Raw genomic sequence first — 141,069 nt, forward strand, 5'->3', positions numbered from 1 at the left:
GAGGAGCCCCATCCTCTTCCATCATATTAAGGGACACCAACATCAAGCATAGAGCTACAGGGGGAAAAATGCAGGTGCCTCAATGGTCAGGGTAGATGCTTCCACTGCTGAGGTTGGTCCTGCAGGGCTGTTGGGACATTCAGGCAGACTGTTTGCTTTGGGCAACAGCCACCTAAAGCAAACTCCCCTCTGCTCAAGCTAGAGCTGTGGGCTCTTCATTGTGCCCTGGGATTTTGTGGGAGGTCCATAGGAGCCCTCTGTGACCACTGCCCCACTGAGGATGCCCCATCACACCTGTCTGAGCAGGGCACAGCTCAGGCTTTGCCAGCAATATGAGGATGAGCTTCCTACCACCCTGAAAAACCACATCACAAACGCCAACGCCGAAAACGCCCGAACCCAGTGGAAGTGCACTTCAGCAGCTGCGGGAGCGACCATTCCACATTTCCCCTTCTACAGATCTGCTTGGCCTTTGATGGACCCTGCTGGAACCTCTTCAAAGAGGGAGAGAAACTAGGGCGAACAGAAGGAACTGCAGAAGGAATCTCCGAAAATAAAATCGCTTTAAAGATAAGGCAGGGGAGGGGGTGAGCAGAGCGTGGGGCGAGTACATGCCCTGAGAAGAATGTGTGAGGCTGGACCAGCTGGTAGGTCTGGGCCGAGAGCTCGTCCCACTGCTGGGGTGCTTGTGGCAAAGGTACTTGGCACCGGACCTGCCAAAGGGTCCTCTAGGGTGTGGGTGGAAACCTGACTCCGAGCCCAGGGCAGAGGGGCAGAAGACCACCAACATAACCTCAGAAGGACCTGTGCTCCACCAGTGCCTGTGGCTCTTCAGGACACCGAAACTCTGCCATCTTGGCAAGGTTGAGCACCTCTGTCACACCATGGTCAAGAGGGATCTCAGGAGTGGTGTCCCCCTGATGGTCTCCCCAGGGGAGCTGCAGTAGACACATCTGTGGAATCCACCTCCGCACCAGCAGCTGCCAAATCCCAATGAGGACCTGAGCTTCTGAACACCAGCCTGGTGCAAGAGTGCCCACATGCGACATGGAGATGGGGGCTTGCACCCCATTTTATCCTGCTGTGCTCAAAGTAACCTTGTTCATGCTACAGGCTCCTCTCCACGGGAGCATTTTAATTCATGGGGAATACTGGCACCGTGCAAAGCCATTACATTACACCCCACAGCCAATGAAAGCAACATCAACGGACCCCTGAACCCAGCCATCCTCTCTGCTGGGGCTCAAGCCACAGGGGACAGGTCTGGAGTCCTCCTCCATCCGATGAATCTCCCTGACTTCACTCCAAAGCAGGGTGGGAGGGCAGAGGACCCGCCTGTCAGGGCAATGTGGAGGAGATGGCACTGGGAATCCAAACTCCCAGGGTGTAGCAGCAAACCACACCTGTGTGCTGGATGGAAGGACTGACCACGGCTGGGTCTTCAGCAGAACAACCCCTCCAGTGCCTGGCTTAGGACCGGGGCAGGTTCCGGGGCTGCAAAAATCTCTGCAACCTGGGCTGTGTGCCCAGGCTGAAGCCACATGCCCTAAGCAGCTTCCAGTGCTGCTATTTTGGCCATGGCGGAGGCCACGCCACGTCCAGCCTGGGCACAGCACTGTGCAGCTAATCCTTCATCACCCCGTGCCTCAGTTTCCCCTACTGTCAGGAGGATACAACCCCAAGTTACTTTGGAGTGTGAGGGGTACTGAACGGGGAATAGCAAAACCCTGCAGCTATGGGCCCTAGTTCTCCAGTATCACCTTTTTGGGGTTATTTCTAATTTTTATGTCTCCAGGACATGACCACATGACTGGGGAGCCAAGAGGCGGTTTTGGATCCTGGACGAGGATGGGGGATGCATCTATCGAGACCACCTAGGGGGGCTAGATGCTGCCCCTTCCTGCACGGGCGTGTGGGGGTCCTAAGTTGCCCAGCTCTAGTTAGGTTGATTTCCAGCTCCAGAGGCAGCTGCGGGTTGTTTCACATGAGTCTGCATTGAATCCAAGCAGCCCACGAGTGCTCCCATAGGGGATGTGGGGTGGCTTTTTGTCCGGGAAGGAGCAGAGCAACGCTGCAGAGAGGAGATGGGGGGCAAAAAACCATCCAGCCCTGTTTTGCTTTTTAAATGCACCAAAGCCAAGGCAAAGAGAGGAGCGGAGCGCTTGGTGGGCAGGAATAAGCGTCCTTCATGGTTGCAGCAACAAGGCCAGCCCAGAGGGTAGAAACCTCACTGCGTTTTGGATGCCAGCAACTGAAATGGCTTTTCCTTGAGCCTGGCACAGAAATCCCCGTGGCATGGCCATGGGGCTGCTGGGTCCCATTCCCATCGTGGGCATCCCGTGATGGTGCTGCCAGGATGGAGGTATGCTCACCACCTCGTACACAGTGTCTTTGGGGGCTGCCCAGGTAAAAACGATGTGGAGGAAACCCAGCAACCTCTCTGTTGAGAGATTTTGAATCTGGCCCCAACGTGAATGAAGCTCCCACGCCGAGGTGAGTGAGCTCCGGGAGCAGGACCTGGGGGGTTACTGCTGGGCAGAGTTGGCCAAAGGCAGAGCAGGGGGCTCGAGCCCCCCTGCCCAGCAACGTGCCTGCCCCGGGGGGCTGCCCTCGGGCCACTACAGCTCAGGGGAGCGTCAGGCCCCTCTGACAAAACTGTTGAGTTTCATGCATATAACCAGAAAAGTAAATTCTGGTGTTTGCGGTGGTTGGTGTTAAATGGGTAGTGGCTGGTGTGCCTCGGGAAACAAGCCAAGCCTTTTGAGAAGAAGACAATGGGGTAGCAGAGACTGAGCCCCAATGTCCTTCTCTGGTGCCTGGCTCCCAAGCAGCCTGGCTGGGGAGAGGCTGAACCAGGAGCTGAGCGAGAGGCTGGGATGCTCCAGCTCACCAAGCCAGCGGCTGCACACATCCCGCCAGGCAGCAGCTCTCCTGGCGGGATGCGGGGAAGAAGCAGGAGGACCGATTGCTCAGGTGCAGGAGGAAATGGCGAAGCTCTCATTCCTCCGCTGCCCGCCAGAGCAGGCAGCATGGACAAGCCTGGAGAGTTGCGCTGCCTCCCCGGGCTGGAGTCTCTCACTCTGCCTTTGTACTCGCCTGACAATACAGGAATAAAAATAACCAGGCTGCATTTGCAGAGAGATAAAAGCGAAGTTTGCCTTTTGTGTCTCTCCGGGCAGTGGGACAGCAGCACCAATGGAGCTGTGTGGACATGACACATGGGAATTTCTGACATATCTTTTCCCACTCTGACCTTGACAGACACAATAAAAAGGGGCTTTGCTGCACGCACACAGCCACTCAGTCCTATCACCAAGGTTAGTAATAAAGAGCATGTCTGTGTGCACGCTTGTCCTCTGCTACTAACCCGCTTCACCTCTGCAGGGTGGATGTTCCCGGAGGACAGGGGCTGACTCTGGCGGTACCTGGGAGGGTGGGACAGACCTGGATCAAGAGCATTTTTGCTAAGGTCCGCGCGCGTTGCCACGTTGCTAGCCACCAGCACTGGCCACGTTCGTGATCGCTGCGGCGTTTTGGAGCTCTGCTGTGTGATACCGCATTAGATGGATATTAGAAAGCACTCTCATAAAAGCGCTTTTCCAAGCAGCTGTCACGGTGGTCTTCTAGAAGAGATCTTCCCAGGGATAATACCTCCAGTCTTGCTTTTGTCATCCTGCAATATTGCTCTGCAAAATGGACCTGGGTCTTTGCAGAGATTTTGTGCAGGGCACCAGGGCTCCAACAGGTCTGTAGAGCTGAAATAGGTTTTAGCTGAGTTTATCAAGAAAACGAGTGTCGTTGATGATCTCTGGTGATGCCTAAAACGTAAATGTGGATTTTGACACCAAAGCGATGCTGGCTTACCCAGCTGGGACTTGCAGTGAGGGGCTGATAGCAGCAGAAGGGAAAGTGTTCAGTAATTGTCTTGTTATTATAGTAATTATTAGCTAGTATTGTTGTCAGTGTCTTCTCTCGCTCTCTAAAATTAAAAGCGCGTTTGATGACGGTGGTGCTCTTGGTTAGCAGCCCAGCGGCGGGTGCTTTCCCCATGCACTGACTCCTTGTCCCTTCCCTCCTTCCAGCATTCAGGTGCTTTTCACTCTTTCTTCACTGCTGCCAAGTCTTCTTCCAGCCGGGCAAGATGTCTATGCTGGACATGACCGAGTTTGGGGAGGCTGCTGAGTACCTCCGGAAAAGCTACACAGAGCAGCTGAAGCTTCAGACAATTCCGTTCGATGGTAAGACCCCGAGGCACAGCCCCGTGTGTGTGCTCCAAGCCAGCCCCTTGGCCATGGCTCTCTTTGGAGAGCATCCCCGTCCCTTTCCCAGTGCTGGTACCTGTGTGCTGCAGAATTGCCCCCACCATCCTGGAGGACAGGAAGACCTCAGAAGTAGGAAAAGCAGATTTTTGACTGTCCTCTTGTCTTCTGAGGTGCAGGAGGAGGTGATCCTTCATTTCCCCAAACCCTGAGGAGCTGAGAGAGATGGGCTGAGGGACTGATGGCAAACCTTTCTCCAGCTCCGTTTAGTTTTGGAGCTGTACAGAGCTCGCCCTGCAGCCCTCCTGCTCTGTCCCTGCCAGACCGCTGTACCGCGACTCCCTGTGCTCCAGGGCCCGGCTTGTGCTCAGCCTTGATCCTCTTGGCTCAGCAGACATGGAGAGTTTTGCTTGCTCTCGCCATCCTTTTTTCACGGCAGTCTGAGTGCGCGCATGTGTGAAGCAGCAGAATTCTGTCAGACTAAAAGTTGGTGCTGGCAAAATAAGCAGCTGCCAAACATGAAAAAGGCAAAGAAATCCCAGCTCCTATGACCAAGAGCATAGGAAGGAATAATGACTGTCCTTCCATGTTACTGGACTGCGTTCATGTGGCTTTCAAGTTGACAATTTCAAATGCTTCCCTACATTTCAACCTGTTTTTTCTCCCTTCCCTTCCCTTCCCTTCCCTTCCCTTCCCTTCCCTTCCCTTCCCTTCCCTTCCCTTCCCTTCCCTTCCCTTCCCTTCCCTTCCCTTCCCTTCCCTTCCCTTCCCTTCCCTTCCCTTCCCTTCCCTTCCCTTCCCTTCCCTTCCCTTCCCTTCCCTTCCCTTCCCTTCCCTTCCCTTCCCTTCCCTTTCTCCTCCAGGAAAGAAGCGAGCTTGGATCCCAGATGAGAAAGAAGCTTATATTGAAGTGGAAATCAAAGAAAGCTCTGGTGGCAAAGTCACTGTGGAAACTAAAAATAAAGAAGTAAGCAAAATATCTTTCCTTTTCCAAGGGCTAGCAAGCGTGTGCGGAGGGGGGATATGTGTGACAAGACTACATCTGAAAGTAGCCAAGCTCTTGCTGATAACCTTCCACACTTGGTGATCTGTCATGCCCCGAGGGGACACACACCGCAGTGTGTCAGGACACGTAGGCCAATTACTTGCCAAGAGCGGTAAGGGTTCAGCATCCCCCCATGGAGTGTTTGCTTCCAAACACGGTTTATGTGCGAGACAGACGGAAGGGGGACGGTGGGGCTGGCCCAGCACAGCTCCTGGCCGTGGGAGGAAGGGCTGCCCGGCTCATCTTGAAGGTCGAAACAAGAGGTAAGGGTCCGATTGGCCGATTCCTGCTCGTTTTAGCTGGGATTTGCAGCGGAGTGAGCGGGGCTGTTGGGGGAACGGGCACTGGGCAAAGAGGTAGGACCAGCTGCGTCTGGTGGGGAGGCTCCAGCTTTCCAGCAATGGGAGGGAGGCACATCAGCTGAGATTTGTCAAGATAATATCCAGTACAAATAGCTGCAAATGAGCTTAATTAATATTCTTTACTTAGCTATGGGAGCCGCGTGGCCTTGCAACATCATTACACTGGTGTAAAACTGGGAAAAAGAACAAGGACCTGACCAGGCAGTAAATGGGAGACTTCGTTATTTCTGTGTCTCAGCTAGTCCTCATGGCACTGGGAAGCGCTTGTGTCTGCTGTATTTGAAAGAATTATATGTAATTGTCTTGGAAAAGTGTCGAGGTTGTGAAAATATTTTTGTCTGAAATTGGGAAAAAAAAAAGAAAAAAAAATTTCCCTCGCCAAAAGGAAATTTATTGGGGAGGGGGTATCGATTTTAAAAGTTTATTTTGATGTTTAAAAGATCCTCAGCTTCTGCAAACGAAGTAGTTTCCAAACCTTTTTTTGCTGTTCCCTCTTGAAACTGTTGGGTTTTTTTTGGACAATTCGTCATGGATTTACAAAATTTAAAACTGTATCTGCTTTCCCTGGATCAGCATTTCCAGCAGAAACAGTTTCAAGAGAAATAACCCCACCCTTATTCTTCCATCCACCTTCCCTCTTCTAACGTCTGGCACTCCGTAACACCACGCGCTTCATATTCACCTGTAAAAAAAGGTCTTTGAAATTTTCGTTTAATTTTTATTAACAAGACCATTTGCAAAATCCAGCTGCTTCCATTCAGGCTGGACATGTAACACAATAGTTTCCCAGTGCTGGGATTCGCGGGATTAAATCAATCCAGTTCTAAATGATGGGGTACAGCCTTCAGCTGGGTTTCAGGCTGTGAAGAAGAGCCCAGGATGGGGGTGTCGAGCACGTTGTGGGGTGACGTCTTGATGCCCCCTAGCTTGGACCTCCTCCGCCGGGCTTGGCTACAGCCTGTGTCCCTGGGGAGGGGACGGGCTTGGGGCTTGCGTTTCCCAGCTGGGCTTTGTGGCCGGGGTGCTGGTGGGACTCCCCTAGCCTGGCACCTCAAAATGGAAGGCAACACTCTTGGGAGGACAGCAGGCACAGGGCTAGGGTTGTCCCCAGCATGGGGCTGTCAGTATGTCTGTCCAACTGGCAGGTTTTTGTGGGGAGAGGGTGTTTGGTGGGGTCCATCTGACATGTCCCCCCCTCCTCTGGCAGACGCGGGTGGTGAAGGAGGATGAAGTGCAGCCCATGAACCCCCCCAAGTTCGACATGATCGAGGACATGGCCATGCTGACGCACCTCAACGAGGCCTCTGTGCTCTACAACCTGAAGCGCCGCTACTCCCACTGGATGATCTACGTAAGCCGAGGGCACCAGGGAGGATAGGGGATCACCTCGTGGGGTGGGGAGGTGAAGGGATGCTGGGTCCCCCCATCCCTCATCCGCCCCCTTTCCCCCCGCAGACCTACTCGGGTCTCTTCTGCGTCACCATCAACCCCTACAAGTGGCTGCCCGTCTACACTGCGCCTGTGGTGGCCGCCTACAAGGGCAAGCGGCGCTCCGAGGCCCCCCCGCACATCTACTCCATCGCCGACAACGCCTACAATGACATGCTGCGCAGTAAGCCCCTTGCCTTGGGGACCACCATCTTGGGTGGGGGGGATCCCCAGGCTCCTGGGGCAGGGGGTTAAGGTGGGTGGCACCAGCCTAATGCCTGCTCCTTCTCTTCCAGACCGTGAAAACCAGTCCATGCTCATCACGTAAGTGCCCCTGCATGCCAGGACCCCCACACCGTGCTCCTGGGGGACCCCTGGGCACCCCCCGGCCATCTTCCCCCCCCTGCCCCAGCAGCTGTCGGTCCCCGCCTCTCCCTTCCCCCCCAGCCCAGCCTGCCGCCACCGCGCCAGGTGACAAAGCTTTGTCTCCCCCGCACCCCGACAGCTGCCATGGGTCACCCCGACCCTGCCAGCATCCTCCGAGGAGTGAGGGGGGAAGGAGAGATGGAGGCCAAGGCCAGAGGGAGATGGCGGAGGGGCGGCGGCGGGGGAGGAGGGTGACGTGGGAGGGTGTAGGCCAGGTTGATTTCAAGTGACATATAGATAAGGGCTATATAAGGGACTCTAAAGGACGCTACGCCGCCGCCAGGAGCCACGGCCATTTTTAGCCTCGGCCATAGCCTAATTAGGAAAGGCAGGGGCTGTGGAGAGATGCTTGGCGCGTGTCCGGCAGCGGCTCTGCTCCCCAGCCCCCCCCTTCCCGGCTCTTTGTGATCTGGGATTACAATGGGAGAGTGGCTAACTATAGGCATGAGCTCAGTGGGGCCCGCCGGCCGCCCGCATCCCGCGCCGGGCACGCCAGCCCCCGCGCTCCCCCAGGCAGGGTTCGCCCCGGCGCGGTGCCATGGCCATCTCCAAACCCCCGCAAAAGAAAGCGGGGCGTGCTGAAACCACCCCGGGAGAGGATGGATCCTGGCTGATCCCCGACAGCTGAAGCCCCGGGGCCAGGGCCGGACGGCCTTGGTGGGCACCGGCACCTCCCGCCATATCTGCGGCGGGCAGCTGAGCCCCCGCGGCACCTTCGTGGGGACGGGCAGAGCCTGGGCTTGCGGGTGGGGGATGCAGCGAGGATGGAGCTGGGTTTCGCTCCAAAGAGGAGCCCCCAAGGCAAGCACGTACACCACCAGGCTGGAGGGGATTGATAGTGCTGGCCTCCCCGTCCCCCCGATACTTCGCTTCTCCCTCCCGGCACGACGAGCGGGGCGGCAGGTCGGCAGGGTCTCTGTTTGAAGTTTTGCCTGTTCTTTGCCTCATGCCCTTGATCTGTGTATTTCTGTTACTCTAAGCGGAGAATCTGGTGCTGGTAAGACTGTAAACACCAAGCGGGTCATTCAGTACTTTGCCATTGTCGCAGCCTTGGGCGACACACCGGGCAAGAAATTAGTAAGACCCTCTTTTGAAACAAGTTCTTGCTGTTTTCTTCCTTTCTTTCTTTTTTTTTTTTTTATTTAATTATTTCCCCCCCTCCTCCTTTCTTCTTCTTTTTACCTTTTTTTTTTCTTCCCCCAACCTTTTTTGCATTTGGAAGCGTGTTTTGGTCTGACCCACCCAGGGCTTGGCTTTTCCCTGACTTTTGAACAAGCAAGGCTTGAAATTATTCTGCTCAAGGGGAAATGGATTTATTTTTTTTTTTTACGTGGCTGCTCAATCTGTGCAGCCTGGAGAGCTGTTTTAGATGGTCTCTTTATCTTCTCTTCCTCCTCCAACACCCCACTGATCTTCTTAAGGAGCATTAAAAGAATGGAGTAAACCTGCCATTTCCCACCTTGCCTCTTTTAAGCCTTGCTTTCGTCCTTTTCTCCTTTTTTTTTCTCCCCTTGTTCATTTTGACCCTTTTCTACCTTGTGCTTTTCTTGCTCTTGTTTTGATTCTTGCATTTCTTTGGTGCTGTTATTTTTGAGCTGCCCTTGCAATTGCTTATTTCTTCTTGATCCGTTGAGGCCCCAGCCTGCTTTTCCCTTGTAGAAGCAAACTGGCTGCTTTAGGTATCAGACAAGCAATACTTCAGCATTATTTTCTTTACTCTTCTTTGGGTTTGGATTTAACTGTTCTTGCTTTTTGACGCATTTCTTGATTTTCTTGAGCTAATCTATTTAACAACTTTTTGGCATCTCTTATGAAGTTTAATCCTCCCATTTTTTTCTTGGACCTTTTTTGGCACTAAGTGGTCATGCCCTGCTTTTCTGACCATGCTTCTTGTGGTTCTTGCCTGGCTTTTCTGGATTTCTAAAGACAATTTTCTTTCCTTTCTCTAGGCAACTCTTGCCACTAAAACTGGGGTAAGTGTTGTAGACTCCTAGTCTTTAACACTGAGGACAGGGTTCTGCTGCACCGCAGAGCTACGGTGGGGTGATGGGGAATGCCTGTGTGGGGCACCTGCCTTGGGTCTGGGAGAAAGGGCTGCCCCAAGCTCCTGGGCAGCATTTAGTTCTCTGCTTGGCTTTGTATCTCCTCCCTTCCCATAGTTTGAAGCTTTGGCGTTTCATCTCTTAGTGACTTTCTGCCTTCCTGATTCCAACCTGTCCTTCAAGGGATCATTACTCTACACTCGTTTCTAACCAGCACGGTGTTTGCCTAGGGGTGGTGTGGGCTCTTCCAAAGTCAAGATGAAGCCTCCACCCTCTGAGCAATTAGTGTCCCCCCCGCAGCCTGGAGGCCCAGCTGAGGGTGATGGTGCTGAGGGGCAGGAGAAGAGCCTCTGCCACGGGCAGCACTCTGCTCTGGCTGCAGACCGGCAGAGGTCCACACGATCCCTGGACATGCCGCCCCCTGCAAAGTCCTGAACTGCCCCAGCCCACCACATTGCCGGCAGCTGATGACCTTTTCTGGGGTGCATTTCTGAGGTGCTTGCCCAGCTCTAAGGAAACAACTGAGTGACTTTGGAAATCCAGCAACGGTTCAGTCCCTGGTGCTCCCAGCACCCCAAAGGCTCAGCCGTTCCAGCAGCTCAGTCGTACATCCTTGGCCCTCAGTTTCTCTGAGATCTAAGCGACAGCCTTGAGCTGATGCACGCTCCTGGGTGGGCGATGCTCACTAACACAAGAGTCTCAGACCACCTGGGCAAACTCACTAAGAGTGAGGTAGTCAGTGGGCTGAATCTGTGGGTCCCGGAGCAGCCCATGGGGCAGCCCCCATGGCATCTCACAGGCCAGGCAATTTTAGATCACGCTGAATTTCAAGATAGCAGATCAAAGGATATCCAAGTGATGTTTGTTAGTAAAGCTGTGATTCATAGCTGCTCCCTGTCTCTTTTGCCCTTCACATGCCTGGAGCTACAGAGGTGGGGAGCAGTTGTGGGCCCAACATTGAAAAGACAGGGCGACTCTTGGTGGGCAGAGCCCAGAGATGGTGTTTCCCACCTAAGGAAAGCCCTATGGACTGTAATGTGTCAGAGCATGGGCAAAAGCTGTCATGAAAAATCCTGCAGGTGCCTGTGCTACCAAACTCTGCTGCTGTTGTCAAACCCCAATGTCCTTCATGTGTCTCTTCCTTCTCTCCTTGAATTCTTGTCCTGCTTTGCGTGCATTAGGTGGACGCTGTCGCTTTCTCTTTGAACTGTGCATATGAAAAATGAGTGGAAAAATGAGGTTGGGGGAAGATTAATCTTGGGCCTTGCTCAGGAGAGCTCCAGGGAGTTCAGCACATCACACCAGCTGGGACTTGTGATGTGTTGCCATCACTCTGTGACCCTGCTGCGCGTGTGGTTGGTGTAGGGAGTTGTAGATCAAGCTTGTTTTCTGGATCTCTTCTTTTGCCATCTGCTGTGATGGAATTGTCCAAGACTTTGGTTTGGTGGAAGAGGAAATGCCTGGCAGAGCCAAAGAGCCTGAAATGTTTCAGGCTGTTGTGGTGATAACGTGTGCTTGCGCTTGGTTTGCATGCTGTAGCAGCCAAAAAAGGGGCTAAGGACTGCTGTGTGCAGAGAGGACAGTAGTCTGGATATTCAAAGGGACTGGTTTAGGCAAGGAGAAGCCACCTCTGCTGACCCCTAAACTGAGCTGCATTGCCTAATGAGACAAGGAGATGCCTCAGGAGCAGCAGGCTCTTAGAAACAACTAATGTGCAGAGGAGGCAGATGGTGCAGGGGCCCCCACTCTCTATTTCCCTGTGTTGTTGGTAACAGATCCCCTCGGGCTGGGTGGGAGCTCACACATCCTTTGGTTTTGTTTTCCAGGGCACCCTCGAAGATCAAATCATTGAGGCTAACCCAGCTATGGAAGCTTTTGGCAATGCCAAAACCATAAGAAATGACAACTCCTCGCGTTTTGTAAGTGTCTTAGCAAGACAGAGGGCAAATGGGCTGCGTTTATGTAAGCTGAATGCATCACTCGTGGTATTGTGGTTTTGTACAACGTGAGGCAAAGGCACGTAGCAGGAAGCTAGCTCTGCTTCCCAGTGGGATTGGGCTGCTGGGGCCAAGTTTCTTCTTACATCAGTAAATGGTACGCTGGTCAGAGTGAATCGCCCTGACGTCACAGCCTGTGGATGGAGAGAGGTCCCTTACAGGACCAAAACTGGGGGGGCCAGTAAGCACAGCCTGGAATGCTGGACAGACAAGCCTGCTCCTTCCAGGCGGTAGCATCCTTTTTGTAAGCCCAGCCTGGGCTTACTGGGCTTACTGGGGCTGCCGTGGGATGCAGAGCTCATCAACCACAGGTGGCTTTGATGCCTGTTCTTGTGCCTTGGAGGGAAAGGAGACACTCCTGGGTGAGATTCTTCAGCACGCCCCACAGCAGGAGGCTGTGGGCAGACTCAGTATCACACTGCCCCGCAGAAGTGCTTAGCTTTAAGAACAGGCCTGAGGACAGGGATTTATCTGCTGTGAGTGATATTTCTGCCTACCTAGTGTTTAAAGCCTTATGCTCTCTGACTCCCTGCACATTACAAGCCAGACAACTTCACCCGCCTCCCCCTCACAGAGCCCAGTAACTTGCCTGGCATCAGCAGAAGCCTAAAAAGTGGGAAATTACTAGTGTCTTGTAGTTACAAGAGGTTCCTTGGAGCTGTACAGAATTGTACCCGTGTAGCCAAGCCCAGTGCTTAGCTCCCTGTTCATGTTTTCAGGGCAAGTTCATCCGGATCCATTTTGGCCCCTCAGGGAAGCTGGCCTCTGCGGACATCGACATCTGTGAGTAGACGCGTGCCAGCTGCAGTGGGGAGGGATTTCATCTCCCTGTTCGTGCTGATGCTGCGTCAGTTCCAGGAAGGAACAAGCCCTCCTCTAACCCCTCTGCCCTATTTGCTTGTAGATCTTCTGGAAAAATCAAGAGTGATTTTCCAGCAGCCCAAAGAGCGAAGCTACCACATCTACTACCAGATTCTCTCTGGGAAGAAACCAGAGCTGCAAGGTAAGGCAGCCAAAGCTGCAGCATAGCCTTTATGGCACGGTGGCTTGCAAATAGCCACAAAGAGCTCTGTTGTCAGCTTTGGGGTCCACAGGGAATGAGCAAACCCAGCTCACCATGCAGGTACTGCCCTGCAATGCTTTGCTAGCTACACAGGATCATAGGATTGGCAGATAATTCAGGGTGGAAGGGATTTCAAGAGGTCATCTAGTTCAGTCTCCTTTATCCTCACAGACTGAGCAGCCAGACTAAAGCTCTTTCTGCAACTGTCTAGGAACAGAGAAGTGGTCACTAAGGGTCTATCTGCAGGGTGGGAACGTGCTTTGCAAAGCTGCCTTGCGTAGACTCCTCATATGGTGACTCAGCATGCAAAGGCTGGATATTTATTCATTTTGGGGTAAGGTGAAGTGTTTTGCAGCCTCCTCTGAGCTCTTTCAGCCACCCTAGAGAGATGACCTGCCTCAGGTGAGCTTGAAAACAGCTGCACAGCTCATTCACTCACTGGTATCCCAGATGCGCTCCCCAGGACAGCCCCAGCTGACGTGAATTTGCAGTGGGGCAGTCCTGTGCTCTGAGCAGCCCTGCCTGCCAGGTCACACGGAGTGCACAGGAGACCTTTCCACAGTGTGGAAAGATGGCTGGCACAGTCCCCTGGAGTGGTCAGCCTCTTGGCTGCAGGCTCTTGAGCTTGCTGCTGGCTCGAGAACAATACCTTATTAGGCAGGTCTGGAAAGCTGTGCAGAGCAGTAATCTTATCTGGTGGTCACAAGGACATGAATGGCCACTTCTAAATCAGTCTGCAGCCAAGCCATATCCCAAGATAGCAAGCAGGAGGCACATCATGGAAGAGATGGACCCATGTGTGGACCTGCCTGGGCTTGAAGAGGCTGTTTCTCTCACTGGCTGGTGCCCTCTGGTTGAGGCCGGTGAAGCCTTGCCTCTTCATCTGGGGCCTAGGGTTGCCCTTGTGCCCCAGCTTTGTCTCTGTTAGGCTGGCCTCACGCCCTGCATGTCTTCCCCCCAACAGATATGCTGCTGCTCTCCCTCAACCCCTACGACTACCACTTCTGCTCTCAGGGTGTAACAACTGTGGACAACCTGGATGACGGCGAGGAACTCATGGCGACAGATGTACGTGTGCTTCCTTCACACTGCACAGCCCGAGGCGGGGGCCTGGGGAAGGGCACAGCCTCATTGCAGGCAGACATGGGGATGTGTCCTGGCTTTTCTGTGTCTCTCTCTAAATTAGCTGCGAGCTCCCTCTGGTTCCTTGGCTAGGTGCCCACCAGATAGAGCACCCTGCCCAGAGCCATGGGACAGGGAGGGCACCTCAGGAGGTGGTGGGAGGACCAACCTCAGAGCGGTGATTTTGTTCTATCTATACTGCTCTGTCTCTCCTCAGCACGCCATGGATATCTTGGGCTTCAGCAATGATGAGAAATACGGCTCCTATAAAATAGTGGGCGCTATCATGCACTTCGGCAACATGAAGTTCAAGCAAAAGCAGCGAGAAGAGCAGGCAGAGGCTGACGGCACTGAAAGTGAGTTTAGCTCCATGCTGCCAGATCTGCCCAGCCTGGGCTGGGCATGCAAATTCCTCCAAGGGCAGATTGTGATAACTTCATAGAATCATAGAATAGTTTGGGTTGGAAGGGACCTTTAAAGGCCATCTAGACCAGCCCTCCCGCAATGAGGGACATCCTCTCCTGCAGGGACATCTTCAGCTAGATCAGGTTGCTCACAGCCCTGTCCAACCTGACCTTGAATGTTTCCAGGGATGGATCTGGCTCCTCATGCCTTTGTACTGGTTTACAGGTGCTGACAAAGCTGCCTACCTCATGGGAATCAGCTCAGCTGACCTCATCAAGGGCTTGCTCCATCCTCGTGTGAAAGTGGGCAATGAATACGTGACCAAAGGTCAGAACGTGGAACAGGTGAGTGTGCCAGGGCATGGGCTTCCTGCTCACACTGGAACGTGACTCCTCCGCAGGCAGGCCCACTGCATAATGTTTTCTGCACAGGGCAAATGGTGCTTCAGTTCAGTCTCTTGGGTTTAGGAGGAGACTCAGAGCAGCATGAGAAGATGTATCCAAAGTTACTGGCTTTTAGCAGCTGGGGAAGTTGGTGGCAGAGCTGTCAGATAACTTTGGATATTAACCAAGGTGGGGGGTTCAATTCAGTTTCTCTGAAATGTGGGTTAGATCACAGCCAGAAGGGGTCCAGTTTCTATGGATCTGCTTCAGAGACAGTCACGCTCCCATGAAGAGTTCAGCTCTGGAAAGTAGAAAACTCATCTAAATACTCGTCTAAAACTCATCTAAACTGATCTTTGCTCAGTTGCACCTCAGTTGCAAGACTCAAATGCACCAAAACTGTATCTTGTCAGATTCCAGCCACATCACAGGAACTCCAACCTGCCCTGGGTAGCGCAAGCCAGTCCTTGAGTAAAACTTAAGAGGACCGCAGGAGCTGGTGTCTTATCCAAAGTGAGCTGTAGGCTTCTGCCACGCACAAGGCTTCTGAAAATATCACTTTAGATTGAATCTGTATCCTAAGATCTTGGAGGCTAAGATGAGGCCAGCGACACAAGAACACACTTGTGAGCATGTGAAAACTATCTTGGAGGCTATACTGTAACCATGAACTCCCTGGATCTGTCTGTCTGTCCTTTGTGTGCCAAGAGGAGCTCTCTTCTTTGGCCTCTAGCTCCTACAAAAGTAGGGAGAAGTGTAAGTGCTCATGACCTGCTCTATGGTTTGCTTTGGCAGGTTGTCTATGCCGTGGGAGCCCTGGCTAAAGCCACCTATGATCGCATGTTCAAGTGGCTGGTGACTCGGATCAACAAGACCCTAGACACCAAGCTGGCCAGACAGTTCTTCATTGGAGTACTGGACATTGCAGGCTTTGAGATCTTTGACGTAAGTTCTGCAGGACCCCTGCAATGGGCTTGGGGGAATGTTGTGGCTAGACAGGACTGAGAGTCCCCTAGTGTCCGACAGCTCTATGTCCTCCAAGAAACTGCTGGCCCTGATAAGAAAAAGAACTCTTCTCTGAATTAATTTATCTGGAGCAAACAGGCAGATCACAAGGACTGTTCTAACATTGCTGTGAGCACATCTCCAATGATTCCTGGCTTCCTGTTCTGGGAGCAATCCAGCTGAGCCTAGCAGAGATCACTCTTCACATCCAGACAAAGCAGAAGAGTGAATCCCTTCACATCTGGAGATCCTCCTTCTGAAGCAGGTTTCTTTTATTCTTGCAGTTCAACAGCTTTGAGCAGCTGTGCATCAACTTCACCAATGAGAAGCTGCAACAGTTCTTCAACCACCACATGTTTGTTCTGGAGCAAGAAGAATACAAGAAGGAAGGCATCGAATGGGTCTTCATTGACTTTGGCCTGGACCTGCAGGCTTGCATCGACCTGATTGAGAAGGTAAAGCATGAATCAGGGCATAGGAGTGGTACTTCTGGTAGGCGGCTTATTTGCAAGACTGAAACAGTGAGGGGTGCTCTGCTACCAGAAATTAAATTATTCCCTCCCCAGGCAGTGGCAAGTGCCCAACTTTGTTTTCCCCACACTTAGACGTCAGAGCTTCCGGATCATTGAGTCCTTTTTGACACAAATTTTGAGTTTATGAAACGACGAAAATTCTGTTCCTACCCACCGGTGACCCGCAGAACCTGGGGTGACCTTCTGCTCCAGAGAACAGTGATCTCTACGCCTTTTTTTCTACCCATTTTCTGCCCCTCAGTGTCTCTTACTTGAGTACTTGCCGATTCAGGGCAGCTTGTATAAAAGATTTCCACCCTTGCATGGAGGAAGCTCACTTTTTTTTTGGAAAGGAGCAAACCTGTCAGAATACTGGAGAGGATTTTCCTTTCCCAACAGTCCTATGGAACTGGGCAAGCCCCCGTGTCTGGCAGAACTGGCCAGGCCCACTGTGTCTGGCTGGAGGTCAGATGCAGCCTGGAATACACCAGTGATAGTTTGCCCCATGGTCAATGTCCTGCAACATTTGCCTGAATAAGGACGGCATCTCCCAAGTCAATCCCTGTCTCACCTTGCTCAGTGGCACAGAGAATCCCCCATTCTGGGATGGGACATGGCAACACTGAGCTCAAACCTCTTTATACCACCTTCTCCCTGCAGCCACTGGGGATCCTGTCCATCCTTGAAGAGGAGTGCATGTTCCCGAAAGCCTCTGACATGTCATTCAAAGCTAAGCTCTATGACAACCACATTGGGAAGTCGCCCAACTTCCAGAAGCCCCGACCAGATAAAAAACGGAAATATGAGGCCCACTTTGAGCTGGTGCACTATGCTGGTGTGGTACGTCCCTTGTCAGCTCTTCCACAGCATTCACTCCTTCCCCCTTGCAGGGCTGTCCTTACCTTTCCCTCTCTCCTCTGGTGACAGGTGCCATACAACATCATTGGGTGGCTGGACAAGAACAAGGACCCCCTGAATGAGACAGTGGTGTCCGTCTTCCAAAAATCCCAAAACAAGCTCCTGGCCTCCCTCTATGAGAACTATGTGGGCTCTACTTCAGGTGAGGAACAACCTCACCCTTCTTTTGACCTCAGACTCTCCCTCCCTTTGCATCCAAGCCTCCTCACCCCCACACCCAACTGCTGGTGCAGCATTCCTGCACCTAGCAGCCTGGGCAAAGGGAAGACCTACGTTGTCCCCTAAGGTCTCTCTGACCTGGGTAGGTGGGTACTCTGGATGTGCAGTGCTGGCCTAGGGGCTTTAGGTGGGTGCTCAGGATCAGGCTGAGCATTTGCGATGCTGTAGAGCTGTCCTAGTGGCCCTGTGACCTGGAACATGGAAGGGGTCTCCTCTTACCAAGAGCTGAGGAGCAACACACAGAGTTGGGATGCTGTGGGAGATGTTTTTGGTGGTCTGCGGCTTTGCTCTGCAGCAGGGCACTCTGCTTTACAGAGAACAGGTGCTGTGGGCATTTCAGGGGTGTTTGAGGGTGCTCCTGAGTCCTCCAAGCCAAGCAGATGCTTTGCTGATGTAATTAATCAATATTTCAACCCAACAGAGGAACCTCACAAGCCAGGGACCAAGGAGAAACGTAAAAAGGCAGCTTCTTTCCAAACAGTGTCGCAGCTGCACAAGGTAAGAGCCAGACCCTCATCCATGGCCTTGAGGGAAGCATGCTCAGAGAGTCCCAGTATCAGTCCCACTTCCCTGCCAAGATTCTGGGGTATCTTGTAGTTGAGTTCCTGGGGCCTGAAGGACCACCAGGGCTCCTGAAGGACCACCACTAGGCAAAAGCTCCTAACACCCTCTCATCCCTGGGAAGGGACCTGTGCTCGACAGAGTCCCAGCCCTGGTCCCAAGCTGCTAGAGAGGGACACAAGGCTCCAGGCTGGGAGAGCGATGGCTCCCTTTGAGCTGGGGTTTGCGCTGCTTCTGCCCACGTGATGCTTGCGCTGCTCAGCAGCTCCTTCGCCTTTGAGAGAGCGGCAGTTAAGACTTGTAGTGATGTTTAGATAATGTATTACATGAACATCACTTTAAGTCTGTGCTACTTCTCTCCTCATTCTTGTCGGCGGGAAGGACAGCCTTTGGGCAGAAGAAAATGGAGGAGGATCCTACAGGTCTCTAAGCTGGCAGGTCTCTGCTGTCCTGTCCAGGGAGGTGACCTGAGCTATTTGACAGCTCAGGATAACACACACCCTAATTCCCATGCGCACCAGAGGAGTTATTTGTGCACCCCAGAGCTTAAGCAACTGGAAAAGAGAACAGAGGGGTGTGTGAGCCCAAAGCTGTGTCCTGCCATGACAGCCTTGTGGTGACGGGCTGCTCAAAGAAGGCAGCACTTTTGTCAGAGCCCCTGTGCAGGAAGATGCGTGACTTTCTTCCTCATGGACAGTCACAGGTCCTGGGGAAAGGTGTCTGCAGCGAGAAGTTGCCCCATGATGACATGGAGCTGTGGGAAGGCATTCCCTTCCCTGAGCTGGTCCTGGACAGGCGGAGCCTGTACCAGCCGGGGAAGGCAGCCTGGAAAGATAGAGGGTGCAGATGCCTTTCCCACAAGAAAAGGCAGGGCCGTGTCTTGGCTTGAGCCCTGCCATGGAGAGAAAAGGAGGCCCAGGCTGGATAAGCAGGGCCCCCCGTCAGAGCCGAAGGGCATGGGCAGCACTGCTGGGGTACAGGGAGACCCCAATGAGATGGCACTGTGGCTGATCCCCTGCAGCAAAACTTTACCTACAAATCCTCAGGAAGCATCTGCCACCTCTCTGGCATAGCAAAACCTGCAGATGCCACTTGGCAAGTCTGCTGGCCCAGTCCCCTCTGTCGTTGCTCCTACATTGGCAGAAGGCAGTGGTCCTGCTACGGAGCTGCACAGGGAGCAGCCAAGCAGAAGGAAATTCCCCCTCTCTCATGAAGAGTGGGAAGGGGCTCTCAGTGTCCGCTCTCTCCTACCTGAGGGAGGAAAGGGGCTGGAGAGAATTGTTGTAGGGGACCAGAGCTGCCGCTTCATGCCTCATCCCCCATGTCTGCCCTACAGGAGAATCTGAACAAGCTGATGACCAACCTGCGCTCCACTCAGCCCCACTTTGTCCGCTGCATCATCCCAAATGAGACAAAGACCCCAGGTATGCATGGACTGAGACTGCACCCTGGCAGTTCCCTTGGGTGACATCCACTGGTGGGAGCTGGCAGGGACTCTTGCACCCACCTTCTCCCCAGCCCTTTCCTTGCGGCAGTTTTGCTGCTGCTGAGACCTGGCCCATCTCAGTGTGGAAACCCCTGTGACCAGCGCCAGTCTCCTTTACTGGGGAGAATGAGTTTTGCCAGGCTTTCAGTTTGGTTGTGCATTGATGGTTGGGCTGCCTTGCACTCGTGTATAACAGCAGGCACGGATGCACAGGCCGACTTCCACCGTCTGGGGCCCAGGCTGCAACACTGGTGCTCAGCGCAGGTCTGCAGGGCAGGTTAACACCCATGTTTAAAACCATGGGCTGTTTCCAGAGTTCAGGCCCATGCTGCAGCTCCATTTCCCCTGTCCTCTTGGGCTGAGCGCTCCACCTTTTTCTCACCCTATAGGAGCCATGGATGCCTTCCTGGTACTGCACCAGCTGCGGTGTAACGGTGTCCTTGAAGGTATCCGCATCTGCCGTAAGGGATTCCCCAACAGGATCCTCTATGCAGACTTCAAGCAGCGGTAACTCCCTTTTCTTCCTTGCCCAGCAACCCCTACATGTTCTGAAGGGAGACAGACTTGCCCTGGCTCTGACCTGCTCCCCAGCTTGTGCAGGGCTGGTCTGAACCACCACAATATGCCCAGTGAGTGCACAGTTTGGGATAGCTCTGCTGCTGGATCTGTGGTGCCAGACATGGATAGTTTGGTGCCAGACATGATGAAACAGCAGGGCTGGTGAGGTTTGAGATACTGAATGCAAGGCTGGTGCAGGTGGATGGTGGCAAGGCTCAGGTCCTCCAATCTTGGCTCGGATTTCTCTCTGCCCTTGGGATTCTCTAGGCTGGCTCCATTCACCCTGCTTGGCCTGGGCCTTACCAGGCATGGTGAGGCCAGCGTCCTCCTCCGCCACAGTCTTCCTTGTGTTCAGGGACTAAGATCTGGCAGGGTTCCCTGGTGTCTGCTCTGCAGAAGTGCCCATACCTCACCCTGGAGCTCCTGGTTCATACATGACTCCAACCTGTGCTGCAGCAACGTGCTTCCAAGGGGAACTGGCATGACTGGGGTACAGGGATGACGATGGAGCCATCAACTCTGTACTGAAGTTCTTTTGCATATCCTCCCTCTGCATTGTCCCTGCAGCTACCGTATCCTGAATCCAGCAGCCATTCCAGATGACAAATTTGTGGACAGCAGAAAGGCCACAGAGAAGCTGCTGAGCTCCCTGGAGCTGGACCACTCACAGTACAAGTTTGGTCATACCAAGGTGAGACCAGGCAGCTGGTCACAGGGAGAGAGACATTGCCCCTCCTGTCGGCAATCCCAGTTTGCTTTCCGTACTCTCTGCCTGGCCACAGCCCTGCTGAAGCCCTGTGCTCTGCAGGTTGAGTGTATCCCTCAAAGGGATTGAGGAGGGCAGAGGAAGAAACAGGTTGGGAAGAAACAGGTCTGAGCAGAAGGTCACTGCTGCCTGATCTCATACCACCCAACACAGCAGCTAGTCCCCGCTGGGGGGTGCGAGGGGATGTGTGCAGTGCAGGGAGATTTGATGCCCAGCCTCGCGTGGGTGCATCTCCGACCAGTGCAGAGCGGGGTTGTGTGCCCGTGCAGGGAGGGCACCTAAACCTGCAGTGTGTAGCCCTCACTGCTCCGTGTAACGCTGCTTAGGGCCACATGTCTGCCTGACAGGTCATGTTACCGCTGAGCCCTCTGTCTTCTCTGCTGTTGACTCTGTCCTCACCCTCTTGCCTGCAGGTATTTTTCAAGGCTGGTTTGCTGGGTTTGCTGGAGGAGATGCGAGATGAGCGTCTGGCCAAGATCCTGACCATGCTGCAGGCCAGAATCCGTGGGCACCTCATGCGCATTGAGTATCAGAAGATCATCAGCAGGAGGTAGAGTTGTGGGGGGAGGCAGAACTTTTCTCTCCTTGTTCTTTCTACATGTTTCAGTGGGTTTGACCTCTGGGGGTTGCCTATTGCTGGCAGTAGTTGGGTAAAGCCCTGTCGTGAGGGGATGGAGGCAGATCTGTAAGAACTCTGGCATGGGCCTGGTAGGGAGGGTCAGTGTTTCTAGGTGTGGGGAACCTTTGGTTGCTCTGGAAGATTCAGAGGGTTGTAGTGAGGGGACCTGGCAGACAGACCCCGCACCACCCATCCCACTAGGGCCACTACAGCGTGCAGACAATGTGCCATTCATTCAACATACTGCCATTTGCCCTCCTGGTGGAGAACAGAGTCATGTCCAGGCCTGCAAAAGCCAGGTCTCTGCTGCAGTGAGGATGGGAGTTGGGGAATCAACACCCATGATGGTGCTGTGCTTGTATCCCTCCAGGGAAGCCCTCTATACCATTCAGTGGAACATCCGGGCCTTCAATGCTGTCAAGAACTGGTCCTGGATGAAGCTGTTCTTCAAGATCAAGCCTTTACTCAAGTCTGCTCAGACTGAGAAGGAAATGTCCAACCTGAAGGAGGAGTTCCAGAAGCTGAAGGAGGCTCTGGAGAAGTCCGAGGCTAAGAGAAAGGAGCTGGAAGAGAAGCAGGTGTCCATGATCCAGGAGAAGAATGACCTGGCTCTCCAGCTGCAGGCAGTGAGTGGTTCACCCTCTCTCTAGAAGTGTAAAGATAGTGCAGAGTCCATGGGTAGAAGAAGGAGCAGAGTGTGCTAGATCACGTGCTTCAGCCTCTCGTAGTTCTGAGACCCCCTCGTTGCCAGTACCTGTTTGAATTGCAGTATTAGACTCGGTGCAAACCTGAAGCAATGTCACAGACCTGCCATCTCAGGGCTGTCACGGGGATTCATGCTCCCCTGGCTCTGGAAAGGGTCATCTCCTCACATTGGGGTGGGAGGGATAGGAGTGTTTGCTTGCCAAACTGTGGCTAATCTGTGCCATTTTTGTAGGAGGAAGTGTCAGTCCAGTGTTTCCTTCCTCTGGAAAATTTAGTTGCGGTTAGCTCTTTCACCCTGGTTAGTGTTAACTGTTGTCCCATGGCCCTTGAAAACGGGCAGTGGCTGGAGCTGTCTTTTTTGTACACCTGAGCACCTTGGCTTGCTCTGCCCTTTCTACAAGGAGACCTCCAGCTCTGGGCCAGGATAGCACATCTGAGAGCCTGCTGGTATGCTCTTGGGGCAGTGGATGAGCGCTGGCTCTCCTCTGCCTGCCCCAGGAGCAAGACAACCTGGCAGATGCAGAGGAACGCTGCGACCTGCTGATCAAGTCCAAGATCCAGCTGGAGGCCAAGGTGAAGGAGCTGACGGAGCGTCTGGAGGATGAGGAGGAGATGAACTCAGACCTCACCGCCAAGAGACGCAAGCTGGAAGATGAGTGTGCAGAGCTGAAGAAGGACATTGATGACCTAGAGATCACACTGGCCAAGGTGGAGAAGGAGAAGCACGCCACAGAGAACAAGGTAACTGACGCTCCCTGCAGAGTACAGCCTCATTGCCCAGGAGCCTCGGTTCTTGTGCGGCACGAAAGAGAAATGTCAGGGGCAAGGCTACTGGTGTGTGGGAGCTGGAGCAAGGCGGAGTGCAAAAAGGTGTGGGAGAGGGCAAGATCCTCTGGTGACCTGCCTTACCGCACAGGAGCGGTATGGGCAAATGGTTCTGTGCAATGGCAAGTGATTTGGGGCATTAGCAAACCACCTGGTGGAGCCAGTCTGGCCAAGGGGAGTGGGGCTGTTAGCTGCTGTGGTGCTGAGCTGCTGTTGATCATGGACTCCTGCCTTTCATGGGTCAGGCTACTGTGTTAGCTTTGCTTCCCCTGTTTCTGAAGAGATGCACTTAATTTTTGACCCCACTGATCTAGGTTAAAAACCTGATTGAAGAGATGGCTGCTCTGGATGAGATCATTGCCAAGCTGACGAAAGAGAAGAAAGCACTACAAGAGGCCCATCAGCAGGCTCTGGATGACCTGCAGGCTGAGGAAGACAAGGTCAACACGCTGACTAAAGCCAAGGTCAAACTGGAGCAGCAGGTGGATGACGTGAGTCCATAGGCCAGTGGCACTGAAGTGAGAGAGGTTTGAGCCAACATCCAGGAAAGCCCAAAGGGTATCCCTGAACAGTATCCGGAGTGTGGGATCGTTATCAGATCCCCATTTATTATTGCCAATTGATGAATAACCCCATTGACAAACTGCCCCTGAATCAAGAGGTGGTCCAGAGTAGCCCATGGAGAGCAGTCCTGGGCTGTGGAAATGGGACTGGAGACCAACTAGGCAACCGCTGCGGATCTCGGGGATGGGTGAAGTTCCCACAGCAATGGACACAGGGAAGGTTGGGGCTACAGAGGGCCTTTTCCCTCCCTAGCCTGTCTCCTTTCATTCTCCAGCTGGAAAGCTCTCTTGAACAAGAAAAGAAAGTCCGCATGGACCTGGAAAGAGCAAAGAGGAAGCTTGAAGGAGACCTGAAGTTGACCCAAGAGTCTGTAATGGATCTGGAGAATGACAAACAGCAGCTGGAGGAGAAACTCAAAAAGTAAGTGTGTGATATGTGCCTGGGCTGTGTGCTTACTCTGCTGGGACTATGCCCACCTCTACATCAAGTGGATATGTGGCTCCTGCAAGTGCTAAGGGGCTGTGGCTTTGAGCACCGCTGGTGTGATCAGTCCAGACAAAATGAGGACTTGGTTTTCCTGGGTACTATGCAGAGGTGCTGAGGAGCTTGGAAGCTGCACTGACTGATGAGGGTGCTATAGAGCTTCCTCTGCACATGGGGTTGGAGAGGAGCGACTTGCCTGGTGGGATCCCAATGCAGAGCTGGGACATCAGCTACAAGTACAGACTTCATCGCTCATGTCCCATTCTCATTGGGGAACTGGACAGCAAGGCCTAGGGACCTCACAGGGAAAACCTCAGAGCCAGAGTCCGCTTTAAGCCTCCCTCAGAGCAGTCCATGCGCTGCTTCTTACCCCCACAGTCCCTTTCCTGTATTGGTTGGTTTGTTTGTCCTCTGGACCTGGGTGCAGGGAACAATCTTCCTATGGCTTCAGGAGCCAGAGGGACTTGGCAGGACAGCATCTGTCTGACCAAAGGCTCTGCCTTCTTTCCGTACAGGAAAGACTTTGAAATGAGTCAACTGAATTCAAGGATTGAAGATGGGCAAGTGACTGAGGCCCAGCTGCAGAAGAAGATCAAGGAGCTGCAGGTATGGTGGGAAGAACTGTTGTCACAGCCCAGGAATCATAAATTTCCATTAGATATCATGTGCTGAGTAATCTGCATGGGCCAGTCCTCTCACAAAATGTGGTGGACTGCAAATTAAAGACTGAACTATTGGGGTGAACGCTAGCACCAGCATGAAGAACAGCTTCTAGGATGTAATCCTCTGTCCAGTCTAAAACCTTAAGTCTAGTGCTCAAACTCTGAAGATCCAAATCTAGTGTGTTGGGCTTCTTCTGAGCAGAGACAGGCCCCCAGGTTCAGGCTGCTTGCATGGAGGCTTCCCACCGAGAGAGGCTGGTATCAGCCTGGATCCTGATGGCAGGGCGCAGAGGAGAGCAGAAGCTCTGCAAAACAGTCTACCATGGAGCACCAGATATGCAAGCCTCAGAGAGTCCCAAAACAGCCCAAGTATTTGTTCCAGGCTGGTGGTTTGTTGCTCTCCAGCACCAGAGGAGACACTTTGCTCCGTTGCGGGAAGCAAAGGTGCCGGAGCTTCACCAAGTTGCTGCCTTATTCTGTCTCTGCCAGGCCCGCATTGAGGAGCTGGAGGAAGAGCTGGAGGCTGAGCGTGCTGCCAGAGCCAAGGTGGAGAAGCAGCGGGCAGAAGTGTCACGGGAGCTGGAGGAGCTGAGCGAGCGGCTGGAGGAGGCCGGTGGGGCGACGGCCACGCAGCTGGAGATGAACAAGAAGCGAGAAGCAGAGTTCCTGAAGCTGCGGCGGGACCTGGAGGAGGCAACCCTGCAGCACGAGTCCACGGCGGCTGCCCTGCGGAAGAAGCACGCAGACAGTGTGGCGGAGCTGAGCGAGCAGATTGACAACCTGCAGCGCGTCAAGCAGAAGCTGGAGAAGGAGAAGAGCGAGATGAAGATGGAGGTGGATGACTTAACATCCAACATTGAATATCTCACCAAGAATAAGGTGAGCACCGGTTCTGCATGGAGCTGGTTCAGCTCTTCTGTGAACATTAGTGCAACTGGTTGTAGTGCATTCAGCACAGCCATGTCCATGGGTTCTTGTCTTGGGTTGCTCTTTGCCATGGCAAAGTCCCTCTTTTTGACTAGGTATAGCTTGTCCCTGTGTCACTATGGCAGTGCTTGCAGGAGGCTTTGCTTGTCCTAGTCAAGGATGGAGGATCTGGGAAAACATTTCCTGGGAGAGTACTGCAGAGAGCCACTCTTCACTTAGCAGAGACACAAAAGCTCTGGCAGGCTCCTGCTTTGCCTTGTGTGCACATGGGATCAGCTGAGCCGGGCAGCGAGGTCCCAGAGTGATGCAGTGTCCTGGTTTGAGGGACATAGAATCATAGAGTCGTCTAGGTTGGAAGGGACCTTGAAGATCATCAAGTCCAACCATCAACCTAACACTGCCAAAACCACTACTAAACCACGTCTGCCCGTCTTTTAAATACCTCCGGGGATGGTGATTCCACCACTTCCCTGGGCAGCCTGTTCCAATGCTTGACAACCCTTTCAGTGAAGAATTTTTTCCTAATATCCAATCTAAACCTTCCCTGGTGCAACTTAGAGGCCTTTTCCTTTTGTCCTATCACCTGTTCCTTGGGAGAAGAGACCAACCCCCTGCGGCTACCCCCTCCTTTCAGGGTGTTGTGGAGAGCGAGAAGGTCTCCCCTCAGCCTCCTCTTCTCCAGGCTGAACACCCCCAGCTCCCTCAGCCGCTCCTCATGAGACTTGTGCTCCAGACCCCTCACTGGCTTTGTTGCCCTTGATGACATGCAGTCGCTGAGCCCCTCATGGGGTAACGGTGCTCTTTGGGCAGCGCTGGGTCTCACACGGGCTTTGCTTGGTGCCTGCAGGCCAATGCCGAGAAGCTGTGCCGCACCTATGAGGACCAGCTGAGCGAGGCCAAGTCCAAAGTGGACGAGTTGCAGCGACAACTGACTGACGTGAGCACGCAGCGGGGCAGGCTGCAGACCGAGAACGGTAGGTGGGGGTGGCAGCCGTGGTTCAGCCGGGCAGGCTGTCCTGCTTCTCCCACGGATAAAAATAAATTAGCAGGAGCTCCATTTGGAGTGGTGGGGAGTGGGATGTCTGTCTTGTGCCTCCGCTCAGGCCTTGCCGAGGTGCCGTATCGGAAGAGGACCTCTATGGTGATGCTAGTTGTGCTGGGGGATATGTCGTGATCTCGGGCATCAGAAGGAGGGGTTCCTAGCTGTCGTACTTCGCCTTTCGCTGCTGGCATGCACCTCTGCCCGTGGGACCCAGCTTGCCTGGGTGGGAATACGGCTGGGACTGCTGGAGGTCTCCATGCAGCTGAAGGCCACAGGCTCTGGTGGGTGTGTGGGCTAATGCAGATTGCAGCATTTAGGCCCCAAAATGGTTGGTTTGGCTCTGTTTGAACACAGGGGAGCTGAGTCGGCTGCTGGAGGAGAAGGAGTCCTTCATCAACCAGTTGAGCCGTGGCAAGACCTCGTTCACACAGAACATTGAGGAACTGAAGAGGCAGCTGGAGGAAGAGACCAAGGTGAGGCTTGCAGGACATGGCTGACCTCTGAGTGACACAGATTTCGGAATAGGACGAGTCCCACTGTGGCAGTGGCCCAGATTCTTGGACTGGGGAGGTGGGACACATGAGCCCCAAGGACAGCTCTTAGCCTGGGGAAAAGAGAAGTTCCTTCCTGCTGCCCCCAGTCCCAGCACCATGGCTGGTGTCCTGGAGCCTGAGGCCAGCGGCTCCTCTCATGAGCCCCCCCTTCCTCAGAGCAAGAATGCCCTGGCCCATGCCCTGCAAGCCTCTCGGCACGACTGTGACCTGCTGCGAGAGCAGTATGAGGAGGAGGTGGAGGCCAAGAGTGAACTCCAGAGGAACTTATCCAAGGCCAATGCAGAAGTAGCCCAGTGGAGAACAAAATACGAGACAGATGCCATCCAGAGGACGGAGGAGCTGGAGGAAGCCAAGTGAGTCTCATGGCAGGAGTCTATTCCTTGCAGGTGGCAGGTTTCCATTGAAGGATGGGGCTTTCCCAAACCCCAGGGTGAGACTGCATCCTCCTGACCAGACCTGGGGCTGTTTGGGCAGGCTGTGGCCTCCTCTCCTTAGAGCAGTGGGGTGGGATGACACTTGGGCTGGGAGCGCTCACCCCTTGCTGCCATCGGCAGGAAGAAGCTGGCCATCCGGCTGCAGGAGGCGGAGGAGGCAGTGGAGGCTGCCCACGCCAAGTGCTCCTCGCTGGAAAAGACCAAGCACCGGCTGCAGACAGAGATCGAGGACCTCTCGGTGGACCTGGAGCGTGCCAACTCAGCCTGCGCTGCCCTGGACAAGAAGCAGCGGAACTTTGACAGGATCCTGGCGGAGTGGAAGCAGAAGTATGAGGAGACCCAGGCTGAGCTGGAGGCATCACAGAAGGAGTCACGCAGCCTGAGCACGGAGCTCTTCAAGCTCAAGAATGCCTATGAAGAGTCCCTGGACAACCTAGAGACCCTCAAGAGGGAGAACAAGAACCTTCAGGGTAGGTCTGGGCTCAGGCTCTCCCCTCAGACTCTGTTGGCTCCCCGGGGCCCTGCTCTCACAGGCAGACCATGGCTCCCGTGTTCTCAGCCGTGTGGTGGGATGGGGGTCCCTTGTAGGCAGGGAGCAGACCTTGCTGCTCAGCCAAGCCTGGCCCATTTCCTCCTTGGAGGGATGCAGCAGCCCCACCAGGGACAGCATGTGTCCTACCCTCCTGCCTGGGACACTCCGGGCCAACGGGCAGTGTCACCTGGTTCTTGTTTGCAAATGGTGCATGTTTTGCCGCTGGAAGTGCCATGGCTGTGGCATGACACTGGCTTGGGGGTGTTGCTCTTGGACAGCCAGGTCTCCATGAGTCCCTACGCCTCTCCCACGCCCTCTCCTTCACCCAGACTGCGGGGGAGCACAGCAGGGGCCAGCAATGAGGGCTGGTGCCTCTTGCCCGAGCACAACCTTGTCTGCCCTCCAAGGGGCCGGGAGGACACGGGCCAAGCTTGGGCAAGGGGATGGGGAAGCCATCTGCATGGGGCTGGCTCTGCAAACCCTGTCCTGACCAAATGCCCTTCTGTCCCTGCCAGAGGAAATTGCTGATCTGACTGACCAGATCAGTCTGAGCGGCAAAACCATCCATGAGCTGGAGAAGCTGAAGAAAGCCCTGGAGAGTGAGAAGAGCGATATCCAGGCAGCTCTGGAGGAGGCTGAGGTGGGTCCATGTTTCCCACTGGTGCTTGCACATGCCCACTGCCCTCGAGAGCCCCCATCCCACCCTGCAGAGCTAGTCAGACAGTGCTGGAGCAGTGACCCACACCGTGCTGGCAGGGTGACAGTCCTGAGCTGGGCTGCAACCCCTGGTCCATGTTCGTGGGGCTTGTGCAACCCCAACAGGGGCCTGGGGTGGCTCCACCTGCCCTGCTCCCCATAGCTCTGGGCTGGGGGGCAAGGCCAGGCTGGGCTGGGTGGCTAGAGAGATTTCCCCCTCCTGGAGCCACCTTCTCATGACTGCCACTGTCTCTAGGGAGCTCTGGAGCATGAGGAGAGCAAGACGCTGCGCATCCAGCTGGAGCTGAACCAGATCAAGGCTGATGTGGACAGGAAGCTGGCGGAGAAGGACGAGGAATTTGAGAACCTGAGGTGTGTGCTGAGAGGGGATAGGCTGGGCCATTGCTGTGGGGGCCGAGCTGGCACCATGGCCCTGTCAGGGCTGCCCCAGAGTGGGTGTCCCCGGGGGGACAGGGCTGATGCATCGTCCCTCCTGCAGGCGCAACCACCAGCGCGCCATGGACTCCATGCAGGCCACGCTGGATGCAGAGGCCCGGGCCAAGAATGAGGCTGTGCGTCTGAGGAAGAAGATGGAGGGAGACCTGAATGAGATGGAGATCCAGCTGAGCCACGCCAACCGCCAGGCTGCCGAGTTCCAGAAACTGGGCCGCCAGCTCCAGGCCCAGATCAAGGTTGGGTGGCCGTGGGTGGACAGGCTCGGTGCTGTCCCTGCTGCCAGCCCTGGCTCCCTCCTGTCCCCACTGACCCCACACTGTCCGGCAGGACCTGCAAATTGAGTTGGATGATACTCAACGCCACAACGACGACCTGAAGGAGCAGGCAGCCGCCCTGGAACGCCGCAACAACCTGCTGCTGGCGGAGGTGGAGGAGCTGCGGGCAGCGCTGGAGCAGGCAGAGAGGAGCAGGAAGCTGGCGGAGCAGGAGCTGCTGGAGGCCACCGAGAGGGTCAACCTGCTCCACTCCCAGGTGAGGAACCACCAAATCCCGGGTGTCTACTGGCACTGGAGCAGCAGGACACTGGTGGCCATGGTGAATGGCCAGTCCCTGTGGCACTGCTCTGCTCTGTCTGCAGAACACGGGCCTGATCAACCAAAAGAAGAAGCTGGAGACTGACATCTCACAGCTGAGCAGCGAGGTGGAGGACGCAGTGCAGGAGTGCCGTAATGCTGAGGAGAAGGCGAAGAAGGCTATCACAGATGTAAGAGTGCAGTGGGGGTGGTGCCATATGGTTCGGCAAGGATGCCCAGCACCCTGTGGGGATGGTGGGCAGCAGGAGAGAGGAGGTTCTCAGAGCTTCTCTGGCAGGGCTGCCTGGCCACGTGGTGATGCCTCTGTGCTCTTGGTCTTTCAGGCTGCCATGATGGCAGAGGAGCTGAAGAAGGAGCAAGACACGAGCGCACACCTGGAGCGGATGAAGAAGAACATGGAGCAGACCATCAAGGACCTGCAGATGCGCCTGGACGAAGCAGAGCAGATTGCTCTGAAGGGGGGCAAGAAGCAGATCCAGAAGCTGGAGGCCAGGGTGAGGTGGCAGGGGCAGGTCCCTGGCTGTTCCGTGCAGGAGCGGGCTCCTTGCACTGCCCCAGCCCCTGTGGCACCAGAGTCTGTAGGGCACTGGTACTGCCCCATCCCTCTGGGGCCAGGCTGGGCCACAGGGGGACCGTGGGCAGTGAGGGGCAGTCCCTGAGGACCTGCAAGACCTCCATGTCTTGGCTTGGTGTGGCTCAGCCTTGGCTGTGGCTACTCTGATCTGGAGAAAAGTGATTTGACCTCGGCTGGGGCTGGTGCTAAGGAGGAGAGTGCTGAGCTGGCCTCTATCCACCCGCAGGTGCGGGAGCTGGAGGGAGAGCTGGATTCGGAGCAGAAGAAGATGGCTGAAGCCCAGAAGGGCATTCGCAAGTACGAGCGGCGGATCAAGGAGCTGAGCTACCAGGTACAGCAGCACCGGGCACAGCTCCAGCCCAGCAGGACTTGGCCCCGCTCTCCCTGTGCTCAGAGCCTTGTGTTACCCAACACCCCAGCCCAGCACAGCCCTGGCTCGCTCTGGGGGCTGTGCTGGGACCAACAGGGGCAGGATGAGCTTCTCCCTGGCCCAGCATCCACCACCTGCTCTGTGTCCCTGTCTTGCCCCTTTGCTGGCACCTCCTAAGCTAGGTGCTGGGCGACTGGGGGTGGGTTGGTGGGGCTGGGTTGGTGCTCTGTGTATAAGGGGTCCTGGACCCACTGGGACTCCCTGATAAAGGTACTGGGGCAGCCGGAGCTGGAGGGGTCTGCTGGGGTCCTGCTAATGGGGCTGGGGCTCTTGCAGGCTGAGGAAGACCGGAAGAACCTGACACGGATGCAGGACCTGATTGACAAGCTGCAGAGCAAGGTCAAGAGCTACAAACGCCAGTTTGAGGAGGCGGTAAGTGCCTGTCCCCGTGCAGATCTCCTCTGAGGGTGGAAGACAACGCTGTCCTTTCCGGGGGCGGCCTGGGATGGCCACAAGGACCACGAGTCGGCACGGGGAGCTCGAAGCCTGGTGGCCCGTCTGCGCCCCACGCACCCACCTCTCCCCTCACCCCACGCAGGAGCAGCAGGCCAACTCCAACCTGGTGAAGTACCGCAAGGTGCAGCACGAGCTGGACGATGCCGAGGAGCGCGCCGACATCGCCGAGACGCAGGTCAACAAGCTGCGCGCCCGCACCAGGGAGGCCATCACCTCCAAGGTAAGCCCACCCAGCCCCGCAGCCAGCGCAGCAGCTGCGCAGCCCACGGCCTCATCCTGCCCAACGCCGCCGTGGCTGCCACGGGTGGCAGAGTCCTCCCTGCCCCCAGGCCCAGGATCTCACCAAAGCCCTTTTGGGGACTTTTTTTTTTTTTTTTTTGCCAGCACGAGTAGAGAAGCCCGGCTCCTGCCCTGTCCTGGCCCCAGCTCCCCGCTGGACCTTGGAGGCAAATGGCTGCAACAGCCACTGCCAGCTTTGCACCAGACGAATAAATGTAGATGTCCCAGGACTTGCTCCGTTGTGTCTGTCGGAGGGTAACGAGGGATCTGGGCTCTGCTGCTGGAGATGTCGGGGGGGCAAGCCGGGGTCTTTGGGGCCATCTTTCACAGCCAGGAGAAGCACAGCCTTTCCCCGGCCCTGCTCTAGTGCCCTGGCTTGCTCCAGGCCTTCGGTGGGTTTTGGAGTAAGAGCCCTTTCCTCATTCTTTCCCACCAATTCAGCCCCCTCTCAGCCACTGAGGGGTGAGGCCGGAGGACACAACAGCCCTCACCGACGCCGTTACTCCTGGGGCCAGCATAAAAATCCCTCCCTGCAGTCCTGCAGGGCCGAGGGAGGGTTGTTAGAGCTTTGGCAAAGAAAGACATCTCCACTCATTTCTTTAAAATAGATTTCTTTAATAGTTTCCATTTAATACGTTTATTTGCAGTTAGTAAATTGGCATTAATCTGGGCAGCACGAACCTCAGCAATCCACGGGGATAGTGCAGACTTCCAGAAGTATTGGTTAATGACAGGGGTGTCCCCCCCCCCAGCCTCTGCCAAAGCCTGTGAGTCCCCCGGCACCACGCAGGACCCTTCCTCCCCACGCTCTCCATAAACAAGACAAAACAAGGACGAAGGACAGAGCTGTCTGGTCCCTCTCAAAATGAGATTCTGGAGGCATCTGGCACAGGCACATGGAGCCCCCACTTAAAAATGTGCCCGTGACGCTCCCTGCGTGCTCATCCCGCCGCAGGCAGAGCCTTACACATGGAGACCAGCGCGCTCCCTTGTCGGAGTTTCTTTCTTGCGCCCTCCTCCGCAGCCAGAGCCAACTCGGCCAAAGCGAAGCCGAGCTGCCTGGAGCAGGCGAGGACCCAAAGGTTACCATGGTCCCAGGCCAGGGAGGAGGGATCCCCCAGCCAGAAGGGAGGCTGGCGCCATCGCAGCTCAGCCCCCCGGCCAGCGGCAGCTTGGCCCCTAAGTGTACAATACGTAAATAGAGAGATGTAAATGAGACTCGGCGGGTTTATAGCAGCAATCAGTGGATGCACCAATTAACTAGACTATGGAAAAGGCATCCCTTAACTTAAAAGCCTTTTAATCTGAAGCATTTATTTTTAAGTGTACATCTATTACAGTTAAGAAGAAGCAAAGATACACCAAAAACACAAATACCCCAAGAACAAAAAGAAAAAAAAAATACAGATGAGAAAGAAACTAGCTCAGGGGAAGGAGGGGGTGACCTGGTGAACAGAGAGTTGCAGCTGCCGCAGCGAGGAGCTCCCAGAAATGGGGCGGCACCGGGGACAACCTCACCAGAGTGGGGCAGAGTCTGCCCAGGGGGGGACACACAGATCCCCAGGAGCCCCACAAGGATCCCCAAGAGCTCCCGCAAGGCTCCAGGTCTGTGCACAAGCTCAGCAGCTCTGACCCCCCCTACAAGCAAAGCACCGACTGCAAAGGCAAGGCAGGACAGCGAAGTATGAGATAAGCCAGAGGAGAAGGGTGACTTCTAGAGAGCAAGTCCTGCGCCCGGGGCTGGACGCCTTGTCCACTCGTCCAGGCCCCAGCTCAGGGATCCTCAGCGCGGGTTTCATTCTGCTGGCAAAGATCAGAGACAAAACGCTACAGCTCTGGGACATCCTCGTCACGGGGCCCTCTCCAGAGCCTGGACAGAGCCGAAGTCAGGTTGTCTCACATCAAATAAGTTAAGAAAAGGTAAAAAAAAAAAAAAAAAAGAAAAAAAATCAGATGCATGTTTCAAGGAAAACTGGTTTGTTTTAGCTGGAACTGCAAGACACATATTTTTTGACTTAAATGCAGTGGCTCAGGACTTCAGACTGTACTTCATTCCTGGGAATCTGACTGTCTTGGAGCAACGCAACTAACATCGGTGAGCGGGCAGGGCACACGCAGGCTTGGCAATCAGCACCGCCAAAACCCGATTCCCCCTTTCCCAACGTATCCTACAGAGTTCCTTTCAACCAGGAGTGTTTATTCCTAGCATTTAACACATTCTGATTAAAATAGATCCAGGAAGAACTGACATCTCCAGTAAATATTGCACTTCAAGATTAATGTGTGTGTTGATATTAAAGACTGAAAGCAGAGACTGACAGAAGACTTCCAGACACAGCAGGTTAGCGTCAAGAGCAATGGTCCTGAAAAGGATTTTAAAACCAGATTAGTTACCCAAGAAGGGACAAGCCGCAAGTTGAAAAAATTAGTACGTTTTAATGCTACTGCTCCGTGAAAAAGCCAACCCCTGTTGCAATTCCACCACTGCTGAAACGTCTCTGTTCTCCGCAGCACTGTAAAACGCCTTCGGATGGGAAGGATCTGCAGGAAAGACAGCAGGGGCAGAGGTTCTCTCCTAGTGCACAAACAGACAGATTTAGTACCAAATGATCCAGAAGTAGATGGTAAAGAGGTGACTGGAGCTAGGGCTCTCAGGAATGGAAAGCGCACACACACGTACGCACACTCACACCCTAACCAACCCTAAACCCCTAATTCCAAACCCCAAGAGAAGAGTTACGCCTGCAGGGCGTCCTCCTGGCGGCTCTGCACGCGGCTGGTGTGTCGGGGTCCCAGTCAGCCCGGCTCCTTGGACCTCACATTTGGAGGGCAATTTCTGTGCTTTTTGACTTGCTAATTCTGGTAGCCACGAAAGACAGCCGCAACTAAATTGGCACATACAGAGTATCCTCATCTGTCAGCAAAAACATCTCTGACCAGCCCCGCTGGACTGGGAGAGGGGAAAAAATAATAATAAAGAGGCTGGTTTTTGTAGGTCAATATTTTTTATCCCAGAACAACTGGAAGATACATCCCTGAATGTGTTGCCCAGAGCGCTTTCAAAGCCTCATCCGTCAGAGATGGGGACCGGGAAGGGGCTGGGGTTTTGACAATGCAGTAATGCTCCACGGTTCCAAGCCGCACACGCACACACACACTACACAGCGTATCCCTGAAAATCCACGGGCTGCGAGGTACCCTCCAAGCGCTGTCCATCAGAAGCCGGAGTGAAGAATTACTCCTCGGAAAAGTCTCTGTCAATGTCCATATATGCCTCGTCGATGTAGCTAACTATGGCACAGGGGGATGTCCGGTCTGGACTGAGCAGTATAGATACAGTCTCTTTCCAGTAGGTAAAACTAATACATGAGCTCTGCGGGAAGAGATGAAGAGACTGGTTAGCGTGGTCCACAGGCACCAACATGCAGCAGAAGACGCATCCCAAAGGCATTCAGCAGAGAGAACTGAAAAATCGCCTCTTATTCAGCCCGACTTCCCCAGCCACACAGTTTCACAGCCCTGATTCACCGTTCTGCCCATCTTCCCTGGGGCGTGGAGCAGGAGGGGTGGACGCTGAACCAAGTGCACCTTCTACAACCAGCCTCCCGCTATCCTGCTGCAGGCAGGGGCTACCAGCACCTGCGGCAACTATAGCCCTGAGAGCAGCACAGGGTGACCACCAGGGCCGCCCAAGAGCAGTACACACACACACATACAAGCCCAAACTTCTCCTTTGCTCTTCAATCCAAACACAAACTGGGACACTGCGGTGGTGCAGATGCTGGCTGTAGCTCCCGCTCCTAGGGAAGACACAAGGAAAACACACCCTCCCTGCTCACATCCCTCTTGCATCGTCCTCTGAAGGCCAAAAGGCCTCTCTGGCAGCCCTGCACCACAGCATCTATTACCCAAAGCCCCGAGACACTGGACGACTATTTCCACCCCACCAGTGGCCCAAGACACAAGCGGCACCATAGCATTCATGCACAGCACAACGCAGCCCTGAAATGCCACAATGGCAGAGAGCTTTGGTCCTGACAGCATCTCCCCTCAGCAGCTCAGTCTGCCGTGGATGGGTCAAACCATGGCACGGGCATTGTCACACAGCGCCCCAAGTCACCCTGCCACTCCCCAGCGTTACAAGTCTGCACCATTCACTGCAACTTCTTCTCCTTCCCACATGGACTCCCTCCATTGTACTTCTCCTTTCCGGGGAACTGAAGCTCCTTATTTTATCTACTTCCAAGCCCTAACTCTGCCCCTCTTCAGGCACCCTGTCTATAGGAGACTGCCTGCCCTGTGCTCACATCACAGCCGTGGGGACGTGTGCTGCAGCGTACATACACACCAGAGAAGAGCTTTTACATGAAAACACTAAAAACCTGTTAAAGCTGCAACCCGAGCACTGCAAAGTCAAGGAAGAAAGCTGTGCAACATCCCTTGAGCCTTCTAGGGCATATACAAGGGAGTCACCTTCTCATCACAGGTCATTTCTTCCTCTTAGTGCCCAAGACAGAGCACCTCTGGAGTGGAAGCTTGCAGGCTGCTTTCCACAGGGCAGCTGCCGCCTTCTACCAGCTACACCAGATACTTCTCCTGCGCTGTTTGCCACACCAGGGAGAGAGGGGACCGCCTGGTTAAGGTGCTAACTAGCCTGGGAGCTGGATTCTGTCCTGCCTCCACATCCCCGTGCAGGTCTGGCCATCTCAAACCCGCTCAGCGTTGGCAAGTCTCACTTCTGTGTGCCAGAGCCAAGACCTAAGGTGTTATTTGCAGGGAAAACCAGCACTTAACTTGTGGTAGTCTGAGTGCTTGCAGAAGGGACCTGGCTGGGTAAGCGGGGGTGAAAAGCACTACAGAAACCTACACGTGGCGGGCAGAACTTGCTCCTGTCTTTCCCTTCACCACCTCTCACTTCCCATTTTTGCTAGGTGACCAATAGGCAGATATTGCTATAATCGATTCTCGCTGTGCTAAGAGGTTCACATACATTTTCTAAGCAGGTGCTGTCTTTATCCTTGTTGAGGTAATGCTGTTGCCAGAATCGCAGGAGACTGTGGAAGTTGTTCAGGATGAAGCCTGGGTATTTTTCTGTATATTCCATCTGTTGCAAAGTGCGCAGGTAAAAAGGTAGCTTTTCTTTCCTTCGGGCCAGCATTAGGATAACTAAACTTGTGTTCAAACAACTGACGTTTTCCTAAAAGTAAAAATGACACAGTAAAATCAAATAATAAATAAATAGAGACATGGGTTATACACATCCTTACAGAACGTGCTTGTGGTAAGCATGCAGAGGAGGTGGCTGCTGCATGCATCAAGAAAGGACAAGGGTCTCCTCAAGAGAAACCAGGTTCCTCCCTGCTCCCAGCCCAGCTCATTACTACACAGCAAGACAACTGCAAAGTTACTGCCAGCTCTTTACCTGTGTAAGTGTCTGTACATGAATAATATTAATGAGACGGAAAAGAAAGGACATTCTCATGGACATCTGGGACATATATGATAACAGGCGGCACTCTGACAGGACTTCTGCAACTGCAACAAGAGGAAAAAGACAATCATCAGGTGCTTAAAGTTCAGACACGCTGACCCAAGCAATATGCATTAGAACTGGTGCTCAGGCTGTGGCAAAAAACCTGCAAGGTGCCATTATTTTGGTCTAAAACCAGACTTTTCAAAGCCCAGACTTAAAATAACCATTATCACTACCAAACACACCCACCCACCCCATTTCTTACTCTTTACCTTTAGCATCAGACTGATTCTCAAACCGGTCCAGGGACAGCGTAATGCAGCGAACAAGCATGTTTGAGTCAACCAATGAACTGTTGATCTGATTTAAAAATATCTGGAACTAAAGAGAAATACTCTTTAGTGTTGCATTAGAAAACAAAAAAAACCAAAAAAAATCCACCCTCCATGAACACTCTGAGGTCTGACAGAGCAGCATTTCACACCCTTTTCAGAATGGCCAGGAGGCGTACTGAGCCAATCACTCTGCTGGCACAAGGGGAACAGGCCAGCGAACCCAAGGAGGGAGAGCTACGAACAGGGATTGGCAAGTAGGGCAACAGTAAGCATTCTCCAGAATTTGGACATCGAGAAGAGTACAGTTCTTGAGGGTTACTGGAGAAACTGCTGTGAATTCTGAACACGAACACCTAAAACACGCATTTCACCAACATAAGGCTTCACAAACATGGCCGATTTCCCCTTCCCTTCAGAAACAAGGGTTAGACTCTGAATGCCAAAATACTCAAGAGTCATTCCCTTTTTGTTACCTCTAACACGAATAAGAGGAGACATACACTCCCAGGCCTGCCTCATCCCCTCCAAGCCAATACTGGCACTGAGAGCCGATCAAAGCAACCCTACAGAAGTGCCCTAAAACCGCTATGGAAGACACATGCCAAAGTCCCGGCACCGCTAAAATCTCTTTTGAAGCTGTGTCACTTCAATGAGACCAAGATTTCACACACTATTTGTTTTCAAAGAGGGAGATGAGACAGCATGGCTGCTGGCCTCTGTAGCTCCTCCAGCTCTGTGTTTTCCTACACTTATTTTGTACAGCAGACAGTGCTGGGGAGGAACACGGTGAGGGATTCATACAGAATGAGAATTAAAAAAAAGTTACAGATCAATAAATAGGAAGCACACGCAAAATATAAAGACACATACTCTAAAACGTATGAATTCATTTACCAGAAAACAACCTGAAATTAAATACATTTTTCTTTTAAATACATCTCCGCTTGTATTCTGCAAGATCTGCCAGACCTAACAGCAACCAGAAATTACAGTAGCAAGTAAGAGCATGAGGTCATTCAAACCCTACCCAACAGCTGATGTTATATACACAAAGTGCACAAGAGCATGAAACCACTTTGCATAGAGAGCTGCCTGTTCTTGATCTACACATGCAACTAAGTTTTATAGGTCATTACATCAGCCATGACTTCTTAAAACGTCTGTAAGTTCAAATAACATCAAACATAAGATGGGTCTTTCCATGAAGAACACTCTCCCCCAGGCTACAATAAAAGATTTTTTTGGAGCCTGTCTCAACGTCCACAACTATCAGCTTAACCCAAAACCCAATGACTTCACAGGAAACGTTCTATTCTACCATCTTTGAGCTCTGACCTTAGACCTGATCAAGTAACAGGGCAACGTTTTCTGAGCAGCTCATCCCCGCTGACTCGGAACAGCTGGGAGCACTTCTGAAAAGAGGAGTGTGTGCAGCAATGTACACGCTTGCGATTTGGCAGCTTACTCCTCCGGGTTTACTGTGCACCAAGCTCAACCATCACACCAAAACCGGCAAACGCACCTGAGGTTCTTAGTGCTCCGTTTGGTTAGAGAGCATGTAATCTGACCCACTCGGGGCAGGTTTTACAAATATTTACCTTCTCATCTGTGTTGATGTACTTGTTGAACCTCTTGAATGCATCAATATTGAATTTCATCAGTTCTCCCAGAAGGTCAAAGTAACTCTGAAGCACATCTCGTGATTTGCACTCACTATCAACAATGCAGTAGAGAATATGCTGCCACAGGAGGAAAACACGTTATTGCCACCGTTTAGCCCAAGCCAGCAGTACAGCACAGACTCGGATTTAATCGCTATTTAAAACATTTGTCTGCAGGTTTAGTTCTTAAATGGCAAAACTGAAGACAACAATTCAGATGAGTCTTTTGTTAAATTAACTCCCCAGTGACGCAGGCTATAGAATTGGCCACCCCACACCTGGCTGCCACAAGCAGAATTCACAAATGCTTTTCAAGAATTGCCCTATTCCCAGTGAATATTTAACACTACATTTTTACCCCCTTTTGAATTCACTACAGATTAATCCTTCTTGGTTGCTACAGAGATACGTTACAGAGGAAGCATGACATATACTTCATTACCTCCAGGAGTCCTCTCTTCAGCAGGAACATCTGGTCTGCATAGGAGGTGGTGCCTCGCAGAAAACTTTCAACTGCCCTTGCTTGCCAAAACCTGAGAAATAGAAGAAATGAGGTTTTAATTTTGGAGCAAGGGGAGTATTTTATCATAACTATAATTTAAATCAAATTGCCTAATCACTCTCATTCTAATGTGAAGCTGGCTTCAGACCTGTTGATTCTGCAGAAAAATCACTGCCTGTACTGGGGACGAGGTTCAACGCAAGCTTTGGCGTTCTCACCTGCACTGCCATTGTGGCCAAGTGCAACGAAGACAGATCTTTTCACAGCTTATGATTTTCAAGCATTTTCAACTGCTCTAAGCCGTATAAAAACAAACCGACTTCACAGTCAACTCCAAACAGCATGTTCCAGCGCAAAGTGAACCCACCTGAAGGAGGATTCAGCTGGTTCCTTCTTCATGACCTGAAGCAGTCTGGTCAACAAGCCTCTTTTCCCATCACAGACAAGACTCCTAGAGCATGTGAAGAAATTACAGCATGAGTGGAAGGGCTGGCAAGCACTGTACCTTGTAGAACACTGACTCCGGTCTCTTCTCCAGAGCTTTTAATGATCAAAATCCCAGTATTAAATACACAGTACAAATATTAACTTTCATTACTAGTTCTGCCAGTGGAATAGTTCTCCTCACTGCCTTTGGTAAACATCTGCAATACCTGCAACACAATTTCCAAATAAATCCTAAAAAAAAAAAAAAATTTAATTTCTTCTGAAAATTTTAATGATTTCAGAAATACCAATTCATAGCTTACAGGAATTAAGAGAATAGAAAAAAACCAACATATACCAAATTTGAGCTTAGGAATGAAAGAAAAACATGCCTCTCTTGCTCAACAAACATAAAGGAAGCTTTAAGTTCCGTTTAGGAGGCAGAGCAGTATGGAAACCTAGATGGTACATGAGGTAGCCTTCTTCTGTATGTAATAGTGAAAGTACAGAACCGCAATATTACTTGAATTAAATAGCATCTTCAGCAGAGTATCTACCTACAGTAAGCCTGTGCAGAAGCAAGGCCTTAATCTCCTCATATATCAAGAAAAGCAACATGAAAATGAAATGCTAAGGGTGGAAAAGAAACCAATTTTAGGCCAGAAACTGAGTAATGCTGCCTGCCTGGCTATACAGACCATCCTGCCGATGGTTCAAGTGGCACTCTTCTACCCCAAAACCACCCCAGCACACAACATTCAGCAGACGCAGCCAGGACAAGGGCTACGTACTCTATCAGCACCTTTGCTGGGCGCTCAATAGCCGCTGACAAAGCCTTCGTGGGAAGCTGTTTTCTCACAGCGTGACAGTCCGTTCCACTAACACTCGAGAGACAGATGAGAAACTCTGCAGGTTGGAAAAAGCTGTGTACACCCTTGATACGCTTCCTTTCACTGTGCTCCTAACACGGGGAATTTTTCCTCCTAAACACTTACACCTTTTCAAACAAAGCCAAGAAGGTGCTCAGAAGGAAAGGATCCGAGTAACACAGGCACCATTTCTTCCCAATTAGGCACAATATTATGATGATAATTATAATCTAAAAAACCTCTTAGAGAATTCCCCTTTGAAGCGAGGCAAACCTGCTCTGTGCAGACCAAGTCCCCGCTGATACTCTGGGAGCATTCTGAGAACTAAATCCTGCAAACAGTGTTTCACCTTGGGAGATTTGTACATCAGAATTGTGTATTAAAGAGCTTATTAAATCCAAATAGTCAATCTAGCAGATACTCAAATGTAACACTAGAGATTCTGTAAGTGGTTTACCACGTTAATCTAATTTAGCTTATTCTAGTTATTAGCTGCTCTTAAAATAAAGGCTCTGAGCAGGCACATTTAGATCTGTTTATGCAGACTGCAAAGGGACATTGTGTGTGCACAGGCTGCTCTTGAACCTCAAAACTAAGATTTATTAGTAGTAACAATTCATGCATTAGAAAGATCCCAGTTTACTTCATAGGTCTGCAATGCCTGTAGTGAGGAAGGCCAGACAAACAGGCAGACCCAGCACAGTCTGGGTTGTGAATAAAAAAAACCAAAACATTTTAGGCTGCTTTTGTTTTTAGGGTGCCTTACTCTGAGCACGAGCACACTGTAGATTTGCTAATGACCATGAGCACCGTACAAACCTAGACACTTCCTACTGAAACACATCACTGAAATTAAAGCAAGTGAAGTGGAGAGAAGGATCGAAAATAAAACAGGTGACATCAAACCTCCACTATTAAGTGCCTGCAAAATGCTAGAAGCTGCTGACCTAAAGCCTCTATCCCTACTCACCTGTCTGTGTTGACAACTGCATCAACTTCAGGGATGTTGGCTTTATGGGAGATCGCGCTCAGCTCATTCAGTTCCTGGCTGTTTAAAAGGAGATACTTGTTCCTAAAGCAAGACAGGTGGGGAGAAAAATATGACGAATTTAAGAGGCAGGCAAACATCCAACCCCATGAAGAGTAAAGCCACGTTCCTACAAGAACTGCAGGACCAGGCAACCAGCTTTCACTACCCTGGCTCTTCACACTCCCCTCCACCACAGCACCTACTACCAAGGCCAACTACCTGCTGTTTTATAAGCCTCCTCCAAAATTCACAAAATTCAGGTTTTACCACTGACCAGCTTTGTGATGCTGGTTCTTTGCAGACCGGCTCAGGATCTTACGGTTTTGTTGTGTGAATATTTGCTTCCAGATGGCGCTCGTTTTTGAAGATCTCAGCAACATTTTGCTGAATTTCAGCAGACTTTAAAGCAAACTTTTTCACAGCTTCCTACAGTCTTTCTCTGCCATATAGAGACTATGCTTAGCAGTAATAAACCTCAATTAGAAAGCAGAAACTGCAAAAAGTACTCAATCATCCCTGGTATTTTATTACTCGGAGAAAATTGTTTAATCTGGAAATATTTAAAAGTTTCATGAAATACAGAAAGTAAATCAGGAATAGGACTAAAAACCACTGAATTTACATTAAGTATTTTATTAAAATACTGAACTTTTTATAAGGAAAACCAATCTGTAAAATAAATTAAATGCAGAAGAAGTCTGACAAAGTAGAAACGTAGTCCAGAAGCTCCCTTTGCCAGACTCCCTGCCCAGTATCAGTGTGCTCCCTTAGAGCCCTCCTACTTCCAAGCGCTCAGAATCAGACCCAGATTCCCCTAGACCCAGGGGAACCCAGCATGCTGTGGGGAGGGTGTGCAAAGACAACCCATTCACCAGAACATAGCAACTACACAGAGGATAAATTATTAGACCAGAAAGGTGATGGGGATGCCGTCTTGCTTCAAACACTATCTTCCGGATTAGTGCCCACTGAGGCTGTCACGTGAAGCTGCTTTTGATCTGGATCAACAGGTTTCTGTAATGAAAATGCAGCCTCTCTCTCCACCCAATAAACAGCTCTGCAAGTTTGGTTTATACACAGTTTTACCAAAGTTAATATTAGTATATAAATACTTGCTGTCATCCTGTCCTCGGCTAACTCAGCTTATCTGTGATTTCCTAGAAAGTTCATGTAACTATTTGTTTAAAGCCCGAACCAGATTCCACACATTCCACTTGGTCAAATGCTAGAGCTGAAAGCTGTTTTCTGTTTAAAGAAGCCTGAGATCTTTGCAATAACGACTGAAGTAGAAACATCATCTAAAGAAACTTTATTGGAAAACCTGGAGTGATTCCTGGGCAAACAGCGTCTGGCATGGAGGATTTACAATAGGTCAGCCTTTCCCTTAGGTTTACAATACGTCCAGCAGCTCCCCATTCTTAAAGCCAATATTTACCAATCAAAAAGGCTGATACTTTCAGTTTGTGTATCTAACAGTACTAGATAAAGCCTACACAAAAATATCACTCTGGCTGTAGATAAGACCTGCTAGACAAGAAGCAAAGGCATGTACATATTTAGTGTAATATGCCTCAAAATGCAGGTGTCTGTAAAGAATAGGAAACCATCTTGCAGGACTGAATTAAGCGCGACAGGACATTTGACAGAACGCAAGATGTGATTCTGCAAGTCAGAATAGAGCAACAAGTACCTCTGTACCAGCAGAGGAGGTGTGATTCTTGAGTAAATGCACTAAAAAATAAAAATAAATTGAAAAAAAAGATATCTGCATCACCCTTCAACTACTCCAGCAGACTCAAGCTTTGTAAGTATGCCTTTTGAAGGCAAACAGAAGCTTTCTTCCTACTTCCAACCTAGGTTCCCAATGGCTACCCGACAGATAATTGTTTCCCATCCAGTTTAATCAGGTCTTCTCCATTTCTGGCATTTAGACAGCATTCACGTCTACCCAGCCTTTTTGCAAAGGCAAAAGAGTATTGATTAAACCCATTCCAGAAGTACACTGTCTTTAACCCTGATCTTCCAACAGCCTTTGTTTCATGCTTGTTCCACTCTGAATTAAACCTGAACAGGTCCTCACAGGGCACACGTTCTCTTGCGAGCACACTGGCTCGCCACCAGCTCCCAGGGAGAAGACAGATAAACAGCATTCATGAAAGCTGCCTCCTTATTTCTTCAGCCAGAAAGCGTTGACTCATCACATAAATGTTTCAGTTCATTTCAACATGAAGCAAAATGGACTATTTTTAATCGTCAACAGACATACTAAGACATGCCCATCGGAGAGCATATCCATAGCCTTTTCATAGCAGGCGCTGAAAGGCACATGAACATCTGAATTGAGTTTTAAGGACAGTACAATGTTCCATTCACATGGAGCCTGCAGTGTGCCTGGGACACCCGCTGGAACTGCGACCAGGCAAACAATACCACCGAGCCACAAGCTACCCCAGCTTTTCATACTCACTCATGGTGATCACTAAAGCTCTGGAGAAGCCTCAAGAACTGTATCTTTAAAGTAATGTCCTAAAAAGAGACAAGAAAGGTAAAAAAAATTTGCTTTAGTATTTTTGCATATCATTAGTTACCAAGCCGAGACGAAACAGCTGAATTGAAAACCTATCCAAATCAGCGCCATTTGGACGGCAGAGCAAGTGCCTTGCATAAACGGAGAAGGCTGCACTTTGCAGGCTTCCCAAAATAGAACAGAACTGGAGACTGCCTCCAAGCCTATGCATGTAACGGTTAATATTTTCTTCTCACCGCAAAGACCAAAGAGGTCATCACTGTATCGATTGATTTCGAATATCTAGGTTCGAAGAAATAAAACCCACCCAACAAAAAAAACCAAACCAAAACAACAAAACCCTCAACCCCTCAAAAAACTGACGGCAATCCATTTTTTGTCCTGTGCCTCTCCTGTGCCTCCTCTCCTCTACTGTGCTAGACTCAGTAGCTGTCATTTCTTTAACTTTGGTCATCTTCCTCCTTTGGCCTCCATGGACCACAGAATTTACCCCTTTCCCAGTTCCAAAAATGGGAGAGAGGGGAGAGGCTAAATTGCCCTCTGCTAAATTGCTAGCATAAGGCAAAAATTTAAATGAAAATAATAATTCACAAAAACCTGAATGCTACCACACCTCAATTCATTTATTGTACAGGCACCCAGTTACTCAATACGACTCCTCAGAATTATACGATAAGATAAAAGTCCAACACAGAATTTAAAAAGTTACTCACTGGGCTACAATCACAATTTTGATTGTGTCCATGCAGAACAAGGACTGATGCCGAATGCTTTCTCCAGATCAGTTTGTCAAACAAGTTATTGAGGCCGGGAATCAGTTTGAACTCTGCTATCATTTTATGAACCTGGAAAACAAAGAGAAGTACATACTCATCTGCTGCCACCTCAAATATAGGTACAACGTAGTCTGGTAAGCAGATGGGCACAATTACGTCATCCTCTGACAATAGAAAGAGTGAATTCTTTTATGAAACAGCATGTGTTTGTGTTTACATGCACACTAACCATGGTGTATCATTAGAGTAGCTTCCATTTGGTGGACCTGGATAGAAAACAGACATTTTGGGAGAAAGCTGTTAGCCAGTGCTTCAATTTACCCCTGGAAGCAGCTTTGGACATCGGGAGATCACTTACAGCACTTTAAAAATACTTCTATACCTAACTTCTATGTATCACAAAACTAAGCTGTGGATATTCTGCTGTCAGTCATCCACTGTGCACCCTTTGCCTTTCTAGTTCATCCACTTGAAGGTGAGCTACTCCTCTAAAACAAACAAACTATCGATATCCCTTTTGTTCAAGTGACTAAGGCAGGAGTTCTGAGCAAAGCAGAGTGCAGCAGTAACACAACCACACTGCAGTTCAAGCGCTGCTCCTTCAGGTTAAGAGGAAGTTGAAATTCTTTAGAAAATGCTCAGGAGGGAAGAAAATGCCAAATTACTCAGGTTTATTTATCAGTCTGCCCACCAAGCAAGGACATGTACATCATGACATGTTTGAAACAGGTTATAGAGCTGCTCATGTAAAAAGGCTAATAATTTTGGTGTCAATGGCTGCTAAATACCTTCATTCCAAGTTTTGATATTTCTGATGTGAGTGATTTGGAAGACAAGGAATAGAAGTACAAAGCAGGATGAACTCTCGTCAGCTGTAGGCCTATGACAAGCAGCATCCCTTGAGATGCAGCGCAACTGAAAGCCACGCGTGACTGAGAAGCCCAGCATGCTGTAAAAATTAAGTGCCCAAATCAATAACAGACACGTTCCTTAAAATCAAGTCACCTAAACAATAACCTAAGTCATCCCTGAGATGCAGAATTATAACTAGCAGTATTTCAAGATAACTCCATTTGTTCTATTTCCTCCAATACCTGAATGAAGCAAAAATATTTGAAGCTGATGATATTTTACAGGTTTTCATTCTTATTCTTGTTTGCAGCATAGCTGAGACGGCCTTTTGCATTCCTCTTGGCTGTAGCCACCAACTTTCCCATCTATATGGAAATCACATTCCCACTGCTGGGCATCTCTGAATATCACACCCGAGGAAGCATGCAGCTCCATCCCACCTCACCCATACGCCCCTGACAGATTGCAATGCCTGGAGTCCTTCGGTGCTCCCTTACTTTACACTGCTCTCAGACACTTTGACCTAGTCACAAGCCTCCAACAAAAAAGCTCTGAGGAATCCGGCCGAACAAAGCACTCCCTGTAGTCCCCCCGTCCCTCCGAGGCCAGCACGGCACACGCACAACGGGCTGAAAACAAGTGTGCGAGCTGCCTGCGAGAGCCTCGGCCCCTCACTAAAGGAGGAGCTCTCAATGCTCATCGCTTCAACTCCTGAATCTGCTCCTTTCCACACCGAGCATAATCTGCTTATTCCAAATGACTCATCCCCTAATTTCACATGTGTTTAGTTTGCTTAACTCTAAGTTCTCACCTGACAGAGGGTTGCATGACAAAGCTCCTGAGTCACAGCCATTGCCTTTGGATCACGCTCTCTCCCAGACCCCAAACTCATTACAAATACTCAGCCTGGGGTGCCAAGACAACCCCTGCTCTATATTCATCCTTCAAACTCCTTTGATTTTTTCCTGTTGCTGCCCAGCTTCACAGGAATTGCTCTATTGCTTTCTCCCTACTAGAACTATTATGATCTTCTACGGCGTGCAGTTTGGTTCCCCGTAGCAGGAGCAAGTAAATCAGCCGATTGCCTTTCACCACAACACAGACATGCAAGACAGCCCAGAAAAATATATGAGGAGAGTAGTTTAGGGTGTGACCATAATGAGAAGGAAGGCCCAGATCTGCAGTGAAACACCACTTATCCCCAAGGGTGTGATCAGCCCCAGTGCGGCGGCAGGTAGGAGCCGAGTCACTGCTAGCACAGTCGGCAATTTTTGCAAGTTAGCCAGCAGTCAAGTTTAAACCAATTTAGAGTAAACATTCAGCAACAGGTTGAGTTTGTTAGGAAGCTGCATCATGCTTCAAGCGAACGCCAGGCCATTACGCCGATTATCACAGTGGACTGAAGCAGGTTTGTGATGCCCTTTAAAAAGTCTATGCAAAATTATTCCAATATGAAACCTTTGGATGCTCAGACTGGAAGAGAGAGATCACAGATCCTGTGCTTTTATTCCCTCATAGAAAAAGAGATACCGTCAAGCAGCTGAAATGCTTCTCAGTGAGCAGTCCTACTGCAGACACTGCCACTCCCTGCTTAGCGGAGCTTTCCATGCAGAACGGCTCAGCTCTCGTTCTTAATCTGGCTGCCGCTCAGGAAGGGGAATGGATCTGCATCTGCCAGACAAGTCTTTGAAAACTTTTCCTAGATTAAGGAATGTGCTTCAAAGCAGTGGATTTTACAAAATGAGCTGTCTCTGGACAAAAAAGCGTTTGGGAATGAAGTAACTCAAATCTTTCAAGGATCCAATTCCAGTCCTGAATCAGGCCTAGGGAAGGGAACTGCATGCCAGCTTTATCCTTAGACAGCTTCCCTGTTTGCGTGGGGGCTGAAGTAGCAGAGGAAGAATAAAGACTTGTTCTTCCAGGAAATTATAAAAAAAGTCAGCTTCAAAGCTAGCTGTTTCAGCAGCATACTTTCTACCTTGTCACATTAGACAGAGACACGCTAGAAGTGCCCCAGGGAGGTACAGAATCGAGCACCTCCAGCTCCTTGAGCCGAAGGCAGCAGGATGAGTGCAAGCCTCAAGTAGTTTCTGCGTTATCTATAAAACTGCGTTCTTGTGGTGAAATCAGGCAGGGATGAATTATTTGACTTGATACAATGGAAAAAAAAAAAAAAGTCCTCCTAACAAATCCATGTTTTGGTAGTTTCAGTTGTGTCTTGGGCTTTTTTTTTTTTTGCTAATTTATTTTATGCCCAATAGAAACAGTATGTCTAAAAGGATTATGAGTTTCTTATGGCAGTGACTGTGGTTTCTGAATTGCTAGTTTCCTCTGGTTACTACTGTGCAGAATTTATTTCTTTTTAATGCTGAGTATCCATTAGTAGGGTCAGAGTGAACAGGTTAGTTATGTTCAGGACTGTTCTACAAATGCACTTCTATTATAAATTCAGATTAAGAGATTTAAGAGACCGACTGTGGCAAGTATTTGTGATTCCTATACAGTGGGAGGTTACTAGCAAAGAACAAAATACTCAAGATAAGTGTGCTCAAGCAACTGCCCCCCTAGCAGAGCTACTCTTGCCTAATACAACAGCCCTCCAACAACTCAAACAATTTGATCCTCCCACTCTCTAGGGCATCCAAATGCCCCTGCTATTCCAAGCTGCTCTGCTGAGCTGAGCAGACTGCCAGTGTTGGAAGCCTGTCAAAACTGCACCAACAGATTGCTCCTCTTTTCCCTTCACAATATGCTTTTGACCCGTTTAAAATCAAACTACAGCCAAGCTGCGGTGACTGGTTCTCCGTAAGCCTATGTGGGGCAGGGAACAAATTATTTTTCATTTTGAAAGCAAGAAACGCGAAACAGACGAGTGGGATTTCCAGGGAGAGCCTAGTGCAGGCAGCACTGAAGTGTATCCTCCCAGCTGAGAGTTTAACACCACACTCAGCCAAGACGTGGGAACCTACTGCAGAAATCACCCATTCACAAATCACCCCAGAGGATTTCCAGAAGTGAAAGCAGCCAAAGATGGGGGAAGCCTGAAGGTGCTCCGTCCAAGCGGGTCAGCAGTGCACCAGGAGGGGGGAAACAAGGCCTGACTGCAGCATCCAGGGCCATCCAGACCCTTCCTGGCACACAGAGACAGGATGTCTCACCTGGGAGGGATATTCCTGCATCCCACCGGAGCAGCAGCTCTGCAGAGACCGACCACAACCCCCCTGCGGGTCAGCACTTGTGACGAGCCCTGCCCAACGGCTCACTCTGGTGCTTGGCAATGAAACACTGCCTGTTCTTTTGTGCATCGCTGCAATGATGGGATTTGCCCAGCTTTATGCCTTGAGATTTGCCCTTCACGTTTCTGCATCCGTGACCTAATTAACGAGCACTTAGGTTTAAAGAGACATCAACTTCTGCGTGCGTGACCTTTCACAAGTGCTCACCTGATTCCTTTGTCTCCCCATGAGCAGCACGCAGAGAACATACAACACCTCCAGCTTATACATAATCTCGTGCATGATCTTCATGGACTGTGGAAGCTGCGTTCGTGTCGAGGTGTTGGCCAACCCACTTTCATCCGAAGACTCTGAACAAGATGGCAGAGATGTTAGCCCGAGGCAGCTTCAACAGGAAAGGATTTGTTAGAGTTACTACTTTTACACTGAAACACTGCGGATGTTAAGACCAGCACACCTGCTTGAATCTTCTCAACTAGAAATAGTGACATACAACAGATAAGCAATTTAAATGAAATGCTACAGAAGAAAAAAAAAAATAGCTGGAACCTTAGAGGAGATAAAATTAGATTTTTAAAAAAAATTATATAATTTTTCCATAATAAGCTAAATGGTATCATCTACCTGAAATAAGTAGGAAGACCTATATGAATCACTAGACTACTGCACCAGAATGGACAAGGCAGAAAAGGAAGTTAAAGTAGGGGTGAGATTATCAGAAGCACCTACCATCAGTCTGCTTTCATTTCATACCTCAGAACCAGTATACTGAGGCCAAAAGTTAAGTAATTTTCATAGCCCTATCTAGAATTATACTACTAAGGGCAGAAATAGGATATAACACACTGTGATTGCAAGTGGAAAACATGACAGAAGTTATGAGTGGCACAGAGAAAGTAAATAAGGACACAGTGACACTTGGAGGTTGCAGTTCAAAAAGTTGTTATGTGTTGTGTCAAGAGCCAAGTGATGGACTGCCCTGCCGCAGGATAGCGTGATCGCTTTCGAACCCACGTGAAGGAACAGTAAGTAGGGAGACACACAAAGAAAGGGAACCATCAAAGGCTAAAACGCACAGACACCACCTCTGACTCAGAAGTCCCTAAGCCACAAGCCACTGGAGACTGAGCAGTATTCTGGGTAAGTATGTCTAGGTTTGCTCACTGACTATGCTGTGGGTCAAGAGCTGCGACTGAGCATCTGCAAAATTGCTTTGTGAATTCTGTTTCAAAATACCAAGCGTCCTCCACTTTCCACCAACTTGGTGTGTATAAAGGTATGTGCAAGATGCTGTTGGAGCATCCACATACTTCATTTTTTGTGTGTTTTCAGAACTCTTAATCATTAATTGCCACAAAACTAATGAAGCTGGATAAGGAAGAAAGTTTTCCCAAGAAGCACAAAAGCAAAGATTCAGATACCACCATTTTGGGATAATACTCATTCAGTTACTGAGTGTTTTGAATTACACAAGACATATGCTGCATTTTTGTGATACTGAAGGGTGAAAAAACAGATCAGGTGCTTGCTTCAAAGTATTTTCCTATGATTTTATTAACACTTCCATACGTTCACCTAGAACAATTATTTTTTTCCAATTAACTTATACAATTTTGCTGGAACTACCTTTTCTTTTTAAAGGAGGGACTGCTTGCTTGGTATGAAGTATTTGGACCTAAAGCCACCAGCCTAATCTTAGAGCAAAATGCTGGTAAAGTCACTTACCTCAAATGTAAGTGTATTTTTATCACTCCAGGGGAGATTAGTTCTGAGGATGTACAGCATTACAGCGTTATCTAGATGTGCAAAGGGCACAGTTTGCCTTAGGACATTCCCTTTTGCTAACTGTAGTTCATGAAAAAAAACAGTGCAACATGCAAACAAAATGGGAGTCAGACCTAAATGCTGACGTATCAAGTCTTTCATGCAAGAAAAAGGGAATCAATGCCAATTGAAAGGAAAAGCAACACATGGCAAACACTGAAGAAGGTTAAGATACGTGTCAGCTAATGGTGGCTAGAGGAAAGCAAGCCAGATACCTGTACTGCTTTGCTCTGCCTCTTCATTTGCCACTCTCATCAGTGCATCAAGTACCAGTGCGTTGTCCAGCCAAGTGTACCATTCCTCCAGCTCCTGGAGGAAGCTGGAAGTACCTGTTGTTTCAGACACCTTCCGTGTTGCCAGTTTGCACAGCCGCTCAATGAAGCCTGGAATATTCAAAAGCGTGGCTGAAAAAGAAAAATAATTTTATTATGATTTAAGATCACCAACACAACAGTCATGGAATCCTTAATACTGCAAGGTACCAAAACATCTATATTAGTAATATAGAAGAGTACACAGAAACCAATTCCATCTGGTTAAAAAGATCCAAAGATGGAAGAAGTCGGCGCACTCTCCTAGTAAGGACTAGGAGAGAGCGTACATACCCTAGGCATAATACAATCAGTATCAAACAGGTTTGTTTTGGACTTACACTGGAAAAAAATTAGTTCTACCCTACTCTAACTGCTTGTTTCCGGTCAATTCCCTGTTGCTGGCACTGCTGGTTTCCAGTCCACAGTGAGTCAATATCAAGGAACTGATCTGGCTCAAAATTAAGCTGGCAGAAACAAAGCAGCAGGCCTTGGAAGGTGCAGCTCCACCTCCCTCTTCCTCTCTGCGATGCCACCTCCTTAGTTTTACCTCCCATGGTGTTTCAATCTCGTAGCAAACTGAACCAGCTCACTTCAGTAGCTGGGTGGAAAGCTGTTAGCTTTTTAAGTACTAGTTTCCTGAATTAGTTCATCACAGAGCAAAACAAATGGGGAACACATGACAGCAGCCCCAAGTTAAAAGGTTTTAATTGTTGTAGAACTCCACCCTTCGAAACAGCAGTTCAAGGAGAGAAGTCACTGGTTTGCAAAATGTTCGGGGGGCTTGGAGAGGTGCTAGGAGCAGGATTTTGTCCTAAAGTTTTCACAGAATAACTTAATTACAGGAGCTGTTTATTATAGATACATGGCTAAGTCTTTGCTTCGCTACACACTTGCAGACGTTAGTAGAAAAGGACAAAGAATTTGGCCATGAACACTATGCAAAAGAGTTGCGAGATTCTGCCCTTTGGTACCATCTCTGAAAGAATAAGCTCCCTGATAAAATTTTTGAAACGGAATATGCTTTACAGTCTTAGACATAGTCTCTAATTGTGCAAACAACAAATGATTAGTTAAACATTTGCTTAGCTAAGTTGAGCTCTGCGGGATCCAAGTTTATTCAGCTCAACTAAATTAAATTAAACTTTGTACCCGCACATACACATCCTTGTCCATTGCTCTTTACCAGCAAGCTCTGGTGATCACAGGGCAGGAGACAATACACCACCCTTTAAGGTTTCTCAGCTTCTGCGCGCTGGATTATGCTATCCGTCTCTCACTGGATGCTGTAGAGGTGACAGCAGTTACAAATGGAGCTTTGTTGTTCATGGCTAACACAAAGCGTTAGAAGATGGGAGAACCAACTCCAAACCCCCTTTTTGCACTTCCCAAAATTGTTTGGCATAGGCCTATGAAACATCTGTTTCAGAAGCCCAAAAGCTTCTCAGCACAATAAGAGCTGAAAACAGCAGATTCTACATTTGAGGGTACTTCAATTTAAATCGCTTAAATTCATGCTCATCCTTCTAGACAAGACTTCTGCATCTGAGAAGCACTCAGCAAAACAAGGAAACCTGCACTGTGCCCAAAGTTAAAGTTGAGCTCAGACCCACAGACTTCCAAGGCTGGTGTGGTAAGGATGGTCAACGTGATAAATATTAAACACACTTTCTTTGTTGATAAAGAAAGACATCCTGCTCAGGACAATGGCAGATAAAATCAGAGAAGCAACTGCTCCAACAGCAACCACACTGCATGCAGTTTTAGTTCAGGAATTCGTATTTTTAAGGAGGACATGGAATTTCTGAGAGTTGCTAAAGGGAAGGCCATGGAAGCGACTGTGGGATTGAAAACAAACCCAATTATTTTAAGCCCCTCAGTTCATCAGAGAGGGCTGAAATAACAGAAATTGATGCATCTAATTACTAACACCACATGAAACTGTGAAGTTTCATTAACAGAAAAGACTGTTTCCAGGAAACTGCTCGAGAAAAGTGAATAAAGAAAAATCCTTTACAAAAGACAGAATGCTTACAGCATCCTCTAGAAACACACACTAGGGATGTGACATTAAGAATACGGAAATTTTACACGCTATCGAGATTCTTCTGCATTTGTTCACATACTAACAATTACCTTGATTAATTTCAGCTCGAGAAGGACCCAAGTTTTTTTTCTGCTGGGCATTTTTGGCAAGAAGCGTGTGCTTGTCATCGCTCCCCGTGTCAAGTTCAGAAATCGTGACAGCAAGGATCCTGCAGAAGTTTGCAAGCTGCTGCTGATCAAAACTGGACACAAGGCTCGCGAGATTGGGAATATCATCCAGTTGTATCATTTCCTGGAGAAGACAACATCAGCTGAGTCAGTCGCAGATGATACTCAAGAAGGGAACACAGACACAGCTGCAGCTCTCCCCTGGCAAGATCTGAATGTTATTTCAATGTTCGTAAAAGAGAAGCAAGCAGGCAGTGAAAAGTGAAGAGCCTGAGAAAAAACTGTGACTTACAACTGGTGTCACTTATGTTTATCAACTCTTACAACTTTTAAAGACTAAGCATTTAAGTCAAATTTTGGGGGCGTTTCTTAAAAACCCCCAAAACCAAATAACCCAAATTTAACAGACAAATTACAGGCATTACAAAGCTTCAGTTCGGTTTTCCACTTATCTCTCTATTCTCTTTGAAGCTCACAGATAAGAACTGAAGAAAAAAAAAATCTAGGCATCAGTCCTTTTCCATCAAAAGATATTAAAAACATGTTGAAAACAGTTTTCAGCAAAAAAACCCCAAACATTTATGTTCAGATAAACTAAGCTTGTTTCCTGTCTCAGGAAGTACATCATCCTCAACTTTACTCTAAAAAAAACCAGTAAGAAGTTGCAGAATCCTGATCGTCTCCACAAAATGTACAGACACATTTCATTCAGGGTTTTCCCAGGGTTACACCTCTAATATTTCATTCGCATCGCAGCAGGGCACTAAGCTGTAATGATGCTGGCAAGCAAGTTCAAAAACCTAGTTTGTGCTGAAGACCTAAATGTCCTGTTCCCCCAGCCTACAACTCCTCAGAGAGGTGACAAACCCCAAGGTAAGAGACGGGCACGGGAAGCCCTCCAGATGTCAGGAAGACTAATAAAATATCTGAAATGTAATCAGAAGGCAAGGATGAAAAATGAATTTATATTAGGCTCATTTTCTTTATTCGAAATACTGGTTGTACTTTAGTGACAGCTAGGCGCTCAGCCGCCATCATCCCCCGCCAGCTAGGCAAAAGCATTATGATACCACACGCATAATTTGGCTTCTGTATGAAATGCGACTGAAGTTAATCATCACTGTAAACAATCAGGTTTCAAATAAGGTACAAGTGAGAATCCTCGCTTAGAGGATTATCTTCAGCACCTCTTCAAAGAAACAGCTGTCTTTTCCCTACTGGCCTGAAAAGCCATACAAATAAAATTAAGAAACTAGCAACTAACCTTTTTAACTCCCAGGATATCTTCAATGAGCGTTGCCGTTTGTAGGAATGTCTTTTTGTTTGTCATCAGTGTAAACAGGAACAACACAAAGTCGTTTCTTTCTGCCAATCGCCTTGTGACTCCTTCCGTCTAGAAAGCAGCAAGAAGCACGCACAGACCCAGAGTCAGAGCCCACCTTGAGCAGTTGTGTGTCACAGGCACACGCAGGAGAGTTTTACGACAATGTGTTACTGAATCAGCTGTTCCTGAAACCAGGAAACATTGTGCTTATGGTGACCAAAACTAGCTCCAGTCCCTGTTTGAAGTTAACATGACGCTTGCAAGAACTACAGGCTCCAGGATGAGAGGTTTCATCTCCACGCTGCTGTTTACTTGCCTGCATCAAAAGTAAACACTGCGTGCCTGGAAATACGTTAGAGGCTTCTCTCTGCTTTCCCATACAAACTGTAACCAGCTCAATTTTACAGTATGTAAATGTACTCCCCAGATTCCTCCTGAACTGTCAGCAATGCTCTCAGCTCAGCCGAGTATGAGCAACCAGAATCAAGCATTTGCCTTAACGAACTAACGCATGAACTCGGGTTCATCAACGGGTTCATTAATGGCAGCTTTCATGCTCTGATCTCTGCTGAGAGCACAGCCAGTCTTTTCCGGAATTAAACGTAACTTAAAATGACATCCTTACCACTTGCAAAGCTGTCTATTATACAGCACTGACATACTACCAGTGCTCACAGAACTAGACTAGCTCAGATAATTCCTGAATATCTACATACAAGCACAGGAACAATTAATATTGCACACACATTTCTGTGATCCTGAAGACTTGTCATTCAAGAAAGAGCAGTAATACTGAAATGAATTAAAACGGCAGCTGTCTATAAATTGCAAGCTTGTTTCTTAGCACATCATGCTATTCACAGTTTGTGCAAGTTGCATTACCTATAGCTAAAACAAAAAATTAGGTATGTCAAGAAAAAAATGTTCCTTCTCTTCCCCCTCCCATGTGTACACAGATACTTAGCGGTGAGAACGTGATCTATTAAGGCTCAAACTCTCAGGATTAGCTTGATGTCTTTGGAAAAGCTCCAAGCCATGAACTGCTTTTTTAAATTTTTTGTTTAACAGTGCTCCCTAGGTTATGACATAATAAAACGTGTGATTAAGTAAACAACGCTGAGGACATTTCCTGCATGAATAATCTGAGGCATACGCTTTTAGCATCAGAATTTTAATTGCGAGGTATTTCAATAGGCCTTTAACCCAGCGTTTTCCTTAGCGCTGCTCTGCCATCAACCGAACTGAACTAATACTCAGCACATGAAGGAGTGGGAGGATCAAACTTAAAGCACTTCGCCAGCACCATGACTGAACAAGACTAGCTATAGCTCAGGTTAGCAGGCATCCATTTCCAGTTTCAAATATTGACTACAGCAAAGGTTGACATGGCTTTCCTATGGAAACAGATACAGAAAGATGCAAACAAGGGGACTGAAACTTGACAATGTGGCTAAGAAAACAGAAATTGTTTGAGTAACACATAAAAATATAGGGCAGTCAGATACTTAAGCAAAGGAATTTCAATGAAAAGTTTCAGAGTAAGTTTAAAATATGCTTAAAAGAGTCTGTATGTTGTCTTATCAAGTGGCACATGTAAAACATGACCAACAGAACACTCTTCCATAGCAGCTGTACTTACACATATGCAGGTGTTGTACAGTATGCTTAAACAGTCCTTGATGAGGTCATCACTTACTGCAAAGGAGAAAACAGATGTTCACTAGCTATACACTGCCAAGGAACACTAACTTCCACAGTCGTGACACAAATAGATATAAAATGGGAGAGAATTTCAGGCTAGCTGCTAGCTCTGATCATATGTGCAAATGCCTTGGAGGATAGAAACCAGAGGAAGAGAAACACTCTGTACCTGACCCGCTCACGTGATTTCTTCCAAAACTACTGTCAGCACAGCCTGGGACCACAGACAGAGACATACCTGTGGTCTAGTGCACTTCTTAGTCACAAACAAAAGAAAACGACAGGGGTGTAAACAGCATTTTAGGAAAAATATCATAGATCAGTTCAAAATTTGTCCAAGTGAGAAACTGCTGAAGACACATGATAGTTCCAATTATTAAGCACGGGGGGAAAAAAAAGGACAGTTCATGCAGTGCTCCAGGCAGCATCACGAATTGATAGTAAAGCTTTCCATCTGATTTACTCCAGCATTTTAATATTTAAAATATGTTTTCAGTACAGACATACAACAGCTGCCTCTAGCTCAAGTTCAAGTTACTTCACCTTTGAAGTTCCCTGGCTGATGGGCACGACCATGACATTTCTGTTCCTCAGAAGGGTTCAGGGAACCAGCACAATCCCAGGCAGGAGAAATGAAAACACCAAACTAAACCTGCTGCAGCAGGAAAGTTGGGCTGAAGCTACTGTGCCCCACTGGCAAATTCTCCTTGTAGCAACTTGGAAATGAGTAGTCACTGTGACTAGGTCAGGAAAACAGCATACTTTTCATTATCTCACAATCTCTCTAACTCCTATTACATAAACTATGTTTTGTGGCTTATTATTAATAATTGGGAACTGTAGCTCTAGCCACAGTAACAGCAGAAGTTCCCAGTGATTGCAGATTTACGGCATTGAGAGAAGTATGTTCTGCTGAGCGCATGAACACTCCTGAGCTGTGCTTTGCAACAGGTGACTTTCCTAAATCCCATCATGGCTCAGTACCATAGAGAACAAAGAAACCAATGATTCGTTAAGAAACAGGAAACTGCTGGTATGGAAAGAGAGTAACAGAAAAATAGAATAATTTCTGTTTGAATAAGAACTCAAGGCAAGAATGAAAAAAGATTAAACACCTATTTACTTACTTTTCTGTTTCTTTTTCTGTGTAATAAGAGTTGGTCTCATGAGAATTTCTACTAAAAGCTGTAACAAGATAAAGAATTAAGGGAACAATCATTGGGATACAAATAACCAATTAATTTGTCAGTGATAAATCCAAACTTAGTCCTGTCTCTGCTGAAGTCACAGAGGTGAATAATGGAAGCTCTACAATCAAAAGCCTATTGGTATCAAAACTACATTGACAAAAAATAGTTGTATTTACCCTGAAGAAATAATAACAGTTGTATTAAACAATATCCCACTGGCAAGTTTTAAAGAATTTGAGTCTGCAAAGAATGTAATTTCACGTGCATCCAGGTAACATCAAGGAGAGCTATCACACACCTCCCAAAATAATGAATCTTTAGCAATAACAAAGATGCAAATTTTGCAAAGACTCTCCCCTAAATCTTGCTGGGCTTCAAAACACATTTCAGGTCCAGACATAACAGAACTTAAGTCGCTCCAGATTTTAATCTCGCCAATAAAGAGCAAGCCACTGCCTGTGTATATGCACCTTATATGTATACTTACATATACATTTACAGATATGTGAAATGTTGTTTCATGTTAACAGTCAGCTTTCCAAGACCAGGACTATGGTTCTGATAGATGTGGAACTGATCTTTAGTTAGTTGTTCTCCTATACCACTGGTTTATTTTAAAGCATTAAGAAAAAAAAAAAACAAGCAGCTTATTTAAAAATTAGAGGAATTGATGACTTCTGCAAGAAGTACTGCAAAAAGCCCCTAGTTTTAAAATCCAGTTTAAAACTGTTAACAGCAATGTAGGTATCACCCAGTCAAATTATGCCAACTGACAATATACTTAGATTTTACAACTTGCTCTATTTGTCCCAACTTAACTGTACTGTTCTTTTAACGAACTACCTACCCAGACACAGAGGAAAACATCTGACAGCACCAGAGGCACTGCCCACATTTTAAGCACCGATAAATAAATAAATAGGCAATTTTAAAGAGGAATATCCATTTTCCAGCAGTATTTGTAATAGCTGCCGGAGCTACTATTCTAGGGTAGAGAAAAATGACTGCAGTAGTAATGCAGTGCTCATATTAACGGCTTACGTTTTAGGAGAAGAATGCCCACCTCAAGGCTCAGTACCCGAGATAAGCATCCAAAGATATCCCCATGCACTTGGGATGGAGGTCACCCGCACAACAAGTCTATCTTTTAAGGGTGGCTGCAGTCATGCTCGCTCCTGCCTTGCGGAGCGGATCTTTTGAGATAGTATTTATTTTTTTCCTGGTCAATACTACAACCCACCATGTATTTATCACCTTATTCTTGCAGAACAGGTATGCTCCTCACATACACTCCAGGGACTGGACTGCAGTGGTGTGAGACACTCCTTGGAGAAGGCTTTCTTCAACCATCCTACTGAAACTGCAATAGTTTGCAGCAAGAAGCACAAGAGTCCAATGGCAGGAAGAGAATAGGCAAGAGGGTGCCTCACCAGAGGCAGAAGGAGCAGAAAGGGAGTTATGAGAACTTATTTCTTGGAAGGGGGTTGCATTCAGTTCTGAAGCCCATGAGACTCGTGTATCAGTTCACGCGTTTGTACTCTCACGTAGTATTTTACATGTATTCATATAAAGGGTGGAGACACAAATGTGCTTTTGTTCTTCCTCGATGTAAAGGATGTCAGAATCCAAAAATATTTTAAGGAATATACTACCACACATTATACCATACAGAGTATACTGCAAATTTAGCATCCTTCAAAGTTACTCATGCTTCCCAGTTCAAAATACTGCAATACAGAATCAGCACGTGGCACACACGGAACCAGCAGATTAGACTACTTCCCTTTCAAGTCCTAGAGTAGGATTTTCATTGCACTGGCTTCTACCACTGCCTTTAACCAGATTAAACCCACTTGTATCACCCAAATCTCTGGCCATAGTACCAGATAATTACAGTGTGTCTGGTATTTACCACCTCCAGCTCAAGAAAAAAAAAAACCCAACCAACAAACCCCAACGAAGCAACCAAAGAAACCCCAACACACACTTACTTAAAGATGAAATATAAAGTCATTTTCTGTGCATTCTTACGTTAAAAGCACTTCTACAGGAAGTATCACTATTTCCCTTTAAAACCAAGGGAAATTTAGAACATTTTCATCCAATGTTCTAAATTGCTTGGGTAGCTGAAGACTTTCGTGCTCAGTTAACAGGATACCAGCAACTAAACCAGTGCTAACTTCAAAACAACGTAACCTAAACATAAGTTTTACTTAAATCAAGGCATGCTAAGTGTAACAAGAGAGAAGCAGCAAAGACACTGTTTAGTTAGACCAAATAAAAAAAAAAATAGGGAGAAAGTATCAATTAATTCACTGGAAAATACAAATCATACATTTCTAATGAAGCTAAGATCCCAGAGTGTGTCATCATAAAACTGAGCAAACTTGGGTATTTGTGTAATGTAGAATTAAAACAAATAAACAAAAAGATAAATTGACAGAACGTCTACAGAAACCTCACAGTTCTGTTTAAAAAACTTTTCCAGAGATGAAGTAGTCCGCACTGGATGCCAGCAATAAACAGAGACAACCTGGCTAAAAGAGTGTCCTAGTGTGCTTAAAAACTGCCACACACCCTTTAGTGGCCAGTGAAATTCGCAGTGCTCCAGTACCAACTGTAGTATTTCATCTCACAACTAGAAATCATTTGAAACTCTTTTAATTGAGAACCTAGAGGTCTCACCTTTAAGTTAAAGACAGACAACCTGAAGAAACAGCCAGGTCTTCTGTATCATACAAGAAAAAGCACCTCACTTTTGATGATTCATACCTTGCAAAATACACCCTTTTCAAATTTTGATTAACGGGCACAATTCTAACGCTTAACATCAAATTGGTAAAGTCATTCTGTAGATTCTGAAGCGTCAAAGGCCTCAAGACCTCACTTACAGATTTCTCAGTGGTATGACTACCATGCAGAAATCTTTTGACGTTGAAAAAACACACTTACATCGACTCCTCCAAATAAGTCAAATGTGTATGTATTTGGGAAAGTGGACTCTTGAGCAGCTTTTCTATCTTCCGTAACAAATACCACGGCTTCCATTGAAAGAAGTGGAGAAATTTCCTGCATACAATAATAAAAAAAAAAAAAGACGGTTCAAAAAGAAAACTGTTCAACAGTATAAACACAATTGTCTCCGGCTATCTGTGTGATCTACTGACTAATCAACTACATGAATTCCCAGCTCTTATCTACCAGCCAATTCACAGATACTATCATGCAAACAGTTTCAAAAATTAGTTAGAATATGATTGCAGTAGACTTTACAAGAAAGCCACAACAAAATAAGGCCTAGCTTCCAGGAAGGACGGTGCAGACAGTACCTTTAAGATGCTTTGGCACTGGGAGAAATCACTGTTTGGGTGGCTATGTTCATACAGCTTTTGCAACAGTAAGGGAATCCCATTCCATTTTGCTTGTTTATCTCTTTCCTTTAACAAGGCCTCTGTGATCTGCAACAAAGGAAGAATATTATTCCTATGCGTCTGATGCTTCACAACCAGGAAAACCACCTTATCACCTTCCCAAAATATCAGAATATCACAGAAAAGTAGTTTATTGTAGACAGTACCATTACAAAATCCAGTACCTCTTTCTATGCAGCAATTTATCTGGTAGCTGCTGAATTTTACTGACGGTTGAAGTATGTTAAACAGGACAGGGGTTAAAGCAGATGTCAGCATTTCGAGTACTTAATCTCATTTCATATTTTTATACTGGTCATGTATTTCGAAATGGGAACACATACGTCTCTAAATAATTCTGTTAGTAGAACTCCAGTTGACAGGTCACTGAAGGAGGAAATGGGTGCCCTTGACACTACCAAAAATTACACCGGTCTAAGGTAGAGAGAATACTGAAGGTGGAAAGGCTTCACGGCTCATGACATTCAGCTAGTAATGAGAATTTCCTCAGCCAAGTCCCTGAAGCCATTATTGCTCATAGCAATGACCCAAACCACTAAGATTTACAAGCAGGCTCCAGAAGAATGCATCAAACATACAGGGAAAAATTTCCTCTGTAGTCTTGGGCTGATTATAAACGGAGACCGACAACTAAATGAGTTGGAGAACACTGGTATTATCCTCTGGGACGCAGGCTGCAACCACAAAAAAGCATTTGCTATCACATTCATGCACTTTTTCCAATTTTCCTCTTCTCTCCAAAATATATGTATAAAAAAAATCTCAATATTCACCACTATATTTTACTCCTGAAAAAAAAAATATGAAGGAGCACACAACAATACTCTGCGTAGAATCCACAAAAGTTGTTCTGAAGCCTTAATGCTTCCAGGTTACCGCCAGCAGATACTGTAAATGAGGAGCTCTTCATTAAAGTTCACGATCCAGCTAATGCAGACCAAAATCCAACCCCCTTCCTTAACAATACTTCAGAGGTACCTAGACCAACCCTGAAATAGGGACTTACCCTTGTACAGAAAGGTAAGACAGACAACAATAATTATAGCCAGCAGGATTTCTGGCTGGTTTTACAGTATTTTTATATGCCCTCCAAATAAAATAAAATAAAAATAATAAAACCAACACAATCCTCAGGCCAGCAAGACTGCATCTGAATGCAACATTTGTGGATTTTCACTTACTCCTAGGTCTAAACCTCCAAGCTGCTCTCATTCTGTGTAAGTCACTCCCCAGACCTTTCTGTGGTTAAATTGCATTGTTTCCCTCCAGCCTGCTCAAATGTGCAATGTTAATAGTTAACAGCCAGGAAATCTTACTGCTTATTGTGTCAGCCAAGACATCTTTCTCGGATATACTTCAGTGTACAATTCCAAAGGGCCATTCAATTCCTGATTAGACAATTATATGCAAATATACTCCAATTTCGGACTGAGAATTTAACCCTTTTCTCCACTTGTTAGACAGCATACAGAAAGACCAGAGAAGTGATGCAAGCACACGAAAATTCAGAATGGCAATGTTAGCTGCTATGGATGCTGCTATGCCCTTCTTCTAAGCTTTCCAGATACTTAGCATTCTTTCCTGGATGAAATATCAAAATTTGTACGTAACTGAGAATTTCAAGGCTCTTGGAAATATCAGGTTTTCTTGCTAGAAGGGGTGATTGAAGCAGCATCTGCTTTCTGAATAAGAGTAATCAACCAGCACTGCTGGAGAATGACGCAGAGCTCCTTCCGAGGAGGCCATTCGGACAAGAAATGGCAGGACAAAACCATGAAGTCAAAATAGTTTCTCATCGTTTGGACTGCGAATAATGGGTCAGCTCGTTTGAAGTCACAAATTTCCATTTCTCCCTGTAATACCCAGAATACAGAGAGCGAGAGGAGCTCTACCACTACCCCATCTCAGGTGTGGGAGGAGTACACAACCCCACGAGCAGTGGGAGGAACCCGCTTAATTGCTGGGTAAAGTGCAAAGAACAAACAGGCAGCAAAATGCCAGGGAAAGAATCATTCTCCGGCTCCAGCTGATGAGGAAGATAGTGCAGGCAATGATGACGTGCATGGGTTGTGATCTGAGGTTCCAGTAGCACAGTGCAGAATTCCGCATCCAAATGCTCTCAGAAAAGGCCAAAATAATCAATGTTAAAACCTTCTCCCCAATACCGCATTTGTTAATCGCACATATGCTTCTTGGTTTGGGGCAGGATCCATCTCCATTCTCATTTCTGTACCAGTAGGTCTTCCCCTCCCGGTCCTGGACTGAGAGGCAGTCATTTGTGCTGATCTGCAGAAAACTTTCAGAACTGAAATTCTGAAAGAATGAAGCAAATGTTTCCTTGCTCTCATCTTCTTTTAACTGCTTTCCAAAAAAAAAAAAAAAGAAAAAAAAAAAGATTTTCCTTCTCTTGATTTAAGACATGTCTTTGGTTTCAGTGCAAGCTCTAGCTTGTGGTCCCTATTCTGTATTTATAAGGCTTCCCTGGCTCTGAATATTTCCATTGTGGCGGGGCAGTATTTGCCAATGCAAGGATTTTGGATTCTGTGGAGGGATTAAAATTCAATTAGATTGTATGGAGCGGTCTTTCTTTACAACCATTTTGGTTAAAAACTGGATCTCATGATTTCTGTAATAGCTGCTAGTCAACAGTTTTCATTTGTAAGCAAAGTCAGTTTACTTATTGCTCTTTTTGGGCAGATATTACTGAATAGTCACCAAAATTAGCACTGGGTCTTTTGGGGCCCCTTTCCCTCTCCAGCATTTTTTTTGATCTCATCCAAGCAGGATAAACCAAATCCAACACCAATTTCTCAGAAATTTTCTTCGTTCACTGAATAGCTCTGGATAAAATCTCTGAAATGTTGCGTACAAAGCTTGAGTAGTTCGATATTACCTAGCAAGAAGGGGAGGCTGCAGAAGCCCAGCTGGAAATGGCATCAATGAAAAGAACGGGGCTACCTAAACCATGGTTGCAGGGGTTATGAACTGTCACACCTCGCTGGTATTAGAACACGACACGATAAAAGACTTCAGAGAGGACTAAAATAAAGAGTTAAAAATGTGCCGTCAAGACCATCCAGGACTGCCCGGCAGAGCAGAGCGAGGGGTTTTCTCTTTAAAGCCTCCCAAAGGACCGGAGTCCAGGATTTCCCAGGAGATTACTCCAAAGACTGGTAACTACCATAGGAATTCCTTCCTACCACAGAGTATAAATAACTTTGTGCATAGTTTTTCTTGAAAGTATACAAAGGTCTGAACAAAGACACTACACAGGAATCTAAATATTTCTTTTAAATTTCTTTCTAATCGTCCTGTGCTATAAATCCTTTTAAAACAGCCCAGCATCCATAAACAATTGTGAATAATACCTAAAATCTTCATCAAGTTATATTGTTATGTGTTCATTTTTACCTAAATCCATCCCTTGATCAGTTTAGTTCCCCTTTCTGTTGTACCCCTCCACTTTGCTATAGTTATTTGCTACTGATATTCCTACCCACTTGTCCTGGTTCGAGGTAAAACAGAACAATTTTCAGTCTTTTTATTTTTCAGTTAAGTCTCTCCTATCAGCACCATTTGTTACTGGCCTGAGATTTCTTGTAGTTAGGATTGTTTCAAAATCCCTTTGCCTTCCAGTGAGGAGTTTCCTTTCCATTTGTGTTCCTGCACTGTGACAATTCTCATTGCCCTACGAAGTAAACCTCTTATTTCCCCAACCTCGTCTCCACCACTTTTCTAAGCTGTGGTCAGTGACACATCTCCACGTCTCCCCATAGCTGCTGACGCACATGACAGTAGCAGAAATACCATGAGTTAACCCTCCCCTTTGCTCTTCAGAGTAAAGGTAACGCTTTCCCTAGTACAATTGTGCCTTTATTTCGCATTTTACCTTTCAAACATCTCACCACCTTGCTCAACAGAGGAGGATGTTTTAAAAGTGTTTTCTGTGATCTTTCAAAAAGCAAAAATAGTGTCCAAGCATCCATTCCAGCACTAAAGAATTCATGCTGTGACAGATTTTACAGCTATGACACATCACTTGTAATTTTTCCTTAATCCAATTTTTTGTTGCAATCATGCATTAAGCTAAGATTGGAAGTCCTTTAAAAAAAAAAAAAAGGCAGAATTGCCATTCCCAGTATTTTCCATGACCACTTCTGAAGTACATATTCAAATGTTCTGAAAGCTTAAGAGAAAAAAGACACACAGGATTATGGATCTCAAGAAACACATGCAAGCATATCGTCTCTACATATTTTTAATAAAATCAAAGCCTTTCCATATCCTTTCCTTCAAACCTTTTAGGCCAACCTTTAAAAAACAGGAAACTAATATTTGTGCAATTAAATATTTAATTTTTCTGAATAGTAATAACTTAGGAAGTCATCTCTGATAGACTGCCAGGAGAACAATCATTCAGTATTTTGGAAAGTGCCCCGTCATCCCAGCTCCTCATTACATTTTCCTTTTCAGTCGCTAACGAACATGCATCGGTCTGGCCAAGCTGCCTCTTTCCTCACACAGCTTTTCACAAAAAAGCCTACAATGAAGGTAAACGACCCGTTCCCCAACCCCCAAGTTTTCATTTTAACACAACGGCATAGAAACAGAAACACATCTTGTGGCCTATAAAGCGGTTGTGGAAAGCATTCCAAGGGAGAAGCTGTGCACTGCTACCCTGCAGCTGCGGGGCAGTAAACAACGCAGCCAGGCACCAGCTGGGTCTTTCGCACGTAGCTCTGGTCAAGAACACATCAAAGCCCCCAAACTTTTATTCCTAAAAAGAAACTCTGCTGATGATGTTAAGCTGGGAGAAGTCCACGTATTTCCAGCCTCTCTCCAGCTCCTAGATTCTTCGAAGCGCAGATCAAGTTTCCCGTAACTACTGTTTCTCCACCCTCCACAACCCTGGATGGAGCTCGTCATCCTTTCTCCTGCCAACCCAAAAGCCAGGCATGAACCCAAGGACACGGTGTCCTAGGATAAAACCTGCCATAGCTTCTAGCCAGGTCTAACCATCCCCACAACTCCCAAACCACTGCCCTACTCCCCTCACTGGAAGAAGAGCAAGTCTACCATGACAAAGAACAGGTCTCGCGAATCTCAAAACCCCACGGTGCTTCTGAGAGCAGAGCAATTCCAACACAGATCTTTAACACCAGCAGCTCTTCAAAAACACTACAGAATCTACCAGATCGTGGTAATAGTTACTAATGTTTGTTTTGATGATCTTACTCTCAGAAAAAAATATATAAAATCAACTAATATGTAAAATTGTATTAACTACTCAGTGATCACATTCTCCTTGGAAGTTTCTTCTTTAATTCATTTTGAAAGAAAGCAAAATCTGTAGAGATATCTAGGAAAAAGCAAAGGGGCAAGGAATATTTACATCTACCACAGTTTTATTCCTACTCATCTTCAGTCACACAAAATAAAGACTACTGCAGTCCAACACTTCTGAGCATTTCTAGGGTATGACAGAGCTCTGGTCCTGGTTATATAAAAAGTGTGTCCAGGCTTTCCAACACTCACTAGCTGTCTTCTGCTGAAGAGCTCTAAGCCTGCTAAGACCCATACAATTAGAGCTACTAAAGTGGATTATATTCACGTGAATGGGTTTTTTTGTTGGTGCTGTCGTAAGGAGGAAACAAAACTGATTAGAAACCAAAATATTTTCCTCAGAGTTGGGAAACTACTACAGGCTACCAATAACTTGTAATGGTAGGAGCTGGAAACCAGGATGTCTGCAGCAGAAAATGTTTTCCTTCCACAGAGAGTTTTTTTCAGAGTGGACAGGGACTGTTCTGCTAAGGGAAGCATCTATTCCTAGGGATAGCAGATCATGAAATACAGCTGGAATAATGGTCTCTTTTTTCCATTCTGATTGTTTTAGCTAAGCTTTGGCAATCCTATGAGAGTGAGACCAGCGCTGACGATTTGCTCTTGGGACTGCACCAGAAGCACGCTGTTTTGCCAACAAATCACTGGTTAATCCATTATTGTATTGCTCTGTCTCCAGGGGTTCGCATAGCTGCACCTAAATATCATCTAGTTTCATGTTATATACAAGCTTTTCGCAGTTGGCTTGCAGCAGATGAAGTGCGTGCCCTCTTGCTAAGGGAATCTCAGCTTGATCAGCTGAGCCAAAATGTTCCTTTGCCTTCAAGGAACTGCAGCATACCTCGTCATGTCTTATTTGCAGCCAGCGCAGCTGTGCCAGGAGAGGGGCTACACAACAGCCAGTTCACCAAGCAATATTTTTCCTTATTAGAAAATGTGTGTCACTTCTGGAAAGTTGGCCTGCTTCTGGTTTTCCACTATGTGAAAAGCCCCTTTCACTCGCTCTGTACTCGGTGCTAGGGCAAACCTTGACACAAGGTTATGCAATCTGATACCAATGATTGAGGCTCGCATCCAGGGCAGCAGCTGATGATAGCAATATGGCTAAAATGGACATAAGAACAGATAATAGCAATATCTACTGAAATCTGCTTATCCATCAGCCTTCTTATTATTAATAATAAAGCAAAGAGACCAACCGGCAAGAAAGCTACAGCTCCTGGTAGGCAAGTACAGCAAGAACACATGAGAATCCAGATTTCAGAGCCTTAGCTGGCCTCAAAACTGACAGATATTCAGGTGGCTGCTGCTGTCAAAAATATTTTTATTTCCCTGTAAGATCAGGCTGACGAACCTTCAGATGCAGGCGTGTCAAAAATTATCCTTACGGATTCAAAGACAAGCCCCTGCTTTCGTCATACCAAAATGGATCTTGGGATCACCTAAAAATAGTACGCAAGGCTTTGTTTAAGAATAAATGCCGCTTCTGCCTACAGAAAGGTACTAATTGTCTCCCAGAGATCAGATGCTGAAATACAGTGACAACATTGTGGGAGAATGCTACTCAGATGGCAGGCATCACAGCAAGGAACTGTGTTTCCCAATCTCTCTGAATTAAGATCTCAAAAAGGGTTTCTCTTCCTCATGGGATACCAGCAGTGCAGTCCGTGCAGCACATGACACAAAACTTCCTTGGGAAGAAAGAGCTCAAAGGACATTGTCCTGACTTGTTCTTCTAGACCCCAACACAACAGTTGGAAACCTGATCTGCTCTTCAGCTTTTGAGGAACAAATGAGTTGAGAAACTTAAGCATGGGGTACCACACTGCTGCTGAGGAGTCAACTGCAGGAAAAGCATAAACATTTTGATAAAAAACAGAACTTAAAAAAAGAGGAGCATCCAAAACTGCCTCATACTTCTTTATAAATTGCACCAAAGTGCTTTCTATTTAGATCGTCTAAAAACAAAAAACTCCTTTAAGGTAAAAGTACAGAGACGCGTAATTTACAAAGTTCAAAATCATTCAGGGATTCAAAATCATTGTTCCCCATCCTTCACCTAGGCGATTTAAAAATGTATTCCTAGAGCATTTATGAGGCACTGGGAGCCCTAGGCGTCTAAGTTTTAAGTCTTTCAGGGCAGCACAGTGATACTGAAATTCATAAAGTAAAACAAAACAAACAAACAAAACCCCAGCAAAAAACCCAAACAATACACCTCAAACTTGGGCATTATGAGAAGAAAGATATAACTAGCAGAAGTTTCCTCGACTACTGTAAAAGCCTGGTCATTTGCTTCAGCATTTATTTCCAACAATTCATAAAAGCCCCAAATTAAAACACGGTACCACTGCATTTCTCAAGCAAACCAAAGCCCAGAACAGAGGTACCAGATTACGTTGGTGCACAACATTGTTACAGGTTTATCTGACTTAAATCGTTATGGTTGTGGGGGAGCGAGCCAGCAAGGGTATAGAGGCGGACAGGGAAGTTCCTGAGACAACATGCTGCTTTGTCCACATGCTGTATGAAATACGCTCCTAAAACAATCCCACGGAAATAACTTCCTTCAAAAGAGACAATATCAGGTTTAAATCCATGCAAATTATTTGCTTTTCTTAAGTATTAACCAAACTAGTGTCTGAGCAAGCAGCACAATAAGGACAAAAAAGCTGTTAAAAATCACCTCCTGCTCTTTCACCTACCTCAGCTACAGAGCGAGGAATGAACATTTATGATGAACAAGTCTTCTCTTAGTAATTGCTCAGAATCCTTGTTAATCAAGGAAAATATTGTTGTCTGCACTACTGAAAACCACTTAAGAGAAATCCCATTTTTTTTATTCCATTTCAACTCTTTTAAGATACTTTAGCTCAATAAGTCACTGCCCAAATGCAAGTTCTTTATCCCACGCTTCAATTTCATAGTCTTTGCAGCATTTCATATTTAATCTGTAAAATAAATGCCAATTAGTCTCCATAAAAAGAAACGAATAGCCCATTATCCGTGAGCAGCTTCTTAAAAACGCCAGCATAAGCACACGATAGGCACAAGCCTAGGTTAACAAGCTGATTTCATTTTTCAGTATTTCCCAGCATCATCCACTGGGAAAGATGACAAACTGGAAACGGAACTGGAAAAGTTTCACGGAAAACCACCAGCATAAAACCTACCCCATTTCAGAGCTAAAAGGTCTCCTGAGCACTAATATTATGAGGTTGCCTTTGTCCATCAAATATGCTTAAATTTTGATGCTGCACTGTTACGGTTCACAGGAGAGCTTCCTTTCTGTGCAGGAGAAAGCCACAACCTCTATCACCAACCAAAGCAAGTGAGGAAAACGGCTCTTCTACAGCATGGCAAGTGCTTGTCCTGCTCCACAGTCTTTCTACAACAGGGAGACCGAGGATGGGAAGGAGGGAGGAGGAGCAGGAAGGCACAGAGGCATCGTTCCTCCCCACAGCGTGCGGCTGCAGGGCCACCCCTCCAGTGCCCGGGCCGGGCCCGAGCGGGCAGAGAAGGCCGGGGAGCCCCGGAGAGAGCCCGACTCCGTGCGGAGAGAGGCTGCTTCGCCAGACGCTGCCTCCAAGCAGACCTGGCCGCAGGCCCCGCTAGGCCGGCCAGGCTCTTCCCGGCCTCAGAGCTCCAGGAGAGGCTCGACGGGCGGGAGCCGGTGCTCAGCCCCGCCGAAGGGCCGCGAAGGCCGGCAATCACCCGCTCCCAACCCTCCACGGAGCAGGGCCTTGCGCGGCCGGGCTGCCAGGCGGGCTTGCAGGCCCCGTCCGAGGCCGAATGGGTTGGGGGGCGGGCATGAGGCGCGGCAGGCCTCCGCCAGCTCGGAACCCCGTCTCAGGGCTCTGCCCGGGCCCGGTCAGCCCCCCCGCTCCCCCCCCACGCACACCCACCCACATCCCGTACCTGCGCCCCCCGCGTCAGGCCGCAGCCGCTGAGCTGCCCGTGCCGGAGCTGCGCCAGGATGTTGGTGGTGGTGCCGGTGGCCGCCGTGCGGGCCCTGCGCCGGCCCCCCCCGCCGGGCCCGGGGCCCGCCGCTGCCGCCATGGCCGCCGCTGGGTTCGGCCGGAGACAAACAGGAAGCGCCCCCTCCCTCCGCCGCTTTGTACGGAGCGGCGCCAGGGCCGCCCCGCAGCGCCCCCGCCCGGGCCCGCGCCGCCGCGGGGCACGCTGGGAAATGTAGTCCGCAGAGGCGCCGCGGGGCATGGCGGGAAGGAGGGGGACAGGCCGCCATGAGGTGGCGGGGACGAGGAGGGGGGAGTGCAGCAGGGGCGGAGGGCTGACGGCCATCGCCACGGACTCGCCTGGCCCTTCCCTTCAGCCTGGAGGAGAGAAGGCTCCGGGAAGGCCCTAGAGCCCCTTCCAGTCCCTAAAGGGGCTACAGGAAAGATGGGGAGGGACTTTTCACAAGGGCACGTAGTGATAGAATGATAGCATGGTTTGGGTCGGAAGGGACCTTAAAGACCATCCAGTTCCAACCCCCCTGCCCTGGGCAGGGACACCTCCCACCAGACCAGGTTGCTCAAAGCCCCGTCCAACCTGGCCTTGAACCCCTCCAGGGATGGGGCAGCCACAGCTTCTCTGGGCAACCTGGGCCAGGGGCTCACCACCCCCACAGCAAAGAATTTCTTCCTGATATCTCATCCTAAATCTCCCCTCTTTCAGTGTAAAACTGTTTCCCCTCGTCCTGTGGCTCCACTCCCCAATTAAGAGTCCCCCCCCCATCTCTCCTGGAGCCCCTTTAGGGACTGGAAGGGCTCTAAGGTCTCCCCGGGGCCTTCTCTTCTCCAGGCTGAACCCCCCCAGCTCTCCCAGCCTGTCCTCACAGCAGAGGGGCTCCAGCCCTCCCAGCATCTCTGTGGCCTCCTCTGGCCCCGCTCCAACAGGTCCGTGTCCTTCTGCTGTTGGTGGCCCCAGAGCTGGCGGCAGCACCGCAGGGGGGTCTCCCCAGAGCAGAGCAGAGGAGCAGAACCCCCCACCCTCATCCCGCTGGCCATGTTGCAGCACAGGACCTGGGGTCTTTCAGGGCTGTGAGGGCACATTGTCAGCTCATGTTGAGCTTCTCATCCACCAACTCCCACACAATGCTTAACAGCGCTGCCTAACCAGTGCTGTGATGGCCTCCAGGTGATGTATTTGTAAGTTTTACAGCATCACATCTTACCTCACTTTTCACCACCATGAATAATGGGTGGGCCCGATGATGACCAGAGTTTTATTTGTAAAAGGCAAGATCTGCTAACAGATGACTTGCTGTTTAGATAAACTGCTGTCCACAGAAAGCCACCAAGCGTTGCATTTGAAGAAATGCAAACATGGCAATCTTTTCACTGCCTCAAAAACAAAAGGCTGCTCTCAGTCCCCGTTCCTAGCACTTCCCCTGCACCTTGCTTTTTGGTATGTTTTTTTGCCATTTGCCAGCTATTCATGCAAAGCTCTGACTCTTTTTCCTCTCTCTTCTCCTGTGTTAGCTACATTAAAATAGTCTTTCACAAGATGCTTGTCTGACCTTTCATCAATCCACAGCCTCTCCAAATCCAAACAATTGCTTCTGAAATACCTCAGAAAATCTGGCCTGAAGTTTTGGGCTTTGCAGGCTGCTTAGAGCGGAGAAAAAAAAGCCAACGCAAAACAATTACAAGGACGGCATCAACATCAAATGCTAAATTTGGATTCTGTGCTATCTGTCACAACTCAAGCAAAATCCAGTTTCCTTCCAGCTTTTGACAGATGCCGTGAGTACACACCGTAGGTGGAACCTTTTAAGTGCTGACCTGCCTCGTTTGGAAACCATCCCAAATTGCTACGTCTGTGTTTCACGCACATCTCATTTTGGATTCCCGACAAAACTCCTCTAGGTTCTGTTAACACAGCCATATTGCTCGATTGGAGCTCTCCCTCCAGCTGGAATATGCCAAAATAGACCTGCCATCTCTTCCCACAGATGTCCCTCATTGTGAGGCCCCTGGGAGGAGAGGCAGCAGGAGACCATAAGTTTTAGCTTTATTTTTTTTTTCCCCAGATGACTTGTGATGGTAATTTTGAATCCATCAAGTTCTCACTAACAGCAGAACCTCTTACGTTATACATAGAGGGAATGGAATCTGATCTCTCGTGGGACAGTCAGCCATCAATGATTTCATTCCGTCATCCCTTAGAGAGAGATTCCCAAACATCTGTCTTTCATCACGTTGCCTACGACATGGCACGACTTGTACACGTGTCATGAAGGCTCAAGCAAGCTCTCTGCCCTCCAGCAGCTCGGCCAAGTCACACAGTTCTCCATTTAAAGAAAAGGCTTACTAAGGATCCTAAGAAATCATATCACAGTTCTTTTTGTTAAAAGAAGGTCTTAGTAAGATGGTAGTTGCTCTCAAATACAGGAACAAACCAAAATTAAAGTTGTCTTGTGTTATTCTGCCTCAACCATGCTGTAGCACTAATCAAGATCCACCTATTTACTGACAGTAGAACAGTAGCTGTGGACAGATGTGCTGCAGAAAGATCTTACTTCCTACGGTTACTAGCTGCTAGTTATGCTACTGGAGCCTCTTAGGTGAGGGCACCAAAATGCCGTGGTTATCAGATCTGCTGTGTTGGCAACCTGCAGCCTCTCCCACAAGTCTTTCATTTTCCTCAAATTCATGCGTGGGACAACGCTGAGAGAGAATCAGGACCGAGCACCGAGTGAAGCCATTGGAGAAGGCCTGCATTTTGTTGTTCTACAGATTAGACAATGAATAGCATGTGAGGTATGAACAGCTGGAAAAGAAAAAGATAACCTTATGGTTACAACAAGGAGCTGCTAATAAGAGCTCCATCTTTGTCTAACAACGCCTCAATTTTTGGGTGCTCCTCTCTCAGTACCTCCCCTGAAAAGCAGTAGTTCTAGAAGAGCAGCTGCCCCACCTCCTAGAAGGAAAGGAGAAGTACAGAACTAGCAGGACCTGTACGGGTTACCAGTCCTTCCAATACGTCTGTCTGTCCAAAGTTGCAAGTATCTCTTACTACAGTTTACTCACAACTGCAACAGGATTTCCATCCTGAAGGGTAGGAGTGCAGATTTGATATAACTTTATAGCACTAGTACAGATCAAGACAAAACCAATAGTTTCTCAAAGCACCCCCAAATCAAAGTCTGGGCATTGAACCAGTTGTATTTAAGTATTTCAGTGGCCACATAGATTTATTTATCCCTTATCTCTAACCCACTCAAATGACCATATTTGTTTGTGCTTGCTCCAGACTCCTCAACTTCCATCAGGCTTGAAGAAAGCCCGTAATTTTTCTGCCCCCACCTCCTTTTTCTTTAAAATTAAGAACCCTTTTTATCACTACTGATTTCTCTCTTTCAGGTCACTGCATACACCCATCAAAAAGACATCAATAACACATTTAAAGGTTTGGATTTGTCAAGTCAGCTGAACGCCAAGAGGTCACATGCCTTTCACCTGTTAAGAAACTTATTCAGACAGAAACGCAGCCTGGGTTCCAATAGAGGAAAGGGCAGAAGGAGCTCTCTCACTGCCTGCTGCAGGCAGCAGCTTATGAACGTCTGTTCAGCTGCCTCCTGCACCACAGGAGAGTTACATTTCAGTCTGAACCAAATCCTCTTCCATCCTACCCTTACGCACAGTACAGGTCTACCCTGAGGCCAACTTCACTGCCTGAGGTGGCTGATGTGGAGTTATGCAAGTGAGGCCCCAAAGGGAAGCGAAAAAGAGGAAGGAAATGGGGAAATTTCAGAAGAAAACCATGTTAGATTCTATAAGAAGAACGCAAGCTCCACTGCAGGGTAAATCAAACCTTTGCTAGTCTACACCCCACCTCAGTTTGCAGATGGCATTACCTGGATGCTTACTAAACCTGGTTTCAGGCAGGTGGTACTGACCCACACTGATTCTACATACAGAGGAACCAAGCAATATTCTATGTCGCAACTGCTCTCCTCCCCCCGTGCCATCCTTCATGCTTGACAGACAGGCTGGATCTACAAATCTGAGACTCCACCTCAAAATCAAAAGGTTTTCGCAACTGGTCATCAATCTCTCAGGCTAACGACATATTCATATAGAGGCTGAAGATAAAAGGTGGAGCACGTTACAGTCTCAGACATGAAGCTACATCTAGTAATCCCTGCTTTTCCCCTTATGACAGGGAACTGCTCAAGCTCATTTTCATAGAAAAAAGCAAGCTGTGGACTCTGCATAAGCCTGTAAAACTTCAAAACAAACTCAGAATGACATAAACAAGGCATCTCTAACCTGTAGACTTTTCTTTCTCTTTCTGAACACCTGTTTGCTATTCAGGCAACCAATTGGTTCAAGATAAGCAACTTTACAGCACTAGCAGCTGGTATCCGAACCACAGTTTATCAACCAGCAGTAGCAGAATTTAATGGGAAGCTGTTTCACTTCATAATACAATTCACATTGTGAGGTATGACTTTTTCCATTATGAAACTATAAAAATATATTTCTAGAGTCTGCATCAATAATTTAAACCGATAATAAAATTCTATGAATCAAGTGTTATCTAGGAAGACCTGTCCCAGTACTGCAAGTTTAGAGTTAAAAGATTGACTGGGGCAACTCAGGAGGGAGTGTGAGTTCTTCTTAGAGTTTCTCTTCTCTCCACTTTTCTCTGAAGGGGCATCTTCAGGGTCTTTTGGACTTTCCCCTTCGCCATGGTCGGAAGTTCTTTTTAAAGTGAATTTCTTGGTTTTCTTCAGAGAGTAAAATTCCCGCATCAAGTCTTCCACCTCCCACTGCTCTTCCTTACGCTTCCTACAGCAGTGCAGCGCAGCAGGGTCTATAGGATGAGCTTCGGTGTTGAAGACAAATCCTCCAGCATTCAAGACACATTCCCCATACGGTGTAGTCACCACATCAAAGACTGATCCATCATTGTGAATGAAGTTGTCTGGGTCAAACAGGAGGTATAAGTATTTTACTGTTTCAGCCAAAAAGAAGGATTCCATTCTATTATCCAGCCTGTGATCTCTCAAGTCTTTGATCTACAAGACAAGAAATACAGTGGATTACGGTTATATCAGATTCAGCAAGTTATAAACTTAGGTGGGAAAGTTAAATCAGCTTGCAATTCATGTCAGTTAAACAGCACAGTATGGCACCAATCCACCCTGTATTTTAAACAATTGTATGCAAATAATGAACAAAGTTTCATAAGTTTTGAATTAGCAGTCTAGTGATAAGGAACAGGAAACTAACGATCAGGAGAAATACACTGCCTACCTGGGTAAGAAGAGTGAGTAAGCTTCCCAACATTTCCCCCACTAAAAAAATCATAATGCTTTTACCTATTTCCCAAATCATAAGGCCTAATTCCCAATATTCATATGGAGTTTTTGTGTAAAATAGAGCTTGATAGTATGTTTGAAATCTTCTATTAAATGATTTTAGAGAAATCATGCGCTGCAGTTCTCCTGTGTTTGATCAGATTTTCAAGGCATAGTGGGAAAGCAGCATCGCACAACTGGGAGGCAGAAAGCCTGCATCTGAGCCTTCCTGCTGAGCTGGAACATCTAGGACCTACTAAGATACAGGAGGAAGGAGAAGCTTCTGATGCTTTCACATGTTTTGGGCTCTGGTGCAACAGCCAGCAACAAAATTTGTCCCACTGTTCAGGCTGTGAGGGAAGTTACCACTAGAAACATGACTGGCAGTTACCAGATCAGCTTCACAGAGAAGGGGTTTGTTTGAAAAAGAAGTCATGTCTCAACCAAAGGGTTTGTTTGAAAAAGAAGTCATGTTTCAACCAAAGCGATCACTTGACTCAATGGCAAAACACGATTCATGAGAACACTTTCTAAAACCCCATTTTTAGCAGCCATTTAGCCAACTTCATAGTTGATTTATCACTTACAGTTGCAAATCCACAGTCCACCTTGCTGATTTTCTCTATTGACTCCACTGCGTCTCTTCCCAGTTCTAAGAGCGTGGGATCTCTTGTAGCACGGTACAGATACATTGCACTCTCAATCAGCTCTGCAAAAAACCCCCAAACATTTGCAAGCATAAAGATTACCAAACCATGTACACAGGGAAGATGAGATATTCCTCGAAATAACTTAACAATACTACTTTAAGACGATCAGGTAAACAGCCTAGCTTGCCTTGTATTTCCTCTGGCTTAAAGCACAGATATTGCTTTTACTAGGGATGTGCTACAAAGAAATTCACTGTAACCAGACTGCATCAGCTCAGGTAAGAGTGAACAATGCTCCCCTCCCACACTCAGAGAGTAGGAGGGGAGAAAGAGAGAAAAGGATTAAAACTCAGTTGTCAAAGGAAGAAAGGAAAGATGATTCTAGAAAGGATTAGAAACCAGAAGTTCAACCCCAAAATACAGTTTTTAAACAACACCGTAAGCCTCTGAAACAGGGTATCTAAACCACCACAAAAACAGGCACTATGGACATACTCTATACAGGCAACACATGCACTGTGCTGTGTTTACTTTCTAAAGAAACAGGTCTTTGTGGATGCTATAATACATTTGAAAGTTAACGCTGATGAATATTTTTGGTAGAAGTATCCAATGTGGAGGTCACCTGAACACTCAGACCAACACAAAATTAATTATTTTCATTTACAAAGTTTTACTGATCTAATAATCAGGTGTGAGTTATTTTTTTTTTGGTCAGAGTTGTCAAAAAGCAGAAGAAAACACAGATCATTTCATTGCAGTATCACAGACGACACATAATCCCTCTTATATGTTGAGCTTTACTAGCGCAACTAGAATTAGTTTATTTCAGGAATCCAACAGAGCTAGAGTGGCCTATTCATACTCACTTTCGCTTCCTAAATTTAAAGGACACGGGCAGTCACATTAGCATTTTGCGTGACTTTAAAATACCCCATGTCTGACAGTCTAACACTTAAACATGTCAAATCCTACAATATGAACCCAACTAATTAAAAGACCCCCCCTTTATATTGTAACCCTGCTTTACTTCTTTTAAAAGGTAGCCCTGCCTTTGGGAATGTAGCTTTGACTATGAAAATCACTGGTTAAACACATGCAGGAACTAAGTCAAAGCAAAACTGGGGGGGAACTTTTTGAGGGCAGGTGCTGCTAATATTTGATCTTACCACTACAGCAACAGCACAACTCCATGCTCCTTTTTATTTTATTATATTTTATTTCTGCTTACCAGGCCTGAGTGGATATCCTTCTCTCTTGTCCACTGTATAGCCCTGGGGAATGTTGTAGAACTCGGGCAGCCCACCAAACTGCTTCCAGACAGTGTAATAGTTGAGGAAGGTTCGCATGGCATTATCTACATCTCCAATTAGGCTCTGAGAGAGAGGGAACAATTAGCAAAGCAACATCTGGGTGAAGAAGAAACAGCACAGGAACTGATGCAAAAACACTCCTATAGTCAAAGCAAGAGATAGCGACAGAAATGGGCTGTTCAGAAGGTCTGAATGGTGTAAATAATATTTAGGCATGATGCCTTAAGAATAGATAGAACTAAGGGGATAGGTGCTGCTTTTCTGTTTCAATATTTTTTTTAATCAATCACAGCATACACTCTATTTTAGTGGGGATAACAAAGTCCCAGACCAAATGTTAAGTACTGATCAAATCTGTCAATGGGAAAGTATTCACACAAATAAAGCGTTTATAAGGCAGTGGAAAAAGAGGCGTGATTTTCTTTTGCCTTATGTCCCAATCTGGATTACGAGACCCCTTGTCAGTGGAGTTTCCTACAACAAAACTGCCCTCCCTTCATGCTCAATGGGAGGCTTTTTTTATAGACCATAGATAAACTTTTAAACCAGCACAGACGAGCGTTATACTTTTAATTTTTATATTAGAGGCTGACTCAAGATAGATTAACAAAATCACCATATGCTACTGGTATGACAGCTCTTACCTGTAGGCCTGGCCAGTAGGCCTCCAGAGACTGAAAAACGGGCATGGACACTGTTCCTTTGTACATCTGAACCCAGAGGTACCAGTCATCAAACTTTGTGTAATTTTTGATAGCTTTGTTATATTCTATAAAGAAACATAGATGGGTAGATAATCCAACAAAAAAAAAAAAATCTTTTTTTTTTTTTAAGACTGAGAGAAGCCCCTTTTTCACTTGAGCCATGTCAAATGAATGACTTCTCAGGATGCTCACTTGGGCACCTCTTTGCTATCACTGATTGTTCAAGAGTATTACAACAAACGCTTCAGGAACAGTCTTGAATGCATCCTGTTAGATTCTTCGTCTTCTTCCAGAGTCCCTCGTGCAGCGTTTTTACAGGTGCAGTCAGGGAGGAATTCCTGGGACCCTTCACACAGAAAACAAACTGCTCACCTAGAAACATGGACATCAGCTCTTTGTCCTGCAGGAGAATGGCTCCTTTGACAAGGTATTCAAAGTAGGAGTCCACTCCAGCCCCAATGCCAGCATCTTGGGCCACCCACTTGGCAGTTATCACATCGATGTGGTTACCAACCTGGAAGAAGCAAGGGGAGGAGGAAAGAGGAAGTTAAAGTGGAAATAAAGCTAATCTGCTAAATTATTATAATAATAAAAAATTCCCCACAGCACAACCACACAAGAAAACCTTGACCTTTTTTTCAGACCGTCCATTTCAGATTCACAGTGTCCACATCAACCAGCATTTTGTCCATTACAAGACAAATTTATCAGTATCAGAGAACTACAAATTGTAGAAAATATAACTTTGGAATTTTATGTTTCCAATATAAACACTGCACTGGCCAAAACAAAACACCATTATGCTATTTTGAAAATGCACAATTTCAACATGATGTGTCTGGTCCTAATTCACATCCTACAAAAGATAGAGGGAGGATGAAGAGGTACAGATACAGAGATGGAGGCCAAAGGCATGACAGCTGCCATGCTAACATTTAAGTAGATCCTTCAAACCTGGGACTCTTCAGTCTAGAAAGAGACCCAGCTGATGAATAATCAAATACACAATGGTAACTTGCTTAGCAAAGAGCAAAAAAACCGAGCTATTCAATTTCTTTCTTGAACAAGGATTAGGGGCATAAACCAAAAATAAACAGATCCCAAAGCAAACAAAAGGAAACACTTCTTTAAACAGCATATGAATAAATCTCTTCCACTTCACATATGCAACACTAGGACTTCATGTAATTTCTATAGCTGCTTTTTGAACCTAACTGAAAAACGATTGCCCAGGAGACAGTGAACACAGAGATAACACTTCTAGCTCTGGATACTCCTGAAACACAAGAGCTGTAGAGGGTGGCAATATCTTGTTGGACTTGTCACACTCTTATTCTCTTCCATAGGCACAAAAGGCATTAGACAGACCTTCTATTTAATCTGTTACAGCTGCTGTTACAAAAACTGCAATACCCAGCAGAAAGCATTTGTCTCCCACCCACATCTGCTATGGAATAGAACAATGGCATAATGTTGGGGTGCACCACTAAAGCTGAGATGCGGATGCTGCAGGTGTACAGGAACAATGTCAAACGTGCGACTTCAGCCCAGTTATTAGCAGTGTGGTTATTTATCTAGTTCTACTGCCTCTCTGTTTATCCTTCTTATGCTCAGAATTGCATCCACAAAACTATACAAAAAGCAGGCCATCAAATTTAAAGTCCAGTCCTCACTCACCAGCCCAATATCTGAGCGATTTTTCCACAGTGCCTTCAAAGCCTTCCTGGCAACGTCCTCGAACACTGGGTCACCAGTAAGGTGGCTTAAAGTGGCAAATTCCACTATAAATGTACCGATTCCAGCAGTACAGGTAACCGGGGTCTCCCCAGGGTTTACGCCATGCAGCAAGTTCACTGTTCCATATGGCATCCCGGTTGGGGTCTGAAAAGCTGAAACATAATATTTTTGGTTCACGTGAGCATTCACTGTTACATCTGACACACTGCCAAGCAAATGTGTGCCTCACATTCCACTGCATGCAGGCAAGGAACGGGACCGGAGCAATTGCAGTAACCACAAAGAACGAAATGAGAAGTAGATTATGATCGTGGGAGGGGCAGTGAGTGTATCCCAAGCTACACAGTCCTGGAAAGGTACTGCAGATCTTCTCCACCTTGCCCAGAGTAGCAGACTGTATCCCGACTTCATTTACAGCAAGGGCAGGGTAGTCAAAATAGAATTACACACACTGGTCGGCAAAGTGCAAACGCTGAGCCTGTGATTCTTCAGCAGTAGCCCAGGGTGCACACCACACAAGGAAGCAGTGCCATGCGGTCGGGGCACACATCCCAGCAGCATCCCACAGAGGGGCAGATAAGGCTGCATCTTCTTGTCTTTACAAGCTACTGATTCACAGCCTTTATTTATATTAAATATATTTCCCCTTAGCAAGCAACAAACTGATGTGTTAAATGCCTACAACACTTGGCACGCGTATATACAACAGGTATCATGCACTTCACAATGTTTTCTTCACAAGATTAACTTTCTTTGAGCCTAGGGTACGCAGGGCTACATTATGAGTTCACACATCAAGCAGCACCATCTTCACCAAACACACCAGTCACCTCCTGAACTACAGCACAGTGACACAAACCAAACAAGTTCTCACCCGGCAGGAGTTTGCGAGCTGCTTCTTCCGCCATCCTGAGGAGAGGTCCAGAGCACGGCCAGCCCGCTTCTACTTCAACACCAGCCTTCTTCGACAGCAAGTGAGCTGAGAGGAGACCACCCACCACTGGAAGGTGCACAGTAAGAATCAAATTAAAGAACACGAGGCAGGAATGAAATCCGAAACCAGTTCTATTTACTGTATTTATCATGACGCAGAGGCAATGTTTCTGGAGAAGTGAGATGGCTCATCCTTAACAGCCTAATTCAGTATGCCACAAAAGAACAGCGGTTTGTTTCTTCCTGCCTGTTTGCAATGGGTAGCAGATATATATCTTCCAATATTTTAGAAGCATCAGATCCTACTTGCCTTACTATACCTGCACTGCCCTGCAGACAATCAGTGAGCTAACAGTATAATGAACATGAACCTCTATGACAGCAATTCTGTTTCATTTCTTCATGACAACTTAATACTACATTTGTGTAAAGTAATACAGTGTACCTTCTTAAACTCCTTGGAGAAAAATGTCTAGGCCAGAGCCTAGAATTTCAGTGTGACTGCCAGAAGCAGGGACTTATTAGCTCTTTTCACAGGCTTTGTCTACTGTCACATAACAGTGACAGTACAAACACACAGACAAATTACATTGCTGCAAAAACTGGCTCAGCAATATTTGACAGGAGAAACAAAAAAAAGCATAACGAACAGTTTTATGCCCTGCCAGTGCCTTTTAGCTGGATGGCACTGAAGCAATTAGGCGTTCACCTGGGTACAAGATTCCAAAGGCCTTTGCAATATTCAAGAAAAAAAGACAAGTTTCACTTTATAACACTAAAGCAAGAAATTAATAATCTCTATTCCAAAACAGTACATAAAAAAAGACAGTATACAATTTGTACTGTTTCAGTGGAAAATACATTTATTCCGAAGTTTAAAACCTGTCACAATACTGAAACTGCCACATCTGCTTCTGTGTCGAGGCAGGAAGCAGAAAGGTGACGTGCAAAGACAAAAAGGAAGTGACACTTGTTTGGGATTTTTCTGTGCGTTTACTTGTCCTGTTAAAGCGCATTACAAATTCACTCTGACCGCTACCTCAGGTTACTTCTGCGTACAGTTCAGAGACTTGTACAGGAAGAAAATCCAGTATAAACACCATGGAAAAACCCCACCTCACCTCTAATGTTAGTTTCAAAGACAGATGCATTGACATCGATATCAAAATCCACCCCTTCCTGCAGCACATTGACAACTCGCTGGAACTCGGAAACATTTCCCAAGATCTGCAGGGGAAGCAGAACAACAGAGAACACAGCTTAGAGTTCAGGGGAAAATTCAATGTTAGGGGCTAATTCTGGTTTTGTTTTACTATTTTGCGAAATCACTGGTTGCAAATAGTACTAAAAAGGTGACTGAGAGTTTCACCTCATCTCAAAACATTTTCTTCACACGCTATAGGTCTTTTTTGCTGAGTAAGAAGGTGTCAGGGACAGGGAGCTCTGGCCACCTGCCTCTCAGGGCTGGAGGGAAGTGAAATACAAACGCTCCTTGGTCAATTAATAACTTACTTTCTGTCACCACTGAATAAAAAACAGGTGTGGAAGTGGCTGACAGCGGCCTTGAGCGGGCTGAAGGCTGGGCTGCAGCAGTAGGCATACACCGGAGGTGTGGGACAGCTCGTACTCACCAGGAGGGTGTCCAGGGCGTCGATCAGCGTGAGGGAGAAGCTGTGAGGGGAGAGAAGCGAGGTGAGGCCCGGCGGAGGGGGCCGGGACCTGGGCCCCCAGCAGCGGGGCACTCCGGGCCCGTCCCCGCGGCGGGCGGGGGCGATGCCCCGTCCCGGGGCCGGTCCCTACCTGCCCCAGGTGTCCTGCCCGTCGCATGTCAGCGGCCGCAGCTCGTCGTAGGGGAAGGCGCTCTCCAGGTAGTGCTCGTAGGCGTGGTAGAACATGGCGCGCACCCGCTCCCTGAGGTACAAACACAGCCGCGCTCAGCCCCGCTCCGCCTCAGCCCCGCTCCGCCTCAGCCCCGGCCCCGCCGCCCGGCCCCGCACTCACCGGTAGGAAGCGACGTCCAGGCCGCGGGCGGCCGCGCCGGAGCCGACTGGAGCCACCGGCAGCCGCAGCGCCCAGAGGCAGAGGAAGGAGCCCAGGGAGCGCAGCATGGCGGCGCCCGCCGCCGCATCACCCACGCCCGCCCCGCCCCCGCCCTCCAGCCAATGGGAGCGGCCGGGGCGGGCAGCGCATGCGTGCACTGCCGGAAGTGCCCCGCGCTGCGCGTCTGCTTCCGGGGCGCTGCAGGGTGGTGGTGAGGGGGCTGTAGGGCTGTCACTGCCATGAATGTCGTCGGGACTGGAAATAACTGCGCTTACCTCCGTACAGAAGGGTGCCGTTCTTGTCTTACCTCACTGGAGCCCGTAACTCCCCGTCGTAGGGACGGGGGGGGACGCGCAGGGGCAGGAACGGGCCTCCCGGGCGGGTGGGAAGGCCCTGAGGGAGCTGGCAGCACTGGAGATGTAATTCTCAGACCTGAAAATAAATGTAACGCGCACTGTGACGTTTTTATAGTAATGAAGCGTTACCGGCAATGGTGCCAGCTGCCCAGGAAGGTGCTTGTCCCGTGTGGAAGGAGGAGGTGGTTCCTGGCACTACTTCAGTGCCATTCCTGTCTGGAAGTCAGTCTGGAAATGGCCCGTGAATCAGTTGAGAGGATCCTGGCCCATAAGCCTTCCTCCTGACTAAGCGTCCTTGTACTCTTTCTCCCTCTGATTTAAATCCAGCTTGTCGTGAGTTTTGTGTGATGCATCAGGACCTGCTTTGGAGAAGCCAGTGTCCAAGTCCACGCATCGAGCCACGTGGTGGTGTTGCCTTCCCACACTGGAACTGGGCTTCAAATCCCAGTGTATTCCCCCGTGTCAAAGCAGGACTGGCTCCGAGGCAGCTGGGCTCGCAGCAGCCTGGTTACCTGCAAGAGGAATGAGTTTCCTGAGGGTATCAGTGCTGTGCCTCAAGTCAAGGAAGATTTCCGAGCCTGTACTGCTGGTGTGATTACACTGATTTTAGCACTCCGCTCTTTAACCAGACAGTTGCATTTTAACACCAGAGTGGTTAGGAAAGTGCTCTCTACACCTGCATCTTTAGACCTTGATTGATCCACAGTAAACCCTTCTCTTTCTCCCCCATCCATGCCCATAGGTGAGGAGGAGTGGGATGGGACCCTGGCACGGAGAGCAAGAACAAGAGAAGTGATAAGTCAGTCCTTTGCCTGGCAAAGGTGCAGCACATAGAAATAAAAGCTAAAGGACTTGCTCACAGGAGAGGAAGGGTCACAAATAAGGGGCACAAATAACCAAACACTTCGTCACCTTGTGCTGGCATTTAGCATCAGGGTCGGGGGGCTGGCTGGTGATGTTCTTTACTGAAACAAACCCATTTTACCCCAAGGCTCCTCGCCCGGGGCTGTCCCACTAGGTGTCAGTGCACACTCATGTGCTCGCTGCCCGCACCTTTGCTGGGCGGCAGCAACAAAAAGCCACCGAGTAATTTCCGCATATTGTTCATTTGCTGCAGCTGTGATTTAGGTTTCTAGGGCCATTTATCATAAAGCTGTCTGCTTTCTTATTCCATGGCTCAAGGCTGCTGGAGTGTATCTCTCTGCGTTCCTGGGAGAATCAAAGTATTGGAGTTGATTTCACTAAGAGCTGTCACAGTACATTACTGGAGCGCATTTTATTAAAGTTCATTTTCCAGACTGAAATTTAACAGTGTTCTAGACCACTGTCATTTACCATATACTGGAACAGTAATTTCTCTATCAAAGTCAGTTATTGAATTCTGAAAGTTGACTGAGGTATTTTTGAAACAGATACAGTATGTGAGTTGAAAGAAAAACAGGACAAGACAGAGGCAGAGCTGTGCAGCATCTCTCCACCAGCTTCTGAGGGAGAGTTGGGAAGGTGGGAGTGCATGACTGGCACAGCCGTGGAGGAGGCTGACTCCATGGAGGCAACTTCATAGGCACTAATTGCACTAATTGAAGTGTGGTAGTTAGTTGCTGCACACCACTAAGTGTTTGTAAGATATTTTCATGGGAAAAAAGTGTAGCTAACTCTAACAGAGTTGAGCTGACCATCGCAAAAGAGCTTTCTGTCTCTCAACCTGCAAGGGCTGGTGAGTAGCAAGGACCAAAATAAGGGACGGGCAAAGGACGATGTAAATGGGACTGAATCGCTGCTCCAGGGACTGCTCGGTGAGAGAGCAGCGGCTGAGCGCCAGCTGGATTAAAGCTAAGCTGGTTGTGGAAAAGCCACTTTTGGTGCAATGCTCATTACCCTTCTTACAGTTTCTGAGAGCGCTTCAGGCAGCTGAGCACCCTGGAGCGCATTTGGGAGCCAGACAGGGCCATCTCCTCCCAAGCGTTTGCTGCTCTGCCTCCTGCCGTAGCCCCAGGTTTCTTGCAAGCCCCACTGAAGCACGGTGACGCTGTTGTTGCCACCACAGAGGGGCTGAGAAAACTGGCTGCGGAGAGCCGGGTGGGAGCAGTTCCCGTTGCCAGAGGGGAGGACACTGTGCCGCGGCTCAAGGTGTCAGACAGCCCAGGCTGCTGGTGCCGCTCAGCCCCTGCGCGTGGGATAAACAGCGACTTCTGGGTGGGGTGACATCGCCTGTGTGTTCATACGTACAAATACAGCTGGTGGGACAGAAATTATTCGGGGGAAAGGGTGGTTTTCAATGTGGCTGTAGCATATACCAGAGGAATATTAACCTGGTTTGCACATAACATCATACAAGTTACATGGGCTTTGATGCAATAAATCAAAGGTGCAGCGCGCGGTGCTTTCAAATGGACAGAGCACGTTACTAAAATATTTAGGCTGCATCAGAGTTAAGTGCTTCTTCAGATGCCTCACTCCACCTCGTCAGGCTTTCTGCCTTTATGAGAAGGCCACTGGCAAAATAACATGAAGTTTCATTTGGATGTGGGGGAGGCTGTAATTATAGGGGCGTTTAACACTTTGGTTTATGACATCTTTAGGCTGAGGACTTGTTTACTACTTGCTATTACCATAAGTGGTGCTGTTGCCCTGCTTGCAATTTTGATGCCCATTAAGATGGAAACTGTATGTAAATCAGGATCGCCCATTAATATTTATAATTCATGGTGGAATGTAGGAGTTTGTCTGTTATGAGAAGAACCGTAAACAGGAGTTTTATGAACACTGAAAACTGTTGCTAAGGTGGTTCTCTTGAAATAATTTTCCTTTGCAGCCGAACATCAATTCTTAATTTTAGTAGCACGCATAGCGGGATGGAAACGATGATTGATTTTTCTCCAAGTGCTGTGGGCTGCTTCAGTCGAGATTTCACTATAAAAGACTAGACATTTCCAATTGCTTTTTATAAGTTCAGAATTGATTTTATTTGTTTAGCACCTGACTAACATAATAAAAGAGAAAAGAAATACAGCCGGATATAAGACACAGAAAACTGACGGGCTACCTGGTTTCTGGCCTTCCTTTTGGTGCCATGATTTTAAACCATGCTGCAATTTAAAAAAAGAAAGAGCCAGACTGCCGGCTGCCTAGGTGTGCCTGGCGAGGTGTCCCAGTGCTGCGCAGCCCTGCTCTCCCAGGCAGGGGGTACGGAGAGATATGTCCCACCAAGACGGCACTCAGCAAGCAGAAACGACAGCCGAAGATGAGAAAGGGAGAGCTGAGGGAGCATCACTCCACCATGCAGCTTCCCTGGCTCCAACTGGTTCTCTTTAAACCTCTTCTTGCTTTTTCTTTCACAAACTAACTTAGCTAACTAACGTACTTGCAGGAACTGTTGGTTGGCAGCAACCAGAGAATTAATGCGGGTCTCTTCCGAACAGGGTCACACAGAAGCCGTTTGCACCGTGTTCACAAAGAATTGTGGCTCTACATGGAGTCTGAATATTTTATGCAAGTCTGGCTTGCTGTTGGGATTTTGACAAGTGAGAAAGCAAAAATAAAACCGAGTTAGCATCAATGTGTCTTGGTTTTTAGGGTGGGGATTTATGGCACCCACGTTACGTGACATCAATAAAGTCCAAAGCTGCCACACTTGTGTGAATGAGGTTTCATTTTCTTTATCCGAGCTCGGATTTTCCCATAGGGATTGTGGCTTTGATATTCTTTTACCAGGAAGATTTAGAGGTGTTCGGATGATTGGGATCTGTAGAATACAGATGGGCAAACAGGGGACAGGCAGCATTTCCCTTTTACATTAACTCATCATGTCCCCAACAGCCAAGGAGCAGGGACGCAGCTTTTGGGCGCGGGCCGGGAGAGGTGTGGGTCTGGCTGCCGTCACGATTTTTGTCAGGGGGGTCTGCAAAGGGCCTGCCTTCTGTGTCTTTTATTTTTCTTGGTGGACTTGCAAATGTAGGGAAGAAAAAAAAGGGACAAGGAGGGTTATTCAACCTTACGCATGGTGGGAAAGGGGTGGGAAGTTTGGTTATCAGCTCCAGTGCAGCCAGGATTTTGACTTCAAAATTCAGAAATGTGTATGGCTGAGAGAATCCCCCCACCCTTCAGATTCACGTGGCGAACGTGGTTAAGACGGGCTGAGTTTACAGCTGGGGAGATGCACTGAGAAAACCCTCCTGTGGCTCTCTGGAAATGCAGAAAGATGATGGCAGAGACATCCTATTCCCTAGTTTATGACCGTGTAAAACAAATTAACGGAAACTTGTCACAGAACAAGGATCTCCTGCTGTTAGGTAAAGGTCAGAACAGGGGTGAGTGTGTTTCTCGAAGCAGAGACAAGGACTGTGTGGGGGACTGTGTAACTCTTCACCAGTAACCGCTGCCAAAGGGGCTGCGGAACCAGGGGGAGGCAGGTTGGGAGCTGCCGTGGGGATTTCCCTTGGATTTGGGAAAAGTGACTTTTGTCCAGAGGTTTTGGGAGGGCACAGAGGAGGGAGGGGGACACCACCATGCGCTGGGACCTGGCTCAGGCTGGGGCTTGCACCAGAGCCCGAGTGGCAGAGAATCAGCCAGCTCCCGGCTGACACCTTTCTGTGGGGAGGCGCGAACTGAAAGGAGATGCAAAACAGATCTGGAGGAGTCACTTCTCGCCAGCATTCATCTGCTTTTGGCCTTTTTACTTTTGCTTTCAACCTAAAACTACTTTATTGCCACTACACAAAGTATATCATATATAGATAACATATACTAAGGCCAGTTGTGTATGGCATATATATGACATATATTAAGGCCAGTTGGATGACATCGATTATGGCTACCTTCTCTCCCTAGACTTATTTTTTGAGTAAGCTTCCCCCTGGCAGTGTTTCCGTCTACTTGGGGTAATAATCTGGCAAACCCTGAAAGACATTGTTCTCAGTGAAAATCACTTCGATATTTAGTAACTGCCAATTTTGAGACATAGAAATCACTGTGAAGACAGCACGATCCATCTCCGTAAATGGTCATCAACAGAAGCCACTGCCCTGTGGTGCTTGGGAAGGGGGTGGTTTGCAGAGGGGAGCCCCGTCCCTGCTGGGATGTGCAGGTTTTGGTCACTGGTTTCAGTGACATCTCCCAGGGGATGCCTGCTCAGCAGGGCTGGCTCACGGGAGCCAGAGCCACCCCAAGAGCACCAGTGCACGATCCCAGCAGGATTTGTGGGAGACCCATGTACCGACATCACCTCGCTCCTCCCTGCAAAAGGAGTGACGATCTGGGCAACTAAATACAGCCCAAATGAAGCTCAGGCTTTGTTACCTCTCCATTTTTCAGGGATCCCATCAAGTGGCTGGGAGACAAATCCCAACTGGGTTTTCTGGAATAAATACCCGCTTTTTTTTTTTTGTCTATGCCATTGGTGCCTTCAAAACTTACATCTCCCTAACTGCACTCCCACACTGAACAGGGTAACCTCCTCCTTGTGAGGTCCTGGCCTCCTTTTCTGGGGATCCACCATAACGGCATTTTCAGTGTCTCATCCAGGTTTGATGAGAAGGATTCAAGCAGCAAGCTGATTTTGTTAAAAGCTCTCTGCTTCTGCTGGGTAGGTGAAGAAGAGGTGAGTTCATTAGCAAAGGTGGAAGGAAATCTTTGGATGCCAACAGGCTCGGCTGGACCCTCCTGAAGAGTGGGTGAGATGTTAATTGCAGGAACCCATGGACCTGTTGGAGCATGTCCAGAGGAGGCCATGAAGGTGTTCCAAGGGCTGGAGCCCCTCTGCTGTGAGGACAGGCTGAGAGAGTTGGGGGTGTTCAGCCTGGAGAAGAGAAGGCTCCAGGGAGACCTTACAGCCCCTTCCAGTCCCTAAAGGGGCTCCAGGAAAGAAGGGGAGGGACGTTTTACAAGGGCATGTAGGGATAGGATGAGGGGTAATGGCTTCAAATTGGAAGAGGGTAGATTTAGATGAGATATCAGGAAGAAATTCTGTGCTGTGAGGGTGGTGAGCCCCTGGCCCAGGTTGCCCAGAGAAGCTGTGGCTGCCCCATCCCTGGAGGGGTTCAAGGCCAGGTTGGACGGGGCTTGGAGCAACCTGGTCTGGTGGGAGGTGTCCCTGCCCAGGGCAGGGGGGTGGAATTAGAGGATATTTAAGGTCCTTTCCAACTTAAGCCATTCTATGAATCTAACCCCCTCTAGCACAGCCGAGGGTCAGAGCAGAGCCTGTGAAGCAGCAATGTATGGGGACCGTTCCCATCAACACCTTGGCCCATTTTCAGGGCTGCCCTGTGCCTCGGAAGCTGAACAGGTGGGGTGTGAAAACAAAACACAAGGGTCCCTGAATTCATCTCAGCTTAGTTATTCCAGTGGCAGTCTGTAGGAGACACGGAGGGTTTGCTGGCCATGCTATGGAAGAGTGCTCCTGATGGGGGCTGTCATCTGTGTGCATGCATATGTCATCCATGGCCTGATCTTTTGTAGCCTGATCTGATGGCCTCATCATCACACTGCAGCCCCACTCTGCAGGTGAGGGGATGTGGGCTCCTGACTCTGTCCTTCCTGGTGCTTGTTCCCACAGAACCATTCTCCTCTCCTGCAGTGTGGATGGAGATAGAGGGAACTCTCCTCCTCTCCTCTCCTCTCCTCTCCTCTCCTCTCCTCTCCTCTCCTCTCCTCTCCTCTCCTCTCCTCTCCTCTCCTCTCCTCTCCTCTCCTCTCCTCTCCTCTCCTCTCCTCTCCTCTCCTCTCCTCTCCTCTCCTCTCCTCTCCTCTCCTCTCCTCTCCTTTCTCCTCCTCCCATTCACCAGGTTCCAACCATGACTCTGATGGCCAGATGGTTACGGGTCTTCCAGCGGGACACCCGCCTTGACTCCCACCCGCTGTATGCAGCAGATTGGGGTCTCCCTTGGTGCACTCATGGCTCTAGCAGGTCTAGCAGGATGTTGTGGTAGTAGATCAGCTTCCTGCAAGCTTCAGCCTCCATCCCCAGATTCACCCATTAGGCCATGCTCGCTCCCTTGCTCCTGCCCCAGACAGGAAAGGGAGAGGGACACATACAGGGTGGGTTTTCTTAGGAAGGACCATCTTTCTTTCTGGTCCTGCCCATGTTGCATCTCCTTGACTTTTCTGTGCAACCCCAAAAGCTCAGGAATTGCAATGTGTTTATAAGCAGTCTGAGACTCTTGGAGTCCCACAGATTCAAAGAATGGGTTTTTAAGGAGGAAAGAAACCCAAAAATTGCTCAAAGGTCTCCAGTAGGGGAGGGCTGAGGCCCTCTCCCAGGCCTGGTGTGGGGCAGCACCGTTGGCTGGAGGATGCTCCCGTACACCCTCAGTGACTCAAGGAGAGCCTCAGGGGGATGGTGGTGAACTGTGGGTGGGAGTGAGCTGACAGGGGGTGGCATCCCCCATCCCAGCACCTTGCGGCATCTTGGTGCTTCTTCTACATCCATGGGCTGTCACCTGAAGGACTCCCCTAAGGCCTTGGCTGTGCAGCTCCCAGCGGGACCGTAGGGACATTTTGATGTCCCCTTTTGCTGCCTGGCAAAGCTGAGGACAAGGACAGCTTTCAGTGGGGAGAACCAGCCCAGAACTGGCCACTTCTGCGGCAGCCTGGACAGAGGTGCCAGCCAGAAAGCGAGGTACTTGTGAAGATATTTGTCTTGAAACCTCTCTGGCAAATATTTGGTGGTTCGTAGAGAACTGAAAGAATGAAAACTTTGCTTCAAAAACAAAACTTTCAGTTTTCAGTTGTTAGTTTGGGATTATTGATAAAAATCAAGCATGTTTTCACTGGCAGTGACTTTTCAGAGTAGGGTTTGGTGGCTAACCACCTGCTCCCTCCGCGGTCAACCAGAACTGTTTCGAAGGTGGTTTTACACCCCTGAGTCCCTGGTCTGTGTCTCCAGAGGGCTCCTGCCCCTCTGGACAGTGCTGTGGGACACAGCCCTGCCATCATCACAGAAGGGGTGCCATGCCTTTCTGTCTGCTGCTTCTCTGGACCTCTTCAGTGATGGGCTGTCCAACCAGGTCCCTAGTAACCCACCCTTCCGGGTTTCCAAAGCTTCACGTCTTTTTTCATTCCTCAGCTTCTCGTCTGTTCTGCTGCTCCTTTCCATCAAGAAAGGGCACGGAGCTTCTCACTGGAGCCCCTATAGCAGCACTTGGGAAGACACCTTGCTGTCCAAACTGGCCTTAGACAACTGCCCCATTGCTTCCTGTCCCCCTCTGATGTCAGCCCCAGAGTTAACTCCTGGGGCCCTGGGAGGGCTACTGTGAGCCCCTGGGAGGGCTACTGCTTTTGCTGGGCCCTTGTGATGCTCTGGTCTCCTCTTCTCCCAGGGAAAAGCCTGTTCTGCTGCTGGCCGTACGCAGACGAATGACCAGAGCGCTACAGAGGAGTCAGGCAGCTGACAAAACTGCCAACATGGGAATTATTTTTAAAGAAAACTGTGTGCCTTATTTGATAACAATTATTATGAGTGGTCAAATAGTGTCTGTGTCACGAGAGGACTGTTTTCATGGCAGTTCTGCTGCTGCTGTCTGAATCCTCAAATGTCAGTGGGCTGAAGGGCTCCTTCCTCTCTTATTTGAAGATGATAGTTATTTCTCCTCTGTTAATGTTTTTTAGAGCTTGCTAGAGCTCTTTGAAGACAAGTGCTGGCTCTGCTTTTGTGTCAGACAAAATGCATGTATTGAGGCATTCTTCACCGCTCCAGCTGTGAAGCTCCTTTGAGGCAGTGAGGTGACACGGTGGCAATGGACTCTGAAAGCACAGGCTTCCAGGTGGGAAGATGACAGCGCAAAACTCCCTGCAATGACCTTCCAGCTCTGCCAAAACAGAAGCAGGTTCCCGTTGATGTCGGCATGGCAGGAGATCTCCTGAGCTCCAGAAGTGGACGTCCAGTCTGGGCACGATTGAGTGGAGGACAAAACCACCACCTGCCTCTGAGCTTCTTGTCCCTGGTGAACCCAACCATTTTGTCTACAAACCGTTGTATAGCCAAGAAACCAGCGGTGGTACAAAGGGACATCCCAGCCACTCCTCTGTCATGGTGTGGTTATCTGCAGCTCAGAGTGGGTAGAGGATGCCATGGTGGGGCACAGGACCTTCCCCTGGACCCTTCCTACAGCATTTTGAAGGTGCAATGCATTTATGACTGGTCAGTTGTCGCCTTCACGAGTCCCCATTTTAGCCCATGTCACGTTTGTTTTTCAGTGCCAAACACCTTCATGCTGTGGCTTGTGCATCTCAAGTTTTCGGTTGCAATTTCTCAAAAATTGGATGAGCAAATAACAACAACAAGGTACCACCCTACCGCAAAAGTACACTGCAATTTTGGGACCGGGTTTGGTAGGATTCTGCCAACAGATCTGAGCTGAATTTTGCTCATTGTGAGACCTAGATGTTGGGGCTCGTTTCCTGTCTTTTCCCCTTTGTTTTTTTGTGGTGTAAAAATCTGTGAAGCTTAGCTTTAGAAATGGGTTAGGACTTCACTGAACCGTGCTTGGATGTTTTAAAGGCATTTTGGAGAACATCTTGTTGTATCAGTCACTCAAAAAATGTAGTGAACCAAGTAAAATGTAGTTAAGATTCAGATGACTAAACTTATCTAGATTTTAATCTAACAAGTCGTTGTGGGTAATACCTTATACCAACACATACTTTCTGAATTTGTATACATGTATACAGGTGAAAGAGCTGTTTTCATAGCTAGAAGGGGAAAATATGACCTTTCTGAAATTCTAAAACTTCCCCCTGCTCTCTGAAAATAGAAAAAAATCCAATGAAAAACACTCTGAGGGATTTCTTTCGCCGATTAGAGAGGGGTCTTTTAACCTACAGTCAAGGGAAGCTCCAACTGTCTTCTGCAAATCCTCCGTGGTCCCTACAGCGGATGACAAATGATCCCTATATTAGGTTTGAGGACTCAGCAGGACTCTGCAATTGGGATATGGGCTGCAAAATTAGGAGGTTTTAAAAGTTGTGAGCTCCGCCTGTTTGCCTCCTTGTTTCAGAGACCTAAAGGGTCAAAGACCTTTTCAAACTTCCTCTTGCTACCCTCGGTGTTAGAAACATAACATTTTTCTTACTGACAGTGGAGATTTTTAACTGGACGGCATGGCTTCAGGCCGAGATTTTAGGAAACAAAGCAAATCTCCTGGGAGCCACTGGTTCTTGGCCAAAGCAGTGGAAATTCAGGGTGTGTCACGACCTTCTCCAGGCACCGCCGTGTGCGGCGCTTGGCTCTTCTCGAGCTTTTGGGCAGGTTTGGTTATGATCGGGCTGACACCTGAGCATCTTTGGCATGAGTGCCCGTGCTGCCTGCGCTGCCTGCACACCAACTGGGGCTCGCCGGGGTGGACGTGGAGCTGCATTGCAGGCAGGGAGCACCAGCCTGGTGTCCTGCCATGTCCATGGGGCTGGCCACCCCCATGGGGGGCTGAAGTTGTGACTTTTGGGGGGCTCTGCTGGTGTCACCTGAGCGGCCTCGCTGGTGCACCCTGTGGCTCTCTAGCCATGCGGGTGCCGTGCAGGTGAAGCGGCCAGCTCATCTCACAACTGCTGTCATCACAGCCCGGTGTTGGGAAGCGAAGCGGTGCAGTGATAGAGATCAGAGGCGCTTGCGCTCCATGCCACGCGCCCTGAGAGGTGGGTGAGGAGCGGTTACCCCGCTCTGCAGCGCCGGTTGCGACTACAAACCCGTTCCTGCTATGGGCTGCGATGGAAATGTGGCTTTCTGACATTTCTCATGAGAAGCAAGACTTGCCCCTTCCAGCCCTTGGCACGGCTGGTGGCCAGGCCACCTCTCCCCTTTGCAGCCATGCTGTCTCCTGCCTCCTTCCAGACCCACCTGGGAGCAGATGCTCCTCATGTGGTCCTTCCCTACATCCTCTGGGAGACTCGCGCATGTCCAGCCCATGCTGCAGTGAAGATCTCCCAGTCTCCCCACTCACCTCTCTCCATTTGAATAACTAGAGGGGGCAAATTGTTATTTTCTGGAGCAGCCAGCTCAAACTTGGTCATCTCCTTCCTTACTGAGGGCCCCGACGCACTAATGATTTTTTTACATCTCTGATTTTAACCAGCTCTTCTTCCCAGACCAGAGAAACCTTTTTCAACCCAAATTTCAGAAAACCTAGGACATTGCAGGGAGAAATTCCGGTTTTGTCAAATCTGCACTTTCCAAAGTAGTGTAGTGTTGCCAAATACTTCAAAATAGAGTAATTAGGAAATTCTCATTTGGCTCCACCTGGCCTGGTCTTACTAAAATAGAAAGTCCTGATTTTGCATGTTTCCCCCATTAAGAGCATGGCTGCTGTCAGGCTGCTCCAAGCTCAGTTTGCTGCTGTGGCCGGCTGTGCCACCGACTGCCTCTGGATGATGGCATTGCAGAGGCTGATGCCACGACGTGCTGCAGAGCTGAGCTTTGTTTTTAACTGTACAATCAACCACACCTATTTTTGTGTCAAAACACGACTTATGAACAGGTGGAATTAGCTAGTGAGGTGCATCCAATTGGTGCCATAAAATGTTACCGTCCAAAGAGGAGAGGAGGGAAGATGAAAGATATATTTTGTTTGCAGTAAAGCACTTCTCCATTGATATGGACTTGAGCTGAAATGAGTCCATAAGCTCTTCATGGCTGCAGAGACCTGCTCTTGCTGCTCATTTCCAAGCCTTCCTATAGCCCACGAGAGCTCTGCTCCTGCAAGGATAGCGTTGTTTTGGGACCGTTGACCCCTGTAGCACCTGGATGCACACCTGGAAGGGCCGGCAGGAGCCCCTCACTGTTTTGATGAGCAAAAGGCGAGTTGGGTTGGTTGGGCATGCCCAAGCATCTGCTCTGCTCTGCTCCTGTGAGACAGTGGGGCTCCGGCAGGAGGCTCGGTGGCCCGTGGTGGGCAGAGGGCAGGGCAACTCTTCCCTTGGCCATGGACACTGCCAGCCCATCAACAAGCCTTATGCATTCACTGTGCCCCTCAGTATCCACAGGGTGTGGTGGGATGGCTGCCAAGGGGCAGAGATGTTCATTCTGCCCCATTGGGACCAAAGGGTGGGATTTCCCTTGGGTTTCTATAGGTTTCTACTGGTAACCATAAGCAGGTCACTCTGCTGTCATTGAGAGAGGTGTTGGATATGTAGAAGAAAGGTTTGGGAGCACTTTCCTCTGCTTTGCGATGACAGGGAGAGCTCCCTGGCACCTGCCTGTGTATTTTATCAGCCTCCCCTTTCCCACCTCAGGGGCAGGGAGAGATGCGCAGCCAGTGTAGGACATGGGGACACTGTACATGCATGTCTTCTGGCCAAGGCTGGCTGTGATGCTGGTGCAGACCCCGTGGGAAGTGCCTGTCTCCATAAGAAGGACCATGCAGTGCCTCTGCCTAAGTGATTTGTGGACCACTGACCAACCTGGCCAGTGCCCGGGTGGGAAACCCTCATTTCTCACCAAGGAGAAGTGGCAGAGGGTGACTTTTTCTCAAAAGCCCCGTGAAGACTTTTCCCCTTCCAGTCTTTGTCTTGAGTCTTGCTGGGCATGTGTCCAGCTACTGGCACAGCAACACCTTTTACTACACTGCCGTGGCCTGACACTGGGAAATGCAGTCATACATCAAAAGAAGAAAATATGAAATAAAAAAATGGGTTTTAGAAAAGGCTACTGAGGAAGCAAAGCTTCCAGGTCTTGCATAACCCCACTTGTCTGGGCTGGCAGCAGCAAGTGAGCTTTGGATCCTTTGACCACCATTTTTGAGGCATAGAAGGAAACGCATTACAAAATCATAATGAACTGGTGGCCCTTTCTTTGGGAAGCTTGGTGGGGCTTTGGAGCCTGGGAATTGATGGCCATTTTGCTCTGGGAATGTTTTGCTTTTCTTATAGCCATGTGCCCCAATTCGGCTGTATCACAAACCTTTGGAGAAATCTCATTTAGTGTACGCTCAGTGGCGGGGTCAGTAATAGTTTTGCATCTCCCATCTATACCGGCCACAGCTGGGAGGTAGGTTCTCCTGGGTGCTCCATGGCCCTTTCCCAAGTACTGAGCAGGAGAGCTGGGCTGCAGCAAGGACAAGAGCATGTGAAAGGGTCTACAACAAAGATCCCAAGACTTGTGAGGAGCTGGGGCTGGAGCTGGGCAGCCGGGAAATTGCCTGGCTGGGGGAGCTGTGGTTGGGGTGGGAGCAGTGCCAGCAGGGTTTGGTGAGACCCACAGCTTCCTTGGCAGAGGAACTGTGAAGTTTCCAGCCCTGCTAATAAATCACATGGGCGTGATTATAATGACAAAGGAAATAATTACTTCATTGCGTTTTTCTTCTTAAGAAACTCATCTCGCCGCACCCCGGTGCCTGCAAGCGGACCAGCGAGAAGTTTGTGAGTCTGGAGTGTGGGAGTGAGTTCAGACCGACAGGGCGCAGGTCGGCTGCGCCTGTGGCGAGGGCAAGAGAGCTACGGCAGCCAGGGCTCGGGTCCTGCAGGGCCAACGAGGTCATTCAGAAGCCAACCTAGGGCAAAAACCTGTGAGCCAAATCCTGCCCGGTGCTAAGGCAGCCCTTCGTTATGTGGCTAATCCCCAAAAGTCATCCAGCTGCCTATGAAGACCTGCCGAGCGCCTAAAGTCAGCAGGTTTTGGCCATGAACACCATTACTAAGCCCTTAACAGGACAGCAATTTCAGAGCGCTGATCTAAGCCTGGCCACTCTATAAGCAATGGCTTTGTTTAGTACGTGTCTATCTCAGCCTGCCATTAGAAGTTAAAATCGTTCCTTACTGATGGGAAATAAAACACAGCTTTGAAAAAAAAAAATGTATCCTGGTGATGGGCTTTGTTTTGCATTTCTTTGTGTCAAAAGTGATTAAACTGCTAAATCACAGCTGCTTTTCTCATAAAAAAGACAAAGCATCTTTAGATCCTTACATCATTTCAAGAGTTGCAGAAAGCTCTAGGTAAATGGGAGTGATTTGATCTATCTTGGTTTTATCGCTGTATCTCCGACACCCACCGGCTCCCGAGCAGGGTGTATTTGCTGTCTCATGGCCTGATACCTTCCTGTGTTACTCATAACTTAAACACCGAGAGAGAGATAAGGGATTGGGTTTGGTTTGTTTCCTTTAAGAAGAAATGAACATTAATAAATATCTCATTACCAGAAAGTGTCATAGCGAAAGTACAGAGCTTTCTCCTGTTCCACAGTTGGCTCTTTAATTTTCACCGTGGTTAAAGAGCAACATGAAAACCCTGAAAAATGATCCCAGTCACACTCAGCTGAGTTTTCAATAACTGCTGGATCAGATAGGGCTGTGCACCTATCGCAGGAGATGATCAGATACAGGCAGCAAACTGCTGCAGCCTTTGCTCGGCACAAATTATTCCCCACTAATGTCCACGGAAAGGGTGAAAATTTGCTGTTGCAGCATCCGTGATCACCAGTATTTCAGAAAGCTCCTGAGCCCTTGGGCCCCGAGGTTGGTTGCGAGGAGCCCTGGTCCTGCTGTGAGCCATTTCCCGTGACACCTTCAGCTCATCTTGCTCCAGAGAGAGCCGCTGACGAGGGTCTCCTCCACCAACCTTGTGTCAAGGAGAGGTGGGTGTTGATGCCGCAAAAGCATGGGCTGTCCGTGGAGGTGGCCAAAGGATCTGCGGCACTGGAAGGCACTTGTGACTGTCAGTCCCGTCTCTAATCTTCTGGCCATTGGGCTTTGTTCATGGTAGTCTCCCACGTGGGAGTGAAGATGCCTCTCCTGCAAAGGACGGCTGAAAAGGGCACCAAGAAGGGCTGCCCAGAAATGAAGCTGGGGGAGGCAGAAAGAGAGGGGACCACCAAACTTGGGGTGAGAGGGAGCAGTGCAGAGGGTGGGAGAGAAACAGTGAGTCAGGGCTGTCCCCAGGCAGGGGATATGCAGGACCCCCAGCAAGGAAGCTTTCTGCTGTCCTGTCTTCACTTGGGCTGTGAGTCCCTCTGCATCTGTTCCCTGGAGTGGAGAATGGGAATCATTGCCAAAATCACCCCACAGAGCCTTAAAAGATGATATAAGCCAAAGAGGCCCCACAGGCTGTCCTGGGTAAACCCCAACAAATCCACTGCTGGTAAGGAAAAGCCAGCGACAGAGCGATGACAGAGAGAACGGGCATCTGTGCTCAGTTCCCCATTGGGGACGGGTGGTATCAAATCCAACAAGCCCCTCCACGCTGGGCACTAGTGGTGGGGGTGACTTGATGTATGGGTTTGGATGGCAAATGCTTTTGGGCAAACTGTGCTCTCCAGCACCGTGAGAACAGGAGAAGCAAATAAGCAGCGTGCTGCTCATGTGTCAAAGGTCCAGGTACAGGAGACTCAGGGGAACACCATCTTCCTTTTAAAATATATGTATAACACACAACCAGGAGTGGGGAGTGGAGAGGAAAGCTTGAAAAAGCGGTTGAAGAAGAAAGGGTCGGAAAGCAGAGAAAGGTCCGCCTCCTAAAACTGCTAGAAAGGGAAGATCTCATGACTTTTAGGCCAATCTCCTGACACGACTCCAGGTTTTAGAACATATGGGGTTGGCAATACTGTGGATTATTTGTTACAAATGATTTACAAGGCCCTTCAGAGGGAAATAAATTTCACAGGACAGTGCCTCCAGGGAAAATAATACGTATTTGGATGGGTGATTCATCATTCTGCATTAAGCCCATAAGCTCAGCTGACATCGAAGTATACCTGATAATCTCTTATCTAAATAATTTCCCCTTGAAATCCTCCATCTGTGCAGCTTTGTGCTGTTGATGTCAGGATAAACTGTTGGGTCAGAACTTCTGCTGGGGAAACTGGTCTTGTAATGGCATGGTCGAGATGGAGAACTGCTGGGTCCTCCCCAGCAGACCCCACACCATGCTGGGTTATGTGGAAGGCAGCAATGGTGCCTGATAGCCCCAGGGAGGTGGTGGAGAGTATGGGTGGAGGCCTGCCCTGTGTTTTTTTGGAAATCTGGGTCCCTTTAAAGCTTCTGGGGATGACCTACCTGGTCATCTCTTGACTCATGGTCAGTACCAGAGGAACGCTAAGAGCTTTCGGCAGAGCCTTCATCTAGCTTGGTCAACAGGGAGCATTCCCCACACTTCAAGAGGTAGTAATTGTCTTAATCCTGAGACATTTCACCAGATTTCTCCAAATCTTTTCTTTGCCACTGTCAGTCTGTGTCATCTTTGTTAGCCATCCTGGGATGAGGTCAGGCCCAAATTCTGGGCTTCCAAGTCATCTTCCACTGATGACTCTGAAAACATCAAACAAACCTCAGCCCCCAGTAGTCTCCCCCAGACTCCTTCTTTTGCCTTCCTCTCAGCATCCGCATTTTTTCTGCTGTTGCAGACACAGGCGATTCTCCATCATGGGGCTTCAGGGGTTATTTTTTTGTGGGAGATGCTGGCCATGTGTAGGTCTTCATTATTGCACGCTGGATGCTGGGGCAGGACAGCTCCAGCTATGATAGGAGTAGAGCTTGGAAAGACCGTCATGAGTTTGGGCATGGGCCCTTTGGGTGTCCTACAGCCCCATAGCACCCTGTGGTCTGCTCACAGCCCGCTGGGACCTGGCTTGGCAGGGTGACGTGATGCTTGTGCTACCAAATTCAAGAAATTAGTCACTAATTATAGCAGCCGCCCACAGCATCCCCAATAAAGTAGTATCTGAGAAGGTCATGAACCCCATGAATCACCTACGAATCCACATGTAACTCCGGTAAAATAACAGGAAATATAGGCATATTGAGACGTCACCCCATCACTGATTCTGCCGATAGCATGTACTGTGCTTGTTCCTTTGCCATGGAAACAGGTTTGGATGGGACCCAAAAGGGTAAACGCTCTGCAGCTACCTCTCTCTCGAATTCAGGCTGCAGGTTTGCCTCCTCGCCTGGCTTGCAGGGTTAGCTGGAGCCCCGCTCCAGCAGCCCCACGGCTCACAGCCTGCTGGACCTCTGCTAGCCCTGACTGGTGGAGGGGACATCTGCAGAGAACTCCCATCCAGCCTCAGTGATCACCCCCGTAGTCGTGGTCAGCCTGGAGAGGTGGAGGCAGCCCCAGTGATTGCCCCCATAGTCATGGTCAGCCCGGTGGAGCTGGTCAGCATGGTGGAGGCATGTGGTCGGGCTCTGTGTCCTGGTGAATGCATGGAGCTCCATCCCTCCAGCTTGGCCTGTGGGGGCCATCCATCCTGGACAAGCTCCAGGATGGAGAGGTGGGGAGCATCTTCCCGCCGTGCCAGCAGCTGGGTCCCCTTCCCAGCGCGGCTCACTGCTGCTGACACAGTTTCTGTGCCGACGTAGTCAGCGGCAGCGGGGCACAGCTGCCGGTAAGCAGCGTAAATAGAGCCTCTCAGATGTGGTTATTTTGTTTTTCTCCCATCTTCTCCACAGGGGAAAGCTGCGAGCAGAGCTTGCCACCAGTAGTTTTGATGCATCAGGAGCAAGGGGCTTGCAGCCCAGGGCGCGCATCCAAGTGCCTGCATGGCATGGTGGGCAGCAGGAACGGGTCTTCCTCTTCCACCTGGCAGCTGTCCCATGGGTGGTGGGCACAAAAGCTGTGTCTGGCCCCGTTTTGGAGCTCCTCTGCCCATCAGCATCCATGATGCTCCCTCTGTGCTACCTCATGAGCCCCACTGCCTTCACCCGTGAAGCTGGTCTGCTCCCCAGCTCCTCTCCATCCCTGCCAGGAGACCTTTGACCTCTCCCAGCTTCTCCCCACCTCCTCCTCACCATCGTACAAGCCATTGTCCCCCTCAGTTTTCCCTCTCCAACTCCTCAAACCCCATCGCGATTCATCCCTGCCCCTCGCTCAACCCACATGGCTGCACAAGCATTTCTCCATTAGCATGAAATTCATCAAACCCAGGGTGTTTTGGAAGGGCTGAAGGGATCTGTGAATTTGCTTTGAATATAGCAACATGTTTTGGCTAAAGGGAACAGGAGAACATTTTGAAAATGTCAAAATATTTTGTTTAGGCATTTTTTAAACAAAATGTTTCACTTGGTAGTTGACAAAAAAAAGAAAAAAGGTTCAAAAATCTCCAAAGCAAAACCTTCCCACTTTTGTTTTGAGATGGCACCTGCATGTGAGAATTCAAACTACAAAGGCACAAGAGACGTTTTCATTAGTAAATAATGTCCAGACACCCATGGGAGTTTCTTTGGTGGAAGTTAAAATGTTTCAAAGGGAGTCAAAACATTTTCCGATTTTATTTTTTGCCCTGTTTCATGTGGCGGGGGAAAAACAATATCTGTCCTTGCTAGGCTTGGATCAAGGACTCCTGTTCATTTTTATGTTGGCTGCTAAGTAGAAATATTTATGACAACACATGCGGCTTGCTAGGGAGCTCCAATCTACTTCTCACATTAGAGAGGGAATTAATGCTCAGGTCAGGTCCTCCGTGGTGACCCTCTCTGTCTCTGCTACTCTACTTTGCCTTCCCAGCCCGCAGGATGACGGGGCCACAGAAAATCTCTTTTCTCCATGTCTAAGTTTGCTCTAGCCCCAGCTCTGACCTGGAGATCCTGTAACTTTTTCCCAAGTGAGACTGCAATTTCTTTGTGTTTTTCAGGGCCTTTCTTATTTCCTAATGTATCTGACTGTCTGCCCCTTGTCCTCCTCTCCTCTCATCTCCACCAGCTCTCCCTGAACACCACCAGTGGGAGAGGAGCCCAAGGTCATGGTCCATCTGCCCCTGCCCAGCGCTGGCTACATTGAGCCCCTTCTGAAAGGCCTAAAGTCAACAGACATCCCATTTTTTCCCTGGTTTTCTAAGGCAATGATGTGCTGCAGTCATGCCAGATGCTTGTTTGTCTTCCTGCCGTCTGTCTGGCAGTCCCCCACAGAGCTTTTAGAGCCGATGAGTAATTTCAAGCAAACTTGCCCGAAGACTCAGAGGTGGGAAGTTCCTACGAGCACAGTGACAATGGGGAGCAGGGCTGGGGGAACCAAGCAGGAATGGGCGATCTCATGGTGTTTTACATCCTGGTGGCACCTCCAAGGCCTGGATGGCTCTTCTGGTCCTGTTCACCATGAGCTGTCAGATGTAAACATACAGATGAAACAAAACTTAAGACAAACATTTTTATAGCAGCCCTTTCCAGTACCTAAAGGGAGCCTACAGAGAGGGTGGCGAGGGACTTTTTATCCGGGAGTGTAGTGATAGAATGAGGGGGAATGGTTTTAAACTGAAAGAGTGGAGATTTAGAAGAGATATCAGGAAGAAATTCTTTCCTGTGAGGGTAGTGAGCCCCTGACCCAGGTTGCCCAGAGAAGCTGTGGCTGCCCCATCCCTGGAGGGGTTCAAGGCCAGGTTGGACGGGGCTTGGAGCAACCTGGTCTGGTGGGAGGTGTCCCTGCCCAGGGCAGGGGGGTTGGAACTAGATGATCTTTAAGGTCCCTTCCAACTCTAACCATTCTATGATTCTATAATTTTTGGTTAAACTGTCCAGGTTCATTACAAAGAAACTGCGGAGAAGAGCCCCAGGTAAGCAAGCCAGGCTGCTGGTTTCATGCTGTCTTCACACCAGAAGGGTCAGGGCTGCGTTTCTGTCAATAATAACGTTTTGCTGTTTCATTGCACAGTGGAAGGGTGGAAACCAGCCATCTGTGGGATTTCCCCCAGCCAAACCCCCAGCCCTGGAGCTGTGTGGGTGCATGGCTGTGTGGCTGAGCTTTCTTTTGGAGTGACAACCCAACCCTTCCAGCAAAACCCACAGCTCTCCTTGCATGGCACCCTTATGATGTGGTTGGAAAAAGACCATTGTGTTGAGGTGAGCAACATCTGAGTTTTGCCGGGACATGTATTCACTGTTAGAATTATGAACATTTTGATCAACATTTAATAGTCACCAGATTATAGAGACCCACAGGTTGTTATCTGCTGTCTCTTGTGACGATTGGGGGTTCTGCAGCAGTTTTGCAGATGACCGTCTGAAGTGTTATAGCTTGCCCTTGGACCACAGTGATATGAGTTTAGTTTTGAGTGTGAACTCCTAGGCAGACAGCCCCATCTTTCCTACCTGTCTATATACTTGGTCCTTTGAATTCTTGAGTTGTCAGGATTGTCCAGCAAGTCTTCATGATATTTGGTGTTTTTCTTATAGCAGCAGGCCCTGATGCTGCACTTGTATCAAAAAAACATACACAGTTGGAAAAATAGATTCCAGTAGAGCTCGGTGAATGTTTTTGCGCAAAACTCTCAGGTGGTGGAATTTTCAGTTCATCAGAAGTGCAGCTCTTTTGTGAACCAGAGCAGTTCACTGAAGAATCGGAGCTGACATGCACCACAAAGATTCCATTTTTATTCTGTGTCACCTCTGTGAACCGCTGTTTGCAGAGAAAAACGCAAAGTGATGTGGGTGTAGTTTAAAGGCTTGGAAACCAGAAGACAACCAGAGGAAATCCAAAGGATCCATAAGTGTGAGAAATGTTAATGTATATACCTCTAAGTGGCAATCAGAGGTAGACCATATGAAATTTGCCATCATCTTTGATTAATGAGGATAATTAATTGGCACGATGATATCCAAACACTGGCGTGCTGTGGTTTGAAATAAATCTTTTTTAATTTCTTAGGCCTGATCTGTATCACCTCATCCTTAGTTTGGAGGGTTTGGAGGAGTACCAGTGATGAGCTGAATGACACCAAGATCTTCCCTGTCACAGGGGAAGGTTTCAGAGTGAGGGAATGGTGTCTGTGGTGGTTGGGAGAGTGTGACTCACTGCGACAGGGCCAGGGCTTGTCTTCTTGCTCAACATCAACCACATTTATTCCTGCAGCTCACGTCCAGCACCTCTAACCCTCCCTGCCGGCTGGTCCCAACCCTGGCGAGCTTCACTTAAGAGGAGCTGGGACAACTCTTCAAGCTCAGCCCCAACATTAGCCTCGCCATCCCCAAGAAGCTCATTCACACCCTTAACCCTGCACCCCCAGAGTGCTGGGATTTGGGGATTTTTCACTCTCTGACACTTTTCACATTGGGCCAAAGCAGAGGACGGGGCAAAGTGCTCAGAAAACACCATCTCAGTGCAGCAAGGAGGAGGTGGTGGCCAGGACACTTGTCAGTGTTTGCACAATAACAGGAAGAAAAGTGCAAATGCAGCCCTTGCACCGGGGTGGAGGACCGGATACGGCGATGAGCGTAGAGCCTCCCTCGGTTTTGAAGTTGCCTGAGGAGTGCTACTGTCTCCATGCCGAAGGTAAAGGGAGAAAATGCACAGAGGGAATTTGGCCCAGAAATGCCTTCAATTCATGTTCCAGCTCACACAGTCCATGGTTATGGGAAATAAGTGGTTCTGCCCAAAGCCTCCATCTTTGCTGTCACGCAAAGCTGATGTTGAGGCTCAGGTGGGTTTTCCCATGGGAGAACAGCCTAATGACAAGAAAAAAATGGGTGGAAGAGGTTTTGGGATACAGGATCAGTTCTGGCTTTAGTACTCACTGTGAGACCAAGGGAGATGGGCTTGGAGGTCTTAGCATGACCCCGTGTCTCTATGGCATTTAACAGAAAACTACAACTCAGCAGTAGGAATTCAAGGGTCTTTGCCAATTTAGTGCCATGGCAAAAGTATCAGGACATTCATGTCAATGTCTGGAAATGTTTAATAGGAGAGAAAAAGAATAAGAAGTAAACCTACGTGTTTGTAAAGCAAAATTTGACATATCTAAACAGAATGTCCTCAAGTTCCTGTGTTGGGAGAGGGCTCTGAGCATTCCTCCCCTGACAGGACCAGGCATTTCTTCTCTGAGGAGAAACGGCTCTGCTGGGCATGCACCATGGACAGGATCGGCTTTTGGCAAAAGCCAGGGAGAAGAGTGGGGATGGCAGATGGGAGAGCACCAGCTTCTGCTCCAGGATGCCAGGCTCCTGCCACCAGGACATCTATTGCTTGACAGCAGGAGGATACCATCTCTGAAGCAATCCAGGAGCATCCGAGTCTTTCTCTGGGGAATCCTGGTTGCCTGTTCCCCACGTTTGGCTCTCAACATGCTCCTTCAACAGCTGTGGAAAGCAAAGGGTGATGGGGAGTAGCAGTTCCCCACCAGTCCTTGCCTCCTTGCCACTTCTTCTCCCGTTGGCCAAGCATGATCCAGCTTGGTACTTCAGTCATACTGGAAGCCCTCTTGCTAGGGCTCATCTTTCCACCTCCCTTTCACCAGCACCCACTGCATGACACCACCACGGTCACGGGCTTCCCCAGTGTCCTGGAGTTCATCTCCCAGTGATGGCACATCAGTGGCAGATTCCATCCTGCAGCTCTGCGGTGCAGCCCTTCCCTTCCCTTCCCTTCCCTTCCCTTCCCTTCCCTTCCCTTCCCTTCCCTTCCCTTCCCTTCCCTTCCCTTCCCTTCCCTTCCCTTCCCTTCCCTTCCCTTCCCTTCCCTTCCCTTCCCTTCCCTTCCCTTCCCTTCCCTTCCCTTCCCTTCCCTTCCCTTCCCTTCCCTTCCCTTCCCTTCCCTTCCCTTCCCTTCCCTTCCCTTCCCTTCCCTTCCCTTCCCTTCCCTTCCCTTCCCTTCCCTTCCCTTCCCTTCCCTTCCCTTCCCTTCCCTTCCCTTCCCTTCCCTTCCCTTCCCTTCCCTTCCCTTCCCTTCCCTTCCCTTCCCTTCCCTTCCCTTCCCTTCCCTTCCCTTCCCTTCCCTTCTTCTTTCTTCTCTTTCTTTCATCTTTCAATCTCTCTGTCATCCTGCAGACAGTAAATACTTCCTTATCCCACTGCTATTTGTGCCTATAGCTTAGCAGATAAGATGGCATGTTTGATTAGGCTCCTAAAGCTGCAGTGATTCCTTGGTTCATGAGTGGCTTATTTTCTCTCCGCAGGTAGCTGCCCTACATAAAGCTGCCTGTGGATCACACATTGTCAATGCACTTGTGCCCGGAGCAGCCTGGCAGAGCCGGAGAGGAGAGAGACGTATGGACCAGCTTGTGGGGTTTGGGGTTTTGGGACTGCCTACGGCCGTTTCCCTGCTCTCTCCCAAGATGATGGGGCCAATGCTGCTGCCCTGCAGAGCTGCCTCCTCCATCCCACAGCCCTGGCAGCTCCAGGTGGGCTCTGCCAGCAGACCCGTCCTGGCTGGAGTCTTCCCAGTGCGGAGTTAACTGGGACTGGTCAGAGGGGCCCTGAAGCTGGCAGCTGTCTTCTCACATGAAGAGGCAGACAGTGGCAAAAAACATATTTGCATATGTGGCACACTTGTTATTCGCCAGCACCAGGAAAGGGAGACGAATAAAGGATCTGTATCCACTTGAGAGGGAGGTGATCCTCTGGGGTCTGAGTGGATGGAAGGACCTAACGAAGGAGCGCAGCAGAGCTCATGGCCTGCCTCTGTTACAGGGCAGAGCTGGGGCTGTGCCCTTGGACCAGCTCTCCAGGAGGTTCTGGGTCCTGTCCCAGATGGTGAAACACCCTAAAGGATGGCCTCCGTTAACAAATACATCTGACATCAGTGCTGGATGCATGGGCAGAAAGGAGTCTTTGGAGGTTGGACTGGAGGACCTTCAGTGGTCCCTTCCAACCCCTGTCATCCTCTGAGCCTGTGAGATGGGGCTTGGTCAGCCGTTGGGCAATCAGGCTCCCCAAGACTGTATCTCAAGAGTTTCTTCCCCGTGGGCCTCGCTGGCAGCTTTCCCCACTCACCCTCCTGCCCGAGTACCGCAAGAGGCTTTGCGGGCAGGGAGGGCTCTGGCCGTGCTTCCCTTCCAAGCTGTCAGTGAGCCAAGCAAAACTCCTCATGTTGGAAAGCCTCCATATTTCAGCAGAAATAAGCCCAAGTGTTGATTTTCACTTGGAGTCCTAGCTCCTTTGCTCTTCAGGCTCAGCAGAGCTCTCTCTTTTGGGATCTGCCAGGTCACAGCGCTTCCGCCATCACCTTCAGCCACCTCTGATGGAGCAAATGTCATCTGTGCCAAAACCAACTTCCTTCTGCCCTGAATTTTCAGAAAAAAAAAAGCTGTTTTTTCAGCTTGAAATCTCAAGCCAAAATTGTTTATGGTGTTGACAGTCTTCTTCCAGATTTCAGCCTGACGTTGTCCCATTTGTACCCAGTAGGAGCGATCCGTCGACGTGTAGGGGCTGTGGCTTCCCCAAAGCATCCGCAGGCCCCAGAGCTGAGCTGGTTTTCAGTTACATTCCTCATCTCAACATCACAGAGGGCTGGTTTGTTTCTGCCAGAAAGGAACAACAAGGAAACTCAGGCGGTTCAAATAATGAGAGAGAAATCGCCTGCAAGGGTGCACTGGGGTGGTATGACGTACACAGAATGGCAGGTCATACATATGTGTGTATATAGAAATACATAAAAAAACAGACACATATATGTGTGTGTAAATATATATATTGACATAACCTACATCATTTGTGCTGTCACCCACTCCTGTAACGCAACTCCAGAGTTAATATCACAAAGGATTTGTCTGTGCACCACTAGAGGCCAGTGTGCACCTTAAACAAAGAGGCCAACGCACTAATTAATAACCGCCCGTTGGGAGGACAATGTTTCTTGGGGGATGAGGTCTTGTTGCACAGGGGATGCTGGCCAGGTCAGGGGAGGCAGTCGCCCACTGCTGGCAGCCTTCCAGCTATGTGTCCTGTGTAACCCCGGCAACTTCTTGCAAGATCCTGCTGCACCGCGATGGTTTGAGCATGGTCCTGCCTGGGACCCCCTGCATGACGCAGCTGTAGCGTCCTCTCCTCCAGCCCTGTGTCACCAGGCAGTCACATCCTCGCCGCTCTTCGGGGACCGCTGGGACACAGTGGTGGCAGAGCAGGTCCCACAGCTTCGCTTCCCCATGCCACTGCCAGAGCCCCGGCTTGGAGATGGGCAAATAACCGCTGGCCTGATTCGCTGGTTGAGCTGCACATGGTGAGTTTTGGATGGCCCTGAAAAGTGAAATCAATTTCTGAGAAAAAAAAATGGAAGACCATTGCAACACTTCATTTAACTAAAGATGGAGTGTTTCATGTTGCTTCGCAGAAGTTTTCACCTCGACGTCGGCGGCAGCAGCAGCAGCAAATTGAGAAGCCTTTCTCCATACGAGGTCATTTTGACACGATAACAGCAGAACCTTTGCTTCATGAATGTCAACATGAAACATGCAGCCTTTTAAAAATCTGTTCTGAAATGGGTACATTTAAGTGGGAATTTGCCAGCCCCAGATCCACCGACGGTATCTCTTCAGCGATGGGGAGATGAGGGGAGAGCTAGGGGTCGAGCCGGGGAGGCCGGCACTGGGGTGGGAAGCGGGGCTGGAAGGGCAGCGAGGAGGGAGCGCTTTGCTGTGGGAGCTCCTCGATAACGCAGCTGTGTTTTGGGAACTTTTCAATTGCAGCTGATGTTTTTTAAAACCTTGTTTGTTGCTAGGCTGCTTTTATCTTTGGGAGATGGAGAATGAGACCAGACTGTTGCTCCTGTGTGTAACAGCGTCTCTCCTTTGGCCAGTCTGGGGGAAAGAGTGAGGTGTGTAACTTCATGTCCTGTTAGAAGCCCAAAACCAAATTCTCGATTCTAAGTCCTTTCTTTTCTTTTTTTCTGTGGAACAGAAATAAAGACAAGAAACAAAAGCAAGGTGATATTTTTCCCACAATCCTTCCAAAAATCTTTTTTTTTCCTGCCTCTTTCTTGCACTCCCGTTCACAACCTGGACAATCTGAGATTTACCTCAACATGACCTGAAACAGGGTAAGGTCCCAGGAATGACCCCTCAGGTTGGAACTGAGGGTCCCTCCCAGTGGTCACAGACAGACACCAAAACTGCAAGAACAGGGCAAGTGTACATGATATCCCATATCAACCTTCCATCTGTTTTCAGACCAGGGGATTCTACCACTTGCTTAAAAATCAGCATTTTCACTTGTTCCATGTACTGACAGAGAAGCCAAGGGATTCGGGTTGTATATATATAGATATATAGATATATATCCCACTGGCAGCACACCTTGCTCAGTATCACCCCGAGTGACCTGGGGTCAGAGGAACTGCCAAAAAGCAGAAGAAAAGCCCCTCAGGAGGGGTGTCTCAGAGGGAGCCCTCCCCTCGCCATGTCCCTGGAGCACTCAAAACCATTGCCAGAGATGTGGCAAGCTCTGAGCTGGCTGAAACTTTGAGTTTTGTTGAAGTCGGATTTCGGTTGGAACAGGACAACCCCCGTTGCCAAGCTGGGGGTCACTACTGCCTGAACTTTCCTGGTTGGAGACCTGGTGGGAGCGGACCTTTTGCTTAACCAGGGACACTTAGCTGGGAAATGTCAGGCTGGATGGACTGCCATTTCCTGCGGGACTCTGCTTCCCGTGGCCCCATTCCAGTGTGGTGAGAGGAGGGTTGAGAAGGGAGGAGAGCCTCTGTCCTTTGCCCTGGGCAGCTCCTAGTGCAGGGTATGACCATTCTGTCATCCCCACGGCCAGGGTGCAGCATCCTCCCGTCGCTTTCTGGAGCTGGGCACAGGGCTGCCCTGCCAGGATGGCTGCATCTCTGAAGGAAGCTTTACTGGGCACCACACAGGGCTCCTTGTGTCAACCAGCACAGCTTTGGTGGAGATCCACTGGGTCCCAGGGTGGTCTGCAGATCTGGTCTGCACCATCTGAGGGCATCACTCTGGCAGGCTCAGCTGGCACAGTCTGCTGGACTGGCCTTGCCACCCTACTCTTCTCCTGGTGCAGAAAGGACTGTTGCCTGTATCTGTCAGTAGGGCAGGAGCCCGAGGAGGGTTCTTCTCCCACCTTACTCGATGTCCATCCTCTTGCAGGACCTGCCATGGTGACGCTTCTGTGAGCAAGGAGGTCCCGGTCGTCACTGTGTCCCATGGATGGAGCAGAGCTGCGTTATCACAGGAGAACCGGGACAGCAATTGCCTCTTCTTCCTCCTCCAGAGGCCTGCCAGGGAAAGATGCCCCATGGCACCATGTGAGATCTGCGGACCACCACGCTCCCGCTGATCCCACCAGCCTGGGAGCGCTGGAGCCCCATTTCGCTTTTTACAGAAAATCCACATGAGCAAAATCCTCCCAGGGGAGGGCTCAGGGTGTCCATGCTGGGGCCAGAACAAGCCGGGAGCAGCCCTGAGAAGAAACAACATTATTAGATCCGTTTCTCTTTCCCCCCGAATCCCAAAGCACCGCTTGCTGCTGAGAATGGTCTGATGGAGGGTATCAGGGGCTGCGACCTGGGGACACATGTGCCCCAGAGGTGCTTCATGGGCGGCATTGCTCTGGTCACCGACGCACACCCAGGGCTGGACCAGCGCTGAAGGCAGGAGCTGGGCCCAACTGGGTGTCTCGAAGGAGCGCAGCTACACAGGGGTTAACCAGGATCCTCTCTCCTGCCAGTCTGCTGAAATCCGCTAACAGAATTAGCACTGGAAATTTGTGCGCTGTACTATGTAAAAAAAAAAAAAAAGAAAAAGGCAAAAAAAAAAAGCATGAAATATATTTAATCTCTCATTTCAGAACTGCGTTTGACATCTAAGTTAAATAAAATGTTCCTGAGGTCATTAAAAATCAGAAATAGTACAAGATTTGGGTTTACCATAGTTTCAGAATGAATCAGGTTTCTGAACTTGTTTTAATCTCTGTATAATTGCTTTTCTGTATACGGTAACCTTTAGAAAACGAGTTTAATAATTAGTCATCTCAGACTAGTTAAAGACAACATCCTGCCCTCAGTTCAGTTTTATTTTCAACAAAAAACCAATGCCAAAGTAAATTCTTCACTATAGCTGGAAACATAGGTTCGAGCTACATGTTCGGCAGGTGAAACAGCTTGTGTTAAACCCCTGAAGAGTTTGAAAGTTCAGCAGTGTTCATCTTGATGGCTTTTCACTCCCGCTCCGCAAGAAGAACTGGAAGAGAAGTGGAACACATGAAGAAGCAGTGCCAGCTGTGGACGGTCCCTCAGCTCTGCCCCAGATCAGTGCAAGGGTGGAGAAACAAGGCACCTCATGCCTGGACCCTCTCTTCTTCCAGGACGGCAGGTCTGGGCAGAGTCCAGGCAGTTTCCAGCTCCCGTGGGCCAGTGGCTGGTGCTTGCGTTGCCAGCCTGTAGATCACCATGGCTGGGGCATGCCCATGGTCCTGGTCCTGCTCACGCCACCATCTGCCCCGCTCCCTCAGCACCTCGCTCATCTGTATTAAAATCTCACCTGCTTTCTCTCTCCTCATCACATTTCACGCCAGTCTGGATCTCTCCTGTGTTTATGAGTTACCCAGTGCCCATACTTTATCCTCCCTGGTGGGTCAATATCCTCCAGGTTGGCAGCCCAGCAGTGTCGGTGACCCTCTGGCCCCTTGTCGCTCCTGCAGTGTGTTGTCCCTGTAGAGTTTGGTCCCTGCTCCCTGGATCCTCACAGGGGGTGAGAGACCATCCCACCCCTCTGGGACCACAGTGAAGTAAGAGGCAAAGCCCCGTCTGTGCTGACAGCATGTGCTGTGCCTGGGCACCGCAGGGACAGGGCACCCCGTGTCCCCAGCTGATGTGTCCCACAGGGCTGCCCTTGCCCTCGGGAGACAGAGTGGCATCCCAACACTGCCATCAGCCACCCAGCTCCTCTTCCCTCTTGACTTCTGGCCATTTAGTGGAAATCCAAACCGCAGGTTTCCTTCACTGTTGCAGAAGGCAGTGGAGGGGGAATGTCCTCCTCCAGGCTCTGTTTCTTCCTCACCAGGGAAAAGGCACTGCAAATACGTTCCTCTACATTGTCTTGTGCTTTATTGAGTTTAAATTTCTAAAAGGTTGGACCTGTTACCATTTCCCTGAAGAGATTATTCCAGTATCTGATAGATCTCACTTTGGGAAATGCTTCCTGCTACTCACCTTACTTTTCCCATTTCTTAATTTCATCTTGTTATTCTCAGTTCCAACCCCTTGGCTGGTAACCGTCCCTTTCCTCCTTGCTGACCCAGCCTCTGGTTGGATTTGCAGGAGCTCTTGGCATTTATGACCAGGTCATTCCCACCGAAGCCAATGGTTTCTGTGGTGCACAGGCTAACGGCAAGTGCTCCTGGCTTGGAGAGACCTTCTTGGTCATCCTGTTCCCCTTGGAGGGACTGTGCTGCAGCCCTGTTCACCTGGTGTCTCCAGAAATGGGTGAACCCTACCCTGGGGACTCCAGGTTACTGATCCAGTTCCCCGGCCTGGAGCGCCCATTGAAGTCAGTGGAAAAGCTTGCGTCAGGGGTGGGATGAAGCTGTAAGCCCACAAATGTGCTAATCTTTGGATCGGGAGAACTCAGTGCTTAAATGTCTCTTACAGACGGCTGAGAGCGTGTTTTGCTAAAGCAAACTGCAATTACATTTAGTATCTTCAATTTAGCTTGACATGTTGGCTCTAAAAAGAAGAGATGTCTTGCATTAAGGGCTGTGCAGCACAGACAGCATCTCTGACCCTCTCCCCTCTTCTCTTGCAGCCCTCCAAACCCTCTCCCAGGCTGCACGACCAGGCGAGCAGAGACGGTGGCAGCAGGCAGCCCTGGCCAGCAGGCAGGACCTGCTAATGCACAGCTATTTCTGTCACAGCAGGGAGCATCGCGCAGCACTGACCAAGGAAATGAAACCAGAGCCTGTGTGGAGACCAGAGCAAATCCAGGAGAAAAGGGCAGCAGGAACCAGCTGCTTCACTACAGAAACTGGAGGAGGTTTCCCATTAGCCCATGGTTAAACTGCACTTTGGGAAGAGCCGTGCCATAAGTAAAGATCTCCTCGGGCTTATGGAGGAGACCAGACTCCATAATGGGTCAGCCAATAGTCTCCTAATATGGCCTCATTATTTCAGTCCAGGTTACTTGCAGGAGTATTTCTGTTGCCAAAGTTTGCTAAGATCTTTTTTCAAACCACTCATAGCTTAGATCAGTTTTTGACCACACTCCTACCCATGGTCCTTTTACACCGCATCTACCACATGTGGGATGCAGGTGTGCAGCAGATCCTGTACTGGCCATTAGAACATTCTCGGCCAAAGAGAAAACAGGGGTGTGTGAATAAAGTGCCATAAGACAAGTATGTAAGGTGCCTCAGGATGTCAGGAAGGGTGCGGGTCTCCCATAGGTCTCATTGCATCCATGAGGAAGTCTCATCTATCCTATGTGTGTGATGCAACACATGTATGTTTAGACACCCAGTCCCTCCCCGGGTTTCTGGAGCCCCGGGACTCATCAGAAGCTGTAGTCCCGTGTGTTTGTGTAGACCTCAAAGCTAGAGCAGCTCTGAGTTTTTACAGAAAAATTAAGCAACGAGAATGCTGGTATCTGGAAAGGCTGATGGTTGGCAGCAGGAGTTTTCTTGACTGCTTGGTGTGAAACATGTTTTCAAGTCCACAGTGGCTGTTGTACATGAGGAAGAACAAAGCACCCTCAGGAAAAGAGGCAAACGCAGCACTTGGTGAGCGTCTCCACAGCCGGGTGGCATCAGAGTGTGGCTGGCTCTGTCTCACACAACCCCTGCTTTCCTGGAGAACGTGGTGCAGGGGGAGACAACTGCAGTGACAGTTGTCTGACAGCAGGCATGGGCTGGGGTTTCCCACAACTTAGGGATGAAAGCGCTTGGCTGTTGGTGCCCATGGAAGCTATCTCACACGTGCTCAGGTACTTGCTGGTGTGAGGTTGCAGTGTGCCTCAGCGGCTTTGGAGGCTGCACATTTCCAACCTGCTCCTCTTCTTAAGACCTGGTGGCACAGCTACTGCTTTAAAGCATCAAATCTCACTCAAGCTGTCTGAGCTCCCGCTGGCAAAGCACCCTTCCATCTCATCCCCAGTCTTTTATATCGCTCTGCTCAGCAAGGCACTGAGGTGCGGAGGGTCCCTGTGTCCCACTTGGCTGTGACTGGGGACTTCCCCAAAAGATGGGTAAAACAGTGTGGGTTCGGATGGCCTGTGTGACTGGTGGGAAAGGAGGTACGGCAGGAGGAAGGGAGAAGGAGGAATGCCACTGTCCTTGGACTGTCGTCACTCTGTCATAGCGGGCTGATATGTTTAAATATATGCCGACAGGCTCCAGAGCTGTGGCTGGGGTACGCCCAGAGGAATTCACCAAAGTCAGCATCTAAATAAGGAAATACTGGACTTGGAAAGCTCGTCTGTAGTGTGTGCGTGTGTGGAAGCAACGTCAGCAGAAGAAGGTCCCTTCCCCCTCCCTTCACTGCATTAACGTTTGCTTTCATTTTACAACTGAACAAATGAAGACAACAGCTGTGTTATTTAACAGTGTGTGTTTTACTACCAACAAAGACTGGTCCTTTAAAACATGAAAAATGCTGTGTGCCCTTCCAGTGAAAAGTGGAATTGCAGGTTTAGACAGAATGACCTAAACAATAAAAGTGCAGCTGGAGCATTAAAAACATAGTTGGTGGCAAGGACGGTTGGGTTTGGCTTGACTAATCAGAATGATGATCAAAAGGACAATTATGCCGCTTTGGGAGCAGAGCCATTTGCCACATATTACTATAATAGCAAATCTTAAGGATTGGTGGGCATTCAAAGAAGTGATCCAAAATAAAAAAAATAACAAAAAACATATCTCTGTTGCTACTATTTTTCTAAAGGTCATTCAGATACCGTAACAGTTGCTTTGCAAAGAAAACCTTGTATGCAATAAATGAGCATAGGTTATCATGCCCGTGCTGAGTGAAGGGGATGAAAGCAGCTCTTGGGGCCAAATTTGAGCTGACCTGGAAACAGCCACCGCGGGTACCAGAAGCGGTGAAACCATGGCAGCGCGTCTGCTCGGTCAAAATATTTCCTCTACTTTCAGCCTACTGCTTGAGTTTACCTCTTTGAGTCGCCTTGACCCCAAAATTGTAGTGTAGGCTGGCACTGAGTCTGGGGAAAAGAGTAAGCTTGAATATTCACGCTGCGGTTGCAAGGAAAGTTGTGCAGAGAATAAGTCTCTGACATGAATGACACAACACATCCAACATCTTGTCTGAAGCACTCAGAAATGAAGCTTGAGCGTGTGAGGCATTTTGAAACCTAAATGAGAATGTTTATGTAAGCTCAGGTGACAGTCAAAGGAGATATGATGCATCTTTGGGGTTAGTTTGATGCAAATGGGCACTTGAAAAGAAATGTGATGGTTGGTTAGCCAAAGGCGAGCGGTAATGTGTGCTAAAAAAGCTATTGTATTGATTGAAATGCATCTAGAAAACATCAGTCTGATGTAAAACATGAGTAATCAGCAGAAGCTAAAGGCTATTTCATAGAGCTCACGAACATGTGTTTTTGAACACCCTTCATTAATAAATCAATGAAATGTTCATGTTGGCAGAGGGTTCAAAGCAGCCTTCAGTGAGCTGCTGGAGGAGGCGGCTGGATCTCAGGCTGCTGGAGGAGGTGGCCGTGCCTCCAAAGGGGTGATGAGTGCCGGGGTGCTCAAGGACACCAAGGGCTCCACTGGCAAGTGACCCGCAGTCATGGACGACGGTGGTCCTGGGATCTGTCAGGGACGAGATGCCGCAGAGCACTAATTGCAGAGCGAGGGATCTGCCTGCTCAGGACCAGCAGCCAGTTCCTGCCCCGCGGTTGGACCCCGGACTGGGAAATCCCTGCACCCCAGTAGTGAGAAGGAAGTTTCATTTCAAAGACTAAATCCGTTGCTTTTATCCTGTGTCTATGGCAAAGGAGATCTCCGGTGGCCTCTTGCAGAGGTCTCCGATCCTGGCAGCTCACAAGCCATCAGAGAGATGCTGTGGGCTGTGTGAGACAGAAATTTAGAAGATACACACAGAGCTTCCATGCCAGAGAGACCTGTGGTGCAGCAGTTAAAAAGAGTGTGTTTTCTGATGAATGATTGAACTTTCACTGCCTCCTGTTGGTGCCTCCATCCACTGGCCCCTCAACACTTCTGCTGATGGTTACCTGATGGGCTCTTTCTGCCTACAGGACCTTCTGTACATCCTGGGGACAAAGTGGGCTCCCTGAGTCCTGAAGGACAGGCAGGACCCCTTCCTCTCTCCCATGCTGGGACCGCACAGAACCCCTGGGAGGTTCCACTACAGAACTGACAAGCTGGTTCTGTCCCAAGTCATGCGCAGGGTGCAGACCCCCTGCCCTGGTGCAGGCCCCCTGTGGATTTTTTTGTGTAGGGAGCACTCCTGCTGCAGCTATTCTGCGTCTTTCATGGCCCTGGAGCTCTCCCACAGCCCAGTGAGGTGCCCTCAGCGCTGGCCTGGAGCTCTGGTTTCCCTCCACGGTTTCGTTCTTACTAAGAGGTTTCTATAAAATCCAGCATCTCTGTCCAGAGCTGGTTTTGGAGGGAGAGGCCACAAGCGAGTGATGGGACCGGCTTCTTCCCCAGGGCATGGGGTACCGATTCACGGATCTTTGCCCACGTGAGCTGGAAGCAGGACCAGCCAAGGTTAGAAATAAAGGGGTTTTCTGTCTGCCCTCCCCTCCACAGCACCCACTGCTTGCAGAGCAAGGCATTTTTAAGTACTTTTACAGCACTTTTCCGTGCTGCTGAAGAGCTCCTGTCCTGGCAGCATTTTTAGCTACTGCATCCCTTCCACTCCTGGGATTTTGGGTCTGTAAAAGTGAGTTAAAATATGCATTGGTGTGAAATGCAACTCCCCATTCCTACTCCTGCCTGCCTGCATCTCCTGGATGCTCCAGTCTAAGGGGGAGCAAGGCTGGGAGTGGGCTGTGTTGGTGGCTCAAGGGAGGTTTTGGTGCAACAGCGAGGTAAATGGCTTTGGGATCTTGGGGAATGTGGCTTTCTCCATAAGAAAAAACATGAGATGCACTCAAGCTTTGCTCCTCCTGATTGTAATGCAGGCTGATGGCCCTGTCATGGCAAGAGGCTGTGACGCCGGCTGACTCTGACGTGGCCCTGGGGTGTGCAGTGGGTGTGCACCGTGGCAGGGGTGTCACTGCATCATGACAGTGATGCCATAGGACGCGAGGTCATTGCGGTAAGACGGTGATGGGCTGTGACGGCTCCTTTACAGGGACTGGCAGCAGTGACTGGAGAGCTCTGCAACATGACGCTGATGCGGGAGGAGCGTGTTGGCACTGACGTGCCAAGTGGTGTCCATCATCTGTGGCGGGTGAAGAAACGGATGTAACAGGTGTATTGGGTTGTGAGGACCAATCTCCTCCACAATACCTCCCTGTGTGACCATGGGCATGGCTTCAATGTTCAGCAAATGGTGGGGCCATAGGACCACATCCATGCTGACCTTGCTTGAAGGAACTTGAGCCATCCACCAACCCCAGCTCCCCAGCACAAGGCATAGGATGCACGCCCTGCAGAACTCTTACGGCTGTGACCTGCCCGAGTTTGTAGTCTAAATCTTGAGTTTCCTAAGGATCCTAGAAATTAAAATTCAGTTGGTGGTCATGGCTTCGTGCCTCTGCGGTAAGCAAACCGTGCATTAAGGACTCACATGTCCGAGCAGCACATCTTGGTGTGCCTCTTTCTCCATGGTTTCGTCCAAGCACAAGCAACATGGTCCAGTAGAAAAGCCATCTGCAAGCTCAGATGGTCTTGGCTCCGTGACACAGCCCACCTTGGTTTCCTAGGAAGGGGGCTTCCCTCAAGAAGAAATGTCCATGTCCCCATTCATAGCAAAGACCCAACCCCAGAGCACATGCTGGAAAGGTAAAACTGAAAACAAAGTTGTCCCGAACATCCATGGCTCCTGCCAGCTTACGTCTCATTTTTGCACTCCTTGCCCAGGAAGGACCTGGAAGCCAATGGTAACCCTGGGAACAACGTCCTGCCCGTGTGCAAAACTCTGTTTTTCTGATCTTTCAGCCATAGAAAAGTTTTGGGAAGGTAGTTTTTTGGAAAGAGTTGCAGTTTAGTTGCACATGTAGTGCCCCTTGCAGAGACCACCAATAGCAAGATATTAAAAAATGAAGCAACCTGACTATTCTTGGCCCTCTCCCTCCTTCTACTACCAATTTGTACAGTAAAATAGAGGTTTTACTTCAAGAACTATGCATTTTTAATAGATTTTATTTACATAATTTTTCTGTCTAATAAGATGGGTTTTAAATGCATTAACTGCAGCACAGTTTTCTCAGACCTTTGGAGAAAAGAAACTACAATAAAGATTCTTGTCTCCTAATTCTGTTCTGGGTTTCAGGCAAAAATTATACTATAAGATAGAAATGCTTAAAAAAACCATAGTTCCACTGAACAAGAAAATCCAGTTAGAAAAAACTGTATTGGAAAACATCTATTTGCCCACAAAATAATGTAAAAATAATGAGTCCATATTCCTCTTTGATGTGTGTGGCACATGCTCCTTTAAGGAGAAATTCTGTATTTCAGAGATAGTGTGCATATCGTGGAATGAAACGGTTGTTATGGCAACAACTCTCAAAAGCGAGTACTTAACTGAGAAATGTGTTCCACATAGCCATAGAAAAATGAAAACATGAAAACAGAGACAGGAAGAATGGACAAACAGAAGCAGTATGAGACAGCAAAGCCATTTCTGATTTTCAAGCTCACAGAGAAGCAGCACCAAACTGGCTTTTGGGATTTTCTTTTTTTTTTTTTTTTTTAATTTAAAACCAAAGTTTAAAGCTGCATCTCTTCCTGGAAGGTTTAATACGTCTTCTATTTGATGACGGTGATCTAATAATTAAAAAGTGCCATATCGTATTAGTCTCCCCTTATTGCTGTGGACCAAAGGATGGGATGCAGTTGGGGCACAGGGATCTGACACCGTGGGACGGCTGCATCTCCAGGATCCCAGGAATGGCCGGATCCAGTGTCCCACGGCTCAGAGCCTGTGGGGCTGGGATCTCTGCCAGACAGGTCACCAGGTATAACCATCTGGATTTAACCACCTCTGTGTGGGCTTGTTGGAAGGCTGAAGCTCAGACCCATGGGCCAAGCTTGGTACATGCAGCCCCTGGCCACCACCTAGCAGAAGGTCAGTCTATAGCACTGTGGAAGAAAGATGGAGAAGCGCAAAAGCATTGACCGTCCTTGATATTGCTAATGTCTTCTGCCACCACATTCACAGTCTGGAGACTGGACCATTCCCAGTGCCACAGAGAAAACCCCTCTGGTCTGTCTCTGCCTGGGAAAAAAGTCATTCCTGAACCCAAATCTAGTCATGGGTTAACCCAGGGCAAGCAAGCGAGGCAGAAGGTGTTGCAGCCAGACCGCGGGTTATTTTGGTATCCATTTCAGCATTTTCAGTATGGAAATACGGAGTCCCTCAGCACTGGCAATACCTTCTAACTTCATAACATCCCCCATTTCATAAGCACACACCTACCTTTTGCATGAAGACCCCAAGGCTGGTCCCTGAGCAGCTCCATTCAGCGCTGTTCTCTAGGCTGATAACTTCGTTTTGTACAGCCTTGCCTTTAACTGGATCCACATCCACTTTGTAACTCCTGCAACTTCTTCAACAGAGATTCTTCCCAGAATGTCTATTGAAAGACTAATTTCCCATCAGGCTCTGTATGCAATATTTTGTTTAAACCTAGATAGATTAGCTCCTCTGCTCCTCTCTGTTTTCCTATTAAAATGATATTAAATTAGTCTAATATGATCTACTTTCGATAAAACCTTCCTGATTGTTTCCCTTGCATTTTCTATTTGCCTCCACATCCTCGGAGGTCCATGTCTCAGTAAAATTTTCTGGGACGAATGGAAGTGCCTGAAACCGGAAAGTGAAGCAGTGCAGAAAAAAAAAGTGCTTAAAAAATACCTCTAGTGTTTGAGATGATAACCCAGACTGATCTTCCCAATTTGTGTCCTGGGTGACTTTGCCCAGCCTGAGCTATGTTTGGGTGCGGTCTAGGAATGGGTTCTTGCTCAAGCAGTGTTGGCTGTGGCCGGTTGCTGCCGTGCACCCTGCCATGACTCACCACGCTGAAGCACCCAGGGAGGACAAAGTGTCATCACTGGTGGTTGTCATCTTGTGTTTAGTGATGCCACGTGTACCCACGGCTGGTGGGACTGCGCTAGACCCATCTCCGTGAGGAAGAGCAGCAAAGACTAGGACAACTGGAGAGAGCAGCCACCAGCTCCACCACTCCTACCCCTCACTGACCTCCTCAGACCAAATTTCTGAAGGTGCTGGTGATCCTCAGGTTCACATCTAGGGCAGGGTGCATCTCACCCAAGCTCTCTCACTACGAAGCCTTTCCTCTGAGCTATTTGCCCCTCTCTCTCTGTGATCTGCAGGGAGAGGAGGTGTCTCCAGAGCACAGGCATCTTAAGACAGTGTCTAAACCAGGAGGCTGACACCACTCCAGAGCATCCATTCCTCTCCATTGACTTTTCTGGAGCTCATAACTAACCTCAAACTTCATTTGGGAGACAGATATAGACTGGCTGGGTGAGGATTTATCCTGCGTTTTGTGTGACGAGTGAAGGGAAGGATTTCTCAATCTAACCCAGGTCTGCCGAATCCTCCTTTGCAAATAAGTCACTTATGTGTCCCAAAGGCAAAGCAAGAATTTGTAAATGAAAACTTTTTTCAAATAAATCTTTTGTAGGATTTACGAACCTTCTGATCGGATTTGTAACTCCAGACACAGATTTGTATACTTGCTGGGAGATTTGAAGGATTTAAAAATCCATCTCTTGACTTGTGAAACAATCTAACGTTTTAGAAACCAGGTAGCTAAACCTATGACTAAAAGCACACAGCACTTGGGCCTGAAGGTTTAGTGACAGGATTTATACATTAGAACAGGGAGATAATGTAACTCAGGTGTATTAAATCCTGATTTATTAACAAACTCAGAAGTAATAGCTTTACAAATAACTCCCAAGACATTTAAAAGAGCTTAACCCTTAGCGTACTAGCATTTGTCAGACTGCCACCTCTGTGAATGCCAAGCAATATGTTTAAATATACCGTGGAAAATCAACTGCTCTGCAGACGAGTCCTCCAGCCCCTCTCCCTGTTGTTTCCCTCTCCCGTGGGAGCCGGGAACAACTCCTGAGGGTCTGGGAAGGGGCTTCCCCAGGTGCTGCAGACACTCCTGACACGTTTCTGGGGTGATTTTTGGTCCCATTGTGCTCAGACACTTATCCGGGCTGCACGTCTCTGCCTGCTCCACGGGACAGCGCCCCGTCGCATCCCTCTCCTGATGCCACCAGTGCCACCACGGTCTCTCTGCCTTTAGGGAAGTGATGGATGGGCTCAGAAATTTCTACCAGGTGGGCTGAGACTGGTGGGGAGAGGGCTGGGAGCCCCAGGGGACCAGGGCAAGCAGTCTCCATTATTGAGGGCTTTGTGAAAAAAGACTCTTTCTGGGGATGCTCTCCCTGTATCTTCTCTCTCTCATCTCCAGCAGTCTCAGTTTTTTCCCAGTTACCTCCTATCTAGGCTACACGGCTTTGAGCTCCTCAGGGGGTGGAGATGGGGGCCCTCCACTCTGGGATGAGGAGGCAGGATTTCATCCAGCTGTTCAAGCGCTCTGTGTGCTCTCATATCTTTAAATCTCATGGGTTCTGTAATAACCAGAAGCTGATTTCTTCCCGGTCACAATCAATTCTGCAGTAATTTTAGTTTTGACAAACCTGTTCAAAGATAAAGGTTTTCACTGCAGAACCAACTCTTCTCCGTTCATGTTTATGCCAAATGCCCCAGCATAATGCAGCATTTCCAGAGCAGTTGTAAATTTTAGATAGAAAAACCATAATTACCTGGAGGAGCCTGACAGGGCTGGTAATTCCCCTTTCCTCTTTTCTCTGGTGCCCTATTAGCTTTTGTTTAGCATAATTGAGTTCTCACGGCAGCGGCATGCCCCAGCGAGCAGCATGTTTCGGGATTGCCCTGGGCACTTGACAAGCTCCGCGGGTATCCAAACTCGTGTACAGGGAGGGAAGCCCAGGGTGTTTTCAGCTGGTGAAAGAACTCAGTGCTGTTTGTGTCCAAACTTGCTTGGCAACAAAATGACCATTCACAACAGCTTGCCCCATTAATGGTATAAAGTGCACTAGAAAATGATTGTGAAAATAATAGCTACTTCTTGATGAGAGCCAAGAGGGGCAGGCAAAGGCCGGAGCGCCACGTGCAGGAGGAACTGGGATGGAAAAGGCACTTGACATCTCTTGTGGGTTCAGCTTGCACGAGCAATTAAACATTTTTAAAACTTAACTCTTATTCCTTTTGGTCAGCTTTTCTCTCTTCCTTCTATTTGGCTCTTCCAGAAATGCCTGCTCATTATTTTTGGAACGTTTTTCTATCCTACTTTGATCAGGACTGATTACATGTAGCATGGGAGCACCCAGAAACCAGCCACTGAGTAAAAGTGGATGAAGCCTTCCCTCCTGCTGAGGGGTGCATGCCACTGCTCTGCCTGCAGTCACTGCAGCATCTCCGAGAAGCTCTCCTTGACCTTTCCATGTTTTTACAAATATATTTAAGATCTGAACTACGTTAGGGATGAAATATCTGCTGCACCTCCCTTTATGTGTTTAGCTTTTGCATTTTTCACTTTAGGCACTGAAAGGCATCAGGAAAGGTTTTCGGTTTCTCTCCCGAGTTGGCTTGGGTTTGTGGTGGACCAAAGCCCTGATTCAATAAAGCATTCAGTCACCGGCTGAACTTTAACCACATCCTTAAGCTCAACCTTATTCAGGAAAGCTCTTAAGCATGAGCTGAAATCCCAAGAGTTTTCAAGGATTTGGTAAATCTTGAGTGAGGGAGTGGGCTGCTCCTTTGTCCAGCCAAAACACTCGGCAAAGCTCTCACTGAAGGCAGGACTGGGTTCGTGTCTCGTTGTGAGCGCGTTTTTTGTGGTGCTGGGCCAGGATGCAGTTCCCAAGGGCACCACGATGGCTGATGCCTCACAGTGAGAGAGCAAAGAGTCTGACCCTCCATCCATCCTTCCATCCTGGGTGATTCTGTGTTGAGTCCTGACCTACAGAATCACAGAATCACAGAATGGTAGGGTTGGAAGGGCCCTCTGGAGATCATCTAGTCCAACCCCCTGCCAGAGCAGGGTCACCCAGAGCAGGTTGCACAGGAACGCGTCCAGGCGGGTTTGGAATGTCTCCAGAGACGGACACTCCACCACCTCTCTGGGCAGCCTGTGCCAGGGCTCTGCCACCCTCAAAGGGAAGAAATTTTTCCTCATATTGAGTGGAATTTCCTGTGTTCCAGTTTGTGCCCGTTGCCCCTTGTCCTGTCACTGGGCACCACTGAAAACACAGGCTTGAACACTGTGGTTGTATAGGGCAAGCAGAGCTGTGGTTCCTCTAAACATGGCAACAAATAGGGAAGAAGAAGAGGTGGCGATGGCACTTATCAATTTGACCTGGAGCCCTGAAGGGCCCTTGGGTCACCCATGCACACCCAGCTCCATCTGAACCGTCTCCCACCAGAGACGGTGCCAACACTTGGACATGCTCCGCTGGGTACCGCTTTCGCTTCCATCATCCTTCTCACGATTTAGGTGACCGGGAGAAGGGAAAGGGTTAAAACCAGAGTAATTAATATAAGAAGACTGTTCATTACTATAAGACGTCTGTGTATCATTAAATTTCATTTGAGCTTTAATTAGAGGATTTTTTTTTTTTCATATAAAAGTCTTTGTTGTGTCAATTAGTTGATTGACTATCATCTGGTTTCTGGGTTAGTGAAACCTGATCCGTTGTGAATGAATTTGTTTATCAGGGAAAAGGGACCAGGGGAAGGAAAAAAAATTCAATTAAATGTCAATGTGTGGAGTGACAAGCAGCATTCGATAGGGCTTTTAGTTTAATTGCTTGTATTTCATTAAGAGATGTATTTATCAAGAGAATTCTTCGTTTTCAAAAGATCTTGGATGTCGTCTTGTTCGCTTCTGGCTTTTTAGGTAGTCTTGTGGTATTCAAAAAGCATAGAAAAATCTTTTTTTAATGAGAAAAAGGACTTTATTGCGACATGTCCTGAGACTGTTACATCACTGACATTCTGTAACAGCCTTTTGATGACATCCACATGCAAATCACAGGGGACAGAGTGTACCCCTACATCATCTGAAAGGCTATCACCAAAGGTCTGCCGCTCCCTCTGCTGTTCCGCGACCACGTTGAAAATCGTGTCTTAATCCCGAAAGTTTGTGTGAGGAGGAAATCACTCAGCTCCCAGCCCTGGAAACATTTTGGAAGGTCTGTTTTAAATCTTTTAAAGGCTGTAAATCCCGTTGGGAGGGATGGTTTTCATTTGTGTTTTATTTGGATTCCATCTCATCACTTGTGGTTGACAAATAAAAATGAAATAGCCTTTGGTAGGGCGCTGGCAGGCGCCCTCGTAATACGGCGTGTTTGGCCTGAGCTGGTGTAGTTATACAGAGGCATCATCTGGAGTACATACAGTCACACTGGAATAACGTGCTGAGAGCACTGAAGTTTATTTTGATAACTTTCTGTTTATTTCTAATCTAGCCTAAAAACTGCGAGCAGATAAGCGTGCAGCTGGGCTTGTTTGAGAGGTGGCAACAGAATTCCAACAAAGCTTCCAAAATGTTAAAGAAGTGGTTATTTTCCTGTATGTCCAGGGAAATGGCAAGAGCGGGGAACCCCTGCAGGCAGAGCGTGGTGGTAGGTGCTCACCCCCAGCACGCTGCCGAGGGAGGAGCGGTGGGATGTGGATGCCAAGTTAGTGTAGGACCTCCAGCAACGCTTCTCCAAGAGCCAGACATCAGAGCCCAGCTTTACTCTTGTAGAGCACTGGGGACTGGACGCATCGGCCAGCAGTTTTTGTGAAAAGGACTATCTTTTGGCCTGGATGTAGGAAAACACCTGGCCAAGTGATCAGTCTATTGGGCAAGGAGGAGAAGTGGAGCAAAGGAGCACCTGTGACACCAAGTCCTGCCCTCCACTCGTGCAGCAAACCCTGTTGGGCATCACTTCGGTAAGCTGATCAAGCTCCACCTCAAAAATCATTTAATTCCTTGCCCTGGAGAGATTTGCTTTTCAGATATTGAGGTTTGGGAGCAGGTAGTCTCTCTCCGTGGATTTCCTCAGTGCCCAGCAGAAATCCTGGCAGGGCCTCTGGGAGTGTCTGTATGCTAAGTAGCTCTAATGAGCACTAATTACATCCAGCACATGGGCGATCAAGCTCTTTTCTGAAATGCATCGGAACAGTTCAGCATTTTCTGCCATGTCTGTATTCTGTGCCCCCATTTGCTTGGAAAGTACAGCCAGGACAGGGTCTGTTCGCAGAAACTCATTATTTCTCTCATTCCGTGATGAGAATTCACTTTCAAAGAATTCTGATAAGATGTTGGGAGGCAACGCATGAAGCAACTGGCAATTATATCCTCCCTGAACATTTTGTCTGCAATGCTACACCAGCATCACGACAACGACTGGGAAGCCTGGGCTTTTACATGAGCAAAACAGAATGGCATGACACGAAGAAACACTCCAGGTTGTTCTCTCCGGAGCAAACCATCACTTTACAAATGTACTCGGAGAGACCCAAGTTCGGGCAGAGCAGAGCTGACATGGGTGAAGAGTCTAGAGTTTACCTGAACATATTGAAGAAGGAAAAATAAAAATCAGACCAGCCTTTCCAAGGAGGATTGATAGCAGCAGAAGAGGAAGAAGGACCTGTACAGAGGGAGGAAATACTGTGTGATGTGTGGGAATAATTATGAAGAATCCTGCACTTCCAATGTTGGGCAAGAGCTGTAGAAGAGCAACGGGAGCGTGCTGTGAACACCAGTCACCTGCATCAGATACTCCTCTGTGCTTCCAGCTGGAGTGGTCTGGGCAAATGTGGCTTCATTTTGAAGGCTGAAGGAGGCGGCTCAAGCTCTTTAGGTCTGGCCCTGCTCAGCATCTCCTCCCCTCTGCGGTGGGAGGAGGCATGCAGCGCTCATCTTCCCCATCTGTCCATGAGTGGTGGTGGTTGAACAGCCATGTTGTGTGGCCGTGCAGCCCAGGAAAACGCCCAAGAGGTTTCTCTGCTGGTTTTTTGGAGCACGTGGTCCTGCAAGCTGTTTCCCTGTGTCCATCAGGAGCTGGATGTTCAGAGTTGGAGACCACAAGTTTTGATCCCTGGCTGGGCAAGCCACGGCGCTTTTAGATATGTGTGTCTTCGTGGATGTCCAGACATGGACAGACTGTGCAAGTTCAGCCAGGGGAAGCAGTTGGGCTAATTCTCATTTGTTTGTTACTGCAAACTGGGTTTCCATGAAAAAAAAAAAAAAGATAAAAAGAGAGAGAGAAAGATATCTTGCAAAAAATGTCCTAACTGAGAAACAAATACACACCTACGCATCTCCCCTGGAGCGAGACCTTCCTGGACATGTCTCTAGGAGAGGTCCCTTTCCTTGGCAGCATTAGTCAAACTTATGGGGTTAATGCCTAGGTTTTTTAGCTATTGCTTTTTCCTGATAACTAAAAATATTCTGTTGGGAGAACAAATATTTTCCAGTCATGCCTTCTCAGTGTCCCCAGTGAGCTGCTGGTTGTGTACAGGAGACAGGGCGTTAATATTGCTCTGGAAATCCCCGGCCTTGTGGAGAGCCCAATGGTGACCGTGCAGCCCCATGGCTTTGAACAAGGACCTCTGGCTCATTAGACAGACATCGTTACCCTGGGAAGTGTCAGCACTTAATCAGCCTTTGTGGCTACTCCATCCATCTTGGCTGCCATGACAATTCAGAGGTATGGAGAGGTTCCCGGTAAACCATTCAGACCTGCCTCCCCCCCTCAGTTCTTGAGGTTTCCCTGGTCAGGGGAAGGAGGGACCATGTCCTACGCATCCCTTTCTAGGCGTCCTCATTCTGTCCTTTGCTTCACAGAAGCCTTTCTACTGCAGAGCCTGGTGAGCTATCTCCTGAGGTCCTGGTGGTGGGCCCATGGTGGAGAGGACTGCTGGGAGGTGCTGCGGGGAGACAGTTCAGCGTGCCGAGCAGCTCCAGCCCCTCAGCCACAAGCGTTTTGTTTTCATCTCTAAGTAGCTGCAGAAGTGTGTGCCTATCAGTAAATCTCCATCATCCCAACTGCTGCGTGTTTCCTCAGATAAGGGTGCCGTGTAATGGCAATTATGTTTTCATTTGTTGTGAGAAAACTTAATACGCAGAGTGGCAGAAATGTTATTCATCCTCTGTTAATTATCAGCTACTTACTGTAGGGAATCATGCAAAAACAAAAAAAGTGTAATCAAAGGAAATAAAGGGGAAGCAGCTCGTGCATTTGCCTTTATGCTGGTTGGAATTAGCTCCTGCAATGCTCGGCCACCAATTATCGTTAATAACGCTGCATGGCCCAGTGTGTGACCTTGCCTTCGGCTCCACAGCAGCATCCCTGAGGCGATGGGTGCAGGGGCAGGTGCCTGGGGCTGCGATCCAGGGGTGCTTCATGCAGTAATACTCCTGTGGGACTGGGCTTGCGTGGACTCTGCTTGTCCCACTATAAGCTGTGGAATGGAGCTGCAGGAGAGTCCCAGCAGAGCCCCAGATGGATTAAGGAGCTTGGGCTGTTGCCTTTTTTACATCACTGTGTTTCGTAGAATCATAGAACGGTTTGAGTTGGAAGGGACCTTCGAGATCATCTAGTTCATCTAGTTCATCACAGGAGCTCTGCTGCTGGAGAAGCCCCTCCAGGCTGTGGGATGCCCCAGGAAAGAGAAGGATGGGGTGATGGTGAGGATGGCTATCCGTGGGTGAGCCCAGGAGCAGGACTAGCTGTCCCTGTAGGTCCATGGCGAGCAGATGGCAGAGGCAGCCGTGGTCCCACATGGTCTAGCGGTCAGGATTCCTGGTTTTCACCCAGGCAGCCCGGGTTCGACTCCCGGTGTGGGAAGCCAGCTCTATTTCATATTGTGCCTGTTTTTGGGCTCCGTCGGACAAGGAAGATGCTGATCTGCTGGAGCAGATCCAGCGCAGGCTACCAAGGTGGCCAGGGCTGGAGCACGGGACAGAAAAAGGGAGGCTGAGGGATAGAGCTGGGTCTGCACCCCAGAGAGAATCACAGAATCACAGACTGGCAGGGCTTGGAAGGGACCTCTGGAGATCATCTAGCTCCAACCATCTGACAAAGCAGGGTCACCCAGAGCAGGCTGGACAGGAATGCATCCAGGGGGGTTTTGAATATCTCCAGAGAAAGAGACTCCACAACCTCTCTGAGTAGCCTGCTCCAGTGCTCTGGCACCCTCAAAGTAAAGAAGTTTTTCCTCATGTTGAGGATGAGGCAAAGGGAAGATGTCATTGTTGCCTGGTGAGAAAGTACACGGAAAATAGGGCCAGGTTCGTCCCGGAGGCACACAATGAAGGGACAAGATGCACCAGCTGGAGCAAGGGAAGTTCTCCGTGGTTATGAAGAATAACTTTGTCACCACGTGGTGCTGAAACACTGGAACTGGGGCTCAGGGAAACTGTGGGGTCTCTGTTCCTGGAGATATTCAAAACTCAACTGAACAAGGCCCTGAAGAACTTGCTGCAGCTGGACCTACTGGAGAGTATAGGCTGGACTATAGACCTTCAGAGCATACTTCTGACCCATAAAGTTCATTCTTGGAAGGTGTTAGGATGGTTTTCATTTCCCCAAGGACAGGATAGTTGGTGGTTCCTCATCCTAGTTAGGTTGCCTGAGCTCTCTTCACCTCTCTGGTGACCCGGGGTTGGCTCCATTGCAAGGCTGGGCTCCATTAGAAATCAGCAAGACGCTAAATCTGCCTCATAAGGAGTGAGAATTGCACAAAAACATTTATTTGAGATGGCGAGGAACAGACTATCAAGGAGGCAAGGCTGGGATGCTGCTTCCCTGATGGAGCTGCTGCCCCTGCAACTGGGACATCAGTTACACCAGGGCTGTGGAATACTCACGCAGGGGGATGAATTTGTCCTGTGGGTAAGAAAAGAATGAAATACCCGGGGTGTGAGCCGTACAACAGCTTGGCAGCTGATGAGGATTGTCAGTAATGCATTTGTTGCACACTGTGTACTTAACAGCTTGACATAACGTAGCGAGCGCTTTAATTCGCAGAGAAAGATTTTTTTCCCCCAGAAAGTAATAAATAGCAACCGTAGCTTCTTTAAGGGAAATTTCACTGCAGATCGATGCCATGTCTAATGAGAAACTTCCTTCTGAGCTCATACCAGTAAGTATATAAGAGGAGGGACTCTAGCTACCTTTTGGACCCCTGTAAGTAACTCTACATAAAGGGAGATGCTTTTACAGAGGTGTCCACCTAATGCATCTGCACGGTGTTACAAGACTGGGATTTTTCAGGGTTCAGTGCTACCACTGAATAACTTTTCCTTTATCACTTATTTCCGCTGAGTTCTTCGGTCCATAGCAGGGGACTCACCAGACCTAAAACCCCATGAGCACATTCAGGCCCTAAAATGGACACAAGCCGTGAACAATGCTATTTGAGTAATTTGAATAACGACTAAATTCTTGATTACTAGGATCTTTCCAGGAATGACCAGGAACAAAAAAAGAAGTGAGATTCATCGTCTCAGCCCTCAGCTGTGAATTTTCTGCTCGGCTCCGCGGCTGATACCGGGAGAGCAGATGCTGCCTTACTCTGCAGAAACGCAGCGTGTGAAGCAGTATTTTAACAGCTTTATCTGATATTTTATATCTCACTGTCAAACATAGCAATGATTCCACTTCTATTTGGGTAAGTAATCTGAAAAGAAGGCAGCAATAATCTCTCAGGAGAGCCAGGCACGGGACTAATTACTCCAGCTAGAGATTTGTAAAGACACATTTTCAGTGCAGGGATTTTATCATTCCACAGGGTAATTAAAAGACAACCCTGTCAAAGGAAGTTTTGGAGTCTTAAATATTCTTTTTCCTCTATGAAGAATAACCCTTTCCAAGCTCAGCATCGGGATGGCTTTATTTCCCGGTGACGTGCGAGGGCTACCCGTGGTACCTGCCTTCCAGCCAGCTCCACGCCGTGCTGGGGTGCTTGGGGCGGCTGGGCAGAGCGGTGGCTGTTCCTGTGTCACCTCTGAACGGCACTTGTTGGGAAGGAGGGATGCTTTCGCAGAGGGCTAGACCTCAGATCATTTATCTGGCCACTGGAGAGGTTTAAAGAGAGATTTCTCTTGGACACATTGATCAGATTGTCAAACGCCGTTAAGTCGGAGTTGTGCATCAGCTGCCGACCAGAGGCAGAATTTCTGCTTGAAATTTGTTTCTTCAGTGAAGCACTTGCTGAAATCAGGACAAGGAAACCTGCTCGCTGCAACGGGTTATGGCTCAGCCAGCTCTTGAACAAGGGTCCACAGCCTGGGACCAGAAATTACATCCTTGGCTGCTGCAGGGAAGGGATCGGCGTGTGCTGATATGGACAGATGTTGCCCTTAGGTCGTTCTTACCCCTGGGTGGGGAACAGCCCTCACATGGGGTGAGCAACAGCCCTCACATGGGGTGAGAAAGGTGCTGTGGCTTTGATCCCTTTCTTGAAGTTTATAGAGAACCACCCCTTCTGTGCCAGGCTGGCTCGGTGCAACCAGCGATGATCACAACGGGCATATAAAGCAGAGTTCAAAGGATGACTGTTTGGCAGAGGGGATTTAGGCACAGGTTTGCAAATGGTGTGGAAGGACAAGCTACGTTCAGAGCAAACTATTTGGTTATCCAAGGCAGTTCAGGTCTCTAATCAAAAAGTCAAACTGCTAAGTATCTACAAGCTCCTCCAAGGCTGACGCTGGGTTTTTCCAAAAGGTATCACTAAGCCATTTACTCTTTTAGATAACTTGGTTTGGATAACTCTTTGGCTAACATTGACTTTTGGATAACTGGTTTGGATAACTTGGATAATTTGAAAATCTGAATGTGGGCATCGTCTCCAGGTCCCTGTGACTCCCCCACAGCAATGGGGTGCTTGTGCACAGCGTGGTAACGGTACGGCATGGTCCATGCGGGTGAAAGCAGGAGAAGCACATCTGCAGTGCCTGCTCCATGGGATGTCACAGCCTGAGACCTCTGCTTCATGCCTGTGTCCGACGCAGCCCCTTTCCGCACTTTCCTGCTTAAACCTCCCTGTTTTTTAAGATGCGTTTTATGTCCAGTGAAGGATTTGGAAGTTCAGGAGGTAATTCTTAGAGAAACAAAAACAAAAACTTTGGAGCTGATTTTAGTGTCCTTGAACGGAAAAGCAAAACACTGGCCATGGTGTGAGAACAAGGCACTGCACCTGCACCACGTCTCCTTGTCGTCTCCTCCTCCTCCTCTGCCTTAGTGCCTTTTGATGCAAACGGGGGCCGGGGATATGACAGGCCAGTGAGACTGATATGACATGTGTAATGAGAAAGAAATAGTATCAAATGCAATGTATCACAAAATTAGCATCACCCAACTGCCTGTTCCTTGGCATCCTGCCGGTTTCCATCTTTATCTGGGCATTGTTTAATTGCCTAATTGTTATACTTAATTTATTTATTTTTAACTTGCCGTGAGCATGTAGAAATGTAAATTTAGCGTTAGAAGATTGCTTAACAAAGGATTCGGTTTTGGAGAAGTTGACTTCTCATCTTGCAGCTTGCAAGTTTTTTTCCCTGGGATGGGAAAATTTTGGGCTCCGGCTGTGCCGATTCCAGCCAGACCCTGGCAGATGGCAGCGGAAACTGTGCGGCAGGACTGGCGACGGCAGAGCGGGGCCGGTGCACGGGGCTGCGCGTCGCTGAGCTCTCCCTTCCCCTTCCGCCAGCAGCACCCTTTGCTCAGGGTCCTCTCTCCCCTTTCCATGGATGATCTCGCAGCTTGAGGCTTGTTTCAGATGCAACAGGGGGAAAACCCGAGCAGCAGAGAGCCGCTCAGGCTGTGGGAGGGGGGGACTTGGGGGCAGGAGTCTCTTTAATTTGGGAAAAGCTGCAAAAAAAGATCCTCGAGGAACATGGCAATCGCTCCAGCTGAGTTCAGCTCTCATGAAATAGCATCTCTGCCCACGGAAATGCATTTCAACGCCAGTCCTGGGGAGTGCACGTCCGTGCTGCTCATGTCCCAGCGGCCTCCAGATTTCCAGTCTGATGTTAGGACTGGTTTAAGTGGAGGGCAAGTCAGAGCCTCTGGAGGAAGAGTAAAACAGCAAATTGAGATGAGAGAATTAGAGAGAGTTTTCCGTTTACTCCATCCTAGTCAGGCCACGGAGCCTTAGTGCCAACGGCATTAATCTATGCAGCCATTTACTGTTTGGTTTTTTTTTTTTCCATATCAGTATTTAGAAAATCTCTCATATCTCTATGAAGACAATTCCTTATCACCCTCCTTATCTGGTAGGGAGTGCTCTGATCAACAGGAGCTCTATGCTAGGAATGGCCTAATTAAGCAAAATTAGCATTTTATCATATGATACTAACATTTAATCCTATATTCATGCAGCCTGCTTTAAATATACTCCCTGCACATCCTTTCCTGTAAGTCTCTCATGCTATGCCAGCTCCACTCTGTTTTTATCTATACGGAATTGAGCTCGTACCTGTGACAGGTGCAGAGTGTGTTAAATCTTTTGATCATCACACAAAACACTCATCCTGAGGTCCTTTAATCTAAGCAATGCAAAGAAAATCCTATGCACTAGCTTTATGCTTCTTCCATCTCCCCAAGTTTAAACAGGAGGCTCCGCAGCTACAGATCAATGGGCCTAAATTGTTTGTCTTTAACTTAGGTGGGTTTAAAGGAAAGCTGCTCAGCCCAGCTGTCTGGAAGTTCACAAGATGGGAAGGGCTGTGTGCTGTCTAGTGATGGGGGAATTTGAGCTACCTTTGAAACTTGGTTGAGTTTTTACAGCAGTCAAGTAATTAAACAGGAGGAAAAAAATCACAGCGAATCACTTACTGCTGCATTTTCCCCATCTTTCTTGTTGTTATGCTGAAGCTAATAGTGAAATTCTTCGGTTTATCAATTATTAAGAATTTCTCTAATTCACAAATGTGGTTGGGAATTCTTTTTTTTTTTTTTCCACCCCATCGGGGAATTATTCCTGAATAATTTGTGTGGAATAGCCGATATTCCAATATCGCTATTGGTCCACATGGGTGGCGTGAGCCATCTGTGCGTTCCTGCCTGGTGCTGGTACCCAGCCAGCGAGGCGTGAAGAGTGGGATGACGGAGGATCCCACTTAGTGTGCTAAAACACATCTCTGCTTTTGGTGAAGTGTCCGTTCTCGCATTTTCTCTCCATTAAGTGACTGAGTGTTGCGGGAAAAGAGGACGGGGTCGGTGTCTGTATGTTGAAGTGAGGATTTGGGGCCGGTCGTGGTTCTCACATGCCTTGGATGCAATTCCTGTGAACCAGACCTGTTTCACGAGCCCATGGGCACCAAAATGTTGTCAGAAAAGCTTAAAGGGATTCCAAAAGAGAGGTGTACCATTGGGTAACTCCATCGAGCATCTCATTTCACCTACCCAAATAGGCGTGCGTGGCGAGCGAGTCCCCAGGAGACCCCCTAGGCTGCTGAAAATGAGACCCACTATTTTATCTTAACTTTATCTTAACTTTTTTAACTAAAAAGTTAATTTCAAATATTGATATACATTTGTGAGTGGGGAGAAAAGTTTCTCACTACAAGACCAAAAAATCCCTTACCTAGAAAAAATAGGGAGCTGTTCCCTTTAATAATGCCATCGGGAGGTTACAAGCAAAAAGAGCAAGCCAAACACAAAAAGCCCTCCACACTATGCAAAATATCACAGAAACCTTTTTTCCATTACGGTGGTCACAGGCCATTTTGCTCTTCACTGGTGACAGGGGACCATTAGAATACAATCCCTGATGCCTGCGTATCATAATGAAAATCGTATTTCTTCCTGAACTGGTACATCAATTGTCTTTTTAGTAACCTGGGAAGTGCAGCTGTATGCAAACCAGGCAACGGTCCTTCACTCTTAATCTGTCCTCCTGCAAGATAAGCGATAACTTCTTAATGTAACTTTCCAGTCTGGTAAATAAGAAGTAGCTACAACACGATCCCGTGGTTTAAATAGAATCGTCTTCCTGAGGCCGAGTAGCTGCTTTCCATCCTCCCCTGGGCAGGAAAACTGATTTTGATAAAATTGGAGCATTCCTTTCTCTGTCTCTCTCTGTCCTTCCCTGGCACCTGCCTGAAAGTCTGCGGGAAAACACATTTGCATTTCTAAAATTATGTGCTGCGGGAGCTATTCCTGAAAAAGCCCCTAACGGTGGCAAGGCTGTCCCAGGTCCCCGCTGCAGCACTGTGTGTCAGGGGGATGGATGGAGTGAGGAGTGAGGGAGAGGAGGCTGATCGAAACGATGGTGGGGTGGGGATGAAGGAGACACAAGCCAACCCGGCAGGTCCCACGAGGTCGCCCACTGCCATCCCTGCCACCAGGCACCAGTGCCACCAGCCCATCCACCTCAGGTGTTGCCAATTTCTTTACCTGTGAGCTGCTTGCCTGCTAAACTCTGTGTGATGCCTGCATCCACTGAGCCAGTGGCCGAAACCGCTCCCAGGGCATCTCCTGCATCCCGAATCAGAGGTGAGGACAGGTCAGGGCTGACTGGTCCCCAAGGGGACACGGGCCGGGCAGCAGGGACATCCTGACCTGCTTCCAAGAGCACCAACTGCCAGCCCAGGGGGGGTTGTGGGTGTCCAGTTCTCAGCATGGGCTGCGGGCTCCAAGGCTGCCTTTTACTTGTGTGGTACGTACAATTCCATCACTAGGAGTGGACTTCAAAGGGAATTCCTGGCAGCAGTGGATACTCAGATGCAACACATGAAAGTGGCCCCCAGTCTGATCTCTGCAGCATCTCCTGTGGGATGGGGACATCTGCCCAGCTGAGGGACAGAACCCTCTCTGTGTGTGAGCCTCACCTCACCGCCAGAGCCAAAACTGAGAAACCAGGGGAAGAGATTTGACCAAAAAAACTGGAAACATTTTATTGTGGCCAGCGCTGTAGCTGCCTTTGGAAAGCTTTTCCTCCTAGAGGTTTGATTTTTCATGTTTCTACTTTTTTTTTTCTACCTCAAGCCTGCATTATTTTTTTTTTAACAGAAGCGACAAGATTTCTTTTTGCAAAAACTTGCTTGGCTGTGGGCAGCGAGCCCTCGAGTCTTGCCAGCTCTCCTGGGAGAAGGCGCTGGGAGAGGAGCAGAGCCCTGAGGACCCCCATTTCCTTAAACCCCTTTTGCAGACCCTCTCAGTCTGCAGGCAGTGGGGAGATGAGAAAGGGGAGGAGAGGAGAGGAGAGGAGAGGAGAGGAGAGGAGAGGAGAGGAGAGGAGAGGAGAGGAGAGGAGAGGAGAGGAGAGGAGAGGAGAGGAGAGGAGAGGAGAGGAGAGGAGAGGAGAGGAGAGGAGAGGAGAGGAGAGGAGAGGAGAGGAGAGGAGAGGAGAGGAGAGGAGAGGAGAGGAGAGATCCTGGCTCCAGCTTTGCCGGGGTGGGAGCGCGACGCCCCGTGACACCGGAGCAGGTCCTGGCTTTTTCTCTCTTCCCTTTTCCCCTCTTGCTCACGTGCGCAGGGAACCTCGAGGAACAAATAATTCAATCTGCTGCCGGATTGCCAAAGACTTTAATGAAAGCGCTATTTATTTAGCGCCGTCTGATACTGCATCTACAGTGACAAGGCGGGGGACTGAGTAATAACAGGTCTGGAAGCAAAGCGCGGAGCAGAGTGTGCCACCAGCATAGGAGTGTTCCAAAAATATATGATTTCAGTTTCTGGTTTAATTAGAATTTATTTTAAGTGGGTTTGCATCAACTAATGAAACAACTGTCATTGATGAACTGCTGCTGGGCAGGCTGGAGTAGATTTTAATCTCTAACCAGCAGCTCAGGCAGCTAGTGTGAGGGGAGCCTGAGGAAAGTCTATTAGAGATAGACATCAATTTAAAATTACTCATCTTAAGGGAGTATCGATGCAGAGGGGAAACCATCACAGAACAGAGAACTGTGTCATTAGCTAACTAACTGATCCAAATTCAGGGCTCACCTTAAAAACTAAGTGATAATGTAGGCAGCTTGTTGCATTAACTGCTGAAAGGGGGGTATTTGTTAGCGTATCATTGTGCCTCGAAAGTTCACGCTGTGTGCGGGGAGGAGTTTTGGAGACGGATGGCAAATGGCCATCTGCAGGCCAGATGTGCACCCCCAGGTTCCGCACAGCTGGCTTTGCAGAGAGTCCAGGGAAGTGGTACCCAAGGGAGGACTGAGAAATGCCGTCCTGCTGATGGGGAAACTGAGGCACAGCAAAGCTATGCAAATTCCTCGGGGTTAACCCGTCTGTGGAAGACCGCAAGAGTAAACCCAGCTGTGCTGAGGATTCCTCCTGCACTCCAGCACCTGAGTTCTTCACCCTTCAAGAGCCTTAGGTACTTCACCCTGGTTATTTAGAATTACCTGGATACTCCCGTGCTTTGGAAAAGGCCCTGATATTTAGCTTTCAGACCAGAAAGCAGCAGTGCCCTGGGTGGGTGCTGGCAATGGCTGATGCAGGGACATTCCCCAGGCCAGCAGCTCCAGCAGCTGCCTGGGCCAGTTCAGCAAAGGTGTGAAATCATGGGGGACAAGCGTCAAAATCACTGTTGATCTCTAAGCTGCTGTTTCCCATCACCTTTCACCAAGGCATGGGATGGAACTGCCCATCAGTCGGTTCTCAAAGGTGGTGAGGGCCCCCCTGGGCTAGTCCTTGCTCTCATGAGAAGATGTTGGTTCCAGATGTGGCTGCTGGAGGCATCTTTCTAGCAGCAGGTACCAGAAACAGGCCTGGCCTCCGGGATGGGCACATGGGAGAACAATACCTGGCTTCACAGTGACTCACACGGAGCATTTCCCACCTGCTTTTGTGGAGTTGTGAGTGGTGCTTGCAGGCACCAGGAGACGAAGACGTGGGCTTTGTCCCAGGAAGGACCCAGGACTATTACACAGCAGCTTCTGTGGCAGATTCAGACAGAATCAGGGCAGGAAGGGAAATCATCCAAAGGATGTTTGACACAGTAGAATTTGTTTTTACCTCTTTCCTTTAAAAAGCAAAGCAATGCAAAGCAAAACAAGCTAGGAAATTACATGCATGCTTTTGGAATGAGACAGTAGCTCAGGGTCATCTGTGTTTATTTCCAACATTTTATCTTGTTTCCGTGTGCACTTTTTCAAAACAAGGCTTTTGGGTTTTTCCTTTTCCCTTTCATTTAGTCTGCATGCCCAGCAGCCTGAGCTCGGAAAGGTAAGCTTAGCACTGAGCTGTCATAAACAACCTGAAATCACACGGCAAACGCATTCCTCCTTCCCTGCGACTGTCACTCCTCTCTCCTGTCCACTTTCCCTTTCTCCGTTTATGATCGTGGAGAAGAACAAGGATGCAAACACAGCCTGCGTTATTTGGGAGCACCCTGTTGACCCCCAAATTTAGATGACACTGTCTCTTCTTGTGATCAAAACAAGCATTGACCTGGCAGCCCTGGTCCTAGTGATGTGCTGGGGAACCAGGGCTGGCATCCCCCTCCCTGCATCCCAACGCCATGCTGGGGACCAGGGCTGGCATCTTCATTCCTTCATCCCAACGCCGTACTGGGGACCAGGGCTGGCATCCCCCTCCCTGCGTCCCAATGCCCTGCTGGGGATCAGGGCTGGCATCCCCCTCCCTGCATCCCAGTGCCCTGCTGGGGACCAGGGCAGGCATCATCCTCCCTGCACCAGCCTCCGAATCTGATGGAGATGCTTTCTCTAAGCCACCACACTGGGAGTCACTGATCCAGCCCATACCTCCTCCAAACCAAGCCGCACATCTCAGGTGGGATCTGGAGCATCAGAGCTTTGAGAAAGCTTTGTTTTCCATCTGAGCTAGTGCCTGGCCTGGCAGCTGATGGAGGTTTCCCCTGCAGTCCCCACTGTCTCCTGCAGCTCCCTCCCTGAGAAAGCAGTTTGGAGGGGAAAAGAGTTGGGTGTTATTTAATTATTTTTTTTTCCCCAGCAGAAATAAGGGAAATTTATGTTATATGTGGGGTTTTTTTCTTTATTATTTTTCTGGAATGAAATGGGTTTTTTTGATATATTGAATATATTTAATATTCAAATGCTGAGAATTTGCAGGACAGAGCAGACAGAGACTGCCTCTTGCGATAAGAGACATTATTACTGTTGTGAAGAATTCCTTTAAGATTCCATCTTAATCGTTCTGCTATTGAAATGGAAGAATAAAGTAATAAAATTAGATGTTTTGAAAAGACTTGATTAAAAAAGTAATTATCCTGCCAGCTTGCGGGTTCCCACATCCTGCCACGTTCCTCCAGCTCAGCCCCTCTCCTTGACGAGCTTCTCCCCAGCTCCCGATGGGGACCGCAGCCCCTTCGTGGCCAGGCATCTCCGATCCACATCCTCTTCTTCCCTCTTTCTTCTGGACACGCCTTGGGGCTGTTCTGGGGTGCGACTTGCCTGCTGGTCCTGTCCCTCAACCTGGGCACCCCGACTACCCTTCCCTCTCCCCAGCTGAGGTCTCACACCCCTGGCAGCTGCTCCCAGCCAGCACCCCATGGTGTCCCTGCACCCAGGCCAAGCAGCCCCATGCAGCCCATCCTCCCTTTTCTGTTGGAGGCTCAGGAGCACGCTGCAGGTCTGGATGCCCACTGGCAACCACGCACGGGAGCACCAAGCCTGCAGGGCTGCTGCTGGGCACCGTGGAGATGCTGTGGTCTGGCTCTTGGCTCGGGACATCGTGCTGGAGGGAAAGGCACAGCTTCCTCCCAACGACCTCAATTCCTCCTTTTGTGGCTTCAGCAGTGCATGCTAGACTGCTCAGCAACCCTCCAAGGTCTGGGGCAAGCTGTGACCGACCCCCACATCTCCTTTGGAAGTTTTTCATATCCATGTGCATCATTTCTGCCAGCAGCTTTGTGGGGTGCCAGCCTGGGGCTGGGTTCCCCCTGCACCCTGGGCTCCCCACAGCCTGTGGGAGGTCCTGGCCCTGCACATGTCTGTCCAGGAGAGATGGGGGATGCAGGATGATGGCCCCTGCCTGGGGGAACCCTCCTCATGCATGGGATGGGTGTGGGGTCTGCCCAAGCACTGGCCATGCTGGAGGGATAGACTTTCCCAAGGAGGAGAGGAGGGATGGCTGCATGCAGAGCTGTGCCGGGCCTCCCAGACCCTCACAGCTGTAATTGTGGAGCTTGTTCATTCTGCATTTCTAATGGGGAAACACAGATGGTGACAGCTGAGTGCAAAATGCATCTATTAAAATCTGCTGCTGATTGTTCCTCATAATGAGCTTTGGGTTTTTTGAAATATGCTGCAGAGAATACACGTCCTCATTTGGGGATGTAGCAGGTTATGGGAGACTCATGCCTGTGTTTATCTTTGTCTCTTGCCCACCGCTTGACATTTTCTGGCCATTATTTATTATTTTCATAGAGTAACTGGGGATCCATTTCCGCTGGGCTCCAGGCAGGTGCCAAATGAGAGTTAGGGACGGCCTGGCTGAATAAGTTCTCCAGTTGGAGACATGAGGCCACCCAAGGAGGATGCTCTTCCCAAGAGAAGGGCTAGCTGTACTCCAAAGCTACCCTTTAAATGACTGGAGGCTCTGGAAACAAGGCGTGGGGTAACATGGAAGGAAGCCATGCAATGAAAAGAGGAATTCAGCAGCAGAAACTTGCCTTTTGAGAACTGCAGGTGCTGGGAAGCCAGTTCTTCCTTTGGAAAGCCTGGTGGAAAAGACAGATACCACCAGGACCTGTGATCTCCACCCACGTGCAACGAGCAGTGCTGAGCAGGTCCGCTCAGGCTGGCTGACGAACATAAGGCATTTGCACTATTCCTCCACGCCATGCAGACCAGGGTGTTGCGTACCACATGGTCATCCCACTGAGGTCCTCAAATACCTCAAGGAAGAGGAGGGAGATATGAATGGTCACTGGGCCTGAAAAATCAGGGCGAGGGCTTCTGCTAGACATCCTGAATGCAAGGCCATTTAGTTTAGCAGATACTCTTGAGAAGCTTTGCCCGTCTCTGTGCGCGAGCTCCCCATTGCGGGTGGATTCATGTTCATGTGTGGCGCTGTTTGCCTTCAGCTACAAGGGCCTGGTCTCCTCTTTAATCACTTAAGGGCAGAAGTCAAAGGTATTTGGTTGCAGAGAGATTTCAGGGAGCCAGAAGCATCCCTGAGACCAGCCTCACGTTAGCCAAGCCAGGCTCCTTCTGCTGGGGAGGAATAGACCTTTGTGTCAATATTCACTGCTTTCTGCCTGGAGAGCTCGGTGGGTGGGAAGGAGAGGAGCGACAGTGCCAGCGAGGCTCCGACTCCTGCTGAGTGCAACAGGCTGCTGAAGGCACGAAGGAAATGAAGTGCCACCTAACCCAAGCCTGGGAAGCCAGCTCAGAGCTATCTATCAGTGATGCCCTTCCATCATCCACCAACTGCGAGTCAGAAGACCTGTGAGACCAGTGGATCCATGGGGTGACCAGAGGGGAAATCTCACAGATGTGGTGAAAATTTGGTGCCAAGTCCAGACATCTCCACTTGTGCCCAGAGCAGGGAGCATGCCAGGCTCCCTGCTGCCAGATTGGGGTAACTCAACATCCCAGACACGCTCCAGCAGCCCTGCCTGGCACTGATGGCCATGCAACCCCATCCCAGGGCTTGGCTGACCCATTCAGCTCTGCCCACCTCCTCCCTGCTCGGGACCTGCCTGCGCTGCTCACGCTCTGCTCTCTTGCCATGAAAAGCCACCGCTTCGCCGGAGGAAATTTCCGAGCTGGCAAGATTTCTCCCAAGTCGGAGACTCAGCGAAGCTCCCACCGCTCTGGCAGTGACCTTATAATTAAGC

General features: G+C 48.8%; 3 protein-coding genes and 1 non-coding gene across 6 annotated transcripts; 2 read left to right on the forward strand and 2 right to left on the reverse strand.

The window, feature by feature from the left end:
- The first annotated feature begins 3,263 nt into the window (after positions 1–3,263).
- MYH7B (myosin heavy chain 7B) lies at positions 3,264–31,618 on the forward strand. 3 transcript variants are annotated; one of them, XM_074605523.1, is made up of 43 exons: positions 3,270–3,317; positions 4,083–4,238; positions 5,123–5,226; positions 6,874–7,017; positions 7,122–7,278; positions 7,391–7,418; positions 8,501–8,597; positions 9,470–9,493; positions 11,389–11,481; positions 12,279–12,342; positions 12,464–12,562; positions 13,587–13,690; positions 13,962–14,100; positions 14,375–14,493; positions 15,328–15,477; positions 15,822–15,992; positions 16,710–16,889; positions 16,977–17,109; positions 17,608–17,684; positions 19,084–19,171; positions 19,623–19,740; positions 20,359–20,482; positions 20,971–21,107; positions 21,547–21,802; positions 22,380–22,622; positions 23,021–23,197; positions 23,545–23,690; positions 24,269–24,359; positions 24,905–25,294; positions 26,190–26,316; positions 26,739–26,857; positions 27,095–27,291; positions 27,493–27,842; positions 28,420–28,544; positions 28,857–28,972; positions 29,100–29,292; positions 29,384–29,587; positions 29,694–29,819; positions 29,973–30,143; positions 30,450–30,554; positions 30,930–31,025; positions 31,192–31,329; positions 31,494–31,618. In XM_074605523.1, the coding sequence occupies exons 2-43, from the start codon at positions 4,142–4,144 to the stop codon at positions 31,500–31,502; spliced, it is 5,826 nt and encodes a 1,941-aa protein (XP_074461624.1). In that variant the 5' UTR covers positions 3,270–3,317; positions 4,083–4,141; the 3' UTR covers positions 31,503–31,618. The 3 variants fall into 3 exon arrangements, with proteins under 3 accessions (XP_074461625.1, XP_074461624.1, XP_074461623.1); XM_074605522.1 differs by lacking the exon at positions 3,270–3,317 and adding an exon at positions 3,680–3,745; XM_074605524.1 differs by lacking the exons at positions 8,501–8,597; positions 9,470–9,493 and having other exon boundaries at positions 3,264–3,317.
- Positions 31,619–32,685: 1,067 nt separating this feature from the next.
- Positions 32,686–70,541, reverse strand: TRPC4AP (transient receptor potential cation channel subfamily C member 4 associated protein). Its single transcript, XM_074605525.1, has 19 exons — positions 70,332–70,541; positions 60,969–61,097; positions 60,592–60,708; positions 57,577–57,634; positions 56,388–56,443; positions 54,689–54,817; positions 53,347–53,548; positions 51,115–51,303; positions 49,283–49,425; positions 44,925–45,056; positions 44,152–44,210; positions 41,625–41,726; positions 39,727–39,810; positions 39,300–39,390; positions 38,795–38,935; positions 37,134–37,242; positions 36,811–36,923; positions 36,379–36,585; positions 32,686–34,761 (listed from the first exon to the last, which is right to left on the reverse strand). Exons 1-19 carry the CDS (start codon positions 70,470–70,472, stop codon positions 34,624–34,626), a joined length of 2,340 nt encoding a protein of 779 aa, XP_074461626.1. The 5' UTR covers positions 70,473–70,541; the 3' UTR covers positions 32,686–34,623.
- A 1,086-nt stretch (positions 70,542–71,627) lies between these two features.
- EDEM2 (ER degradation enhancing alpha-mannosidase like protein 2) lies at positions 71,628–83,279 on the reverse strand. Its single transcript, XM_074605073.1, has 11 exons — positions 83,062–83,279; positions 82,861–82,971; positions 82,692–82,731; positions 82,182–82,287; positions 81,002–81,127; positions 80,068–80,279; positions 78,763–78,904; positions 78,331–78,455; positions 77,605–77,749; positions 76,311–76,432; positions 71,628–75,441 (listed from the first exon to the last, which is right to left on the reverse strand). Exons 1-11 carry the CDS (start codon positions 83,166–83,168, stop codon positions 74,950–74,952), a joined length of 1,728 nt encoding a protein of 575 aa, XP_074461174.1. The 5' UTR covers positions 83,169–83,279; the 3' UTR covers positions 71,628–74,949.
- A 44,784-nt stretch (positions 83,280–128,063) lies between these two features.
- On the forward strand, positions 128,064–128,135 carry TRNAE-UUC (transfer RNA glutamic acid (anticodon UUC)). Its single transcript has one exon. It is a non-coding gene; the product is annotated as a tRNA-Glu (tRNA).
- The last annotated feature ends 12,934 nt before the right edge of the window (positions 128,136–141,069 follow it).

Source organism: Larus michahellis, chromosome 12 (assembly GCF_964199755.1).
Source record: "Larus michahellis chromosome 12, bLarMic1.1, whole genome shotgun sequence".
Classification (NCBI taxonomy): domain Eukaryota; kingdom Metazoa; phylum Chordata; class Aves; order Charadriiformes; family Laridae; genus Larus; species Larus michahellis.

What these genes read in the sequence shown, in the direction of transcription:
- MYH7B (XM_074605522.1), top strand. Translation starts at nt 3,694, where the DNA reads ATGGACCTGGGTCTTTGCAGAGATTTTGTGCAGGGCACCAGGGCTCCA. An exon ending in TCAGACAATTCCGTTCGATG is followed by an intron (nt 4,239 to 5,122) that starts GTAAGACCCCGA and finishes TTTCTCCTCCAG; the next exon opens with GAAAGAAGCGAGCTTGGATC. An exon ending in AGCTGGAGGAAGAGACCAAG is followed by an intron (nt 26,858 to 27,094) that starts GTGAGGCTTGCA and finishes CCCCTTCCTCAG; the next exon opens with AGCAAGAATGCCCTGGCCCA.
- TRPC4AP (XM_074605525.1), bottom strand. Translation starts at nt 70,472, where the DNA reads ATGGCGGCAGCGGCGGGCCCCGGGCCCGGCGGGGGGGGCCGGCGCAGG. An exon ending in CCAGCTGAATCCTCCTTCAG is followed by an intron (nt 39,391 to 39,726) that starts GTGGGTTCACTT and finishes TCTATTTCTCAG; the next exon opens with GTTTTGGCAAGCAAGGGCAG. An exon ending in GAATCAGTCTGATGCTAAAG is followed by an intron (nt 36,924 to 37,133) that starts GTAAAGAGTAAG and finishes CTCTTGTTGCAG; the next exon opens with TTGCAGAAGTCCTGTCAGAG.
- EDEM2 (XM_074605073.1), bottom strand. Translation starts at nt 83,168, where the DNA reads ATGCTGCGCTCCCTGGGCTCCTTCCTCTGCCTCTGGGCGCTGCGGCTG. An exon ending in AGCTCGCAAACTCCTGCCGG is followed by an intron (nt 80,280 to 81,001) that starts GTGAGAACTTGT and finishes ATTATGTTTCAG; the next exon opens with CTTTTCAGACCCCAACCGGG. An exon ending in AGGATATCCACTCAGGCCTG is followed by an intron (nt 76,433 to 77,604) that starts GTAAGCAGAAAT and finishes GGTTTTTTGCAG; the next exon opens with AGCTGATTGAGAGTGCAATG.